Here is a 112,924-nt window from a genome sequence, read left to right on the forward strand (position 1 = left end):
CCAGAAGCCACTCTATTGTGCATTGTGCTGTCATCACTCTACCTTTCCCCATAGCACAAGGTATACAAGAGTGAGGTGTCTGTACTGTGCTCCCCACAGTGTTACCCATAGAATTGAGGTCATTCCTTATGGGCAATACAAATTTTGTGTGTGTATGTATGTATTTTCACTGAGGCGAGGTTCCTTGTTAAAGACTGCTAATCTAATGGCATTATTGGTGTTACGCAAGTGAAGGTTCACTTGCCTATTTTAGTTGCTCTTCTGCAAAAAAGGCACACTGAGTAGATCGGATCGTTCAACAGCAAGGAGGGACTTTATTCTCAGAGACATTTGATTTGTTACTCCTGACATACGGTACTTACTCTTGATTTGTGCAGTGTAATATTTTAGTGACAAGTGTATTTCCAGGGAAATGGTAATACTTTTTATGAAAACGTGGAGAAAGTCCTATTATGGACTTGATACTATGTGCTTGACTTTTGCGCACAGCAATCAGTTAAATTCCACTTTTTTATTTTCGAATACTAAACTGAGATATATCTATGGAACTGATGCTCTTTCAGACATTTTATAAAGGAGGGGGAATAATTGATTCACCATAAAGATAACATTTCTTTAAAAATGAATACTAGTGCTACAGCATCACTAGTGTGGCTTTATTTTAATGTTACAGTAAATAACAATATTTACTCCATGTAGTTCAAACGCGAATCAGGTAAAATGTGCGCCCACACATGCAAGAGATGGAATTTTGAGCACCTATAAATTGTGGCTATAACTAGAGGGCAGAAAGCTATTTATAGCTGCAATTTCCAGGCACCCAGAACTCCATCTATTGCTGCTAATCACGGATTTGTGGCAGGGGGGGAGATTTAAATTTAGGTGCCATGGGGGAGGTTAATGGGTTTAGATACCACCGGGGGGAGGGGGTTAGGCACCACTAAGGGGGGGTGGTGTATTAGCAAAGCAGGTGGTTTCCGTGCTGTCCGCATAACACTTGAGTTGGGTGCCGGTATAGCAGTAATGCTATGGTCTGCGGCCCACGCACAGATGATTTGGGGTTCCAGCGATTGCCAGACCATGAATTACTTCTCCTTCCAAGTTGCTACTGCCCGGAGCGGAATAGTAGCTGGGAAATTGAGCAGCATTATTCAGCTCACCCTGCGCCCAACTCGCTCACCCAATACAACTCGCATACATATATGTATGCGGTATTTGGGCCTGGACCTTCACCGCAGCCTGAAGTAGTAGTGTGATTTACTGTCCAGATGTAAAAGGGGGGTGGGGTGGAGGGAAATATCTGAGTGTTTTTTTTATTTTTTTATTTAATGTGGTAATCAAGTGCAAAAGAAGAGGCTAAATGATATGCTAGGAATTGGTTTCTGGGTTACTCAGGCCTCTTTTACAGAAAAGGATGAAGGCAGTAAATTGAAGGCTTATCAGCTGCTGCCGTGCACCGCCTGGGTGATAGCACCTGGCACATGTGGTAGGGGGTAGCCACTGTATTGAGCCACATCTGCGTGTAACTGGCACTCAGATGTGGCACGACCTGTCACTTTTTTTAGCTGCCAGCATAGCAAATGCTGACTGGGGTTGTATCCATACAGATGGATGTAATGCAGGATTTTCAGGATTGCAGACCCATCTTCCTGCTAAATAGGGAGATGAGAGGAGGAGAAGCAAGTAGGAAAGAAAATAATTCTTAAAGGGACTCCGAGCAGTGCAGAAACTATGGAAAGATGCATATCATTTTAAAGCTCTCTTTCTCCTCTTTCCAATGATATATAAATTGCCGCACTACGCCGTTTAGTTTTCGCTATTTTCGCGATTGAAATTGCCGCGGCCACGATTTCGATCGCGAAAATAGAGAAAACTAAAAGGCGTAGGGCGACGATTTATGTGTCGCCAGAAAGAGGAGAAAGAGAGCTTTAAAATGATATCCATCTTTCCATAGTTACTTGTATTACACAGGGCGACTTTTTCCTAAAGTCAGCAGCTCCATTCTGCTGAATGGAGCTGCTGACACTGGGGAAACTGTCGTCCTGTGTAATACAAGTAACTATGGAAAGATGGATATCATTTTAAAGCTCTCTTTCTCCTCTTTATGGCGACACATAAATCGTCGCCCTACGCCTTTTAGTTTTCTCTATTTTCGCGATCGAAATCGTGGCCGCGGCAATTTCAATCGCGAAAATAGCGAAAACTAAACGGCGTAGTGCGGCGATTTATATATCATTGGAAAGAGGAGAAAGAGAGCTTTAAAATGATATGCATATTTCCATAGTTTCTGCACTGCTCGGAGTCCCTTTAAAGTTAAGATTTAAATCCGATATTTAGACAAATTTCTACTACTACAAAGCTTATAACTGAAACATTATGGCTTCCAATATAGCTGGAATTAAGCGTTAAAGTGTATGTGCAAACCCTAAAATAAACATGATCTGCAGTAAGAAAATCATCAACTGTGAAACACAGCTGTGTGTGTTGAGAAGAGGCCTGCAAAATGGAGAAAAGGAGGAAGACTCTCCCTCTCACCTGTTTGTCTTTTTGCTAGCAACGTTCAGAATTCTTTGAGATAAAAGTTCATATTTTTGCCACAAATCTTACATGGCCTGTGATTATAAAGCCCCATTAAAATACTGTTTTTATTTTATGGACGTTGGCTTTGTGTCCTTTATGTAAAATGGTTAAAAAAAAAAACAACTTTGTTATGTGACATAAAGAAATTCAGATGAAAGTCGAGAAAGCTGCAAAAGCTGAATGTGAGGCGTGACCCTCTCCTATTGGCTGTATCACCTGCTGTGTGGCGCAGTAAGTCTTTGCCTACATTGCTACTCAGTAAATTGTTTTTCTGCTTTATCTAGATCATGCTATAGCGAAAGAAAAACAAGCTGGCTTCAACTTTTATACCCTTTTATGCTCTAGAATAAGGGTGTCTTCACTACAGTTAAGGTGCCCATACAGCTAGCGATTGAATCTGATCAGAGAGAGATCTATTGCCTGCCTATACACAGCAGACAGAATTAGCCCAGCACTGCTGCCCCCCAGTTATAAAATGCCACGAGGTACAGGCACTGGGGGTGTCGGCGGAGGATGCCATGAGTTGTGCTAGCAGGACAGGTGATAATTTAAAGAGCATGGCACCAACATTTTACACTGGGAGGGGGGGGGGGGGGGGGAGACAGTGGTCTGGGGGTCATTCTGTCTGTCTTTGCAATAACCATGTTGACCAAGCTACGTTCGGTAAGCTATTTCATAGTTCCATGGAAAATACATGAAGGTCCCACTTAGACTTATTATTAGCAATATTATCTCAGTGACATAATTCAAAATATCTGGATTCTAGCCTGGCACCATATTCTAAATTCTGAAAAAAGCATTAAAGTGGACCCAAATTAAAAATACAATATTTCAGAAATAAAATCTATTTTCTAAATTATAATAATAAATGGCAGCCTTTTTTCAGCTGCATGATGACAAATATAAAATATTTTACATTTATTGGAGAAACCCGCCCCTTCCTTTTATATTGCCGGGAACGAATCCGGCAAAATGCTGGAGTAGGTGGTTTCCAGCATAGGAGGAATTGCTAATGGCTGCCACCTGTATAACCCTAGTTATGCAAAGAGAAGGGTGAAAAGCATGCACTGAAATGCTCATGGGCTTGAAGGAGTGTTTATTTATCTTTGTATGTGTCAGAGTGGTGCAACTAAATATTTTGAATTAAAAAAATGTTTGGTTTGGGTCCGCTTTAAGTTTACCAATTGGAGTCACGGAGCAACTAATTTGTGTTTTTGGATGGTATTGTACATGTCAAAACAAGGCCATAGAAGTCAACAGGAAATGTATCCATACAGACTAGTACTTCCTTTTTGACTTTCAGCACTCACTGGAACACAAGCTGAGTTTTATTAGAACTTTATACCACCAGCCAGAGATGATACTTTGCTAGAATAATTCCACTATTTTCCAACAAAGAAAGCAGCGTGGATGTGCCTTCTACTCAAGGGGTTACAGATTATCTCCCAGTAAAGCAGGGAAACTTCTTGTGCACATATGTTTTGGGTACCACAGATCTGGCTTGTTATATAGAAAAAGTATACATGACTTGCTGTTTGGCCTAAGCACCCATTTGTTGTGACCTTCATATGTTAATTGGTTTTTTAAACTATACTTCAATAAAGAATGTATGGTATTTTAAATAAGAGTTTACACTGTCGCATGGCTTCTATATAATAATCTTATATAACAAGTGGGCCCCCATTTTCAGCCCTTAATTCTGCATAAGGTTTATTCACTTTATGCCAACCCATTCCCTCCACTATGGAAAGATAGGGAATACAGGGTGGAGAACCCTCAACCTAGTGATTTAACTATTGGTCTATGTTTTGTGTTTAGTTTCATGATAACGACTAGTACAGAAGTAATGAACAAATACAAATCCTAAGAAGTTTTAAATGTTTATCCAGACTCTGGCCCATTGTAGAAATAGCAAGTTATAAAAAAAAAAAAAATAAATAAAAAAAAAACGCTGACAGACACGATGCAATATAGTGATCCTTGATGGCCTGTGCAGTAGCATAAAGTAGCCTGTGCACAGAGGAAAAAGCAGTGAAAGAGTGGCTCTGGGCTAATGCGTGGGTGTGGCCCATTTTGAGCCTGCACTCATACAGTCCTGGCCAAAAGTTTTGAGACAGTCAAAAATATTGGAAATTAGAAAAGTTGGTGCTTAAGTTTTTATAATAGCAATTTGCATATACTCTAAAATGTTATGAAGAGTGTTCAGATGAATTGCATAGTCCTTCTTTGCCATGAAAATTAACTGAATCCCCCAAAAAAACCTTTCCACTGCATTTCATTGCTGTCATTAAAGGACCTGCTGAGATCATTTCAGTAATAATCTTGATGAGACTCAGATGAGAATGTTGATGAACACAAGGCTGGAAATCGTTGTCGGGTTGATTGAGTTAGAATGGCAGACTTGACATGTTGAAAGGAGGGTGATGCTTGAAATCATTGATCTTCCATTGTTAACCATGGTGATCAGCAAAGAAACAAACACGCACAGGCAAGGATATTGTGGCTACTAAGATTGCCCCTAAATCAACAATTTATAGGATCATCAAGTACTTCAAGGAAAGAGGTTCAATTCTTGTTAAGAAGGCTTCAGGGCGTCCAAGAAAGTCCAGCAAGCGCCAGGATAGTCTCCTAAAGAGGATTCAGCTGCGAGATCGGAGTGCAACCAGTGCAAAGGTTGCTCAGGAATGGCAGCAGGCAGGTGTGAGAACATCTGCACACACAGTGAGGCGAAGACTTTTGGAAGATGGCCTGGTGTCAAGAAGGGCAGCAAAGAAGCCACTTTTCTCCCCCCAAAAAAACATCAGGGACAGATTGATCTTCTGCAGAAGTGAAAGGACTGCTGAGGACTGGGGCAAAGTCCTATTCTTCGATGAAGCTCCTTTCCGATTGTTTGGGGCATCTGGAAAAAGGCTTGTCAGGAGAAGAAAAGGTGAGCGCTACCATTAGTCCTGTGTCATGCCAACAGTAAAGCATCCCGAGACCATTCATGTGTGGGGTTGCTTCTCATCCAAGGGAGTGGGCTCACTCACAATATTGCCAAAAAACTCAGCCATGAATAAAGATGGTACCAAAACACCCTCCAACAGCAACTTCTTCCAACAATCCAACAACAGTTTAGTGAAGTTGGGATTTAGCATTGGTAACCTAACATGGAGTTGCTCTTTTTCATGTTTTGCTGCTCTCATCCTGCCTGTCATTCTTTGATTTTATTTATTTTATGATCTTTTTCTATATATTTTAAATCTGACAGAGTGTAGATATACCGTACAGGATGCATTTTCTTTTGAAATGTAAATATTTATTCCTGGATGTGGTGATTAAGGCGAGTGTCTGTTCTTTTGGGACCTCCCCCTCCACAGGAGGATGGTATATATGGTGTCTAGTGCCATTGATTTTTTTTAGCTATGAGTAAGAACCTATAGGTTCGAAACATGTCAGCTATATGATGTGTGAGCTTGTGTGGATACGTCCATAATAAAGGAACTTGATCTACAGGACATTGTGTGGACACTTTTTTTCGTTTCAGTTTGGTGAAGAACAATGCATTTTCCAGCATGGTGGAGCACCGTGTCATAAGGCAAAAGTGATAACGAAGTGGCTCGGGGACCAAAACGTTGAAATTTTGGGTCCATGGCCTGGAAACTCCCCAGATCTTAATCCCATTAAGAACTTGTGGTCATTCCTCAAGAGGCGGGTGAACAAACAAAACCAACTAATTCTGAGAAATTCAAAGAAGTGATTATGAAAGAATGTCTGCTCCACAGGACGACGTTGAAACCAGTGTTGGGTGGATACATACCAGTGTATGGATAAAAACATACAAGTCTTTTCCGACTTGGTAAGTCGGGACTTGGAGAAAATTCATTGGGGACCGAGGTTTGATAACCTGTCCCCCCAAGAGAGACAGGCAATCTTGGAGTTAGAGGTTGAAGAGGTGACTGTAAGGGGTAGTGATAAGGGTGGAAACGTGGTACTGTGAAGCAGAGAGGCTTATTTTTGTGAGCTGAAGAGGCAGCTTCATAGTCAGGATACATATGTGAGGCTTAGGCACAATCCCTTTCCAGACTTGTTGAAAAAGAGGGATGAGATTATTGAGAAGGCCTATGGTGAAGGTGCTATATCAGCTGCTGAACTAAACAATTCCTATCTTGTGTGAAATCCCCGGTTTCCTCCCGGATCAAAGCACACTGGAACTATCAAGGGTCTGAGCGCTAACACCAAGTATTCTCAACAGCAGACAAGTTGCGAGTGATTCAGCAAGGCTTATGAAGCAGAGGAGACCCTTCTGGCACGCACCCTCCTATCAGCCAATGAGGAGCGGCGAGCGTCTCCTCTGACGTCAGCTGACCAGCCGGTCAGCTGACGCGCCTCCTCCCCGCAAAGGTCCTGTCTGTGCGCGCACGCGACAAAACAACCCTATGTGCAACTGACAGACCCGTCCTCGGCGTGCTAGACGGCTGAGGCACGGATACATTGCTAGACAGGGAGCTGGAGGCAGCTGCGGTGGTGGCGCTGTTCACTAATCATTAAGCCCAGGAAAAGCAATAGCAATAGTTCCCCCCCCCCTGAACCATGAAAGGTTATTATATCAAATCGACAATAAATGGATTTACAATTTGGGTACATTAGTGCCAAATGGTCTCAACACGGAGTTGAATTTAGTCCATCATTTGAAGGAATATTAGTGGAGGTGATGATGGAAGGAATGATGAGTTGACAGAAAACCCCTTTGATTGATTGGCAGTGCCACCCCTTAAAGATCGGGCATTTGTGTGCATGGGTATGGAAGTGAGGTGTTGCCATTGAGGATGTACACTGTGCGAAATCAGATATCGTAAATAATTTGGGGGGATGCCATGATGGGAGCCCGTATATGGCACCTAGAAGGATATGAAGTAATTCCTAATGTTTGCAATTTTGAACTTTGTGATGATATTATTAATCACTCCCTGCAGTGAAATGTGTCCCCCCCTCCTATGTGATGTACTGAAATATAATTATAAGCACTTCAACGACTGAAACAAAGTTCTAATAGCAGTTTAGCAGAAAACTTTGTGAAAACTAATATTTTTTACAGTCTCAAAACATTTGGCCAGGACTGTATGGCTACCTTTACAATGCTGTAAAAGTAGGGCACAGGCTCGTATTTAGGAGCAGAAAACAGCTGCATGAAGCTGGCCCCTCTACTATCAGAACAAATAGAATTTCCATCGTTTTTGGTTAGCACCAAAATGTGCTGCATAAAATTGAGATTTGTGCTGCCTTTGTTTGGAAGACAATAGCTAACTCCCCCCCAATTTTAGTTAACCCTACCCAATGTTGATATTTTGACCTTAATAGAAATCTTTCTCTGCTTTTAGACAATGCGAATTGAAATATATGCGGTTTGGGAGCGCAGATTTCACTCACTGCTATCACACGCTCTTCCCCTGCTGCAGCCCACTTCCTCTGCCATTGCTATGACGGCAAAGCTCTGTGAGCCGGTCAGGAGTCTATTTCATTGGCTCCTGGACCCGTGATCACTGTGAGTCAGCGCAATCTGTGATGGCGGCATGATGTCGGTGAGCCCCGGTTTTTGCTACCAGCGGTCTCTGGTCCTGCAGGGGCCAGAGACCGCTGGTACTGAAGTGGTTAAAGGATACCAAATGTGAAAATCGTAAGAGAAACTGGGAGCAGGCATATACTATCACCTGTCCTGATGCCTGTCTCTTCCACCATTCTCCTTTCTGCCCCTGTATTACACCCAAAAGGCCCCCAGGACCCTCTTCCAGGTTGCCGGAGTCTGGCTTTACTGCGCAGGTCCTACAGTGCCCCTTTGCTGGGAGCGCTCTGTGCATGAAGTATGCCTGCTCCCCCCGTTTCTCTTACTATTTTTTACATCTGGTATCCTTTAAAGTGTAACTGTTGCGCATAAAACCAAAAATCAATTCTTTATTTTTACCTGGTAAACAATAAGGATGCTAACCAGGCAATCCAAAAATTAAAATCACTATTACTTTTCTTGTTGATAAATGATCATTCCCCAGTTTACCTGACTCTCATTTGGTACACACAAAGGAAGTTGCAAGGCATGCTGGGTTATCCTTTTTTTGCTTCTCTACTTCTCCTCAGACTTAACTAATGCAGCTTGATTGTCTGAAGCCTCTTTCCCTCCCACATCTCTGTTCCTCTCCGATTGACCAATATTTCTCATGCTGAGACAATGCACTTTCTATAGTGGAGGGCGGGGGCAAATCAGGCAGAGGAGAGTAAGGGAGGAAATAAATCAGGATTGGCTTCAAAATAGACACAGCTAAAATGGGAAATGCCAAGAAGGATTTTCTTTTTTTTTACTGTACAAAAATCACTAAAATCAAAACGTGGACAGTGCAATAGATATGTTATGGAAGTAGAGCAAGTATTTATCTACTTATGTACCGGTATGTGTTTTTTCTGAGATAGTATGCCTGAAAGCTCCTCTTTAATGCTGGATTCACAGTTGTCCATTGCATAACTCACACATTAACCACTTGAGGACCGTGGGCTTTACCCCCCTTAAGGACCAGGCACTTTTTTTCCATTCAGACCACTGCAGCTTTCACGGTTTATTGCTCGCTCATACAACCTACCACCTAAATGAATTTTGGCTCCTTTTCTTGTCACTAATAAAGCTTTCTTTTGGTGCTATTTGATTGCTGCTGCGATTTTTACTTTTTATTATATTCATCAAAAAAGACATGAATTTTGTCAAAAAAATGATTTTTTTAACTTTCTGTGCTGACATTTTTCAAATAATGTAAAATTTCTGTATACATGCAGCGCAAAAAATGTGGACAAACATGTTTTTGATTAAAAAAAAAAACCCATTCAGCCTATATTTATTGGTTTGGGTAAAAGTTATAGCGTTTACAAACTATGGTGCAAAAAGTGAATTTTCCCATTTTCCAGCATCTCTGCCTTTTCTGACCACCTGACATGTTTCATGAGGGGCTAGAATTCCAGGATAGTATAAATACCCCCCAAATGACCCCATTTTGGAAAGAAGACATCCCAAAGTATTCACTGAGAGGCATAGTGAGTTCATAGAAGATATTTTTTGTCACAAGTAAGCGGAAAATGACACTTTGTGACAAAAAAAAAAAGTTTCCATTTCTTCTAACTTGCGACAAAAAAAAATGAAATCTGCCACGGACTCACTATGCTCCTCTCTGAATACCTTGAAGTGTCTACTTTCCAAAATGGGGTCATTTGTGGGGTGTGTTTACTGTCCTGACATTTTGGGGGGTGCTAAATTGTAAGCACCCCTGTAAAGCCTAAAGGTGCTCATTGGACTTTGGGCCCCTTAGTGCACTTGGGGTGTAAAAAAGTGCCACACATGTGGTACCGCTGTACTCAAGAGAAGTAGTATAATGTGTTTTGGGGTGTATTTTTACACATACCCATGCTGGGTGGGAGAAATACAGTATCTCTATAAATGACAATTGTTTGATTTTTTTTTACACACAATTGTCCATTTACAGAGCGATTTCTCCCACCCAGCATGGGTATGTGTAAAAATACACCCCAAAACACATTATACTACTTCTCCTGAGTACGGTGATACCAAATGTGTGGCACTTTTTTGCACCCTAACTGCGCTAAGGGGCACAAAGTCCAATGAGTACCTTTAGGATTTCACAGGTCATTTTTGTTTCAAGACTACTCCTCACGGTTTAGGGCCCCTAAAATGCCAGGGCAGTATAGGAACCCCACTAATGACCCCATTTTAGAAAGAAGACACCCCAAGGTATTCCGTTAGGAGTATGGTGAGTTCATAGAAGATTTTATTTTTTTGTCACAAGTTAGCGTAAAAATTGATTTTAATTGTTTTTTTTCACAAACTTGTGACAAAAAAATAAAATCTTCTATGAACTCACCATACTCCTAACGGAATACCTTGGGGTGTCTTCTTTCTAAAATGGGGTCATTAGTGGGGTTCCTATACTGCCCTGGCATTTTAGGGGCCCTAAACCGTGAGGAGTAGTCTTGAAACAAAAATGACCTGTGAAATCCTAAAGGTACTCATTGGACTTTGGGCCCATTAGCGTACTTGGGGTGTAAAAAAGTGCCACACATGTGGTACTGCAGTACTCAGGAGAAGTAGTATAATGTGTTTTGGGGTGTATTTTTACACTTACCCATGCTGGGTGGGAGAAATATCTCTGTAAATGACAATTGTTTGATTTTTTTTTTTACACACAATTATCCATTTATAGAGAGATTTCTCCCGCCCAGCATGGGTATGTGTAGAAATACACCCCAAAACACATTATACTACTTTTCCTGAGTACGGCGGTACCACATGTATGACACTTTTTTGCAGCCTAGGTGCGCTAAGGGGCCCAACGTCCTATTCACAGGTCATTTTGAGGCATTTGTTTTCTAGACTACTCACGGTTTAGGGCCCCTAAAATGCCAGGGCAGTATAGGAACCCCAGAAGTGACCCCGTTTTAGAAAGAAGACACCCCAAGGTATTCCGTTAGGTGTATGGAGAGTTCATAGAAGATTTTATTTTTTGTCATAAGTTAGTGAAATATGACACTTTGTGAAAAAAAACAATAAAAATCAATTTCCGCTAACTTTTGACAAAAAATAAAATCTTCTATGAACTCGTCATACACCTAACAGAATACATTGGGGTGTCTTTTTTCTAAAATGGGGTCACTTTGTGGGGTACCTATACCGCCCTGGCATTTTACGGGCTCAAAACCGTGAGTAGTCTGGAAACCAAATGTCTCAAAATGACTGTTCAGGGGTATAAGCATCTGCACATTTTGATGACAGGTGGTCTATGAGGGGGCGAATTTTGTGGAACTGGTCATAAGCAGGGTGGCCTTTTAGATGACAGGTTGTATTGGGCCTGATCTGATGGATAGGAGTGCTAGGGGGGGGGGGGGGGGGTGACAGGAGGTGATTGATGGGTGTCTCAGGGGGTGGTTAGAGGGGAAAATAGATGCAATCAATGCACTGGGGAGGTGATCGGAAGGGGGTCTGAGGGGGATCTGGGGGTTTGGCCGACTGATCAGGAGCCCACACGGGGCAAATTAGGGCCTGATCTGATGGGTAGGTGTGCTAGGGGGTGACAGGAGGTGATTGATGGGTGTCTCAAGGTGTGATTAGAGGGGGGAATAGATGCAAGCAATGCACTGGCGAGGTGATCAGGGCTGGGGTCTGAGGGCATTCTGAGGGTGTGGGCGGGTGATTGAGTGCCCTAGGGGCAGATAGGGGTCTAATCTGATAGGTAGCAGTGACAGGGGGTGATTGATGGGTAATTAGTGAGTGTTTAGGGTAGAGAACAGATGTAAACACTGCACTTGGGAGGTGATCTGACGTCGGATCTGCGGGCGATCTATTGGTGTGGGTGGGTGATCAGATTGCCCGCAAGGGGCAGGTTAGGGGCTGATTGATGGGTGGCAGTGACAGGGGGTGATTGATGGGTGATTGACGGGTGATTGACAGGTGATCAGGGGGATAGATGCATACAGTACACAGGGGGGGGGGGGGGGGTCTGGGGAGAATCTGAGGGGTGGGGTGGGGGTTTCAGCAGGGGGCAGGGGGGGGGGAATAAAAAAAATAGCGTTATAGTGAGGCCAAGAGACATGTAGACCTGGACTTAACGTGAGTAATAGTATATATAGAGGTGGTGGTTCACCGAATGAGAAGAGACTGGGTGGGAAGGGTAGAGATGAGGGTATATCTGAGAGGGGAGGGGAGAAAAGGGGTTTACATCAGTTAAAAAGATACAGTGCCGGTTTGTATATCTTGCTATTTAGCATTAACACAAGCAAAGTTTTGATTTGTCACATACAATGTACCAACAAGTTATTTGTGAAGCGAAAAAATGTTTAAAGCTATAACCTTGCTGTACCAGTTATGTTTTAATATCTGTATAAACCCAATAAAAACTTGGTGAAATAAAAAAAAAAAAATAGCCTTAACAGACAGTGACAGGGAGTGATTGACGGGTGATTAGGGGGGTGATTGGGTGCAAACGGGTCTGGGGGGTGGGCGGGGGGGCTGAGGGGTGCTGTGGGCGATCTGGGGCAGGGGTGGGGGGGGAAATCAGTGTGCTTGGGTGCGACATAGGGTGGCTGCAGCCTGCCCTGGTGGTCCCTCGGATATTGGGACCACCAGGGCAGGAGGCAGCCTGTATAATACACTTTGTAAACATTACAAAGTGTATTATACACTTTGTATGCGGCGATCCGGGTGCTAGTAACTCGCCGGCGCTTCCGAACGGCCTACGGGTTACAGCGCGAGGTGGGCAGAGCCAGTCCCCGGCGGCCGATCGCGTCACGAATGACGCGATCGCGCTGCCCATGCCCCTACAAGGACCGCCGCCATTTGTCAATACGGCGGTCCTTGCGGGGTCCACTTCCCGGCCGCCAATTGTCTATACGGCGGTCGGGAAGTGGTTAATGAGTGTGAACTGCAATGGAGACTGGGCATAGACTTTAAAGGGGAACTGAAGAGAGAGGTATATGGAGGCTGTCATGTTTATTTCCTTTTAAAAAATACCAGTTGCCTGGCAGCCCTGCTGATCCTCTGCCTCTAATACGATTAGCCATAGCCCCTGAACAAGCATGCAGCAGATCAGGTGTTTCAGTAGTTCAGACTTATAAGTCTGATCTGACAAGACTAGCTGCATGCTTGTTTCTGGTTTTAATCAGATACTACTGCAGAGAAATAGACCAGCAGGGCTGCCAGGCACCTGGTATTTTTTAAAAGGAAATAAACATGACAGCCTCCATATACCTCTCTCTTCAGTTCCCCTTTAACCTGCTGAGCGGTCTGGACGAGCTCAGCTCGTCCAACACCGCCAGAGGCTGCCGCTCAGGCCCTGCTGGGCCGATTTTTGTGAAATAAAAAGCAGCACACGCAGCCGGCACTTTGCCAGCCGCGTGTGCTGCCTGATCGCCGCCGCTCTGCGGCGATTCGCTGCGAGTAGCGGCGAAAGAGGGTCCCCCCAGCCGCCTGAGCCCAGCGTAGCCGGAACAAAAAGTTCCGGCCAGCGCTAAGGGCTGGATCGGAGGCGGCTGACGTCAGGACGTCGGCTGACGTCGATGACGTCACTCCGCTCGTCGCTATGGCGACGATCTAAGCAAAACAAGGAAGGCCGCTCATTGCGGCCTTCCTTGTTTATTCTGGGCGCCGGAGGCGATCGGAAGAACGCCTCCGGAGCGCCCTCTAGTGGGCTTTCATGCAGCCAACTTTCAGTTGGCTGCATGAAATAGTTTTTTTTTTATTTAAAAAAAACCCTCCCGCAGCCACCCTGGCGATTTAATCAGAACGCCAGGGTGGTTAATGCAAAGCCTGCATGCAAGGAAAATAGCGCGATCTGTTGCAACGCAGAGATGTACACAGCTCCATAGCATTGAATAGGCAGTGAGTTGACATGCAGAATTATTTTGCAAGGCAACTGAGCACTGTGAACTAGCCCTAAAGGAGGAAAAAAAAAAAGATGCTGACCTAAGTAGAGGAACAATCCAGAGACTTCCCTCTGGATTGCTGTGCAAGATCCCTCTAAACCACAGGTGTTGCACTCAAATACAAAGTGGGCCGAAGGACCCGGCTACTTACCGGTAGTAGGGTTTCGACGAGTCCTTCAGGATGGCTTCCTCCCGAGAGGAGACTGACCCACCCCTGAAAGGAAACCGGCAAATTAAATAATTAACCCATTCAGGTTCTGTGGTTTTCACGTGAGAAATGTTCACCTCCCATTCATTAGCCTATAACTTTATCACTACTTATCACAATGAACTGATCTATATCTTGTTTTTTCCGCCACCAATTAGGCTTTCTTTGGGGGGTACATTTTGCTAAGAGCCACTTTACTGTAAACTCATTTTAACAGGAAGAATAAGAAAAAAAAATGGAAAAATTCATTATTTCTCAGTTTTCAGCCATTATAGTTTTAAAATAATACATGCCTCCATAATTAAAACTCACGTATTGTATTTGCCCATATGTCCCGGTTATTACACCATTAAAATTATGTCCCTATCACAATGTATGGCGACAATATTTTATTTGGAAATAAAGGTGCATTTTTTCCATTTTGCATCTATCACTATTAACAAGTTTAAAATAAAAAAATATAGAAATATTTCATCTTTACATTGATATTTAAAAAGTTTAGACCCTTAGGTAAATATTTACATGTTTTTTTTTTTTATTGTAATGTTTTTTTTTTCTTTATAGTAAACATTTTATTTGGGTAGTTTTGGGAGGGTAGGGGGTAAACAATAGATTTATAATGTAAATGTGTGCATTTTAATTTATTTTTATTTTCAGTTGTAGTATTACTTTTTGTCCACAAGATGGCGGCCATGAGTTTGTTTACATGACGTCACTCTAAGCGTAACACACGCTTAGAGTGGCGCATCGGGGAGGGAACGGACAGAAAAGGCGCAGCTTCCGAGAGAAGCTGACGCTTTTTCAGCGGGGGAGAGGAATCAGTGATCGGGCACCATAGCCCGATACATTGATTCCCTGGCTACCGAATCCGCGGCCGGGAGTGCGCGTGCACGCGCGCGGATCTCCGCGGGAGCATGGTTCCTGGACGTAGTTTCTACGTCCAGGAACCAAAATAGGTTAAATCAATTAGGCCCCGTCCACATAAGCTCCCCCTCCTCCTAACCAACTCAGTTTCATACAAGAGAAAACTACACCCATATACATAACATACATTAACATTTATTAATCTTAGTAAAGGGTGGGTTGTGGAAGCCATCCTGAAGGACTCGTTGAAACCCTACTACCGGTAAGTAGCCGGGTCCTTCTCTCATCGTCCTTCAGTATGGCTTCCTCCCGAGAGATCAGCGAGAAATCTTACCTCAGGGAGGGATCACAGCTTGAAGCACCTTGCGACCAAATGTTTGATCCTGGCTGGACAGGAGCTCCACTCGGTAGTGCTTGACAAAGGTCGCAGGACCAGACCAAGTCGTGGCTCTAAATATCTGTTCGAGTGAGGCGACCTACTTCTCTGCCCACGATGTAGATAAAGATCTTGTAAAGTGTGCGTTAATATCAATCGGGGTATTCAAACCTGATTCCCTATAAACTAGAGTTATGAGATCCTTGATCCATGTTGATATCGAATTCTTAGATACTTGTAGTCCCTTACGCTTGCCTGCGTATGCTACAAACAACTGACTACTTTTTCACCACAACTTAGTTCTCTCTAAGTATATCAGAACTGCTCTACGTACATGTTGTTGAAAAGGATGGTAGAACAATTTCCTGAGACCTGTGGAATGCCGATGCAACCTTAGGTAGATAGGAAGGATCAGGTTTGAAAACGATCTTATCATCGTGGATGATCATATATGGTTCTTTGATGGATAGGGCCTGAATGTCACTCTCCTGGCTGATGTAATGGCTACCAGGAATGCAACTTTAAGTGTTAAATTTCTTAAAGACACAACAAGAGGTTCAAAGGTATTGACATTAAGAAGTTGAGAACTTTGGACAAATCCCAAGGAGGCACGAGTTTTGAGGGCGACGGTTTTAACCTAGCCACTGGCTTCAAAAAATTTCTAACATGAATTTCTGCCGAAAGTTGCTTGTTAAGAAAACCCGAAAGAGCGGCCACCTGTACTCGTAGTGTACTGGCCGATAAACCTAAATCTACTCCATCCAGGAGAAACTCCAAAATATAACGTAAACCATTAGAGCGCACTTTCTTCCTTTGTTTCCAGGAACAAAAAACATTCCAAACTTTACAATAGATTTGCCTAGTATTAGGCTTTCTACACTTGATCATAGTTGCGATCACTCTGTCTGAAAACCCCTGCTTCCTTAGGATTTTACACTCAGGATCCATGCCGTCAGCTTGAACTGGTCTGGATTCGGGTGGATTTGATTCCCCTGAAATAGAAGGTCTGGTCTGGACTCCAGATGCCATGGACCCTTCAGAGTTAGTCTCTGTACAAAGGGGAACTATGCTCTTCGCGGCCACCAAGGGGCTATGAATATCACCTGAGACTTCGAAGTCCTTATGCGTCTGAGCACTTTCTGAATTAGATTGAATGGGGGAAAGGCATACAGAAGTCCGTGTGGCCATGTCTGTTTGTTGGATGGAGAGGCAGGATGAAGGGTGCAGTAATCTGTCAACTTGTGTTGGCTGGAGTTGCGAACAAGGTCTAGTATGGGTAGTCCCCATTTCTGAACTAGTGAGTTGAACACCTCCTGGTTTAGTTCCCATTCGGACTTGGTGCTCTGCTGAGCAAGTCTGCCCATTTGTTCAGCTTGCCCTGAATGTGAGCTGCTGTGAGGGAAATCAAATTGTTCTCTGCCCAAGAGATCACCTCTAATGCTAACATTCTGAGGTTCTGTACCCTGGTACCTCCCTGTTTTCTGAGATAAGATACTGTTACTATATTGTCGGAAAATACAATGACCTCCTTGTTCAGAATGTGAGGGGCTAGAGAGAGCAGACCTATCTGTACAGCTAACAACTCCCTGTAGTTTGACCTGACCTGCACTTCCATTGGCCATTTCCCCTGAACCTGATGCTCCTGGCAGTGGGCACCCCAACCCCAACTGCTGGCGTCCGTGAAGACCTTTAGTGGTGATCTCTGAACCCACTGTCGACCTAACTGCAGTCTGAAAGGATTCTCCCACCATGTCAAGGATTCCAATACAAAGTCTGGAACTGTAACCTGTCTGTCCAGTGAAGCCTGTGTGTTATCCCAAGTGTTCAGTAGCCAAGTCTGTAGTGTCCGAGTGTGAGCCTGGGCCCACCCTACCACTGGAATGGCGGACGTCATTAGTCCTAGGAGCGACATAACCTCCCTGATCGGTACTGTCTGCTCTGACCGGAACTGTCCTAATCTTACCAGTAATTTTGCTGCCTTGTCCTGTGGAAGAAACACTTTCTCCTGTTTTGTGTCCCACAGTAGTCCTAGAAAAATTAAACTTTGGGTTGGAAGCAAGTTGGACTTCTCCTTGCTTATCAGCCACCCCAGGTCCGAAAGGACCTGAACAGAAAAATATAGATCCCTGTGCAAGTCCGCTACAGAGTCTGCTAGAAATAAAAAGTCGTCTAGGTAAGGGAGAACCCTTACATTGTGGAGATGGAGGAAAGCCGCTGCCTCTGCTACAATCTTCGTGAATATCCTTGGGGCTGAGGACATTCCGAAACGAAGAGCTCAGTACTGATAGTGGCAAACGCTGTTGCCGAACCGGACTGCAAATCTTAGATACCTTTGGTACCGAAGATGAATCGGTACATGTAGATACGCGTCTTCGAGATCGATAGTCGCCATAAAGGCGCCAGGGTGGAGTAGGAACCACTATAGCAACCATAGCTGCTGCTATAGGGCCCTTAGCCACCAGGGGCCCACTGCTCCTGGCTGCTTGTGTTTTTTTTTTTTTAACAATTCACTGGTCCCCTGGTTGCCACCCCAACTCCCTCTTATACCCCTCTCAACCCCTCCACACAGGGGCTCACTGAAGCTGGAGGCAGGCAGATTAAAGAAACTATTTTTTTTTACCTGCGCCTCACAGCGCATGGACATGAAGAGCTCTGTTCCCGACAATAACTGTATAGTTCCGGCTAGGTCAGGAACAGAACAGTACTGCGAAAGGTTCCGCCCCCTCTGTTCCATTTGCACGCAGAGCCAGGGCACTAAAAGGGACAGAGACAGAAGGACAGAGAGGGGACAACCAGGTAGGAAGTAATGTCATTATGCTGGTGCCACCTCTGTCACAACAACCTTTGCTGTCTCCCTCGCGTGCCAGGCAACACACTTTTTACATTTTCAAGAAAGAACACTCCACCGCAACTGTACAAGCCCCGCCCACTACAGTGATCAAGCCCCGCCTGCTGCCACCACTAAGCCCTGCCCGCTGCTATCTGTAAGTTCTGTGTCCAGGGCAATTTGAAGTGAAGGAGAGGCAGCTCACTCCCCCCAGTATCCTCACTGACTTTTCCTTCCCTGCACCCTCACTGACCTTTTCCTCCGCCTGTGCCCCCACAATGACCTCTCTATCCCCCAGTACCCTCACTGTCTCCCTCCCCCAGCTCACTAACCTCTCCCTCTCCTTGCTAGTACTCTTACTGACCTCTCCCTTTCCCAACGCCCCCACTGACCGCTCTCCCTTCCCCAGCACCCTCAAGGACTTCTCCCTTCCCCAGCAACCTCACTGACCTCTCTTTCCACCAGCACCCACACTGACCTCTCCCTTCCCCACACCCTCAAGGAATTCTCCCTCCTCAATGACCTCTCCCTACCCTAGCACCCACACGGACTTCTCCCTTCACCAGCACCCACACTGAACTCTCTCCCCCTGAACCCACATTGACCTATCCCTTTCCCAGCACCCTCACTGACTGCTCCTTTCCCCAGCACTCTCAAGGACCTCTCCCTCCCCCAGCACCCTCACCCTCACTGACCTCGCCCTCTCTTAGCGACCTCACTGACACTGAATTATTTTTCTCCCAGCACTCTCACCAAATTCTCCCTCCCCAAGCAACCTCACTGACACTGACCTATTCCTCTCTAAGCACCCTCCCTGACCTCTCTCTCTCCCAGCACCCTCACTGACTTCTACTAGCACCCTTAGGCTACTTTCACACTGGGACGTTGCATTTTGATGCGATGTTAAAGTCGCAACGCAAACTAACAACGCAATGTCCCAAAAATGTCAAAATGCAATGCTATGCCCTGTTATCGTTGCATACAGTAGGCATACAAGCAATGAAAAGTATGCCTCCAGTCATTACTGAGCAGGTTAATGAAGTGTATAACACACAGCATGCAGCACTTTCTAATAATGCTACACGTTACACACAAACGCAACATGTGCACTGTGAATGTTGCACAGACTTAGTATTGCTGTGTGTTAGTCCATGTTAAAACTTTTTCTAACGTGCAACTTTAACGTCGCACTGTGAAAGAGGCCTAAATGACCTCTCCCTTTCCCTGCACCCGCACTTGTCATAAGTATTTACTTAGAATGTCTCTACCAACACTTGGGGTGCAACCTAGCTTTGGGTGGTATTTCTAATTGGAGGCTAAGTGGGTATATACATATATACATACATACACACACACACACACACACACACACACATAAAAATTGGGGGGAGGGGGGCCCAATCACAATTTTGCTATAGGGCCCCATGACTTCTAGCTACGCCCTGCGCTGGGCCATATCAGATTTCGGACAGAGGCGATGCTCTCCATGCAGAAGTGTTTCTCCACAATGTAAGGGTTCAGAGGTTTCAGATTAAAATCGAAACTTCCCTGAAGGCTTTCTGATCATGAAAACCCTTGAGTAAAATCTCCGGAAGTAGTCCTCTACTGGTACCCTCTGGATTACATTTTGGGATAGTAGAGTCGTTACTGAATCTAACCAGGCCTGTGCCTTGTCTGGGTCCTTGGGGGTCCTTGTCACAAGTGTGCTGGTGGGAGGTCGGAACCGAAATTCCAGCCTGTACCCGTTCTTTATTAGGTCTAGTATAAACTGGCTGGTTGTAATCCTTTCCCAAGCTGGTAAAAAGGAAAGCAGTCTCCCCCCGACCTGAGGCTTTCTGTCACTTGTCAGGTCTGGGAGTGCTGGGATTCCTTGACTTGTTGAACAAGAAGGAAGATCTTCCCTTACTGGTCCACTTTCTGGACTGACTCTGGTTTCTCCCCCCAGTTCTTTTGTTCTGGGAAGGACCCCTGTTCTGAAAGGGCTTACGAACTGGTTTCTTTTTTTTATCTGGGAACTTTTTCACCTTATCTGAGGATCTCTCAAGTACTGCTTCCAGATCCTTCCCAAAGAGTAATTCGCCCTGGAACTTCGTTGCACATAATTTATGCTTGGAACCCAGATCACCTTCCCATGTATTGAGCAAAATAGCCCTGCGGGCTGAATTGATCAAGGCCAGCACATAGCTGCAGATCTGAGACTTTCTGAGGCTGCATCTGCCAAGAAAGCCACAGCTTTAAAGGGAAGGTTCACGCACCCCAAAAAAAATCCACTTACCTGGGGCTTCCTCCAGCCCGTGGCAGGCAGGACGTGCCCTCGCCGCCGCTGTGGAGGCTCCCAGTCTTCTCCGGTGGCACAACCGACCTGGCCAGGCCGGCTGCTGGGTCGGGCTCTTCTGCGCTCCAAAATGCACCTCACGGGGGCGCGCTGACGTCATCGGACGTCCTCCGGGCTGTACTGCGCCTGCACAGTACAGCCCGGAGGACGTCCAATGACGTCAGCGCGCACCAGTGAGACGCACTTTGGAGCGCAGAAGAGCCCGACCTGGCAGCCGGCCTGGCCAGGTTGGGTGCGCCACCGGAGAAGACTGGGAGCCTCCGCAGCGGCGCCGAGGGCACAGAAGGGCTGCCACGGGCTGGAGGAAGCCCCGGGTAAGTGGATTAGCGGTTTTATTTTTTTAGGCTGTACCACGGATATTCCTTTAACTATTACAGACAAGGAGGACAAAATTTTCTCGTGAGGAGTACCCTCCACCAGATGCTTCTTAAGACCTGATATCCACTTATCCAGGTTCCTGGCCAAACAGATAGAGGATATGGCTGGCTTAAATGAAAAGGAAACTGAATCCCGGGCCCTTTTTCAACAAAGTTTCAGCCTTTTTATCCATCGGATTTTTTAGTTTGCCAATATCCTCAAATGAAAGGTCAGTCCCTCTGGAATATTGAGCCAGAGGAGCATCAAGCTTTGGACATTTGGCCCATGGAGCCTGATCCTCCTCCTTAAAGGGGAATCGCCTCTTGAAAGACCTGGGAATGAACAATTTCCTTTCAGGATCTTTGCACTGTGATGATATAATGTGCTTAAAGAGTAACTGTTAGCCCCCAAAGTGAAATTTAAATCTCTATAGCAATGTTTTATTTAGTATTTAACCACTTGAGGACCCACCCTTTACCCCCCCTTAAGGACCAGCGCTGTTTGTTGTGATCTGTGCTGGGTGGGCTCTGCAGCCCCCAGCACAGATCAGGGTGCACGCAGAGCGATCAGATCGCCCCCCTTTTTTCCCCCCTATGGGGATGATGTGTAGGGGGGGCCTGATCGCTCCTGCGTGCAGGCATGTTGCGGGGGGGGGGGCACCTCAAAGCCCCCCTCCGCGGCGACATTCTCCCCCTCCCTCTCCTACCTTTCCCCCCCGGTGATCCGGGCTGCACAGGACGCTATCCGTCCTGTGCAGCCAGTGACAGGACGTCCCCTGTCACATGGCGGCGATCCCCGGCCGCTGATTGGCCGGGGATCGCCGATCTGCCTTACGGCGCTCCTGCGCAGCAGCGCCGTACAATGTAAACAAAGCGGATTATTTATTTCCGCAGGCTATTCACGGAGCCCCCCGCCGTGAATTGACAGGAAGCAGCCGCTCGCGTGAGCGGCTGCTTCCTGATTAATCAGCCTGCAGCTGGCGACGCAGTACTGCGTCGCTGGTCCTGCAGCTGCCACTTTGCCGACGCACGGTATAAGCGTGCGGTCGGCAAGTGGTTAAGTGAGCCAAAAAGCCAATGCAGAACTTAAAAATCAATCTAATTTTTTTACTATGTAGCCTTTTGCCCAAGCTCCGGATGCAAAGCCGCATATCAGATACTGCTTCAGCATGCAGAGCATGCCCATGTCTGGCCGACCCCCCTCTCCCCCCCAGGACCAGGTGCCGATATATTCTCACATCAAACAGCTGACCGCTCTGACACGGAGAGAGAGCGGGAGCACTTCCAGCGCCGCCACCGCAGAGCAGCCGCTCTGAGAGAATCACATGTGAGAGAGATGCACGGCGGCGGCTGCTCTGCGGTGGCGGCGCTGGAAGTGCTCCCGCTCTCTCTCCGTGTCAGAGCGGTCAGCTGTTTGATGTGAGAATATATCGGCACCTGGTCCTGGGGGGGGAGAGGGCAGACATAAGCATGCTCTGCATGCTGAAACAGTATCTGATATGCGGCTTTGCGTCCGGAGCTTGGGCAAAAGGCTACATAGTAAAAAAAATTAGATTGATTTTTAAGTTCTGCATTGGCTTTTTGGCTCACTTAAATACTAAATAAAACATTGCTATAGAGATTTAAATTTCACTTTGGGGGCTAACAGTTACTCTTTAATAGCAGAATGTACAGGGAAGCATTTAGTTGATAGCAAGGAAATGAGCAGCGCTACTTAAAAACAGACTAGTGTCTACCTGCAAAAGAGTGCAAGCCCCACTTGTGGGGTCGAATACACACCGAGCATACACATGACCTGTCTACCACTAGAGGAGGATGTTGGTTTCCATTAACAGCTTGCATGCAACCTATTAAGTACTCGTCCCTCCCACTGCGAAGAAGTCAATCCTCCATGGGAGGGGCCTAACACTAACTAAATCCTAACCTATGTATATGCATAGCCTGGGTGCGGCTAATCAAATAAAATCGACAATTGCGCAAAAGGTGGATCAGCGCAACACCAGGCCGCCTCCGAATGGCCTCCATCAGAGATGCGCTGAGCCCCCCCAGGAACTACAAACGCACCTTGAACCCAAACAGAAGCTCTGCATATACACCAAAAGCATGGCTGTTAAGTGGGAGCAGCTGAACAAAAACGAATTACATTAGTCCATAGCAATTTTTTGCGCAATTTTCGATTTTATTTGATTAGCCGCACCCAGGCTATGCATATACATAGGTTAGGATTTAGTTAGTGTTAGGCTCCTCCCATGGAGGATTGACTTCTTCGCAGTGGGAGGGACGAGTACTTAATAGGTTGCATGCAAGCTGTTAATGGAAACCAACATCCTCCTCTAGTGGTAGACAGGTCATGTGTATGCTCGGTGTGTATTCGACCTCACAAGTGGGGCTTGCACTCTTTTGCAGGTAGGCACTAGTCTGTTTTTAAGTAGCGCTGCTCATTTCCTTGCTATGGACTAATGTAATTCGTTTTTGGTCAGCTGCTCCCACTTAACAGCCATGCTTTTGGTGTATATGCAGAGCTTCTGTTTGGGTTCAAGGTGCGTTTGTAGTTCCTGGGGGGGCTCAGCGCATCTCTGATGGAGGCCATTCGGAGGCGGCCTAGTGTTGCGCTGATCCACCTTTTGCGGAAGCATTTAGTTGGCTGACCCTCCAACCCTCTATAAATCTCGTCTTGCGCAGAGGTCGTTTGTGCGGTCTCTGAAATTTGTTCAGAGTCATAAATGGCCTTTACCAATTTCAAAGTATCCTCAGCACTATACAAAGTATTGCGAGGTTCTAGAAGGACCAGACTCAGGAGATCCTCCTCCTCAGATATAGTCTCTATACCCCCCTATCTGAGAGTCCCCCCTAGGTATTTGAGCAGGAGGTAAACTCTGCGATAGAGACTGTGATGGAAAAACAGGTAACACACTATCAAACGATTGTAAATGAGTTTGTCTGTTCTGAAAAGAGGGTATCCCTGACACCAGGACCCTGACTGTCTTCAATGGGGAATAGCTGCTGAGCCTCCTGCGCATCAGACATAGGCTGCGCTGGAACTGGAAAGGCAGACCTTAAAGGACTTACGAGGCCAAATGTTTCCCCCCCCCCCCCCCCCCCCAAAAAAAAGTTAGATAACTGCATAACTTTGGAGGACATGGAGGACACCGTCCGCGCCCTCCGTGCCGTTCCGCCGGGTCCCCGCTGCTCATAGCCCCCCCCCCCCGAACGGCTCACGACCCCACGGCCAGGCTCTCCTGCCTGCATAAAGATGGCCACGGCCGCGCACTTCGCATAGCTGCTAGTGCGGCTGCGCACTCCGCAAAGCCGCTAGTGCGGCTGCGCAGCTCTAGGGCCAACCCCTCGATCTACGCAACAGGCTAGCGCCAGCGGCAATCTTTATGCAGGCAGGAGAGCCTGACCCTGGCCGTGGGGTCGTGAGCCGTTTTGGGGGGGGGGGGGGGCTATGAGCGGCGGGGACCCAGCGGAACGGCACGGACGGCGTCCTCTGTGTCCTCCAAAGTTATGCAGGTATCTAACTTTTTTGGGGGGGGCGGGAGGGGGGAACATTTGGCCTCGTAAGTCCTTTAATGCAGCAAATGTGGTAGCCAGTTCAGCCTTCATAGTATTCATAAGGTCTAACATGGCTCTATTGGTAGCATTTGTATCAACAGGGGTAGACGTGGTAGAGGACTGTTTAGCCAAGCAATCTACACACTGAGATCTCTTATACCCTGATGGTAAATTAACATCACATTTCCTACACTTTTTTATCAGTGTGCTTTACCACCTGCAAAAAACACAAACAAGCCCCATAAGATAATTTCAACCTATATTAGCTCTGAGGGAAGAGGAGAGGAGTCACAGTACCTGTGGAGCATTCACTGCCTGCTCAGGTGCATCCACGAACTGCATGCTAGCTTCAGATGCAGCCTCTGTCTGCTCCATGCCGTTCACCCAGCTCTGCCAGTGAAATCAAGCGTGGCTTAAAAACCGGAACCTCCGACCAGCACCGCCTCCTTTTCTGTCATCCGCCAGTCACATCTTCTATGCTGCCCAATCGGAAGCGTATCACCGCCTGCTCTGCTGTGCCCTCCTCCTCATATGGATCCGCTGCCTAATGCAGAAGACGCCTATACCATGAGGATGACACTCTCTCATATGTGATCCACCTATCAGCAATCGCCGCGTTACACTGGTAGGAGGAGCAGAGCGGTCGGACGTCCCCGGCGAGTGTCTGCCCCGCTCCTGGAGCCGCAGCCTTATAGAGGTAAACTGGCGTCATCAAACAGACAGCGTCCACAGATGCTCAAACATATAACCAGCAGCAAGCTGCAGGACCTTACTTAGCCCCACAAGGTTTCTGGAAGGAAAACAGCCAACAGTGAAACCTTCACCATACTCAGCCACCTAGAATGTCCACACAAGAACATTCCCCTGCAGCTGCCCTTTTCCTTAATCATGTATCTATACCAGGAACACCTATTCTAGAAAGAGACAGGTGCCACACAGGCTCCCCCATCCTCAGTGTCCCTACTACCTGTAATCCTCGGGAAACAGTCAAAAAACCTGAGTTGGTTAGGAGGAGGGGGAGCTTATGTGGACAGGCCTAATTGATTTAAATATTTAATTTGCCTGTTTCCTTTCAGGGGTGGGTCAGTCTCCTCTCGGGAGGAAGCAATCCTGAAGGACGATGAGAGAAATTGAGCTCTGGAACCAAGTCGTGGGCCAACCTCAATGTCTAGTGGCCACCTCCCTCCTTTATGAAGTTCCCTGGTGTCTAATAGCCCCGCTCCATCCCCTAAACAGTTCCCTGATGTTTAGTGGTCCTTTCTCCCCTATACAGTTTTCTGGTGTCTAGTGGCCCTCTTCCCTCACTTATACAGCTCCCTGGTATCTAGTGCTGTCCCCCTCTCCATACGGCTTCCCTGGTGACCTAGGGTTTACCCTCCAATATAGCTTCTCTGGTGGTCTAGATCTTGTCAGATCTGACTTTAAAGTCTGAAACACCCGACCTGCTGCATGCTTATTCAGGGGCTATGGCTAATAGTATTAGAGGCAGAGGATCAGGAGGGCTGCCGGGCAACTGGTATTACTTAAAAGGAAATAAACATGGCAGCCTCCATATACCTCTCTCTTCAGTTCCCGTTTAAAGCAGAACTCAAGTGAGAAAGTTGCTCAGCTTACTGCAAGGTTGCAATAGTAGCAATGCTTAAAGATAACCAGAGACAATGTAAAGAAAAGATTGTATACATACCTGGGGCTTCCTCCAGCCCCATCCGCCTGGATCACTCCCACGCCACCATGCACCGCTGCCCGCAGCTACAAGAACTGGCTCCCCGCTCTTCCGTCAGTCGGAGCCAGTTTAGCGTAGGAGAAGTGCGCTCTTTGCATATCTCTCCAGCAGCTGCTGGAGAGATACGGAGAGGGCACACTTCTCTTGCGTAGGCTGGCTCTGACAGACGGAAGAGTGGGGAGCCGGTTCTTGTAGCTGCGGGCAGCGGTGGATGGCGGCGTGGGAGCGATCCGTGCGTATGGGGCTGGAGGAAGCCCCAGGTATGTATAAAATCTTTTCTTTACATTGTCTCTCGCTCCCTTTCAAGGATACCTGAAGTGAGAGGAATATGGAGGCTGATATACAGTGGGTTGCAAAAGTATTCGGCCCCCTTGAAGTTTTCCACATTTTGTCACATTACTGCCACAAACATGCATCAATTTTATTGGAATTCCACGTGAAAGACCAATACAAAGTGGTGTACACGTGAGAAGTGGAACGAAAATCATACATTATTCCAAACATTTTTTACAAATAAATAACTGCAAAGTGGGGTGTTCGTAATTATTCGGCCCCCTAAGTCAATACTTTGTAGAACCACCTTTTGCTGCAATTACAGCTGCCAGTCTTTTAGGGTATGTCTCTACCAGCTTTGCACATCTAGAGACTGAAATCCTTGCCCATTCTTCTTTGCAAAACAGCTCCAGCTCAGTCAGATTAGATGGGCAGCGTTTGTGAACAGCAGTTGCAGATCTTGCCACAGATTCTCGATTGGATTTAGATCTGGACTTTGACTGGTCCATTCTAACACATGGATATGTTTTGTTTTAAACCATTCCATTGTTGTCCTGCTGGAAGGTGAACCTCTGCCCCAGTCTCAAGTCTTTTGCAGTCTCCAAGAGGTTTTCTTCCAAGTTTGCCCTGTATTTGGCTCCATCCATCTTCCCATCAACTCTGACCAGCTTCCCTGTCCCTACTGAAGAGATGCACCCCCCGAGCATGATGCTGCCACCACCATATTTGACAGTGGGGACGGTGTGTTCAGAGTGATGTGCTGTGTTAGTTTTCCGCCACACCTAGTGTTTTGCATTTTGGCCAAAAAGTTCCATTTTGGTCTCATCTAACCAGAGCACCTCCTTCCACATGGTTGCTGTGTTCCCCACATGGCTTGTGGCAAACTGCAAACGGGACTTCTTATGCTTTCTGTTAACAATGCCTTCCTTCTTTCCACTCTTCCATAACGGCCACCTTTGTACAGTGCATGACTAATAGTTGCTCTATGGACAGAGTCTCCCACCTGAGCTGTAGATCTCTGCAGCTCATCCAGAGTCACCATGGGCCTCTTGACTGCATTTCTGATCAGCGCTCTCCTTGTTCGGCCTGTGAGTTTAGGTGGATGGCCTTGTCTTGGTAGGTTTACAGTTGTGCCATAGTCCTTCCATTTCTGAATGATCGCTTGAACAGTGCTCTGTGGGATGTTCAAGGCTTTGGAAATCTTTTTGTAGCCTAAGCCTGCTTTAAATTTCCTCAATAACTTGATCTCTGACCTGTCTGGTGTGTTCTTTGGACTTCACGGTGTTGTTGCTCCCAATATTCTCTTAGACAACCTCTGAGGCCCTCACAGAGCAGCTGTAGTTGTACTGACATTAGATTACACACAGGTGCACTCTATTTAGTCATTAGCACTCATCAGGCAATGTCTATAGGCAACTGACTGCACTCAGATCAAAGGGGGCCGAATAATTATGCACACACCACTTTGCAGTTATTTATTTGTAAAAAATGTTTGGAATCATGTATGATTTTCATTCCACCTCTAATGTGTACACCACTTTGTATTGTCTTTCATGTGGAATTCCAATAAAATGGATCCATGTTTGTGGCAGTAATATGACAAAATGTGGAAAACTTCAAGGGGGCCGAATACTTTTGCAACCAACTGTAGTTATTTCCTTTTAAACAATACAGATTACCTGGCTATTCTGCTGATCCTCTGCCTCTAATACGTTTAGCCATAGACCCTGATGAAGTATGCAGAACAGATGTTACTGACTGATGTTATACAGCATGCTTGTTTCAAGAATGTAATCCAGATACTACCGTAGCCAACGAGATCAGCAGGACTGCCAAGCAATTAGTATTGTTTAAAAGGAAATATTGCAGCCTCCATTTTTTTTTTCATGTCAGGTGTGTTAGAGTAAGGGCCCATTCACACTTGAAACGCCGGCGGTTTTTGCGTGAGTGATTTTTCAGTGGAAAAATCACTGAACACTGCAGCGATTTTTCCGCGACCGCGTTTAGTGCTTCTATAGCACTGAAACGCGATCGCCGGGAAATCGCCTGAAAATGGTGCAGGCGACGCGTTTGCGTTTCACGATTTGCGGCGACTACAGCAAATCACCCAAATAAGAACGGGCCCATAGGGTTTAATTACACTAGTGCTTTCAAAAGCGCTAGCGTTTGAGCGTTTTGCCGAAATCGCCGGGCAAAACGCTCAAGTGTGAATGGGCCCTAAATGGTTACTTCACTTTAACGCAATAATCTGTATTGCATGCAACATCACTAAACATATGTAAACAAACTATGATCTTGCAACTTCATTCTGCAGATATTAGGTTTTGTTTTGGACATGTTGGAAATCATGGCACCATTAGAAGAAAATTCTGGTAATTTAACACCAACCTTTGTCACATTAATACTAAATCCTGCACCCCTACAGCTTCACTAAGTTTACTTCAGTGACATGGTTCAGTGCAAAATCTGCTATGGAATTTGTCAACATTTGTAAAGTGCTTTTCTCCCATAGGACTCAAAGCGCATAGCTATGTCTCAGATCAATACAAGGTTGCAGGCAGGACTGTGTTACAGAGGAAATAGTTAAGGGTTCATAAATGCCAGACGAAACCGGTAGCTTTTACATTTGGATTTAAATGGAATGGAGATATCCTGATTGGGTGTGGCAAGGAGTTCCAAAGTATACAGAGCAACACAAGACTCTGGCTCTGAAGGTTTGAAGTGGACTCTGGGGGTGAACAAGTTATTACTGAGATTGTGAGAGGTGTGATGCAGTTGCAACAAATCCTTCAGGTAACCAGGGCCCAAATTGTATAAAGATTTGAATGTTAATAGGTCAATCTTGAAGAGCATTCTACATTTGATGCCAGTGGAGTGAGCGAAGGATCGGTATTATGTGGCAATGGTGCGGTTACGGTGGCATTCTGTACTTACTGCAGGCAGTGCAAGTCTTTATTTGGAAGGCATGTATAAAAGACATTACAATAGTCCAGCCATGATGTGATGAAGGCATGAATCGGGGGTTGGAAGATAGGCTGGATGTATGAGGTGCTTAATTTTTTATACACCCAAGCTGCGTACAAAAAGTTTGAGCTTTTCAGGTCTGAACTCCCTATCCAGTAGTGGTGCTGATTGAAATTGGAGCTGCTTTGCTGTCGAACTCTGACCTTCAATTTCAAGAATCTCAATTTAGTCAGAATTCGGATTTAGCCAAATGTCATTCAGCCAATCCTAAAGCTCAGCTAAGCAAGCATTTATATTTGGCATAGGGTCTGTCACGTCAGATTGAGGCTCGGTTCACATAGCGTGAAAGGCTGCATTTTATGTCATGTTTTATGTTAATGTTGTGTGCGTTTTTACAGCGTTCTTGATGCATTTGCGATGTGTTTTGCATGCGGTTTAACGCGTTTGCATATTCAAAATGCATATTCGTTTTGTATGCTGTTTCCATGCAAATTATGTGGAAGACAACAGAAAGTGCAAATTCAGTGGGTGGGGTTGCGGTGGTTGGGGGGGGGGGGGGGGGGGGAATATGACCGCATATAAAACCGCATGGAAAACGCTATGCATCTGCATCACCATAGTCTCATCATGTGCGTTTTAGCAGCATTCCTGCATAATATGCAACAAAACCAGCGTTTTTAACAACGTATATACGTTTTTCCCTGTAGCCTATAGACTTCCACTAGCGGCAAAAACACAGAGTTTTCCGCAATGCTGGTGTTTCTGCTATGTGTGCCCCCAGCCTTAACCCTTAGACTGGGAACACACTAGGCAGTCCAGAAAACCATGCATCTTCTGCACTGAGGGTTTTAAATATTTTGGGTGCATTTTTGTATGAGTTTTTCACACGTTTTTGGTGCATTTGCGCTTTTTATTATTTCCCTTAATTAATGGAGTAAAATACAGTATCAGATTTGTATTTAAAAAAAAACGCATACAAAAACGCAATCCTCTGCATCTCCATTGAGATACATTATGTGCATTTTACATGCGTCTTACATGTTTTTGAAAACTATGTAGCAAGTTGTGTGTTGTTGACAAGAACACACAATCTAAACCGCAGATCAATGCATTCTTACATGTGGCCCATAGACTTTCATTTGCGGCAAAAAAACACTAGCAGTTCCCCCAAAACATGTCCGACGAGCTTGTAGGCTATGTTATTGTAGTCGCACTCCACACTTGCACAAGCGCGGCCGTACTGCCCCTGTGCGATGACTGCCGCATATGCGCAGTAAGCTGGAGACACTCATTCTGAGGAGTCTCAAAGGAACAGAATTTCAACAAGGGACAGTGGTGGACCGAGAGCACGGAGAGAGGACAGAGCTTTCCATCTACATAGGCGGGTATCTAACGTTGTCATCACTTCAGATTTGCTTTAACATTGAAGGATAAACTAATTATGAAAATTAGGAATGTTACTACTAATCAGTGCCCAGTCCAAAGACACTTCATGCAGTTCTGTTTTAGGCTAATGAAAAACTTAATTTTATCCAACTGTGATATCAGAATCTGCATAATTATATGTGGGACTTCTTAATAAAAGGTAGCAGACATTTCAGTTTTTGCCTATGTATAATTTAAGCTCTGGGTCTACTAACAGGAACTTCAGACTAAACAAACATACGGTCATTAACCACTTGATGACCCAGCCTTTACCCCCCCCCCCCCCCCCCCCTTAAGGACCAGCGCTATTTTTTGTGATCTGTGCTGGGTGGGCTCTGTAGCCCCCAGCACAGATCAGCTGGCACGCAGAGCGATCAGATCGCCCCCCTTTTTTCCCCCCCTATGGGGATGATGTGCAGGGGGGGGCTGATCGCTCCTCCTGGCTGGCATGTTGCGGGGGGAGGCACCTCAAAGCCCCCCTCCGCGGCGAAATTCCCCCCCCTCCCTCTCACCCCTGATGATCCGGGCTGCACAGGACGCTATCCGTCCTGTGCAGCTAGTGACAGGCTGTCCCCTGTCACATGGCGGCGATCCCCGGCCGCTGATTGGCCGGGGATCGCCAATCTGCCTTACGGCGCTGCTGCGCAGCAGCGCCGTACAATGTAAACAAGGGAGACAAATGTCTCCTACGTTTACATTTAGTCTGCGAGCCGCAATCAGCGGCTCGCAGGCTATTCACGGAGACCCGCTCCGTGATCTAACAGGAGGCACCTGGCGACGCAGATCTGCGTCGCTGGTCCTCCAGCTACCACTTTGCCGCCGCACGGTATGAGTGTGCGGTCGGCAAGTGGTTAAATTACATTAGTTATGTTAATAAAATAGATAGATAATATAATCTCTTACCCACCCTGTTCTAAAGGAACAGGCAAATGTCTGCGATTTCATGAGGGCAGCCATCTTTTTGGTTGAAAGGTGGTGACAGGGAGCATGAGACAGTTCCAACTGTTCTGATCATCCCTCCCAGCTGCGCGTGCTAGGCAACGAGAACAACATCAGAAATCCCATCATGCTTTGCACAGCATGAGGGGAAAAATGCTTGGGCAGATTTTTTTGATGGGGTGTTGCTTAGCTTCTGTGTAGCTAAAAATGAGGCTTGGGTAAGATAAACAAAGTTCTGATGCTGTCAGGGCCGGCGCTACCATAGAGGCAAAGGGGGAAATTGCCCCAGAGCCTGCAGGGGCCCTCCCCCCAACTTAACTGCTGCTCTCCAGGGCCTCTGCAGAGTCTTTGGCAGAGTAGCGTCTCACCTGTGCTGGCGAGGGCACTCCTCTTTCAGTCTGTGGCTATGTGTGCTCCTGTCTTCATCCACCTCTGGCTGCATCTTTTCTGTGACTTGCGGCATATTACGTATTAACATGCGTCAGGTCATTGAGGAGAGGTGCCCCTTCGAGGATGAAATCAGGGAGTGCATGGAACTACAGACTGATAGCAGCAAGCTAAGGGGCCCTGTAAGGAAATTTGGCTGCAACAAAGGGCCCATAATTGCTTTTTGGTCGGGTGGGGTGTCTGTTGGGGGACCTCCTTGTTAATGTTGCCCAGGGGCCCCATTGTTACTAGAACCAGCCCTGGATGCTGTGAAACTGTTAAAGAAACACCAAGCCTTTTCAGTGCTGCTGAGTAGACTTTTTAGTCTGGAGGTTCACTTTAAAGACGTAAATCAACTGAAGTTTTTTTTTTTTTTTTTTTTTATTACTTTAAGAATCATAGTAAATACAAAAGATCATAAAAATAGAATCCAGTGCCAGCACTCTACAAATAATACATGAAATCAGTTAAGACATAAGGCAGATTTTTTATTTTTTTAAGAAGAATGTTTTAAGTGAACCTAAACCAGAATTGAATGTCTGCATGTATAGATTCCTCTAGTACACTAATAATAGGTGGTTTCATAAGTAAAAAGTTACCAAGACCGTCTCCCAGGAGCATTCTGGGAGAATAACGTCATCTGTGACATGTAAATAGAGTCATTAGCATGTCATTGACCATCCCTAAGTTGATGCAAAATTTGTTAATTTTACACGAATTTATACAGCTTGAAAATTAAACCATGCATGGTCCATTTTCAAACTACATATATTTGCATACAATTCCCATAAAGTTTGCATCAGAATTATTTGCATGTCACTGGCCATGAATATGTAGTTCCATGTATGGGGTACATTACGAGATGGAAACTGCTAACCAAAGCCCTAGCAGCAAAAACAGCATGGCTGCCTATCATGGAAACATCACAATAGTAAGCAGGCAATTTTTGTGTTTGCAGACAAAACATATTTTGTGGACTAATAGGTTGCTTTTCACTTAAATTAAGTGTATGTCCAGTTCAACAAGATCCAAATTCCTCTATCCACTTTTCATACTTTTCAATGTCTGTAGCAGATACAGATTTGGACACTTTCTTCAAGGCCATCTCAAAGTCTTCCATTGTGGTTGGCATGTGCATGTCGTCTTTTGAGAGATTTCTAATTTCTTCGGGAGTTAGCCCTTCAATACGTCTCCTCATTGCCATCAAAGAGGCGTCTCTGTGGAAACAGAAGTACAGGATGTCACATTAGAAAACAATACGTAAAATTGGTTTATATAAAAAAAACAAAACAAAAAAAAACAACAAACGTATCTTTAGCACTATAAATAACAGACATGGAAGTTAAATTGTTGCTCTAAACTGAATGGGCACACACCTACAAGTCATCTAATAATATGCAAATAAACCTAAGTGGATGATTATGCAAATTACACATTTATTCAGTTTGAAAATGGACCTAGGTGAGATTTAATAAGTTAATTTCAAGCTGCATAAATTTGTAATGTTAAATCATGCAACAACTTGAAATTTGCGTATCATTGACCATCCCAACTTTGTCTATGCATTTGTGTGGATACTAAGGAATAAAATGCCTACACCAGCCTCTATTAAAGAGACACTGAAGCGAGACTAAATCTCGCTTCAGGTCTTATATATAGCAGGGGCACGTGTGCCCCTGCTAAAACGCCGCTATCCCGCGGCTAAACGGGGGTCCCTTCACCCCCAATTCACCCCCCGCAAAAGATGGTCGGCAAGTTGGTCGTGGGGATTGTCTTCCTGGAGGCAGGGCTAACGGCTGCAGCCCTGCCTCCAGTCGCGTCTATCAGACGCGCATCACCGCCTCTCCCCCGCCCCTCTCAGTGAAGGAAGACTGAGAGGGGCGGGGGAGAGGCGGAGATACGCGTCTGACAGACGCGCATGGGGCAGGGCTGCGGCGGTTAGCCCTGCCCCAACCAGGAAGCGCTCCCCCGCTGCACGGAGGGGGTTTGGGGGGACAGGGACCCCCGTTAAGCCGCGCTATAGCGGCGTTTTAGCAGGGGCACGCATGCCCCTGCTAGCTATGAGGTCTGAAGCGAGATCTATTCTCGCTTCAGACTCTCTTTAAGTCGACTAGTCTTTAAAATGTCTCCCCAAAATGCACAGTTGGGAAAATACAGCAGCATATGAACATGGAAACAGACTTATCTTGGGCTCTCTTCCTCTCTATCTGCTGTATCATGGATTGGTGGACTGACACTCTTGCTGAACCCATTGATCAATATGTCAAATACAGGGTTCATGTATATGTCATGCAACAGTAAAACGGCAAAGCTTTATGAATTATGAACATACAGTAGTGTCTTGGGTAAGATTAAGACACTCTCCTGGCCCTCGACCCCCAACACTTCCATCTTCTACACAGCTTCCCTTTAGCGATTGTTCTATCCATTAACCCCTTAAAATGCAAGCTTGGATGGCTCACTTTCCCATTGTGTTTTTTTATGATTATTTAAGTTTGATGAAACCAGAAGAAAAAAATAAAAAATAAAATACAGAAGCACCAAGAAATCTCAATATAAAATATAGAAAATGCAACAAGCAAATTAATGGTGTAATTTATTCCACAACACAACATGAAGCTAATCACCGTGTTGGGACAATACATAAATACAGGCACATCTTACTTGGATTACAAACCTTGTTTTACAATATGGAACTTGCAAATATTAGAGTAAAATAGAGTAGACAGATGGAAATAGAAGAAAGCCAGAGTATATAATAAAATCTCCTGTGTGGTTTTTTTTAAGTGTTCTGTAATGCGGGTACATGTTTTCCAACTCTGTACAATCCTTTAGCTGACTTGTTCACTTGTGAGTTACTTTGTGTATTACTTTTATCCCACCATTGATTTGTAACTGCTTATACTCTATTCTCTGTAAAGTGCCACAGAAGATGCTGGTGCTATATAAATCAAATACAGTAATCATAATTATGTAGCCTTGGTGTAGAAGTTTTCATAAGAATCATGGATAGTAAAATGCAGTACAGGAGATAATCCTGTTATGAGGAGAGAGTAGGCTTTGCAATAGTGCCATTGATGTCTGCCGGCTACACATGCACTATGTATTCATACCAGGTGCCATGCCAGCACACTCCTTCCTCTTGCAGAGTATTGCTTATGGGGGTACATGTTATGACTGTGCCGGGCAGTTCTGTACAGGGCAAGCTTAATGACGGCCCTCCCTGCTGCTGCTAAACTCCCTAGAGGTGTTAAATATTATTCCCCCATCCGAGTTGTAGCAACTCCGTGGGAGTTGTAATTCGGAGTCTGGCAACTGCCAGAGCTCTGAATTACCGTTTTGCGGGGTAAGCAGCATAGCATTGCTGCGATGATGGCGACCAGCTTAAAGGGAACCTGAAGGTAGGCAAAATATTTAAAATAAACACAAGACGTAGCTGCAAATGAATATTACATACTAACCTCACTGTCAGTTTTTCTCAGAAGCTCACCATTTTCTTCTTACAGTGATCCCTTCCAGTTCTAACAATATTTTGTCAGAACTGAAATATACCAGTAGCTGTCAATTATACATCAGCAGCTGTCAGTTACAAATGAATGTGCAAGGTAATCTCCATGTTTCTCTATGGCTCAAGTGGGTGATATTACAGTGTACTGACCAGGAAGCTGTTATGGGGTAATGGCCATTTTTAAAATGGAGGACAGAGAATTTCATTGATCACAGTGGACAAATGGGACGCAGGAGAGGAGAAAGATTGAGGAGTAGACTACACAGGAGGTAAGTATGGTTATTTTGGCTTTTTATTTTCAGTTTAGGTTCTCTTTAAGCCCCACCCACAGAAATTTACTTCTTTGTGCTTATAGAGTTGCTGTTGGCCTGGTTACTTGCTTCTGCAATGTATTCTTACTTTGAATCAGCTGCCACCATTCTCTTTTTCCAACATCATAGGAACATTCATCATGTAACATCACATGGCATGCATGATGTCACACAGTCATATTTCTGAAGAGACGACTCATGATAGACATGCTCGTAAGGATGGAGGAAGAGGACGGAGACAAACAACACATTCCAGATGTAGGCATTTATGAAACAGCATACTCCATAAGCACTAATCTGCATGGAAGGCACAATACAAGAGAGGAACAGAGAAGTAAGGCTCATAGCGTGGGAAAGGCCAGAAGTGAGGTACAGATATAAGGGTGAAGTACATCAAATGTGGGACCCCAGGACACATCTATCAAGTTATAAATGTAGACCTCTGTCAGCAAAGTAAATAAGTAGGGGGCTCAGTATGGCTGTTACCACTGGCGTAACAATAGCCATTGGGGAAAAGGGATGGGGGCCACAGCAGCTAAGCATCAATACATATGCATCACCGGCTTACAGCGGAGCTACGTACTCCTCTCCCTGTGGCTTCCTGTTGCACATCACATAACATAAAAGGATGGGATCTGCAAGGAGACAGTGCACAGCACGACTGAAGAGAGGTAAAAGGAGGATGTGTCTTGTTGCAGGAAGCTGGTAATGTATAGGTTTTGCTGCTGCACTCTGCTATATCATCGGGGGCAGGAGGAATCTGCCTTTGCATGGGGGGGGGGGGGGGGAGGTTTTTTTTGGAGGTGGCTTGGCAGGGTCTGTAGAGGCCTGGCTGGCTTAGTTTTTTAGTTTTGCGGGGGGGAGGGGGAGGGGGGGGGGGAATTCACGAGGCCGCAAAGTTCCAGCAGTTACTATGCCATTTGGGAGATACTCTGCCTTAACCACTTGCCGACCGCGCACTCATAACGCGCGTTGGCAAAGGGGTAGCTGCAGGACCAGCGGCTAATTACTCTGGAAACAGCCACTCGCGCGAGCGGCTGCTTCCTGTCAATTTACGGCGGGGGGCTCCGTGAATAGCCTGCGGGCCGCCGATCGCGGCTCGCAGGCTAAATGTAAACACAAGCGGAAATAATCCGCTTTGTTTACATTTGTACAACGCTGCTAACAGTAGCAGCGTTGTACCAGATCAGCGATCCCCGGCCAATCAGCGGCCGGGGATCGCTGTCACATGACAGGCAGGAGCCTGTTAGAGGCTGCACAGGACAGATCCGTTCCTGTGCAGCCTCCGATCTCCGGGGAAGGGAGGGAGGAGAGGGGGAATCCTGCGGTGGAGGGGGCTTTGAGGTGCCCCCCGCCAGCCACACGCAGGCAGGAGCGATCAGACCTCCCCAGCACATCATCCTAGTGGGGAAAAGGGGGGGGGGGGCGATCTGGTCACTCTGCCTAATGTTTGATCTGTGCTGGGGGCTGTAGAGCCCACCCAGCACAGATCTCATTAATCAGCGCTGGTCCTTAAGGGGGGGGGGGGGGGGGGGGTAAAGGCTGAGTCCTCAAGTGGTTAAATCTTATGCTATATAGCCTTTTGTAATAAACACAAATTATGAAAATTTATAGGTTACTTATAACTGTGTACCTGCACACATTAGTAATATCTGCTCCAGAGTAACCTTCCATGTTCTGTGCAATGTGATTCATGTCTACATCATCTGCCAGCTCCAGCTCTTTAAGGTTTATTCCCAGAAGCTCCTCTCTTCCTTTAGCTGGAAAATCAAAATATAGATTACAAATATAGACAATATGTTAATGGGACACTTCAAAGATTTAAAATAATGCTTTGCAATTTCAGCATGTGAGATGTAATCACCTGGCAGTAAAAATAGTAGCAGCACATCTAAATGCATTATGCTGCCCAGATTCTGACACAATCGGAAGTCTTTAAAGACGAGCCATAGTAGTCTTAATTAGACATCAACACCATTAAGAAAAAAAATGATGAAAACACATTTATTGTCCAGGCATGCTTAACCAGTTAATGACATTCTGACTTATTAAAATGTCATGTTTGAGCCTGTTAACAGCAACAAGACGTTTTAATAAGTCGCTCACTCCAATCGCCGCTCTGCACGTGTGTGCGCCCCCCCCCCCCCCAAAAAAAAAATCAAAATATAAGGCTAGTTGCCTTAGGGACTATTTTAATCTATATTTTATGAGGGTAAATTGGTAATTAAAGGCTGGACTAAAAAAAAAAAAATAAAAAAAAAAATAACACCTATATTTCCAAAGAATATATTGTTGCCATACATTGTCATAGGGACATAATTTCATAATTTACACGGTTTAATAATCAGGACAAATGGGCAAATAAAACGTGTGGGTTTATCCACAGGAGAATGTTTTACTTTAAAACTATAATGGCCCGAAAACTGAGAAATAATTATTTTTTTCAATTTTTTTTCTTATTTTTCCAGTTAAAATACATTTATAATAAAAAAATACATAGCAAATGTACTACCCACAGAAAGCCTAATTGGTGGCGAAAAAAACGATGTATAATTTTGTTGTAATAAGTAGTAGTAATAAAGTTATTAGCGAATAAAAGGGAGGAGCACTGACAGGTGAAAATTGCTCTGGTCCGATAAAAACCCTTGGGGGTGAACTGGTTAAAGGGAACCTGAAGAGAGTAAAATTATTTAAAATAAATACATGATGTAGCTGCAAATGAATATTACATACGAACCTCACCGTCATTTACTTTCAGAAGAACACCATTTTCTTCTTACAGTGGTTCTTTGCAGTTCTGACAATATTTTGTCAGAACAGAAATATACCAGTTGCTGTCAGTTATATATCAGTAGCTGTCAGTTACAACTGATGTGCAAGGTAAGGTTCATGTTTCCCTATGGCTCAAGCGGGTGATATTACAGTTTAACAGTGTGCTGACCAGGAAGCTGTTAGGGAATAATGTCCATTTTTATATTGGAGGACGGAGAATTTCATTGATCACAGTGGACAAACAGGGTACAGGAGAGGAGAAAGATAGAGGAGTAGACTGCACAGGAGATTAGTATGACCTGTGTATGGTTATTTTGATTTTTTATTTTCAGTTCAGGTTCTCTTTAACCACTTCACCACCGCCGGATCGTGTATTTACGGCCCCCTGCATACTGCTTTACAACCAGGGGTGTAAATACACGTACCCACGTTGTTTACCTCGCCGATCAGAATCGCCGCACTGCCGCCGCTAACAGCTTGTTCCCATCACGATGGATGTCCCCGCGATGAATGAAAAGCCGGCATCACGCTGATGCCAGCATTTCATTCACGTAAACAGATACACTAACTACTTCCGAGTACTGTTTATGTACTCTGAAGATAAATGCAGTGCCATCTTGTGGCCAAAAAGTAAAATGCACTCAAACATACACACACACACACATTATATATATATATATATATATATATATATATATATATATATATATATATATATATATATATATATATATATATATATATATATATATATATATATATATATATATATATATATATATACATACATTTTATTACATTTTAACTCCTTACATTCCTACCCTATAGTTACCCAATAAAACACTTATAAAAATAATAAAATTAAAAAGACAATTTAAAAATTAAAAAAAAAAATTGTTAACTTATAGACTTAATATGTTAATGTCAGGAAGGAATATTACTGTTAATTTTGCAAATAAAGGATTTTGATTAGATATATATAATTAGAAATCACTAAACTGAAAAAATGCACCTTTATTTCCAGATAAAATATTGGCGTCATACGTTGACCTAGGGAAATATTTTAAATGTTGCAATAACCGGGACAAATGGGCAAATAAAATGTGTGGGTTTTAATTACGGCAGCACGTTTTATTTTAAAACTATAATGGCCGAAAACTGAGAAATTATTTTTTTTTCATTTTTCTTCTTATTATTCCCTCTAAAATGTATGTAACAAAATAGTTCTTAGCAAAAAGTACCACCCAAAGAAAGCCTTATTGGTGGCAAAAAAAAAAAAACAATACAGGGAGTGCAGAATTATTAGGCAAATGAGTATTTTGACCACATCATCCTCTTTATGCATGTTGTCTTACTCCAAGCTGTATAGGCTCGAAAGCCTACTACCAATTAAGCATATTAGGTGATGTGAATCTCTGTAATGAGAAGGGGTGTGGTCTAATGACATCAACACCCTATATCAGGTGTGCATAATTATTAGGCAACGCCCTTTACTTTGGCAAAATGGGTCAAAAGAAGGACTTGACAGGCTCAGAAAAGTCAAAAATAGTGCGATATCTTGCAGAGGGATGCAGCACTCTTAAAATTGCAAAGCTTCTGAAGCGTGATCATCGAACAATCAAGCGTTTAATTCAAAATAGTCAACAGGGTGGCAAGAAGCGTGTGGAAAAACCAAGGCGCAAAATAACTGCCCATAAACTGAGAAAAGTCAAGCGTGCAGCTGCCAAGATGCCACCAGTTTGGCCATATTTCAGAGCTGCAACATCACTGGAGTGCCCAAAAGCACAAGGTGTGCAATACTCAGAGACATGGCCAAGGTAAGAAAGGCTGAAAGACGACCACCACTGAACAAGACACACAAGCTGAAACGTCAAGACTGGGCCAAGAAATATCTCAAGACTGATTTTTCTAAGGTTTTATGGACTGATGAAATAAGAGTGAGTCTTGATGGGCCAGATGAATGGGCCCGTGGCTGGATTGGTAAAGGGCAGAGAGCTCCAGTCCGACTCAGACGCCAGCAAGGAGTACTGGTTTGTGCTGGTATCATCAAAGATGAGCTTGTGGGGCCTTTTCGGGTTGAGGATGGAGTCAAGCTCAACTCCCAGTCCTACTGCCAGTTTCTGGAAGACACCTTCTTCAAGCAGTGGTACAGGAAGAAGTCTGCATCCTTCAAGAAAAACATGATTTTCATGCAGGAAAATGCTCCATCACACGCGTCCAAGTACTCCACAGCGTGGCTGGCAAGAAAGGGTATAAAAAAAGAAAAACTAATGACATGGCCTCTTTGTTCACCTGATCTGAACCCCATTGAGAACCTGTGGTCCATCATAAAATGTGAGATTTACAAGGAGGGAAAACAGTACACCTCTCTGAACAGTGTCTGGGAGGCTGTGGTTGCTGCTGCACGCAATGTTGATGGTGAACAGATGAAAACACTGACAGAATCCATGGATGGCAGGCTTTTGAGTGTCCTTGCAAAGAAAGGTGGCTATATTGGTCACTGATTTGTTTTGGTTTTGTTTTTGAATGTCAGAAATGTATATTTGTGAATGTTGAGATGATATATTGGTTTCACTGGTAAAAATAAATAATTGAAATGGGTATATATTTGTTTTTTGTCAAGTTGCCTAATAATTATGCACAGTAATAGTCACCTGCACACACAGATATCCCCCTAAAATAGCTAAAACTAAAAACAAACTAAACACTACTTTCAAAAATATTCAGCTTTGATATTAATGAGTTTTTTGGGTTAATTGAGAACATGGTTGTTCAATAATAAAATTATTCCTCAAAAATACAACTTGCCTAATAATTCTGCACTCCCTGTATATAGATCATTTCTTTGTGATAAATAACGATAATGTTATTAGCGAATTGATGGAAGGAGCATGATATGAAAATTGCTCTGGTTTTTAAGGGGGAAAAAAAAAAAAACTGTGGTTGGGAAGTGGTTAAAAAGATGGCATGCTCAAAGTCACATGGAGCATGCCATTACAATAAAGTGCATTTGTCTGTTTTTTTTTTTAACTGGTGTGCTGGCGATCACTGTATTGCGGTAAATATCTATATGCACTGTTGCATGCTTACCTCACAGAGTACATCTAAACAAGTGATTTTTTTTTGTATTGTTGCCCATTATTGCCTGGATCATGCTTACATTCCCCTAAACTCTGTTCTACTAAAACAACTATTTGAGCACAGCAGAACCGGATTACCCACAAGATAGCTTCCTCATGAAGTGTGGGACCAACCAGAGTTTAGGCGTTTCATTGTGACCCTCAAAAGACCCCCAGCAGTCTCCCTTGAACTGCAGAGTGGTGAACAGAGAGAACCTTTCTCTTCCCGCAGCATCTCCATATCCATGGCTCCCAAGAAGTGATAGTGGGCACATAATCCGCCAATGTGTAACACCATATGGAGGAGTAATTGCAATGGCAAGACCGATAAGTTACCAATCTTACTGCTAATCGACTGACATGTCTGGCTGGGTGCTTAACCACTTCCCGACCGCCCACTACACAGGGGCGGCGGGGAAGTGGAGCCCTGCAGGACGGCCTCACCCACAGAGGCGGCGGTCCATTTAAGGGCATGGGCGGAGCGATCGCGTCATCCGTGACGCGATCCTCCGCCGGCGCCTGTCACCGCTCGCTCGCCGCAACATCCCGCCGGCTATACGGAAGCGCCGGCGGGATGTTAACCCCGCGATCGCCGCATACAAAGTGTATAATACACTTTGTAATGTTTACAAAGTGTATTATACAGGCTGCCTCCTGCCCTGGTGGTCCCAGTGTCCGAGGGACCACCAGGGCAGGCTGCAGCCACCCTAGTCTGCACCAAGCACACTGATTTTCTCCCCCCCCCCGCCCCAGATCGCCCACAGCACCCATCAGACCCCCCCCCCTGCCCACCCCCCAGACCCCTGTTTGCACCCAATCACCCCCCTAATCACCCATCAATCACTCCCTGTCACTATCTGTCAACGCTATTTTTTTTTTTATCCCCCCCCTGCTCCCTGCCCCCTCCTGATCACCCCCCACCCCTCAGATTCTCCCCAGACCCCCCCCCCCCCAGACCACCCCCCCCTGTTTACTGTATGCATCTATCCCCCTGATCACCTGTCAATCACCTGTCAATCACCCGTCAATCACCCGTCAATCACCCGTCAATCACCCCCTGTCACTGCCACCCATCAATCAGCCCCTAACCTGCCCCTTGCGGGCAATCTGATCACCCCCCCACACCAATAGATCGCCCACAGATCCGACATCAGATCACCTCCCAAATCCATTGTTTACATCTATTCTCTCCTCTAAACACCCACTAATTACCCATCAATCACCCATCAATCACCCCCTATCACCACTTGTCACTTTTACCTATCAGATCAGACCCTAATCTGCCCCTTGCGGGCACCCAATCACCCGCCCACACGCTCAGATTGCCCTCTGACCCCCCCTTATCAATTCACCAGTGCATTAATTACATCTGTTCTTCCCTGTAATAACCCACTGATCACCTGTCAATCACCTGCCAATCACCTATCACCCATCAATCACCCCCTGTCACTGCCACCCATCAATCAGCCCCTAACCTGCCCCTTGCGGGCAATCTGATCACCCACCCACACCATTAGATCGCCCGCAAACCCGCCGTCAGATTACCTCCCAAATGTATCGTTTACATCTGTTATCTTCTCTAAACACCCACTAATTACCCATCAATCACCCCCTATCACCACCTGTCACTGTTACCTATCAGATCAGACCCTAATCTGCCCCTTGCGGGCACCCAATCACCTGCCCACACGCTCAGATTGCCCTCAGACCCCCCCCCCCCCCCCCTTATCAATTCGCCAGTGCATTAATTACATCTGTCCTTCCCTGTAATAACCCACTGATCACCTGTCAATCACCTGCCAATCACCTATCACCCATCAATCACCCCCTGTCACTGCCACCCAACAATCAGCCCCTAACCTGCCCCTTGCGGGCAATCTGATCACCCACCCACACCAATAGATCGCCCGCAGATCCGACATCAGATCACCACCCAAGCGCAGTGTTTCCATCTATTCTCTCCTCTAAACACCCACTAATTACCCATCAATCACCCATCAATCACTCCCTATCACCACCTGTCACTGTTACCTATCAGATCAGACCCTAATCTGCCCCTTGCGGGCACCCAATCGACCGCCTACACGCTCAGATTGCCCTCAGACCCCCCCTTATCAATTCGCCAGTGCAATATTTACATCTGTTCTCCCCTGTAATAACCCACTGATTACCTGTCAATCACCTATCAATCACCCATCAATCACCCCCTGTCACTGCCACCCATCAATCACCCCCTGTCACTGCCACCCATCAATCACCCGCTGTCACTGCCACCCATCAATCAGCCCCTAACCTGCCCCTTGCGGGCAAACTGATCACCCACCCACACCAATAGATCGCCCGCAGATCCGACATCAGATCACCACCCAAGCGCAGTGTTTCCATCTATTCTCTACCCTAAACACCCACTAATTACCCATCAATCACCCCCTGTCACTGCTACCTATCAGATTAGACCCCTATCTGCCCCTAGGGCACTCAATCACCCGCCCACACCCTCAGAATGCCCTCAGACCCCAGCCCTGATCACCTCGCCAGTGCATTGCTTGCATCCATTCCCCCCTCTAATCACACCTTGAGACACCCATCAATCACCTCCTGTCACCCCCTAGCACACCTACCCATCAGATCAGGCCCCAATTTGCCCCGTGTGGGCTCCTGATCACTCGGCCAAACCCTCAGACCCCCTTCCGATCACCTCCCCAGTGCATGGATTGCATCTATTTTCCCCTCTAACCACCCCCTGAGACACCCATCAATCACCTCCTGTCACCCCCCTAGCACTCCTATCCATCAGATCAGGCCCAATACAACCTGTCATCTAAAAGCCCACCCTGCTTATGACCGGTTCCACAAAATTCGCCCCCTCATAGACCACCTGTCATCAAAATTTGCAGATGCTTATACCCCTGAACAGTCATTTTGAGACATTTGGTTTCCAGACTACTCACGGTTTTGGGCCTGTAAAATGCCAGGGCGGTATAGGAACCCCACAAGTGACCCCATTTTAGAAAAAAAAGACACCCCAAGGTATTATGTTAGGTGTATGACGAGTTCATAGAAGATTTAATTTTTTGTCAAAAGTTAGCGGAAATTAATTTTTATTAGTTTTTTTTCACAAAGTGTCATTTTTCACTAACTTGTGACAAAAAATAAAATCTTCTATGAACTTGCCATACACCTAACGGAATACCTTGGGGTGTCTTCTTTCTAAAATGGGGTCACTTGTGGGGTTCCTATACTGCCCTGGCATTTTAGGGGCCCTAAACCGCGAGGAGTAGTCTAGAAAACAAATGCCTCAAAATGACCTGTGAATAGGACGTTGGGCACCTTAGCGCACCTAGGCTGCAAAAAAGTGTCACACATGTGGTACCGCCGTACTCAGGAAAAGTAGTATAATGTGTTTTGGGGTGTATTTTTACACATACCCATGCTGGGTGGGAGAAATTTCTATGTAAATGGACAATTGTGTGTAAAAAAATCAAACAATTGTCATTTACAGAGATATTTCTCCCACTTAGCATGGGTATGTGTAAAAATACACCCCAAAACGCATTATACTACTTCTCCTGAGTACAGCGGTACCACATGTGTGGCACTTTTTTACACCCTAAGTACGCTAAGGGGCCCAAAGTCCAATGAGTACCTTTAGGATTTCACAGGTCATTTTGCGACATTTGGTTTCAAGACTACTCCTCACGGTTTAGGGCCCCTAAAATGCCAGGGCAGTATAGGAACCCCACAAATGACCCCATTCTAGAAAGAAGACACCCAAAGGTATTCCGTACGGAGTATGGTGAGTTCATAGAAGATTTTATTTTTTGTCACAAGTTAGCGGAAAATGACACTTTGTGAAAAAAAACTATTAAAATCAATTTCCGCTAACTTGTGACAAAAAAATAAAAACTTCTATGAACTCACCATACTCCTAACGGAATACCTTGGGGTGTCTTCTTTCTAAAATGGGGTCATTAGTGGGGTTCCTATACTGCCCTGGCATTTTAGGGGCCCTAAACCGTGAGGAGTAGTCTTGAAACAAAAATGACCTGTGAAATCCTAAAGGTACTCATTGGACTTTGGGCCCCTTAGCGTACTTAGGGTGTAAAAAAGTGCCACACATGTGGTACCGCCGTACTCAGGAGAAGTAGTATAATGCGTTTTGGGGTGTATTTTTACACATACCCATGCTAAGTGGGAGAAATATCTCTGTAAATGACAATTGTTTGATTTTTTTACACACAATTGTCCATTTACATAGAAATTTCTCCCACCCAGCATGGGTATGTGTAAAAATACACCCCAAAACACATTGTACTACTTCTCCCGAGTATGGCGATACCACATGTGTGGCACTTTTTTGCACCCTAAGTGCGCTAAAGGGCCCAAAGTCCAATGAGTACCTTTAGGATTTCACAGGTCATTTTGAGAAATTTCGTTTCAAGACTACTCCTCACGGTTTAGGGCCCCTAAAATGCCAGGGCAGTATAGGAACCCCACAAATGACCCCATTTTAGAAAGAAGACACCCCAAGGTATTCCGTTAGGAGTATGGTGAGTTCATAGAAGATTTTATTTTTTGTCAAAAGTTAGCGGAAATTGATTTTAATTGTGTTTTTTCACAAAGTGTCATTTTCCGCTAACTTGTGACAAAAAATAAAATCTTCTATGAACTCGCCATACTACTAACGGAATACCTTGGGGTGTCTTCTTTCTAAAATGGGGTCATTTGTGGGGTTCCTATACTGCCCTGGCATTTTAGGGGCCCTAAACCGTGAGGAGTAGTCTTGAAACGAAATTTCTCAAAATGACCTGTGAAATCCTAAAGGTACTCATTGGACTTTGGGCCCTTTAGCGCAGTTAGGGTGCAAAAAAGTGCCACACATGTGGTATCGCCGTACTCAGGAGAAGTAGTATAATGTGTTTTGTGGTGTATTTTTACACATACCCATGCTGAGTGGGAGAAATATCTCTGTAAATGGACAATTGTGTGTAAAAAAAATTAACAAATTGTCATTTACAGAGATATTTCTCCCACCCAGCATGGGTATGTGTAAAAATACACCTCAAAACACATTATACTACTTCTCCTGAGTACGGCAATACCACATGTGTGGCACTTTTTTGCAGCCTAACTGCGCTAAGGGGTCCAAAGTCCAATGAGCACCTTTAGGCTTTACAGGGGTGCTTACAATTTAGCACCCCCCAAAATGTCAGGACAGTAAACACACCCCACAAATGATCCCATTTTGGAAAGTAGACCCTTCAAGGTATTCAGAGAGGGGCATGGTGAGTCCGTGGCAGATTTCATTTTTTTTTGTCGCAAGTTAGAAGAAATGGAAACTTTTTTTTTTTTTTTTTTTTCCTCACAAAGTGTCATTTTCCGCTTACTTGTGACAAAAAATATCTTCTATGAACTCACTATGCCTCTCAGTGAATACTTTGGGATGTCTTCTTTCCAAAATGGGGTCATTTGGGGGGTATTTATACTATCCTGGAATTCTAGCCCCTCATGAAACATGACAGGGGGTCAGAAAAGTCAGAGATGCTTGAAAATGGGAAAATTCACTTTTGGCACCATAGTTTGTAAACGCTATAACTTTTACCCAAACCAATAAATATACACTGAATGGGTTTTTTTTTATCAAAAACATGTTTGTCCACATTTTTCGCGCTGCATGTATACAGAAATTTTACTTTATTTGAAAAATGTCAGCACAGAAAGTTAAAAAAATCATTTTTTTGCCAAAATTCATGTCTTTTTTGATGAATATAATAAAAAGTAAAAATCGCAGGAGCAATCAAATAGCATCAAAAGAAAGCTTTATTAGTGACAAGAAAAGGAGCCAAAATTCATTTAGGTGGTAGGTTGTATGAGCGAGCAATAAACCGTGAAAGCTGCAGTGGTCTGAATGGAAAAAAAGTGGCCGGTCCTTAAGGGGTAGAAAGCCCTAGGTCCTCAAGTGGTTAAATCACTACCCAATACTGCTAAGTGGGAAAACAGCTCTCTACCCAAACCTTTCTAGACACTTAAAGGACTACCTACTACTGCTAATCTGGGGCACATCTGGGGACTTAATGCTTTATGAGTGGCTCATAGAATTAGCTAATTCCATCTATCTATTTGAAGAGGGTGAGGTCTCACAGTATTAAGTCTACTGCCAATCGAGAAGCACAGCTGGCTAGCTAATAATGCTATTGGATAGGCATACATGGCTTGCTAATGCTACTGGCTACCAAATACTGATACCTGGGGGCACATTGCTATTTAGCTGCAGCATCTGGGGGCACATGGCTACTTAATTCTTTATTTTCAGGCTCTTGTTTAACTTAACTTTTGTATCTGGAGAACAGAAAAACTCATAAATGTCTATTTTTCTTAGTGAGAAATTAAATAGCACTTAAAAGAGTACCTGTAGTCAGCATAGAAAAACAAGTGCGATACCTCAGTTGAGCGAAGCCTCTGTACAGTCCATATGCTTCTCCGATTTTTCCTATGGCCCCCTCCCGCGGTGCGACCCTCTAAACAATCTTCGCCATTAATGGTGAAGACTGCTTGTGCCTGCGCTTCCCTCCATGTAAGAGCGCAGACACTGTGCTGGCGCAAAGTACGGCCTGCGCCTGCACAGCAGTACAGAGCCACTAGTGTACTGCATTTTGCTCAGTGCACCATCAGCTCCCTGCTACTGTGCAAACCCACTGGGGTCTGTGCAGCGGGGCCATGCCTGTACATGGAGGGCAGAGACTGGAGGGGTCTAAGAGGATCGGGATCCTTCAAAGGCTTCCCTCTACTGAGGTAGGTACCGGTAACTTTTTTTTTTTGCACCGAGTACAGGTGTGCTTTAACCACGTAAGTACCAGCAGTCTCTGCCCCCTTAAGGACCAGAGACCGCTGGTACACGAACGCAGAATCCCGACGAAATACTGATGAATTGCCGCACATACCCGCCGCCATCGCCACACGCCGGTACCCCAGGACATAGACTCTGCCGTCTCTGTGACGGCAGAGCCATGTGAGCCAGTCAGGAGATGCTTTCATTGGCTCCTGACCGTGTCCATCAATGTAAGCCAATGGGAGCGGTTTACATTGATAGACAGGGCCAGGAGCCAATTAAATCGGCTCCTGACCGGGTCACATGGCTCTGCCGTCAGAGACAGGCAGAGCCTGTGAGATGCGGCGAGACGAAAATGGCAGATGCGCGCAGCGGTGGCTAATTGAAATCTACGCCCACCAAAACAGGCTGTAGATTTCAATTAGCCCGGTCCTTAAATGGTTAAAAGGAAACCTGAAGTGAGAGGGATATGGATGCTGACATTTAATTTTAAACAATACCAGCCAGTTGCCCGGCTGGCCTGTTGATCTTCTGCCACTAATACTTTTAGCCATAGACTCTGAACAAGCATGCAGATCAAATATTTCTGACAAAAACCTGACAAGATTAGCTGCATGCTTGTTTCAAGTGTGTAATTCAGAAACTAGTGACCAGAAAGATCAGCAGGCCTGCCAGACAACTGGTATTGCTTAAAAAGAAATAAATATGGCAGCCTTCATATACCTCTCCCTTCAGGTTACCTTTAAGGAATAGAGGATATAGGACAGACCTAACCCAGTGCACTACACGAAACTGGTTCAACTCGCAGGAGAATTCAAATAAAAATAAACAAATAAGCAATTAAAGGAAACATGAGATAACTGTAATGGGCATAGTTATACTTACCTGGGGCTTCCTCCAGCTCCATGGAGGTATGTGTGCTCCCTCGCCGTCCTCTTCGGCCACTCCATTGTCCTGTAATCTCTGCCGGTAATCTGGCAAGCCCCGCTGTTCTGCGCATGTGTGGCAGGCGCAAAAGCACACGACTGGCCAGATTACCGGGGAAGATTCCAGGACAACAGAGCGGCTGGAGAGAAAACCCACGCACCTCATGGGGCTGGAGGAAGCCCCGGGTAAATATAGCTATAGCTAGTTACAGTTATCGCAGGTACACTTTAACTAGTAAAGTATGTTATGAAGCCAGGGCAAGGAAAGGTAATTTGTTATGCATCTTTAAAGGATACCACAACTGAAATGTGACATAATGAGATAGACATGTGTATGTACAGTGCCTAGCACACAGATAACTATGCTGTGTTCCTTTTTTTCTTTCTCTGCCTGAAAGAGTTAAATATCAGGTATGTAAGTGGCTGACTCAGTCCTGACTCAGACAGGAAGTGACTACAGTGTGACCCTCACTGATAAGAAATTCCAACTATAAAACACTTTCCTAGCAGAAATTGGCTTCTGAGAGCAGTAAAGAGATAAAAAAACGGGAATTTCTTATCAGTGAGGGTCACACTGTAGTCACTTCCTGTCTGAGTCAGGACTGAGTCAGCCACTTACATACCTGATATTTAACTCTTTCAGGCAGAGAAAGAAAAAAAGGAACACAGCATAGTTATCTGTGTGCTAGGCACTGTACATACACATGTCTATCTCATTATGTCACATTTCAGTTGTGGTATCCTTTAATGCTCAATCCTCTAAATGGAAATTCCAGCTTTCTTCAGAAAAACTAAATGTTTTTAGTTTGGCACTCAGTTTAGTTCTATACAGTATACCTAATCCCGATGGCCGTATCCGCAAAAAAACGCAGAAGTGAACCAGGCCTAAAGTGGCTGCAAGTTCCAGTCTAAACAGCATATCACCTGTAAACACATCTATGGTAACTATCTAAGCCTATTCTTTTAAATAAGGCTACCTCACCCCATGTTTTACATCACAGAAAAGAGTTATGGGACCAGAGGAAAACCTAATGGTATCTGTCGGATATGCGATGGCTAGATATGTTAGTTCAATAATTTAAAAGTGTAATGTTGCTTTAGAACCACAGGTTTCTCAACCCTCAAGGGATAGAGGGTGGGGCCGACCTTACCACACAATAAGAACTACTAATTATTCAAACAGGTCATAAAGGCCACCATAGATATACCAATTAGTCAATTTATTAATGATACACAGATCCAAAAACACAATCCCCCAGATACAAAACCATCAATATGAAAAAGTTACTCCCACTAGTTAAAAACAGAACAATGGCAGAGTTCATAGCCATAACGCAGCAGGTGATGTCAAGATGCAAGATGACAATTTGTCTCTGGCCAGAGAATAATACCATCACTCAAAGCATTTGTCCGCGCATGCATCAACCATTCATACTGCCACACTGTCTCTGAAACAGCCCCCCCCCCCCTCCACCTTAATTCCATATATAAAAACAACAAGTTCTAGTTCCAAAAGGTTAGAGATGAAGATAACATATATAACAGATACCTTATATATAACATGTTCGCCAGAAATATTGCACATATCACATAATATGGATGGGTCTCAACCATAGAGTTGTCTCCCTTTATGCTTCAAAGGCTCTACTGACACTCCAAGTAGCGTTGATAATGATGACTGTCCATGTGTGTAGCAGGCCCGACTATCGATAAGACTGTCGGCTTGAATATCTCCGCGTGCACACCAAACACGATAGCCATCAGTTCAGGGCTCGTGTGGATCAGGGATGCTGTGTTATAGCATGTACACCAGCTGTGTCTGCTACAGCTCCACCCACCGACACGTTTCACGTCCACATTGGGCGTGGCATCAGGGTTGTCATCGCCTGCTGCGTTATAGCTATGAACTCTGCCATTGTTCTTTGTTTTTAACTGGTGGGAGTAACTTTTTCATATTGATGGTTTTGTATCTGGGGGATTGTGTTTTTGGATGTGTATCATTAATAAATTGACTAATTGGTATATCTATGTTATGTTAGTTGCCTCCAGTATAAAATAAGTAGCTCCAGCAACTCTATCCTTTCTTTAATCAGTCGCCAAATCACGTTCATATTGAGATGCATAGTGACATGGGCTTTATGTTTTCACCAACTCTGTTATGCTACAGAGTGGTTTGAAAACTATAGCATGCTGCATTTTTCTCAGTTTGTTTGAACATCCTAGTCAGTGCATTGAAAGGGCTCAAACAAAATACAGATCATCATGTGAATGGTGCATTGTGCTGAATTGTATTTAATGCAAAGGCACCCTGCAATTTTAAAATGTGAATGAGCCCGAAGTATAAATGACATGCCATTGTACACTTAAGTATTAATAAACGTTTAAACATGACTATAGTGGAACAAGGACGTTTCTACACCACATGGAACACTGCTTGAATGCAGCAGATGTGCTTGGATGCTCACCCAACCTGAAGAGAGGACTTGCACGCATAAATCCAAGAGTCCATAAAAAAGTCATTTGAGTTTGTGCCATGAAGAAGTGAACCCACCTACCCACAGAACATGCCAACATTTAGCTGCAGGTGGAGCCACATTTGTCTGTCTCTACTGGTATCTTGGATTTGCAAACTGCTGAGAATTTTCCTTATGTGCACAGTTCGGTAAATTAGCTTTTTGTGCAGAAAGGCACACCCACCTGAGGGCAGAGGGATATAAATTCTTTTCTCCAAACGTCTCCTTAATGCTTCATCAATATCCCATGGAAAGTTAGTAGCTGCTAGAACCATCACCATTTTAGATGGGTCTTCGTTTTCCGATGCACCTCCCACACCTAAAGTGAGAGAGAGAAGGCAGGATGAAATAACCTCTCACACCTACAACAATCACAATATAAAAAAAAAAAAATCAATGCAAAATTGTTTCTTACTGCATCTGGGCTGAATAAAAGGCACACTTATTTTTCATAAACATGGAAGAGTGTGACACGGATTTAATTACTCATTACAAGAACTGAAGGCCTTAAGGTGGCTACACACCATACAATAAAATGATCCAATTTTATGGCAATTTGATAAAACTGATCAGTTGTCCTGAAAAACTGAAAGCTTTTTTTTTTTTTTTTTCCGTTTGGGAAACTGATTGAATTTCACGTTTTTATTCAAAAAAAAAAAAAGAAAATCGGGAGTGTTGGATTTTTCTGATCAATTTTTATGATTTTTCAGAGATTTGTTAATTTTTTTTCAGAGTTTTCAATCTTTTTCATAATTGGGGAAAAAATGTGTGTGGTACATTGGTCAGATTTTTGAAATGTTACAATCAGAAAAATTGATTGCAATTCTTGAATTGAAAAGATATTTAAAAAAAATTGTATGGTGTGTGCCCACCATTAGGCCTTTTCCACTATATCAGTTGTCAGTTATAACCTGAATTATAGCAAATTCTTTCTGTTTTAGGAAAGCAAACTTTTATTTCAGTTATAACTGAAAGGACAACTGATGAGCAAGATAATGTCCATGTTTTCCCAAGGCTCAAGTGGGCGATATTGCAGTTTAACAGTGCGCTGACCAGAAAGCTGTTATGGGGCAATGACCTTTTTTGTGAGTGGAGTACGGAGAATTTCACTGATCACAGTGGACTAACAAGACACAGGAGAAGAGAAATATTGATGAGTAGACTACACGGGAGGCAAGTATGGTGTGTATGTTTATTTTATTTTAAATTTTCAGTTCAGGTTTGTTTTAAGAAGATGGGAGGATGAGCCAGTGCTTTAAAGAAAAAAACCCCTCCAAAACTTGATTGTACTCTTATTATTAAATTATGTTTACACATAACTTAGCTTTAGATGTGGCATATCACAAGTCAAAATTCTATTCTATACATGATCTGCAATACCTGGATGCGTTGCTATGTACAAGTTTTATAGTCATGAAGTGTCTGACTTTACTGGGTCAGACATTTATTGAAGAATGTTCGGCACAAGAGTAGACAACCAACAAAACAGGGTAAATACATTTCTGATTGACATTTTGAAAATTAGTGCATCTAGAAAACAGAGAACATGTTACCATCCATCTGGACCAGCAGTTCTGCTTTAACCCTCCTGCTAGCTTCATGTTCTTCTGACGTGCCTCTTCGACTACAAATTGAGTCAATCTCATCAATAAATATGGTAGTTGGGGCATAAAATCGTGCCTAAAAGACAAAAAGGACACTTTTAGTATAGCTTCCAAAAGCCATGTAAATCTACAGCCTCGTAAACCGCACATTACACAAGGCAGATTTAAGCCATTGGAGTGTACTAAGCAAGCAAACCTACTGTCAAGCCAACCCCAAAACAAAAACAACCATCACTTAAAATTCAGTACAATTACATATTAAACTAAGTCACCCACTATAGTCTTAACTTTACTTTTCCTTAACTTTTATTCCTAATGCCACTGTCATGAACCAACTAACCTCAACCTAACTATCTGTTGAGAATTCAAGAGCCTGATCATATGGAGGTTCTACAGCAATTGAGTAAACTAGCTGCTAATCTACAGCAATTGAGTAAACTAGCTGCTAATCTACAGCAATTGAGTAAACTAGCTGCTAATTTGGGAACGTGCTGCTCAGAGGCAGTTTTCAAATCCTCAACTCACACCATAGAATTCTGTGCAGCTGTATGGCAAGGTATATTACTACACTAATCTGCTCTGAAATTTGGGAAAGTGTCCCCCAAAGGCTTCATCCATGTACAAATGTGGAAATTCCTAAGAGTATGAAAACGTTGTTTATGACCCCAACTGGATTCCTTATTGAGGATAATAGGATTGTTACCCCGTCAAACACAAATGATGGTCTACAGCTACTGCTCATCAGTGATTTAAAAAGCAAAGTTTTAACACTATAAAACATTAGTCTCTCGCTGTTTAGCACTTTTTGCTGGGTGATGAAAGGTATAATTTCAAAACACAAAATAAGAAAACACAGGTTGTAATGATGCCCTAAGTTAGCTATAACCTACATACCATTTCAAACAGCAGACGGACGAGTTTCTCAGATTCCCCTCTGTATTTGGACGTAAGTGTGGAGGATGAAATGTTGAAGAAGGTGGTTTTGCACTCTGTCGCTACAGCTTTCGCTAGAAGTGTTTTCCCAGTTCCAGGTGGTCCAACCATTAATACACCCTTAAAAATAATAATAATAATAATGTACAATTAGAGTAACATACCGTAGTTGAAATTTCAGGAATATACAGCAATGATGTATAGGACTCAGTACAGGTGTAACGCAAATTTTAACTTTTTCAGCCTCAAACTTATACAAACTTATTTTGAGCATGAATTTACGGTACCTTCCATGGTCTTCTGATTCCCTTAAAGAACTCCGGCATCCACATTGGCAGTACCACAGCTTCCTTCAACAATTTCTTGGCCTCTTCCAAATCTGCAATGTCATCCCTGTGTACAAAACACAAACCTCATTCAGAGTGAAAACTAAATTTATAAAAATATTTACAATTTCAACAAAACAAACATCTTGAGATAATAGAATAAAAATGGCATGGACCCTTTAGACCAAAAAAAACAAAACATAAGTAAATAGAAGGTTTATCTGAAGGTTTGATGGAGCATGTAAAATTACCCTAGAATTGGGCTTTGAGGGCCTGAGCCTACTAACGCAGTTGTATCCGCTTCTGTCCGCTTTTCAGCATCTGTAACAATGTGTAACTGAACAGCAGACACAAGAGGGCTCAGGCCCTAAAGCAGAACTAAGCTACCACTTTGCTTTTTTTCCGGCATACTCAGCCCCTTACCTAACGGCTCCCACCTGTGTAATCTAGGCATTCAACGCTTCTGAATTACAACTGTCATCTTAGAACGTGGAAACATTTTGCATTTCTTCGTTCTGGATAGACAAGGTAAGGGTAAGAACCGTTGTCATATTTTTACAGCTATGCAGGGGCGTAGCAATAGGGGGTGCAGAGGTAGCGACCGCATCGGGGCCCTTGGGCCAGAGGGGCCCCGAAGGGCCCTCCCTCAACTACAGTATTAGCTCTCTATTGGTCCTGTGCTGATAATAATCACTTCTATAGATACTTTGAATAGTGGTAATCATTAACAAACTGTTTCCCATCCCCTTCCTGCACCTCTGACACTGTAGTTGCCATTGGCAGGTTTTGGTGTGCCACATCAATTGTTATATATAGAGTGCTTGGGGGGGCCCCATTGTAAAACTTGCATCGGGGCCCACAGCTCCTTAGCTACGCCACTGCAGCTATGTGGATTGCAGCTGGAGAGATTTCTCTTCCGTTCTCTGGAACCCATCACTGGAACAGGGAATGTCTCTGCTGAGGACAGCAACAGCAGCTTAACCACTCAACTTTAGAAGAGCCGAACAGGATTAAAATATCTGCTGACGCTGCTGGGGAGGATTAAGAAGGAATTTGTGATTAAGAGAGACACAGATCTCTTACCAAGTGGACTGCGACTTTGTATGTGAAAAAGTAATGAATTGTTGACAGTTGATCGTTTTGTTACTTACCATCGAACATTGGGGTTCTGTGAAATGATGTCCCTTTCCAGAGCTTCTACTAGATCTTTGTCATACCCAGTGCCATCAAACCTTTTTGGTTCGCTCTCAGAAACATCAGACTTGTTCTAAAAGTATTAAACCAAAATTAGAACATTTTATTACTTAAAGTAAACCTCCTCCCAATTCCTGTGCTGTAAGGCAAGCATCTTATGATTGCTCAATGTGATTTCTCTTTACTTAGAATTTGCTTTGTTTATGGGTATGGAGTGTGACTTCAGTTGGAAATTTTACCTGCCCATCCTGCCCCACTAAGCTCCTCCCATTGGCCAACTTTCACCACTGCTAGTCATGCGAGACTTCTGACTAGCGTTGGTGTTCAAATTCGGAACCTTATGATTCAGAAGCCCAAACACACGCATTCAGCACTATTTCAGCACCGACAGCAGGATGGGGTGCATTTCATTTACCTCTGATACTTCATCCTTCCAAGAGGCTTTCCATGGATGTTAATGTGTGCAGAGACATCAGTGATCATATGTATTGTTAGTTATTTTATTTTTTATTATGGTGCATCAGCTCTTGCTCATTTATTTATTTATTTATTTATTTTTTTGCGGTTCTGCACAAAGTTGTAAAAAGTTATTTTGAAAACAGTCAGGTTAGCAAGTAAAAGCGTTAAATATATTTGCTCATTACCTTCTCTTCTTTAAGTCTGTTCAAAGGATCTTTTTTCTCTCTGGCACGTGCAGACTTCACTTTCTGGTTATTGTTTCTTGATGGAGGGTTTGGGCCCTTGACAGCTGAACTTAAGCGATTATTTTGCCCCCGATGGTCACTGAACTGGGTAGATTGCCGTTTCTTGAGTAAGGGTGAAGGTCTTTAGAAAAGGAAAAACAAACAATCTTTACAGTTTACAGAGACAAAAAGATGTAGTCATTCCATTCCAAAACTCTTCAAATGTGAAAAGCAAAAACAGAATGAAAAATTTACTGCAATTTAGTGTAACAGAAGGCCATATAAATCAATGATGAGGATGATGAACAAAAGACCTACAAACAAATTTTAGAAAATTCAAGGTAAAAACTGTTTTAACGCGCAAATTGACATGATGTGGCACACAGAATACAGGGCGTCAGAATACGGAGTGGAGGGTGGGGAGGGGGATGTTGGGTTTGGTGGATGTAGAGGTGTAGACAAAGTGCCTTATGCAGCATGGGAAGAATCAGGTTTACAACTGGCCTGCAGAGCTAGTGGTTTTCTTTATTCCTTTAGTTGAAGACACATCCCTTTTTTCTTATATAGATATCAAAGTTTATCTAGATCGTTTAGGGCTCAGATTCCCAATCACTGCAAAACCACCACTATTTTGCCGCAATGCTGTTTGCAAAGCTCGTTCAGGTAGCATTTCTCATTCTCTGAATGAGAATTGCAAACACAGTATGAAACAACTGTTTTTCACTTATTTTCTACCATTTCTGCTCTGCTATCTCTATCTGCTATGGCAGTGCTGTGTCTGATCACATTTTGTACATTAATATATTAAGCTATTGATATTTAAGGCCCAATATCTCAGCACTCCTACTTCCTACACACTCCAAATTTTGAGTCAAATTGCAGCCCCCTAGTCCCACTGGCTCCTGAGAGAGAATATATTGAAGCCATCTTGCAAACCAGTGGAGCTGAGGGGCTGCAATTTGGCACAGAGGTAGTTTAGGGGGTCCCCTCCCTACCCTCAAAATTTAGAGAGGTGTGACTGCTGAGATATCTGGCCTTAAAATGTACCTGAGACGACAATAAAGAAAGCTTTAATACTTACCGAGTGCTTCTTCCAGCCCCATAAGCACTGCTGAGTCATAAGCCTTGCCTTCCTACAGAGTGCTTGCATTCTCCAGCGTGTCGGTCCCGGTAATCTTACTCTGTCATTTCAGTCTGGGTCTTCTGCGCATGTGCGGCTGCTCCGTGAATGCACAGAAGAGCCCAAATGGCACGACTGAGCCAGTTACCGAGACCAATAGCTGGAGAACGGAAGCGGGGGGTGGGGTGGCTGGTGGGGAGGACTCAGTGGTGCTTATGGGGCTGGAGGAGGCCCCGGGCAAGTATAAAATCTTGTTTTATTGTAGTCTCAGGTTTACTTTAAATATTGAAACAGCAAATCAGGAAGTAGCTGCATGTGATGTAATTTCCCACAATGCTATGTATCCAAGGCTGAATTGTAATTAGGCCTAGGACTAACATCACTGCGTGGGAGGGATTTCACCTTTAAAACTGGATTTCCACTGGCTGCTGGGCTTTTTCCTCTCAGAGATCCGGGTTTTTCTCTGACAAACCAGCCATCAGTTTCACACTGGTAGTGAGCTCATTCCCACCTTACAGTTCTTCTTTAAGAAGGCAAAATTACATCTAGCATTACTTTTTTAATAGAGGACTTTTTAATCTCTTTAAGTCCTTTATACCTTCAAAGGTGGTTCTGCTTTATGATGAGCTATCTGGGTATTCCTTACTACTGCTCCAAGCCCTATCCCATTGAGCCATATCAACCCATACCATGCACCGATGACGACAAATAAGTCTGAAATAGGCTGTATGTATGTTGGATTGGTATGGTTCTGTAACATTAGCTACAGGCTCACTAAACACCAGCAGTTCTGGATGTGCAGCCTTGCTTTAAAGAGCAGAAAGAGATGACTTGCATATTTGGGAGTGATGCATCATGGGAAACCACAAGTGATTGCTTACAGCTCAATTATCGCAAATACCTTCCGTATTAAGTAGGCAAATTTACATTTAGCAGGACTTTGAGAACTTCAGATCATACCTTCCCTTTCAAGGACAGAAAAGCCCCAATCAGCAGCAGCTTGTGGCCGTGTGGAAGTGGCAATATGGGAGAAGTTAGTCTTTTAGTGTGGCCTTGGTCAGTGTCATGCCGGCTGCAGTCTCTCACTCCCAGACAAGGTCAGCGTGCAGCCTCCAGTCACTATCTAAGTTACCACTCAAGATATTCCACTAAGCACCATCATGTGACTGTTCCTTTATGCCCAAAATACAGACACACAATTTAAATTTGGCAGATTGCATTTCTATGACCAACAATTCCTGTCCATGCCCCTACATTTTAAAAAGTTTCAGGCGACAGCGCGACGGTAGAAAAATCTTCTGAATGATGTTTCAGTACTTCATCATGTAAAGAATCCACAGCACAAGACTTTCCCACCACAGATGAACAAAAAAAAAAAAAAAAAAAGTCTCAGCAAATCTGACAAGATCCTCAAAAAAAAAAAAAAAAAAAAAAAAAAAAAAAAAAAAAAAAAAAAACTTACTGAGAAGCAAATTATCCTATTAAAATAACTTACATTTAATCAAATCAAGTAAGCTGCGACCACTCTACCAGACCGGTTTCGCATTAAGCTTTGTCAGGGCATATAAGCAGTGTGCACTTAAGGACAACTGAAGCAAGATGAATATGGAGGCTGCCATATTTATTTCCTTTTAAATGATACCAGTTGCCTGGCAGCCCTGCTGATCTATTTGTCCGCAATAGTGTCTGAATAACATCAGACACAAGCAGCTGATCTTGTCAGATCTGACAATGTCAGAAACATCTGATCTGCATATGCTTGTGTAACGATTGTGGAACTTTCTCCGTGATCAGCGCACAACGCGTGCGCTGACACGGCGGAAATCCTCCACAAGCGTATATTTGCAGGCACCCAGCAAAAGGTGCTACGCACCTGTAGAGGGAAATTCCTGTCGGCAGATGGTGCTGGGGAGTGCAGAGGAACCAATCCTCTGTACCTCCACAAGTGCCAGACAGGAATTGTACGAAGCGCAGAACGCAATCGCAAGAGAGGCGATTGCGAATGAGATTGAGCAAAGGGATAGGTTTTATGTGTGTGCGCCAATCCAGTTGCCACCCCGCGACCGCGCACACACACAACAGCAGATACGAAATAGGAACGCGATCGCGAGAGGTGCGATCGCCAGACGTGACACAAGGCAGATCAGAACAGAATACGAGGGTAGCAAAGGCACAGCAAATACAATAAGGAGATACGGAAAATAACAAATGCTAGCTAACCGCGAACACCGCACTCATTCGCAACAGTGCACGCGGTTATGCGCGATCTCCACGTGATAAGCACAATAGAGACAAGCACGCCTAACTAACCATTAACAGACAAACATGAAACAGAGGACGTGAGCGCTTGCTTAACGGTTACCTCACCGAGCCTGCAGCAAGCGTAGCGGACAAGACAGACACACGAAAACAGGGACAAACGAGAGATAGGATCCACAGCACTAGCGAAAAGTGGCTAGCGTGATCCAGGTACAGAGTAGCAGAACAGAAGGATCCCCAGCGCTAGCGAAAAGTAGCTAGCGCGATCCCAGAAGACAGAACAGAAGGATCCCCAGCGCTAGCGAAAAGTAGCTAGCGCGATCCCAGGAGACAGAACAGAAGAGATAGCTGGTAGCAACCGCTGCACCAGCTATACTCCAAGAACAGAGATCAGAACCATTTCCTGTCGACCACCATTGGGGCAGGACAATGGCAACAGGCAAGACAAGACAGAACAGGCAATACAGATAATACAACCTGACTGGGCTAGAAGGGGAGCCTAAAGCAAACCCCCAGGAATTAACTATACTAGATAGCAATGGCTGACACTCCAGCAGTGTCCATCAGGAACAGAGCATGGAAAGGAAATGACCAGCCAAGCCTTCTGGGAAACATAAAGCTCTTATAGTGCCAGTCATCAAAGAAGGCAGGTAAGGGATTTGCATAACGAATATATGCAAATTCCCCAGCAAGAGAACAGACCAGAAACTTGCAATGGAAAGACAGGTCTCTGTTCCAGAGACCGGCAGCCCACAGACTAGAGGAATGGACAAACAGCTGTCTGCCTGTGCAGCCAGCTGAGCGGATCATCACAGCTTGTTCAGGGTGTATAGATAAAGGTATTAGAGGCAGAGGATCAGCAGGACAGCCAGGCAACTGGTATTGCTTAAAATAAAATAAATATGTCAGCCTCCAGATCCCTCTCATTTCAGCAGGGCCGGTTTAAGAGGCTCCGGGGCCCTGTGGGGCAAACTGAAGCGGGCTCCCGGGCCGAACACTCCTCTCCCATTACCTACATGCTCCCCTGGGGCCCTTGCATGTGATGCATCAGTAATTACTCACCTGTCCCGACAGGCGGTGGCTGCACAGTCCGGGCACTCTAGCCACGCTGCCCTCCTCTTTCTCTATGACCCAGTGTGCGTTTACTCATAAGACGCGCCTGATCATAGAGAAGGAGGAGAACAACGTGGCTGGAGTGCCCAGGCTTTGCAGCAGCCGCCTATTGGGAGAGGTAATTACTGCAGCCGATAAACATGCAGGGCCCCAGGGAGCAGCATTTGGCAGGGTCAGCAGTGTGGGGCCACTGCAGAAGTCAAGGGCCCTGAAGCAACTGCCCACTCTGCCTCTATGGCAGCACCAGCCCAGCGTTTTAGTTCACCTTTATATCCTTTTCCTCTCAATATTCTTACACGGATTCAGAGACTGGATAAGATCAAGGTTGGATATGTACCTGAACCACTGGGAGATTGTGGGAAATTCCACTTAAATAACTCATGCAATTTTAAACAGCTAAGGAATTCAACAAACTGACTAAATGTGAGTATTGTTACATTTAAATGTTTGTAAATTAAACATACAAATAACAAAATCCAGTGTGTTTAATACCCTGTGTTAGTACGCATCTAATGTACTTGACACCACACACACACACACACACACACACACACACACACACACACACACACACACACACACACACACACACACACACACACACACACACACACACACACACACACACACACACACACACACACACACACACACACACACACACACACACACACACACACACACACACACACACACACACACACACACACACACACACACACACACACACAAGCTTCAAGAGGATTGTAGTAGCATATATTTAAATAATCTGTGTTAAAGTAAATGGAATGTTTTGCTCACTTTTGATCTCGCACTTGGAAGGCGGAGATATCATCATCCTGTGATGGGAATTCATGTCTTGCGGCTTTCAGTGGAGAGTTATCAAGCTTAACATTTTCCAGTGTTGACATTATGTCCCTCACTTGTTTAGCTTCCCCACTTATCTCTTGCCAAACCTGTCCAAAAACAATTCACATGTTAAGCATGACCAAATATCACCTGTCATTATAGGAGGAAGTCTGTGTTACAATTAATATAATAATTTGGAAAAAAAAATGTAATAGAAGGACAAAAGCATTGCACACAACAGAGTAAAGGTTCGTACACACATCAGTCTGTCATCAGGCTGATAAGGCCGAACGGATCAGTCAAAGCCAGTCATATCAGCCCGACGGCAGACTGTACACACGGGCAAGCTGTCTTCAGAACGACCGCCCCGCGGGCAGGTCTGACGACTGGTAGCTTGTTACAGTCCGACATGTGTACGAACCTTACCTTAAAGCGTAACTGTCAGGCATAAAATCGAAAATCAATTCTTTATTCTCTGGTAAACAAGTAATAAGGATGCAAACCAGGCAATCCAAACGTTAAAAAGCACTCTTACTTTTGTTGTTGATAAAAGATCATTCCCCAGTTTAGCTGGCTCTTTTTTTTGTACATTGCCACACAAAGGAAGTTGCAGGGCATACTGGGTTGTCTTTTTTGCCTCTTTACTGTCCCCTCAGACTTAACTAATGCAGCCTGATTGGCTAAAGCCGCTTTCCCTCCTGTTTTCCCCTCCCCACACCTCTGTTCCTATCTGATTGGCCAATATTTCTCATGCTTCTCAAGCTACAGAGTCAAACAATGACAATGCACTTTCTATTGCAGAGCTGGGTGGGAGTGTCTGAAGACTGTGTTAGCAATGGCCGCCCTCCTACCAGAGTAAGGAAGGAAATGACATCAGGATTGGCTTCATACACAGGGCTTCCAAATGGCAAATGCTTGAACCAGTTCTCTTTATTTACTATATAAAACACTCACTGAAATCAAAACGTGGACAGTGAAGTACATATGTTCCGTACGTAGAGCAAGTATTTATCTACTTTATCTACTTATATATGTGTTTGTTTTTTGAGATCGTATAGCTGACCACTCCTCTGTAAGAAAGCAGGAGTTGAAGAACTGTCTCGGACTGTACTTGGCTGAAAAGATCCGGCAATCCGGATCCCTTTAGAATCACACTGTATGTACGCCAGATCCTTGGCAGAGACGGCCCAGATCAGCCGAGAACCATCTAGGGATGAAACTCCATATTAACGTAACTTAGCTTACATATCCTGTTTTAGTAATCACTGTCAGATTTAAGAGAAAAGATGATATGAAGAAAAGAATATTTCTGCTGGTTTCCACCTTTACTTTTTTCTCTCTGTCCCTCCCCCCCCCCCCCCCCCCCCCCCACACACACACTTTTTAACCCAGCTTAGTGTTAATTTACTGCTTTATTCTACAGATCTATGGGCAGCCAATAGATACCTCTCTGATCAGATTCGATCAGAGAGGATCTGTTAGTCGATCTGGTGGCAATCGACCAGTGTATGGCAGCCTTAAAGTGAGCCTCCAGACTAAAAATCTATTCAGCAGCGCTGAAAAGGCTTGGTGTTTCTTTAACAGTTTCTTAGCATCAGAACTGTTTTTCTTACCCATCTGGAGGGCTGAGGAGTCGGTACAAACATAATCCGTTTGCAACTCCTCAGTACAGTGTTTCTCAAACCTGTCCTCGTGACTCCCCAACGGTGCACGTTTTGCAGGCAACCTCACTTATGCACAGGTGGGGTTACCTGCAAAACATGTACCATTGGGGAGTCACGAGGACAGGTTTGAGAAACACTGCCTCAGTATACAAAAACCACCGACTCCGACCCCAAAATACTGTTTTGGCTCAGATACCTCAACCCCAACCGTGCCCAGTCTCTCTCAAAGAGTAGTAATCAGATCACTGTCTATTAGGTTATTGGGATGTGGTAGGAAAGTGGAGTACCTGGAGGAAACCCCTTCAAACATAGGGAGGACATACCAACTCCGTGCATAGTGTCCAGGCCTAGATTTTACTGGGAACCCTAGCGCTGCAAGGTGAGAGAGATATCCACTAAACCACCTGCTGCATCGGATTAATATGCTTACAAAAAACTCATGGACATATTTTCTACACTGTACCTTTTTAAAAACTTTAAAAGATTAATAGTGGTACTGATAGTATCATACACAAACAATAGATAATTAAAGTTTGTAGAATGTTTAATTCATTTCATCCAGCACTTGCAAGAACATGTGAATATATAATACGTTCACATTTCTACAAAGTGAGTGAACATATGCCTGTTTCCCTAAGCATCATAAGCAAATACCAGCTAAGAGAACGGAATGTTAATATAGACAACAACTAATTAACTATCTAGCAATGCACATTTAGATATTACATAGCACGACTGTAACATACCAAAACATATTACATCATAACTACTTCATACAGGACATCCAACAATAAAGATGTAAAAGGTATGGAGTAGACACATGTATAAACAAGCATAAACATTTGTAAGAGGTGACACACAAATCACTCACACAGCACTGAACATCACAAACCACAATCTAGTTAGAAAAGATCTGCAACTCCTTTGCAAAGTTTGCATGTTGCCTCTGCAGTACTAATCAGGGCTCTTCCACACTAGGCAACACGTGCAAGAACCATATTTCCTGCAGGCCTTATGACCTATGGCTGGACGTCGGGAAGTTGCGGGTTCGACGCTGATCAGCAACGCTAATTCGAATTTACCCGATGGGAAAATGCTTGCGGCAGATGAGTAAAAGCTCCCAGAACAGCTCTGGAATGCTTTGTCTAATGTGAAAGGTCACATGAAAGTCAATAGACTTTCATGTTACCCTGCTTACCGCATCCTAGGAGCGATCCGTCAAAGCGCACTGATCAGCTCTTAGTGTGAAAGAGCCCTGAGGGAGCAGGTCATTTCTTATGGTTATTAGCCTCTATCACTCAATGCATGTTATCTTGATGTGATACAGAGTAACTAATTAAAAAGGCATGGAAAGCAGTCAAAAAAAAAAAAAAAAAAGTGTCAGCTGGGTATGAAGGTGGCTAGATATCCAGAGGTGTATTCTCCAATACAAAGCTACAGACTTGTGAACTTTTACCAAAGCTCAACCCTGACTCCTCAAGGTCAAGGCAACCAAATCACAGTGGTGTCATTAGCATTACAAATTGCTCTAAGGCCTCGTTCACATCATTTAGCGCAAATGGCTGTGCGATCGCGTCCAATCGCACGCCATCTGCGCTCCTATGCGCTGCGCTGCAGATCCCATTCATTACAATGAATGGGATCTGCGCTGCGATTCACAAAAATGCGTGCAGTACGCGATAGCGCAATGGCGCTGCCACGCAGCGCATATGATGGGAACGGTAGAAGGGCTGTCTATGCCCTTCTACCGTTCTTGCGTGTCGCACACTATACGCGCTGCCAAAATGCGCACGGCAGCGCGTATAGTCTGAACGAGGCCTAAGGGGTTTGCAGTGTTCACTGCACATGTTAGATTGCTGAGGTGGAGGAAATCTGTACCCTATCGATGCTGTGTTACACTTGTCCGTTTTTGTTTTGTACTGCATTATATCTAAATGCATTGAACCTCTGTTGGCTGACGAGGAGGTGTCCATCAGCAGATGATCATTTGAGGATAAAAAACAAGCACCAGAGAATCAAATGCGTTTGCCATTTTGTGATCGTTTCAGACACGAGTCGGGAAGCATGTTAAACACATGCTTAAACGTTGTCACAGAGAGCGACTACTCCGCAGCACTAAACACAGAGGGAGTGTGGTGTTGGGAAGTTGGAACTTGAAGTGGACCTGAACTCTTGCACAGGATAGAAGGAAAACAGAGAAATGCACCCTGTAGGTATGTAGAGAGTTTAGCCTGTCTAACTCCCGCTCATCTGTGACTAATCACCAGTGTAATTTGAACTCGCAGCTGTGCCAGCTAGCTGCATCAGCAGAGCAGCCATTTTGTAAACACAGGATGTAAACCCTATGCCGGCTTCCATGAAAGCAGAAAGTAGACACTGCAGATTTCTTGTAGGATGTGTATCAGCTGTATCAAAGGAATGTTTTCTGTAAAGGTTATTATGCTGTTTATCTTTTAGAGCAGATAGGAAGTTCTGAGTTCAGGTCTGCTTTAATATCAAAAGTTGTTACACTATTTTTGTCCTCCTCATCGTCCTCCAGCTTATATTTTAGAGAGGTGGAAAGGGAGGAAGAAATAGCCTGGAATATGGTTATTTTCAAGAAACAAGGAGACATGCATTCGTTAAAACCTCTTCCAAGTACTGACTGTTGAGCGCCTCCATTTACCTGTTTTGCTAACTTTTAGGCCCCGTTTCCACTATTGCGGTGCGGATTCCACCGCTGACGAAATCGCATGCGGATGCGATTCCGCATGCATTTTTTGCCGCGAATTCGCATGCGAATTCGCATAGGTGAGTGTATATGCGATTTTAACCATGTCACTGCCTGTGTAAATTTACATTGGTACCTATGCGAATTCGCATGCGAATTCGCGGCAAAAAACGCATGGGAAAAACGCATGCGAATTCCCTATTAAATACATTGTGTGCGATTCGCCTGCATTCCACACGCAGGCGAATTCAGAGGGCTCTGCCGTGCAGAAAAATCCTGCACAGAAAAACGCACAGCAAAACTGACAAGTGGAAACAAGCCCATCCACTTGTATTGGCTGTGCGAATCTGCATGCAGGAAACGCATGCAGATTCGCGATAGTGGAAACGGGCCCTTAAAGATATCAGCTAATGAAGTAGCTTATACACAATGAACAAGTTCTGCCACTGAATGCCTACTCAGGAATAGGTACCTGTATTTTACGCTGTATAAGATACACTTTCTCCCCCCAAAACGGGGAGAAAAAGCCCCCGCGTCTTACAATGGCTTGCAAAAGTATTTGGCCCCCTTGAAGTTTTCCACATTTTGTCACATTACTGCCACAAACATGAATCAATTTTTGGGGAATTCCATGTGAAAGACCAATACAAAGTGGTGTACACGTGAGAAGTGGAACGAAAATCATACAGGATTGCAAACATTTTTTTTCAATAAATGACTGCAAAGTGGGGTGTGCGTAATTATTCAGCCCCCTTTGGTCTGAGTGCAGTCAGTTGCCCATAGACATTGCCTGATGAGTGCTAATGACTAACTAGAGAGCACCTGTGTGTAATCTAATCTCAGTACAAATACATCTGCTCTGTGACGGCCTCAAGAGGTTGTCTAAGAGAATCTTGGGAGCAACAACACCATGAAGTCCAAAGAACATACAAGACAGGTCAGGGATAAAGTTATTGAGAAATTTAAAGCAAGCATAGGCTACAAAAAGATTTCCAAAGCCTTGAACATCCCACGGAGCACTGTTCAAGCGATCATTCATAAATGGAAGGCGTATGGTACAACTGTACACCTACCAAGACAAGGACGTCCACCTAAACTCACAGGCCGAACAAGGAGAGCGCTGATCAGAAATGCAGTCAGGAGGCCCATGGTGACTCTGGCCGAGCTGCAGAGATCTACAGCTCAGGTGGGGGAATCTGTCCATAGGACAACTATTAGTTGTGCACTGCACAAAGTTGGCCTTTATGGAAGAGTGGCAAGAAGAAAGCCATTGTCAACAGAAAAGCATAAGAAGTCCAGTTTGCAGTTTGCCACAAGCCATGTGGGGGACACAGCAAGCATGTGGAAGAAGGTGCTCTGGTCAGATGAGACCAAAATGGAACTTTTTGGCCAAAACGCTATGTGTGATGGAAAATTAACACTGCACATCATTCTGAACACACCATCCTCACTGCCAAATATAGTGGTGACAGCATCATGCTCTGAGGGTGCTTCTCTTCAGCAGGGACAGGGAAGCTAGAGTTGATGGAAAGATGGATGGAGTCAAATAGAGAGCAATCTTGGAAGAAAACCTCTTGGAGTCTGCAAAAGACTTGAGACTGGGGTGGAGGTTCACCTTCCAGCAGGACAATGACCCTAAACATAGAGCCAGGGAAACAATGGAATGGTTTAAAACAAAACATATCCATGTGTTAGAATAGCCCAGCCATAGTTAAGATCTAAATCCAATCGAGAATCTGTGGCAAGATCTGAAAACTGCTGTTCACAAACGCTGTCCATCTAATCTGACTGAGCTGGAGCTGTTTTGCAAAGAAGAATGGGCAAGGATTTCAGTCTCCAGATGTGCAAAGCTAGTAGAGAAATACCCTAAAAGACTGGCAGCTGTAGTTGCAGCAAAAGGTGGTTCTACAAAGTATTGACTCAGGGGGCTGAATAATTACGCACACCCCACTTTGCAGTTTTTTATTTGCAAAAAATGTTTGGAAACATGTATGAATTTCGATCCACTTATCACATGTACACCACTTTGTATTGGTCTTTCACGTGGAATTCCAATAAAATTGATTCAGGTTTGTGGCAGGATGATGACAAAATGTGGAAAACTATAGGAGGGCCAAATACTTTTGCAAGCCACTGTATACGGCAAAGGCAGGGAATCCTCGACTTAAACGCCTGCCAATACGAACCTCTGATGCACTGCCATAGGGATTCCCTGCCTGAGTCCCTGCGTGGCTCTCCTCCCTTCTCCTTGAGTCTCTAGCCCCAAAACCCACTCCGCCCCCCCCCCCCCCTGCGCAAGCGGCGGCAGCTGCTTACCTCATCCATCATGCCCGCGGCGATTGCAGACACCAGTCTTCTTTGTGTGACTTCTTCTAGTGCTGAGCTTCTAATGACACATTATCAATAACGCCTCATTAGAAGCCCAGAACCAGCCATGGGCTTTTGAGTCCAGATGGACTCGAATTCGGAATTCTAATGACTTCAGGTGTGACCGCGGAATATGGGGGGGGGGTTAACTTACCCAGAAGTCTTCAGGACGATGGCATTTCCTTACGTGTCTTAATGACTAGGTTTGTTTAGGATAAAGTTCCTATTTAAGTCATTAGAATTCCAAATTCAAGTCCGTCTGGACATGAAAGACCATCCCTACCCGACACTAGAGGAAGTCGCATGGAGAAGACCGATGTCTGCGGTAAGCTGCTCACACATGGAGGGGGCGGGGGAACATGAGAACATGGGGGAGACAGGAGGACACCATTTGGGGGAGACAGGAGGACGACACATCGCTAGACAAACCATTTAGACTCACCAAGAGGTACAGAACAACGGCACCGGCTCTGTACCCCTAGTTTATTCTACGCATAGAAATAAGCTTTCCCGTTGTGGGGAGCATAGTGATAACCACAGGAATTATTCCAAACAGAAATTAAAGCAACTGAAAAGTCCAGTCAGTGTCATGTTTGTCTAGTGCCTATGCAAATACTGATGCGCTGAAGAATTGCTGTTTGCATGTGTTCCAGGGGATGCAGGGCTGGAAGGGAAGTACGGAAAATCATAAAAATTATATGAAATGCTCTTACAGTGGTTGCTGTGCTGTAGTATTGATACATTTGCATTTTATTTCATCTATGTTCAAATCTATTAAATACTCATGGTCATTTTTTTATGTTTGTTGCACATGAAATTGATCATTCTGTAAACCGCCATTACAGTATAGCAGAAATGAAGTATGCCAACATAACCACTTCACAGAAACTAGCTAAGCTAGTAAAACTGTGCCAGTTCATTTCCAAACCAGTACCCCAATACCATTTCTGCCCACAATAGGTCTGACTGCTTTACTTTTGTATACCTTCTCTAAGCTGCTTTACTTTTGGGGCACAGAACAGAACAGTCCCCGTGCAAATCTATATAGTATGAAGGACACTCTAAATAATAATTTCAAGTGATATGCAGTCTGTTGACCCGCCTTGATAATGTTATTAGTACAGTAATATTGCATAGAGGCAGAATATTTATATTATCAAGTGTGGGGGCCAACTAATGTTCATACACAGGCAGATTTTACAGGACAACTGAAGTGAGATGAATATGGAGGCTGCCATATTTATTTCCTTTTAAACCACCGGTTGCCTGGCAGCCCTGCTGATCTATTTGGCTGCAGTAGTGTCTAAATAACAAGTTCAGAAACACATGGCCTGCATATACTTGTTCAGGGACTATGGCTACAAGCATTAGAAGTAGAAGGCTCAGCAGGATAGCCAGGTATTGCTTAAAAGGGAATAAGGCAGCCTCCATATCCCTCTTGCTTCAGTTGTCTTGTAGCCACCCTGGCGTTCTATTTCCCCAGGATTTCCGTGCAAAAAGTGGTTCAATTAATTTCCAATAATTTTCAACCTTTTTTTTTTTATATTGAATTCAATACAGGTTATTGTATTGAATTCAATTAAAAAAAAAAAGTGTTTGCTGTGAGATTTTGATGATGCTGTGTGACACTGCCGCCATTAACGCTGATCGACGGGGGACATGTGATCGCCAAGGGAGAAGCAAAATCCGCCAAGGGACATGAAAGAAGGCACTGGGGAAGCTATCAGAGGTACGCGACGAGGGATCAGCATGCCAATGGTGAGTATAAGACCCAGATGTATTAGCCAGATGTGCAGCCAGGTATAGTTAGCCAGATGTGCAGCCAGGTGTAGTTAGCCAGATGTGCAGCCAGGTGTAGTTAGCCAGATGTGCAGCCAGGTATAGTTAGCGCCCTTTCACACGGGCAGTTGTACTATGTGCTCTCCAAGCAGTTACTAAGCAGCAGTGAGCAGTTACCAGGCAGCAGTGAGCAGTTACCAGGCAGCAACAAGCAGTTGTGAGAGTTCGACAGGCTGTTCACTGCCTATCAACTGCTCGTGTGAAAGAGCCCTTAGTCAGATGTATTAGCCAGGAATAGTTAGCCAGATGTTTTGCCAGGTATATAGGGAGCAAGATGTTTGCCAGGTGTATAGGAGACAGATGTGCAGCCAAGTCTAGAGAGTCATATGTATAGGGAGCCAGATTTGCGGGCGCCTCTGCCCCCCCCCCCCCCCATTGCCCCCGATGCTGTGGCCGGGTGTCCCTTCTGTGGGGGGGCTCCCCTTCTGTGCTGGCTGGTAGTGGCCGGCGGGGATCCCCTCTGTGGGAGGGGGAATCCCCAAACGGTGCGTGCGGGTGGCCCTTCTGTGTGTGCGGGGGGGGGGGGGGGGCGGGTATGCCCTTCTATGGGGGCTAGCCGTGGTCGGTCGGGGACACCCCCTTCTGTGGTTTGGGGGGGGGGGGGGGGAGGGGGGGGGGAGGAAGGGTGTCCCCATCTATGCGGGCTGTGGGTGGCCTCTCCCTCTTCCCCCCATCCCTCCCTCCCGATCCCCCGTGCCCCCCCGTCAGAAGCCCTGATCTACTCACCTGAGGGCTTTCTCCTGCGGCGGAAGCGGCGCGCCTCCTCCTCCATCGCGAAGTCTCGTGTTCTCTGTAATTACAGTACGCGGCTTGGTGACGTCACCAAGCCGCGTACTGTAATTACACAGACCGGGACTTTGGCGATGGAGGAGGAGGGTGTCCATCGCGGCCGGCGCAGGAGAAAGCCCTCAGGTGAGTAAAGCAGGGCTTCTGACAGGGGGGGAGACACGGGATGGGGGGGGGGGGGGGGGGGGGGGGACACGGGAGACAGAGAGGGAGGGATGGGGGAAGAGGAGGGAGAGGCCACCCACAGCTCGCATAGAAGGGGACACCCTCTCCCCTCCCCCGCACAAAAGGGGGTGTCCCCGACCGGCCAAGACCAGCCCCATAGAAGGGGAGACCCGCCCCCCCTCACACACAAAAGGGTCACCCGCACGCACAGTCACCCGCACGCACAGATCCCCGGCCCCCCGCACAGAGAGGATCCCCGAACCAGCCACCTGCCGGCACAGAAGGGGAATCCCTGCACAGCCCCACACATTCTCTGCCCCGCCGGCTGCACAGGGATTCCCAGGGTGGCTGGATGCTAGTTCTGTATGCTGTGGGTAGCACAGATCGCTACCCACAGCGTGCTGACAGGCATCCAGCCATCCTGGGGAATCCCTCTGATGAGGGAAAAGTGCAGCCGGCGGGGCAGAGAAACAAGAAATCTCCCTGGCGGTATTGACGAGCTCAGCTCGTCAATACCGCTTTCAGCAAGTTTTTCCCTGGACGAGCTGAGCTCGTCAATACCGCCAGGGTGGTTAAAGCAATCATTTTAGAGGACTTCATAGCCCAAAAATTTTAAAAAATTAATTAATTCCAGATTCAATATTTTCTGGCTTTCCTGATTTAGTTGAATGTGATTCCATTATCAAACCGATCACAAAAAATGGATCATTTCTCTGAAACACTTTGAATTTGTATACATGCATTGTTTTTGTGAAAGCAAGTTTGCTATTGAATTAATGCATTTTAACAGATCTGGCCAGCCTAGATTTCAGAAAAGTATTCTAAGTACCATAGTTAATAAATACTTTATGTCAGCAGCCATTACAGGTGCTGGTCTTTTGTTCTGTAAAGAAGCATGGAGCACTAAATAGAGGAAGTAGCAGTGTAATAAACCTGGTAATAGCGTGTGTACAATACATCTGTCACACTAGTCATGGCTAAGATCAGTACAGCTGTAATAACTGTGGCTTCTGTTACACACATCCCCTGCTTCTGTACTCCTATGGAAATAGTCACTACATATGCTGTATATTGAAGACAAAAGCACAGAGTGCTTGAAGGCATTTGAGGCAAGCTTTGTGCGGAGCATTACTAATTCTGTATATATTGCACGATGCAAACATTCAGGAATGTCTGATCAAACTGCCTCAACTACAAGATAATTATGTCATATTTGCATGGCGTTTGTGTGTTCTTCGCCTGTTAGGGCCCATTTCCACTATCGCGAATTCGCATAGCAATACAAGTGAATGGGACTGTTTCCACTTGTCAGGATTCCTTTGCGTTTTTTCTGTGCAGAAAAATTTTGCACGGCAGAGCCGTCAGAATTCGCATACGCGAATAGCATACAATGTATTTAATAGGAAATTCGCATGCGGTTTGGGTATGCGAATTTTCATGCAAATTCGCATAGAAACGATGGAAAAAAAAAAAATCACACCAGCACTGCCATGGTTAAATTCGCATACATCGTCATCCATGCAAATTTTTCCCGCAACAATTCCCACTGCACAAGTGGAAATGCAGCCTTAGTGTGAGTTTCCTCCAAACTCCTCTGAGGCTTTTACTGACATGACTATGCAGTCCTGTGTGCAGGGAAATGTTTACAACCTTTGCAATGTAAATAATATTCTCAGATCAACAGAACAGTAAGACTTTACAGCACTATGAATGTACTGAAGAGAGGAAGTCATTTCCTTTGACTTGATAAACCTGTTGTGAGTTTATTAGTATACGAATACAGGTGTGATGATTAGTAACACAGTAACTGAGCCTGTGAAGAAGAAATAGCTCGGAAATAAGAGCTGATATGTTGTGTGACTCATAGAATGGCCAGTGTATAGTTATGTAATCTCAATGAACATACCAGCTATACAAATTACTGTACAAGATAAAAGCACACTGACCCTGCTAGGAGTTAACATAACTGCCCAAGTGTACAGATTGGCTACATTGAAACAAGGCTCTGGTCCTTAAGGGCCCAGAGCGGCGTGGTCCGAAATAGGTTAGACTTTAAAGGGACTCTGAGCACCTCTCATGGGCATGCCTTTAAGACTCCGACCAGTACTGCAAAGTACTTAAAGATGCATACCTTTCTGTAGCTCGTGGTCTTCTCTTTCATTTGATGCCGTTCTACACCAAATAGTTTTCATTCGATTTCAATTTAAAAATCGCAGCTGCCATCTTGGCTATGTTATAACTTTCGGGTCACCCCTGTCTTCTCTGTTAGAGAGGTGCATCACTGAATGAAGCAGGAAGTGACATGTACGGCAATTGCAAGAGGCTCCTCCAGAGGGGTCATAGCACGACTTTTTTGGAAGTAGTCGGCTTAAAGGCATGCCCATGAGCGGTGCTCAGAGTCCCTTTCAAAGGGAACCTGTAATAAGCAGGATACTGTATGTGGGCTGCCATGTTTATTCCCTTTAAAAAAATGTTAAATATGTATCGCCCTTGTGCTGATCTTCTACTACTAGCACTTTCTCAATCACAGTTCTACCGCAGTTCTACAGAGGCGCTTGGCCCAGAGATTGACCAATTGCTGTGTTTCTTCAAATTTGATTGCCTGATGAAGCGGGATATTGACCCGTGAAATGCGTGGAAAAACCTGAAGAGTTTCCAATAAATATTACTGTTATTTTATAACTGTTTATTGGCTGGTAATTTTCTACTTGAAGGAGGTGAGTCCACCTGCTTCCCTCCTTTTAAGCGGATTTTAATTATTTTATCCTTGTTGGCGCCTCTGTTACTTCTGTTTTACTACAGTTCTACCACCATCTGTGCTCCTGTTTGATAGATTTCTGCTTACATCTTATTTTAGGTTACACTGCAGGGAGAAGTGAATAACCTACTCAGCCGGGACACAGCCAGCAATTAAAGCTTTCAGATGTTTTGTAGACCTAATTTATTTCCCTAAGATTTTTCATAGTTTGTAATGGTCATCAGGGGACTATGCTATTTCACCTAAATGTTTCCCAGAAGTCAGTCCAGCAAGCATGGGAATGGAAACTGAATTGGTGTTCCCAGCTGGTGAACAACTATTTTTAAAGCTGGGAGATTAACTCTTTGTGGAAAGCACTGCAGTTCCACATTTCATAAGACTAAGCAGTAGCTACAGTGCTCTGCACAGAAACTATTGTCCACTCAATCCAAGACTTTTAGGCTAATTTCACACCAGGACGTTGCGTTAGAGGGGGCGTTAAGGTCGCATAACGTCCCCCTAACGGAACGCCTGGTGGTGCTGGATCTGGACGTCAGAGTGAGCAGCGTTGTGCAGCTCACTCTGGCGTCAGTGATGCCGTGATGCGCACTCTTGTGCGCATGCGGCATCACGTGCTCCCGCCGGCCAATCGCCGCACAGAGCGGCCGCTCCAGGAAGTAAACACTGCACGTCACAACGTGCAGTGCATATTAATTAGCCATGTGCCCGGCCGCTCTCCGCTCCTCCACAAGATTACTGAGCATGTGCAAGCAGTCTAACGCGGCTCAGCCGCGTCTAAAGTACTGCATGCAGGACGTTGTCTTGTAACGCAACGTGGGCACTGTGAACAGCCCCATTGATTTTTGATTACTGTGCGGTGGGCTGCGTTACAGGCTGCTCTAACGTGCGCCTGTAACGTCCCACTGTGAAACCAGCCTAAAATCTTTAAGGAACTCTAGTCAAATTATTTTTAACTACTTTATTGCACAGTAGACTAATGTTCTATGTTCATCAACCTTTCGCATGCAGATGTCCGCGTCCCATGATTTTATGTTTAACCCTAAATAAAAATACAAAAAAGGAGTGTATGACCAGCAAACAAATGTCAAACGAAAGAAAATCATGGCTCATGCTTAAATGCAGAAGTAGTATTTATGAAATGTGGTTGAGCATGCAAATACACAGCAAAAGAGAATGATACGCTTACCTATATCCTCAATACACTCCAATGAAGCGGCTTTGAAGGACAGAAAAATATTCTTAGGGTGCTAGTAGTATTCCTTCATGTCCAGCAATTGTAATGTACATCCAGCAATTTAAAGGCATTCCTTTATTTTTGTGCATCACATAACATGGCTTTGCAGCAGTTACTGGTTTAACTAGTTCACGTCTCTTACCTTATTGACCAAAGGAGTTTTGACACTTTAGCTAAAACCTAACTACTACTACAGACACCTAAGTGTTGCTGCAAGTTGTATGTTAAAATCATGCAAATGTACATAGATTGGAATTAGATCATTAGCCTTGGATCCAAACGCATTGCTGATAGAACATACGGTGATATTTTTAATTTTGAATATAACATTTTCTGTTTTATTTTTCCCGACTTGTAATATACATAATAATAATAATAATAATAATAATAATAATAATAAAAAAAAATAAAGTAAAAATGTGGAAGAGGAGAATAAAGGGGCTTAGTTGGTTATTTTATCTATTATGGAACATGGTCCTTAAAGAGTGTGAGGTTATAAGAGGTAGCTAAAGGTGGTCACTAATGGTCTAATTTCTAGCAAAAAAATCGTTCGAGCGATCAGAAATTATGATCGAAAGAAAAATCATTCACTACACCATCAACGAACCAATCTTTGCTTCCTATCACAACCAATCAAGAAAATCCAAATTTACAGTAGTGTCCCCTTATAGCAGCCCTCTTTCTCACATTTCTCCAGTAGTGCCTCCTCTATTCACCTACAATGGGAGCAATACTGTGAATAATTATATATATCTCCTATGGCGCCTCGTTCTGTTCAGTATGCAGCTTCCTTCCACAGTCCTCTTTGCTATTCCTGGTACACACCATGCAATTTCCCATCAGATTGACAAGTTGACGACCAGAAGAAGCCGTTAGATGGCAAATTGCAAAGGCACACTTGGGGCTGGGAGCTCACACTCCTTTCAATTTACCTCCCAGTAAGCTATTGCCAAGCTGCACGGTACTCCTCCGACTCTTGCATTTACGCTTTGTCTTTTATCAGTTCTACCTAGAATGGCACTTCCTGTTTCCTGCACTTACACTCGGACCCTACCGCTGCACATTACTACACAACCGGTTTTCTATTTTTTTTTTTTTGGTTTGGTCTTCTCTGGCACTCAGTTTTTCACTCTTGGGGACTGTGTGTTCTCTGTTCCCCCTCATCAGTTATCACTGTTGAGCCTGCACATTGCACTTTATACTCAGAGACTGGAGTTGGCTGTGTTCATGGACTCATTCTTCAGGGCCGAGCCTGTTCATTTTTAAACTATTGCTAACTATATGTTATTCTGATTTCCCCAGTTATTTTGATGTTTAAATTGCTTTTACCTCTCCCCTTTCCCTGTTTTGTTTCAATAAAAATGTTATCATCTCATCTGTGATTTGGTGCGGTCACTATAGGATCATCTGTTTCTTTTTTTTTGTTCTGATGTGGGTATTTGGATCCTTTCTGCACAACCCATTTATTTCATTCTTAAAAAGGGAAAGGCCGAGCAGAATAAAAAGAGAAAATCTACTTACCTGGTGCTTCCTGAGAGCTCGCCGCAGCTGCGCTTCCAGACGGTGGCCTGGGCCCCCTCCATTACAAATGTCAACCTTGCCAGGTCAGCATCTTCTGAGCCTGCACGAGGGCCGCTCGTGATTGCGATCACGTGGTCTAGAGTGTTCTGCGCAGACGCAGTAGCTCTGCACCTGCGCAGAGCGCTCAGGCTACGTGCACGCGGCTGTGCGCTTGTGCATGCACACTACCTACCGGTCTGCATCTGCAACAGAGTGGACCCTGGGCACCCACTGGGAGCGGAGCTGCAGCAAGGGCTCAGGACGGCTGCCAGGGGCTGGAGAAGCACAAGGTAAGTACATTTTTTTTTTTAAACAGCCTGGATCTTCTCGTAAAGGGCTTATTTACATCCACCAGTATAGAGTGATGGTGCTTGCCCAATTTCTGTTTAGTTGATGGACGAGTCGTATCAATCATTTTCAAATCACTTTTGTACAGAAGTGATGGGAAAAGCATTCATAAGAACGATCAGAAAGCAGATCGGACCAGTTGGAAATTATCTATTTAACCCTTCGTTATGACAAGAAATTGCATGGTGTGCAACAGCATTAGTCTCCTGCTGTCCTTTCTACCAAATTCCAGCCTAACTAATGTATCATGAACGGAACGGACACGGCAGAGTCTAGTGAGGAAGGCTGAAGCACTACAGTGCATATTTAAATACATTGTAACAGCTTGAAGATATTATACTTAGCTATGCATGAAAGCATTATAGACATACACAATACACTCCAATGGTGGATGGATGAATGGAGAAATTAAAAAAAAACAACAACACACCAGCAGATACTTTTATTGGCCCTCACAAGGCTCATTTGTTTCATCAATGTATAAAGAAAAACATAAAAAAAACAACAACTTCTAAAACAAACATGTGTATATATAGTGAATGCTTACTTTATGATTCAGTAGAAAGGTCTTACCTGTTGCCACTTCTGCTGCAGGAACGTATCTTTGATATACAAATATTTGCTCATCTGGTCCAGCACGCCTTGATAGTAAACCATGGCAGAATCATAGTTGCTCAGTAGCGCAAATTCACGGGCCAGTTTCACATTCTCACTAATCATAAGGAGACTCATTCTGATTGCTGAAAAGACATAAAAACATGAATAACTACATTTTATGTAAATCTATATTCAACTTAACTCCAAAACGTAGGTTATTGGAATAGCTTCACAAGGTCAGTATGAAAAACTCAGACAACTGGAAGATTTGCACCCTAAAGGATACATGAAATAAAATAAAGAATTCAAGCTTTACTTACCTGGGGCTTCTTCCAGTCTCTAGAAGTTTATCTGCTCCAGTTCTGAAGTTCCGCTGTCCTCCAGGCTGCCAATGTCCCCTCCATATGATCGCAGATCTGGTTGTTAAAGGTAACAGTATTGTATAAACTGTTTGAGGCTACAAGTTACCCCACTAAGTGTTTACTTGTGTCAGAAGTGTCCAATCTGGATAAAGTTCTAATCAGAATTAGTGGACAATAGAAGCGTTATTTCAGAGAATTCTGCTTCAATATTACCGTGCCATCCCATGTAGAACTACAAGCACTTGTGCAGAATTACCTGCAAAATGCTCCGTGTGCAATGCCAGAGTTATTATTCCTCTTATACATAAATTCCAGTCATCACAAAGTACCTCCTTGTTTTGTTAAACATATTTTCGGGCACTTTTTAGGGCCGGCTCACATGGGCGTTGAGCCAGCATTTAATAATGGCCGAGTCGCTTGTCACTCAAGCGCTGTCCATTCAAATGAATGGTCAGTGCTTTTCAAATGTTGGTACCATCGTTTACAGTCATTAGTGCAAAAGCCGCGCTCAATCATGTTTTGTTTAGATCTGGAAGCTATCCCTCCGACCTTTCACGCTTTGTCCCTCATGCACTTTGGTACTGTCACAAAAGCTGAGCTGGCAACTGTAGGGCCTGAATAATACCATCCCACATTGTTGATGATATGGGAGGCTACAGAACAGGTGGTCAGAAGCCCTTCCCCTTTTTACACAGCCGCCATCATCAGTCACCACCTCGCACTCTGGGAAGTGGGGGTAGCCACCCTGATTACAATGGACCAAAAGTCAGTTCAAATTTGTTGTAATCCTTTGAAATTTTGTCAGAAGCACTGCCTCAACCACAAACTGCACTCTGCCACAATACCAAAAATGAAACCCTGAAATAAGCAGCTTGAAATCTGTCTCAAACAGCAGCCATTGATCAGAACCAATGAGAATTCTTCCTGAGGAGTTTTTTTCACTGGTCAGACCAGTGGACCAATAGGAAGCCCCAATGGAAAGTCCAAAGATTCTTTATGTCCGGGCTTCCTGCAACAAGATACATACTGATGCCATGATTTTCAGCAAGTTTACCATTTACAGACAGGGCTTGTACTGTGATGAGACGTGCTAAACAAATGTTCATACTAAAGTGCACTTACACATTACGGTATATCTACAATCAAAACTGCAAGCCAATGTCAAATGCATTTTCCCCTCAGAAAATGTTTGAGACTACCTTTTTTCATCACAAGCCTTGCACAAACGAGTTCCAAATTTAATCAGAAAAAAAACAAAATACACAAATCAAGATGCTGGCAAATCTCTTTCTTTGAAAGGAGTGACTGTGTTAGCAAATTGTTTTCTTGATAGAGCTTGCAGAGAGTCATAATTTGTCACCAAGCATTTGTTGTATATTGGATGAACCTGCTTTTCCACTCCTTTTAAACTGACTACAAGTTATTTGTGACAGATACCTGCTAAAGCCATCCTATACTATTATTTTCCATCATGCAGATTCACTGTCATTTTACCATAAAACTCTCCGCAAAACTAGTGCTACAAAAGTGTGCTTACACAGCAGAAATTACTTTCAATGATCACTATTTTATAGCCAAGAAAAGCATGCAACAAAAATTATTTAGGCTTAAAATTAAAATACCCGCAGTTATCCAGAAGACAGGAAATAATGTCTAGATGTGAAAGTATAAGCATCTCATGCAAAATAAAGTGACTGTGTGGATCATGCCACTATTATCAGTAACTTACGCATCCCGCCCATAAAGCATGTACTAACAGGATAAGGGAGGCATCTATACAGGATATGATGAGAAAGAAGCTGACCCACCTCTATAGCAGCTTACTTTTCCTTCACAAACACAGAAGCTAATGCTAATGTCAACAATAACAATTACAGCATGCTTCACAGAGTATGCCTTTGTTCATAAAAACCGGTTTGGGGTTATTGGGACTAAACAACTGCCTGCAGGAATTAGTCACACAAACATCAAGGGAAAAATAACATGCATTACAAAAATGTGTAAAGGTAAACAAAGAAGCCATATTTGCAGATTTGGTTTTTGGGAACCTACATTTTTATCCGCTCTCAGAGAAACAATGCAGTGTTTAGAGAACTGGTTCCTGTGGCCAAGATCCCTTCAACTAAATTCTCACTCTTCTCAAATGAAAGTGTACAGACAGCCCCCTACTAACAAATGACTTGAGTTACATCTCATACATACAAAGAGTTGTCTTCATGTACAAAATGTACTGTTTGTTGTTATTACATATTTTTGTTGTTACATGTTACAGTATTATATAATCTGTTGTAAGTAGTTGAAAACAAATTAAAAGTACATCGAAAACAAGCGACAATCCATATTAGTGTTATTTATATGGAGGTGTAATCTGTTTTATCTTTTGAGGTTTTCAGTAAAAAAAAAAAAAAAAAAAAAACATTTAAAAAGGGAGCCTAAGATGGTACCCTGTTGGCTTATTTATACTTACCTGAAGTTTCCTCCAGCCCCATCAGGTCCGTGGTCTCCCACTTTGTCCTCTTCAGCCCCTCCTTTCTGCCGCTATGACTCCTGGTAATCCGGGCATTTGCGAGCTTCTGCGCATGCACGGCTCGTCCCCGGGAGTGTACAACGTTATGCGCATGTGGGTTGCATACGGTTAGTGAAAGTATGCTTCGCTGTCACCTTTAATGCATGCGTTATGCAGTACTGCACTGCATGCTCAGCTTGGGATACTGGAGTTCATCGCATCCCATCACACCTAATGCATTCTGACCATAGCATACACTTACAAATGCAATACTGCGTGCCTCCGTTACATCGCAATGCCCCACTGTGAACACAGGCTCAGCCGTGTTTCACTAGGACTCCACTTTTGGGAACTGAATTTGTTTGTAAGCAGGGACTGCCTGTACAGATGGCATCTACAATTTTTCAACCACTGCTTCCATCCACCAGCAAATTTACATGGTTAGGGCCCGTTCACACTTGCGGGAGTGGTTTTCCCGCGATTAACATGGGATAAAAAAAAAAATAAAAAAAAAAAAAAAAAAAAAAAAATCACTGGACACTGCAGCGCTTTTGGAGAGATCGCGATTAGCGTGCTAATCACGGAACGCTCGTCACCGGCAAACCGCTGCATGCAGCGCGGTTGCGGTTATCGCTAGTGAGAACACTGCCACTTGCTACATTGTGTAGCGGTTTGCCATGAGCGGGAATCGCGTGATTCCCGCTCAGGTGAGAACGGGCCCTTAAAGTGACTCTGTAACAAAAATTACAACGTTTTTTCTACCATCCAAGTTCCTAAACCTATTCTAATCTGTTCTGGCTCACTGCAGCACTTTGTACTATCACGGTCTCTGTAATAAATCAATGTATCTTTCCCCTGTCAGACTTGTCGGCCTGTGTCTGGAAGGCTGCCAACTCTTCCGTGCTGGTCTGTTCCTCTATGCACACTCCAGTGTGTGTTTTATTTACATAAGCCAGCAGCTTCTCTGCTATCTTATCAGTGATAGAAGAGAGCTGGATAAAAATCCTCCTCTGTTAGGCTGTGAAAGTAGCTGGCTGACACATACTGAGGAATTACAAAAACAGGCACAGGCAGAGCTGTCTGCAGGAAGCCTGTTACTTCAGTGCATGAGAGAAGAAGGGGACAGAAGGTAAACACACAAATGATCTTTTGAGATTCAAAAGGAAAGCTGTATACAGCCTGCTTGCGTATGGATGTATTTTCTATGTGTGGGCATACTGTACATCAATCTACTTCCTGTTTTGGTGGCCATTTTGTTCATAAACAAACTTTTTAAAACTGTTTTTGACTACTTTTAATGCGGCAGGGAGCGGCGAAATTGTGACAGAGGGGAATAGGAGATGTCCCCTAACACACTGGTATGTTTACTTTTGTGCAATTTTAACAATACAGATTATCTTTAAGGTGGACACTAACCATCCAATTTTCCGAATGATCGCTGGCAGACAGGCGACTGATGCAACAGCACTGGACACTTGATTGGGCAGGGTTTAAATACCCTGACCTGTGCTCCAGTGTTGAAGCCATGCCCCCTGCCAGCGCAGTAAAGGATCATGAGCTCCCACCTAGAGAGCTGCGGCCGCGCCACTCATGAGTGAGCACGCTGGTTCTGGAAGCCTGGTGTGACAGCGTGAGACACAAATGAAGGAAACCGAACACGGATGGGCACTGTGGTGGGCGACAGCAGACAGGTAAAGTATAAATGCACAAACCGGGGTACATTTACACTAAAGGGGCAGTGACAGAGGTGGCGCATGAGGCAGATTCCTGAGATATTCCATGCTGAATCCATCGGACTCAGCATGTGGTGTATGGGCAGCCAACAGATCTCTCTCTGATCAGATTAGATCAGAGAAAATATTCATCTGTAGGTTTTGTGTTGTCTTGTACACACTAATAGATTAGACCACAACGGAACCAGGGAGTGCAGCAGCTTAGACTATATGTCATCAAGTAAGGCAGGAAGCTGGAACATCAAATATACATCTTTAATTTGTTTTGTATAAAAAATAGCCAACATTTTGGAACGATGTAGGGCCCCTTTGTCAAGGCAGAGTATGCTCATAGGCAACAGCCTGTCTGCTGCAATGTAAAGGATCCTATAAAAAAGGAGAAGACTCCTCTGGACACTGACGTGATGTGCATCAGGCTGGCGTCAAAATGCGGCCCTACGCGGTTCCAAAACATTGGCTATTTTGTTATACAAAACGAAGAAATATATCTGCCAGCTTCCTGCTTTACTGGATCACAGAGAAATATGTCTCTTGGTGGAATCTGCCTATTATCACTAGATGTATGGGCAACTTAAAAAAAAGAAAAAAAAAAAAAGAAAAAAAAAAAAAAAAAAGGGTTAACACATACCAGCTGTAAGATTAGCACTGTACATAAGTATGTAGAAGCTTTCCAGAGGCGCCAATAGAATAAAAGTCACTTAAACGAGCTTAAAACCGATGGGGCAGTGGTGGGCCTATCCCATCCATGCAGACAAAGCAAACAAAGGAAGGACTGTGGCATCAACAGTCAAACAACAATTTATTTATACTCCACAGTAAAAATAGGCAACGCGTTTCACGGGCTCAATCCCACTTCATCAGGCCAATCAAAAAGGAGCATACAGCTTAACATCATTATGGGCCTTCTGCAGTAAATTTCCATCAAGTTGCCAAGTGCAGGGAGCGCATAGAAATGTTACCATTACTAGCACAGGGGAACCACTGGCCATTAACACATAAGCACGTCACACGTTACCAAGTTGATGCACACATTACTATGGTAACGTGCATTACCATAGCAACACGCGCGTTACCACTGTAACACACATGGCGGTAAAATTGCTGCGCGCTCCCTGCACATGGCAACTTTACCAGCATTTACTGCATCAGGCCCATTGTCACAAGTCATTTCAGGTACTTCAATTAATTAAAGGGAATCTTGTCATGCAAGAAAATGCAGTTTTACTTACCTAAGGCTTCTACCAGCCTGCGCCCACGTTGGTACTCTACGATGGTCCGGTTCCCTGCCAAGGCTCAGGTTCGCTTTTGGTGACCACAGGCTGCTCAACCTGCCTGGTTCTAGCTGTGCGTGTCCTCATTCACACTTCTGGCACTGGGAGCGTCCTGCCGAAACTCAAGAGATTTTCTGGTACCGCACCTGCACAGGAAGCTCCTGGCAACGGGTGCAAGAACAGGAACGTGCTCAGCCAGGGCCATGCAGGCGCAGTGGCCGGTGACAGGCTCAGTCGCCAAAAGCGAAACTGAGCCGCAGCGAGGGACCGGAGGATCCTAGAGTACCGGTGTGGACACAGGCAGACTACAGTGGGGCGGTAAAAGCCCCAGGTAAGTAAAACTGCATTTTCTTGCGTGACTTAAGTATCCCTTTAAGCACGCTTCGAATTCCAAACAGACATACATCGTATAACATTGTGTAATGTTATCAGTAGCCCTGAATTGGACAGCATAATGTAACAATCCAAGGCTGAGAAAGCTTTCCCTGTAGATTCGAAGTGTCCTAATTTTGTGACACAAACTGACAACAATGGACCTTGTTCATCAGAATAGCGGCACAAAAAAAAAATGTTTTTCCTATCCGCTGCTGGAAAAATGCTTCGCTTTGGTTAATTCTAGTCAAATTTCCAACTCCATTTGTAGAAATGCAGCCCCAGAATTGCAAAGAACCTCAATCATCTTTAAAGAGACTAACAAAATGTTCAGCCTTATTTCTTCTATCCTATAAGTTCCTATACCTGTTATAATGTTGTCTGTCTTACTGCAGCCTTTCCTAGTTGCACAGTGGCTGTATTATCTGTTATCTAATCAAATCTTCTTTCCTTTGCCGGCTCAGGCAGGAATGTGCTGCTCTGCTGTGATAGGATAGAAGTTATGCACACCCTCTCCACGCCCCTTGCAGGCTCTGTACGAGTCACAGACTGAGCTTCTCTGAGCCTATCACATGCTGGTTAGCAGCTAGGTTTTTTGTTTGTAAACACAGCCTAAAACTGGCAATTACAAGCCAGGATCTCAGCAGGGAGTGGCAGAAACAGCAAAGAGGGGCCCAGGAGAACATAATGAATAGAATGGTATGCTTTTTATTGTAAGAATTTTAGAGTACAGATGATTTTTAAAGTGGACCTGACCTCTTTCACAGGACAGAGGGAAAGCTAAGTAAAATGCACCCTGTGTGTTTTTAGAGAGAAGAGCCTGTCTAATTCCATAATCTTTAAAGAGGAGCTGTTAGGTAAAGGGTCTCAGAGAAAAAAAACACATATCAGTAGCTAAAGATTGGCTGTACTTACATTACATATGCATTTCACTGTCCACGTTTGGATTTTTATATAGTATTTGCAGAGAATGATGCTCCTGACAGCTCATGGCAGGTTCCATGTTTGTTTTTGTTTTTTATTGTAATGTTTTGTTTTTTTTTATATTAAACATTTGGGTAATTTTGGGAGGGTGTGATGTAAACAATAGGTTTAAAATGTAAATGTGTGTTGATTTAAATTTTTTTTTACTTTTGGTTGTAGTATTACTTTTTGGCCACAATATGGCGGCCATGAGTTTGTTTACATGACGTCACTAAGCGTAACACACGCTTAGAGCGACGCATGGGGGAGGTAACAGCCAGAAAAGGCGCAGCTTCCGAGAGAAGCTGTCGCTTTTCAGCGGGGGAGAGGAATCAGTGATCGGGCACCATAGCCTGATTCACTGATTGCTTGGCTAACGAACCGCGGGCCGGGAGCACGTGTGCACGCGCGCAATCGGCCGCGGTAGCGCGCATGGTTCCTGGACGTAGTTTCTACGTCCAGGAACCAAAATAGGTTAATTAGCCATGTGGCTAGGAACAATAGCGGACTCATGCAGTATACTCTGCCGGGAGATTTTTTAGTGCTGTGAGCTGGACTGAGTTACACGCTGTTGTAACATGAGCCTGTAACTTCTCACTAGCAGCAGAGGTGAGGACCCAAGGTGGGAAGAAGCAGCCCCAGAATGCTTTGCAGTATGGTATGCGGCCTCTTGGCCTCTTAAGAGCTTTGCTGTTCAGCACACATCAAAAGTAAGAGAGATTTTTAACTTCAGTATTGCCTTTTTGGCTTCCTTCTAAACTGTTTAACACAGGAGAATAGAGGTTTAAATTAGCTTTTGCAGCCTGACAGTTAAGGCTCATACACACATCAGACTATAGTCTTTGGAAAATGAAAGATCACAGACCAATCTTACCACCCTTCATGTAGTATGAGAGCCATACTCCACACAGTCTATTCTATGGAGCTGAACTCCACATCAGAAAAAAATCTTTAAAAGATGCTGCACACACAGATGCTGTACAGACACAAAAGATCAGTATCTGCAAAAGATCTGTTCCTGCCAAAAATCCATTCCTGCAAATTGCAATGATAGTCTATGAGATCTGCAGATCATCATACACGCATGATTTAACTGACATTCATCTGCAGATCAGATCCACCAGGATGGATTTTCAGATCTGCAGATGATTGCTTGATCTTCAGACTGATGTGTGTATGCACCCTTACTCTTTAAGTAATTTGATCTCAGCTGCGTCAGCACACACATTCAGCAGTCCTCGGCAGACACAGCAAATATGTAAACACAGGATGTTGACCTTTACCTGCTTCTATGAAAGCAGGAAGTAGACACTGCAGATTTATTGCAGGACATCTGTATGCTGTAACAAAAATGTTTTTCTTTACAGGTTATTATGCTGTTTATCTTTTAGAGAGAGAGGAAGTTCTGAGTTCAGGTCCACTTAAAGTGTTGGCTGCAGGCATTCAGGCCCTCCCTCACCCCCACTGTACACCCTGATGTGTCTTTGCACCGTGGATTAAAAGGTACCTATTTTTGCAACAACAGTGCCTCCTTCTCTTCTCTATTGATAACTGCATTGACTGTCTCTGAGCTGCACGTTGAAGCATGGAGTACGCAATCCAGTAAACCCAGCATCCTTTCACCCACATCTAGTGCCAGTCTCTCTCTTTTCAATATTGGCTGCAGACATTCATAGTACCACTCTCCAGTCTTCCAGTCCAAAGCAACTGTCTTACTTTTCTGCAGGGCTGTGGAGTCGGTCCAAAAATCCACCGACTCCGACTCCTCAGTTTAGGATTCCACCGACTCAGACTCCTCGACTCAGACTCCTCTAATTTGCATATTACAATTTTGTTGATTAATAGTATGTAACATGAAATTCGTCTCTTAACTGCCAACGCTTAGGAATTTTACAAGACAACTGAAGTGAGAAGGATATGTAGACTACTATATTTATTCCCTTTAGACTAAAACTAGTCCTTGGTAAGAGTACTTGTAAAAGGTACAAACCGGAACAAAGAACATATATCAGGCCCTAGGCAATGTAAGTGTGGGTACATGTAAGAATGATGTGCAGGTACTCTGCAGGGGAATGAGGAGATTGTAAACAGACAACACCTCTGTGTTCAATGTGCACAGCATTCTCAGTGGATTCCCTGCAGCTCTGTGGGGAGTGCATATGTAGAGTATAGTACTACTGTGTAACAAAGTAAACCTGATACAGATGAAATTAAAGTTTTATACATACATGGGGCTTCCTCCAGCCGCCTTCAGGATAATCAGTCCCTCATTGTCCTCCTCCACCACGTGGATCTTCTGCTATGAGTCCAGGTACTTGAGCCAGTCGGGCGTAGTGTGCATGCACACACTCCGCCGCCAGGAGCATACTACACCTGTGCAGCACTATTGCGCAGGTGCAGAATGTTCCTGGCTGTGGGAGCGGCATGCGGCCGGACAGCGCTGACTGGCTGAATTACCAGGACTCATAGCAGAAGATCCGGGTGGTGGAGGACAGCGAGGGACTGATTAGCCTGAAGGGGGCTGGAGGAAGCCCCAGGTATGTATAAAACTTTACTTTTCATCCGTCTCAGTTACCCTTTAATTTGTAGTCACCAAACCAAATTTTAACAACATATCAAATTATTTGATTTCATCAGCAAAGGGAGTGCATACATTTGCATAAATAAGCATCAATGCAGAATTATTTCCATCTCGTTGACCATCTCTATTAGTGACACAGCTACACATCAGGCTTTATTCTTACAGCATAGATGTTATTTAGTATATATGTTACGGCCAGAACCCGAAGTCTGGCCACTTCGGGTTCTGGCCGGTCAGAATGCGAAGTGGCCGCTCTCTGCGGCCAATACACAAAACGCTGCTGAATTTTGGACTTTGGCCGGCCAGATCGCGTACTAACTAAGTGTGGCCGGCCAAGTCCCGAAGCTCACCTCTCCGCTTTACGTCCCCTCTCCCTGCGCTGTCTCTGGCTGTCTGCTCTGTTCTGTCCCCTCTCCCCGCGCTGTTTCCGGCTGTCAGTTTTACTTACAAGGACCCCTGGGCTGCCCTGACGATGCCGGCTGCTTCATATCCCCTGCTCTCCGATGAGCTGCTGTGCGCAGCTCAGTCAGTTGTCTGTGTGCTGCTGGTGTTCCGCTGTCCCCCGTTCGTCTGCACTCTCCTGATCATATACCAATACCCCTGCTTCTCAAGCCCCGGGTCCTCACAGACTAACGGAGAATGGGGCACGGAGAACTTAGCAGAGGAAAGATGAGCTTTCCTCTGCTAAGTTCTCTATGCCCCATTCTCCGTTAGTCTGTGAGGACCCGGGGCTTGAGAAGCAGGGGTATTGATGCTGCGAAGCGGGCCGGAGGGGGCAGGGGGGGGGAGGATTGGTGTCCCTGAAATCTGCTGTCCCTGCAATCTGCTGTCCCTGCTCAGCTCTTCACAACGGCTGCTTTCTCCTCGAACGACCCAAGGCTCCAGGTGACACGGGTTGGACAGAGAATGGAAGGGGGTGGGGGAGGAATTTGAGAGGAGGATAGCAGTTTATGGATAACTAGTGACCTTATGCTGGATACACACGTTGGGTTTTGCTGCGCGATTTGCGAGATCGATTCCATCAATTCAATTATTTCCAACATGTTCGTTCGTGTTTCGATGGATCCAGCCGTCGATTTTGCATATTACGTATGCAAAATCGACAGCTGTATCCATCGAATCACGATCGAACATGTTGGAAATAGTCGAATCGATGGAATCGATCCCACGAATTGCGCTGCAAAACGCAACGTGTGTATCCAGCATTAGCCCGTTTAAAAACGGGCTAGGTCTGTCCCCACGTGCACTTGCACACACGGCCTACAGCTATGTCGACACTAATAAAAATGCTAATATAATATGTTACGGCCAAAACGGGAATAGAACTGGCCGGTTTGACGTCGGCCAAAGTCTAAAATGCTGCGAATTTCTGACTTTGGCCGACTGACTTTGGCCGTTTCTAGAACTGGCCGGCCAATGTCAGAAATTTCCAGCATTTTGGACTTTGGCCGACGTCAAATCGGCCAGTTCTAGAAACGGCCGGCCAATTCTAGAATTGGCCAATTTCTGGTTTTGGCCATAACATATATAAGAGATTCCTGTGTACACATATATACAGTCACAATCAGATATTTATATCTGACCTTAAAAATACAGGGACTGCTTTTTTGAAGCAGCACAAGTAACTAATTTTGATTGGTTTATTTCATTTTTGTGGACTAAGCACAGCTATTACTGTATATATTATATATATATATATATATATATATATATATATATATATATATATATATATATATATATATATATATATATATATATATACACACACATTATTTTTAATGACTATTATTTGAGAAGAAATGGAACATTTTATCATATTTTCTATTTTAATTACAGTTACAAATTCATTAGGAGTCGGTGCATTTTTTCCCGACTCCAGGCACCCAAAATTGCCCGACTCCACAGCCCTGCTTTTCTGCACCCCAGTTCTTTTGCCTTTCATCTGCCACACTGTTTTCTTGGCCAATCACTCTACGATCTTCAACACTGCTTGTTTCTTTGTGCTTCTTCAAAACAGCTTAAATAGTACAACTTAAAACCACCACTCTTTGCTGGGAGAAATCTTGCTGCTGTACAAAGACTGGAATCATCAGCTACAATAAAAAAAACCTGCTTTACTCACCTGGGGCTTCCTCCAGCCCCTTGCAGCCGACAGTCCCACGCTGACCATTCCGCTCTCCGCCACCAGCATCCTCGCTCGCTGCAGAGGCCGAGGTCGTCCTTACTGCACCTGCGTGAAGCACCGCTGTCAAACAAGCCCACATTGTCCGTGGCTTACTGCACAGGTGCAGAACATGGGTGGACGTTACTAGCACATGACCAGTAAGGGACACACTTGTCCATGCTTGCGCACACTGAAAAAACCTATGTGACTCGCTCAAGTCGAATAGATAGGAAAAGACTCGGCACTGGAACAGCGGAGGTGTAAGAAGAACCAGGAAGTCTAGAGGCTTCCCACTTGATTTATACAGCACCATCATCTACTGTGGCATTGTGCAGTAGAAAAACAAATACATACATAAAAATACAGATATTGGTATACATAAAACTACACACGCAGCATTTTGAAACTGCATTTAAAGGCAACGTTTGGAGTTAGACGGATGTGTTTAACCCTTTGGGGACCGGCCGCCTAACTCCACTTAAAGAGACTCTGAAGCGAGATAGCATTTGATTAGTGTAAAGCACCTTACATAGTGCTAAACCGCCGATATCCCACGGGAAAACGAGGGGTTTTTACCCCCCAAATCCTCCCTGCAAAATCCACTACTTTCTTGGTCGTGGATTTTGCTGCTCATGGAGGCAGAGCTATATGCTGCAGCTCTGCCTCCGTGAGCGTCAATCTGCCGGCAGATCTCCACCTCTCCCCTGCCCCTCTCTGTGAAGGCAGATTGAGAGGGGTGGGGAGAGGTGACGATCAGTCCGGATTGATGCGCTGAGAGGGAGAGCTACAGCCATTAGCCACCAGTCAAATGCTATCTAACTCGAATTAGTCTCTCTTTAAGGACCAGGCATTTTTGCTATGGTGGGGGGGGGGGGGGGGGCGGTCAGGCAGCCAGATCCCCAGTGGGGCTTGCTGGGCATGGTGTCCCCCCCCCCTGTAGCCAGGTGCCCCCCCTGTAGCTGGCAGCCATTATTCACCTTCCAGGCTCCAGCGATGAGCCGCAGTGGACCCCTCCGCTCTGGCCGGCATCTCCGCTCTTACTGCCAGTTGACCCGGCACTGACGTCAGAGAGAGCGGGGAGGGGGATGCTGGCCTGAGCGGTGGGGTGCGCCAATCATCGTGGGAACATCAGGAAGGTGAGTGGATCCTCTTCTTCCCCCCTACCACCGCAGCAGTCAATAGTGATCACTTCAATCCGCCAGGCGATCGTAGTGATCATGTGATCAGCAGCCATACGTGATGGCTGCTGATCACTGAGGGGAGATGTCAGCTGTCATATGACAGCTTAATTTCCTCTCTCAGGTGCAGACGATTGCGTCAGGAGCGGAAACAGCAGGCGTGGCGTATATCCTACGCTGCATCAGGCTAGAACAGCCACAATTGCGGCGTAGGATCTAATACAGACGGTCCCCAAAAGGTTAAGAAAGGATAAAAGAAAACAACAACAAAAAAGCCCTATCTTTTCTCATTTATTACACTTCACAATTGCTTTAAATGCCCAGAAAACCTGTCTGATCACTGTAAAACTTTCCACAAGAGACAAGCAGCTCTGCCAGCATCTGCTGCTGGCTCATCATTCCTTCCTCACCTGCACATGAACACATTTAGGCTTCTTAAACATTGTAAATCACAATTCGGGTTTTCACTCCGAATTTTCACAAATTGCTTTAAAGAAAATGTAAGATGCAAAAGAGGAAAAAATATTCAGTAACACACAGTACTGTATGTTACTGGTATGAGTGAAGAGCCTACAAGGTTTCCTGCTGGGTCCTCTAGACTTAGCGCCTATTGCATCCAGCAACTCTGTGCCCGCTCATCCCTAGTGCACAACCCAATCGTTCAACTAAGACCACAATGGGTATCATTCATAAAAGTGCTGTCGGTAAGGAGAATCAATGCGGGAAAAGACCGCTGCCGGTATTTTAGACTTCTGGGTGGGCATTCATAAAAAAAATGTTCAGGTGCGATAGCACTGCGGAGATTCCCCAAACTAGGCTGGCGGTAGGCTTGCGAAGACACAGGAAGCTGCCGAGTTGATACATTTCTCCGTGTTCCGCCCTACTGCAGCTGCCTGAGAGGTCTGTGTCTCCATTCACTTTACATTGGTATCGCCACATCAGAGGGAGCGGTATTTCCCGTCCTCATACCGCTTGCGGTATTCCTTATGAATTTACATTTGTTACGATAATCACCGCACAAGGCGGTGATTTATCACTCTGCTCGGTAGTGTCAGTTTTTCATGCAGAAAGAGGCTTTATGAATGCCGAACTTGCTGAGTGTTCGGTAAAGTCAGCTGTTTTAAGCATTTCCGCATTCGGAAATGCTTTTATGAATGATAGCCAATGATTGTGGCTATGGTGGCACTGACTTAAAGGAATACTATCAATACCCAAGTGTTCTAAAATGACAGTGTGCAAATAATGTCTAAGTAGCTGTGTAAACATTTTCCTACTTTTCATGTTAAATATCAGAGGCAAAAGCTGTAATTTATTGAGGGTAGGATTTAGCTATATTGGGACAAATCAATTGCAGAAGGGGTGTCGGCTTCAATGTACAGCCAGAGTTGCATATCAGACTACAAATAGCAAATATCAAACATATCAAACTCTGAAAGCAAAAACAATATGAAAAAGTTGTGACAATTAGTTACATTTCCTCTGCTCTCTTCAGACACTTCAGTCAGAAACAGAGCTCCCAACAGCTGCAGCTCCTGTGTCCTGTCTCTCTCTGTCACACACAGAGCTACACATAGAGTTAACTGATCAAGTGTGAGGGGAATTTCCCCTCTCCTCATGGCTCAGTCAGCAGTCAGTTTTGGCGTCAGTAAATTTTGAATGTATTTTGCTAACAGTAAACAAAGAAGTTGCTACTAAAATGTATACACCAGTACTTAGCAGCACTTCCCAAACAATTCCTGTGTCAATTGAAAAAAATATGTGAATCGAAAGTATTCCTTGAAGTGTAAGTTGGGCATCAGTGTTCAGCTATTATATAGCCATACTTCAGCTGCTGGTGAAGTTACTTCGGCACAGAAGTTTGGCAATCACATAGTGGAAAACACTTCATTAATGGATGCCAAAGTTCAGCTATCATATAGTCAAACACCGGGTTGACTGTGGCTCAGTCAGCCGACCACTATGATAAGCTATGATTATAATGTTATTGGTTGCAACGATTGGGCTAGTGTTGGAGCCCCAACGTACTAGCCTATGCGTCAAACCAGCCTAGGAAGTTGTTAGGTTAGTGTTAGGCATTAGGTGGGTAAGTTTAGTATTAGGAACTAGAAGGGAGAAGATTGGTGTTAGGCAACACGGTGGCGTAGTGGTTAGCGCTCTTGCCTTGCATCGCTGGGTCTCCGGTTCAAATCCCAGCCAGGTCAACATCTGCAAGGAGTTTGTATGTTCTCCCCGTGTCTGCGTGGGTTTCCTCTGGGCACTCTGGTTTCCTCACACATCCCAAAAACATACAGATAAGTTAATTGGCTTCCCCCTAAATTGGCCCTTGCATGATACATGCACTACAGGACACATACATAGACATAGGACTATGGTAGGGATTAGATTGCGAGCTCCTCTGAGGGACAGTTAGTGACAAGACTATATTCTCTGTGCAGCGCTGCATAAGATGTTGGCGCTATATAAATACTAAATAATAATTAAAAAAGGCATTAGGAGGGGGATTAGTGTTATTCATCAAGAGTGGGGTTAGTGGTAAGTAGGGGAGTTGTTAGGCATAGGCATGGGGGAGGTTATGGTTAGGCTAGATAGTGGAGGATAGTGTGAGATATAAGTCATAAAAGCCGACTACTGGTTCAATACATTATAATAAGGTCTTTGGTATAGTGGCATTCCCTGCACAGACAGTCAGACATCAGATGGTAAAACAATCATATCAGCAACAGCAAGTGTCCAAGTTAACAGTTGCTGTTAAATGCAAGCTTCAGCCCATGCCCTCCTTTACCTGTTGCGGCAGAAGAAGCTCCAGCTCTGCCACTATCCCTTGTTCTCTTCAGCTGCGCCCTGCGTGAGATAATAATATGACCGCCAGGAGCTCCAATTACACTGAGCATTGCCCCGTAGTGTTGTCCGGATCATGAACGATTCGGATCTTTGATCCGAATCTTTTTTATGAGTCGATCATCCGAATCATCAAAATGAACGATTCGGATCGCAAAAGGGGCGGGGCCAGGAGCGACACGCCCCCTCTCAGCGGGCAGCGGGGTCCTGGAAGCAGGGATCGCTCTGTTGGATGGAAGCCAGCCTTGCAGGGAGACAGGTAGATGAGAGAGAGGGGACATGGGTGCCACTGCCAGATATGTGTAGAGCACACATACTGGCTATAACGTGCTGCCCATTATAGGCTGGCTGTTCCGTAGTGCTGCACAGTGAACACATTGGAAGCTTTTGGCTCAGCACAGCTCAGTAACTTTGCAGGCAATGTGATTGAAAGGCAATATAATCCTCCTGCACTCGGCACTAAACAGCTGCACTTATCTTCTGGGAATGCTTTCTTTCACTGTGCGACCTTTTCTTTCAAAGTGTACAGATGCACATGTAGGTGAAATATATGTAAAGCATATGACTTCAGCATGTGGGTATTACGTGCAAACATTTCTGCTCTCTGCTCGTCCCTCCTCCCTTCTCTGTCCACTCCCTGCCCTCTGTCCATCTTCTCCCCTTCTCTGTGTGTCCACCCCCCTCCCCTTCTCCTGTCCACAGACCTGTCCTGCTGTTCATTTCACCCCCGAATGCTTCCGGTAGTAAAATGATCCGAGATTCGGATCAAAGATCCGGATCTCTTCAATGATCCGATTCGAATCATCCGGATCATTGAAAAGATCCGAACTTCCCATCTCTATTGCCCCGTACTCATCACCATACCATCTCAGGCTAAAGGACCCTAGTGACGTCACATAGTCACGTTACCGCCGCCCACGTCAACAGCAGGCATGCGCGCTGGAGTTCAGACGAAAAAGTTCGGAGATCGGCTCAACAATGCATCCTCTACCGGGAATCAGTCGCTTGGGCAACTTTGTATTCATATGTCCACCTGGATAGTGGACATGCACAATGCACACCAGGACCCTTGGCCACGGGCTGGAAAGTCGGCTCGCGAAGTTGCGAATCAGGGCAGTTTCTAGGCTAAATTTCACCCTGGGCGAGGGTGTAAAAATCCCCCCCCCCCTCCCAATGGAGCTAGGCATAGGTGCCCGCAGTACAGGTTAGCTACCTAAGTGCCTCCTGTATAGGGTAGACTGTATAGTTGCCCCCAGTATAGATTAGACAGGTAGTTGCCCCCAGTGTAGGTTAGATAGGTAGGTGCCTGCTTTATAGGTTATCTACGTGGGTGCCTCCAGTATAGGGTAGCCCGTATAGTTGCCACCAGTGTGGTTTAGATAGGTAGGTGACCCTCAGTATAGGTTTAGATAGGTAGGTTCCCGCAGTATAGGTTAGTTAGGTAGGTTCCCGCAGTTTAGGTTAAATAGGTAGGTTCCCGCAGTATAGATTAAATAGGTAGGTGCCCCGCAATAAAGTGTTAGGTAGGTTCCCACAGTATAGGTTAGTTAGGTAGGTTCCCGCAGTATAGGTTAGTTAGGCAGGTTCCCGCAGGTATGGGCGGCATGAGTTGGGCGCAGGAGGGGGGAGCGGACATAATAGTTATAACTCACCTGCTTCCACCGAACCCGCACTGCTTCAATGTCCTTCCTTTCCCGGCATCTATCTCATTAGTAACAGTGCTTCCTGTGATGACATGCGGTACGTCATCACAGGGGGCGCTGTTACCAGGTGACGGACGCCGGGAGAGGAAAGACATTGAAACTGCGAGGGAACAGATGAAGAAGGTGTTATAACTTATGTCCGTTCCCCCGCTCCGGCGCCCCCCTCCTGCCGCACAATAAAGTGCCCCGGGCAATTGCACGTATCGCACGCCCACCTTTTGGATGGAAAAATACCGGCTTGGGGTGTGGCCTAAAAGTGGGCGTGGCTTGTTACGCCCTTTTTTCAAAAACAGCAAGAAGTGGGCATAATGACAATAGAATATTGGTTGATAATTGGCATAACATTAAAATATATGTACCTATCCATCAAATTGGTGCCGCCAAATGCATGCCAGATTAATGATATGACCAATTTTGGGACGAAAATGGTCGCATGTATCGTTTGGACATTCTGCAAGATGTAGGGCCGACTTTTTGCATCGGGTGCATGGAGATAACAGCGAGCAATTTCGGGACCAGTGACGAAACCCTCGGTGCTGTTTTCTCAGTGTATAAATGTGCCTGTCCTGTGTAGCGGTGCACATCTGTCTTCAGAATCCACTGCTCTACCATTAGACCCATACACGACACCGGTGTATAGCACGCAGCACATGTGATATCACACATGCCATGTAGAATGTATAGGGCTATGGAAGAGTGTTGGATTTGGAAGACGGACGGGCACCGTGACACAGGACAGGTAACGTATAAACGCACACATGTACATTTATACACTATGGAGCAGCAGCGACTCCCAAGAGACTTCATGTTGAAATCAGTCGGGAATCGGCCTGCGGTCTATGGGCAGCTGACATCCCTCTCCGATCACATTCGATCAGAGAGAGATTTGTCTTTTGTCACATCTGTCCATCATCCCCTGATGTATGGGCACCTGTATTTTTGGGACCGTAATCAAGAGGAGAAGTAGGCTCTCTTCCGCAGCCCTTAGCCGTGTAACTTCACAGCTTTTGCACCTCTTAGGGCTGGGTTAACTTGCTCTGCAGTCCCTCCCATACAGCCCCAATCTGCCTCCACAGCTCAGGGAAACAGAGCTATTCCTATAGTGCACAAATTACATACTGTATTTCACCAGTGGCATAGCAATAGGGGGTGCAGAGGTAGTGACCGCATCGGGCCCTTGTGCCAGAGGGGCCCCAAAGGGTCCACCCTCTATCACAGTATTAGCACTCTTTTGGTCCTGTGTTGGTAATAATCACTTCTATAGATGATTTGAATAGTAGTCATGCTTAACACGCTGTTCCCCATCCCCTTCTTGCAACTCTGACACTGTAGTTGTCCTTGGCAGGTATTGGTATGCCATATAAATTGTCATGTATAGAGTGCTTAGGTGGGCCCCATGTAAAACTTACACCGTGGCCCATAGCTCCTTAGCTACGCCACTGTATTTCACTGTTTATACAGAACACAAAATTATGTTATTGGTGCACAATAGGAATAGCTCTCTGTTTCCTTGAACACTGGCATTCCACTGGTAATCTCTGCTCCAGTGTGAGGCTCCTCTGCTCACCTCCCAGCTCTCTCCTACATTTCCCAGATGTTCTTCACACAGACAGAAGCACATTAACAAACAACAAACCAACACAGAACATTTATATCGCGCTTTTCTCCTGGCGGACTCAAAGCGCCAGAGCTGCAGCCACTAGGACACGCTCTATAGGCAGTAGCAGTGTTAGGGAGTCTTGCCCAAGGTCTCCTACTGAATAGGTGCAGGCTTACTGAACAGGCCGAGCCGAGATTCGAACCCAGGTCTCCTGTGTCAGAGGCAGAGCCCTTAACCATTACACCATCCAGCCACATTAGTACATGCTGGCTCTGCTGATGACATGGCTCTGCCTCCTCCCTTCCTAGCTATCCAGCCTGCAGAGGGAGTGCACAGAACACACGCTGCTCACAGGAAAATTGGCAACACACGCATCCCTCTCCTACCAGTCCCCAGCAGCCTGTGCACTTAAATAAACAGCCAGGAGGTGGGGCACCACTCTCTCCTGAATGCCTAAAATTTGCCCGTCGCAAGCAAATCTAACAAGCAGAGGTGTATCTGGGTAAGAGTAGAGCGCACGCTACCCGCACGGACTTGTACACTTCAATGTGTAAGTGACCAATGACGCCACTTCCGCATTGAAGTATATGCGTCCTACAGATCTCGTGCACCCTGCTCTTCCTCTCGCCGCCTCTCTGGTCGCCCTGATCTGAGGTCTGATAAGGAGAGGCAGCGGGGACCAGGAGGTAGTGCTGGCAGGCGGCGCTGCGCAATGGTGACTCGATTTACCGGCATATGAGGTGCCGGTAGAATTATAGTACCGGCGCCGGATTTGTGGACGAATTTACCGGCTGTGCTGGTCAAATACCGGCTGGGTGGCAACCCTAGGTAGAGGAGACCATTGAACTGCGGCTCCAGTCTACGTAATGGGAATCCCCATAGACAAATGGCTGCTTCCCTTTGTAAGAAACGGGATACAGCATGAGTATGCATGCTACCAACCCAATGGTGTAAGTGAAGTTGTGGGAGTGGAGGCGATAGCTGAAGAGCACCGTGCCCGAAGCTCAGTGGCTCAAAGACCTAGTGTTCAATTATAGTTTAGTGTTTCCCCCAGGTCTCCTTATTTCTTACAAATTAGTGGTCCCCGACCAAATGTTGAGAGTCTGCCTCGGGCAGGAAGTGGCTATTTGTCTGTGGGTACTCATATTGTGTCCCCTAAAGTAGACTAGCGCCTAAACTGCTGATGAAGAAAGTTATACAGGGGGAAGGTGGAAGACCACCAGACCAAGTTATATAATTGTGTAGACCAGTGTTCCCCAACCCTGTCCTCAAGGCCCACCAACAGTGCATGTTTTTTGGAAATCCACACAGAGGCCTAGTGCACACCGGAGCGTTTCCGCTGTGGTTTGCGATCTGCTTGCTGGTGCGGATCCGATAGGGTAATGTATTTCAATTGGCTGGTGCACACCAGAGCGGGAGGCGTTCTGTAGAAACGCATACTCCCGGGCTGCTGCAGATTTTGGATTGCGGATGCGTTTCTGCCTCAATGTTAAGTATAGGAAAACCGCAAACCGCTCTGAAAAACGGCACTTCAGAGCGGTTTGCCAGGCGTTTTTTGTTACAGTAGCTGTTCAGTAACAGCTTTACTGTAACAATATATGAAATCTACTACACCAAAACCGCTACACAAAACCGCAAAACGCTAGCTGAAACACTGCAGAAAAATAAGAAAAAGCGTTTCAAAATCTGCTAGCATTTTGCGGATCTGCTAGCGGTTTTTGGTGTGCACCAGGCCTAATAGTTGATTAGCTCTGATGCAACACTAATTACCTCACCTGTGATTGTGTGGTTTTCTGCAAAACATGTACTGTTGGTGGGCCTTGAGGACAGGGTTGGGGAACTCTGGTGTAGACCACAGGAAAAGTCATAAAAGTGTGGGGAGAGACCACCAGGGAAAGCTATGTAAGATAAGCAGTAGTAGACACCAGACCACTGGGGTTGGGGGGATTATGTTAGGGGGGACCACTAGATCACCAGGCAGGGCAGGGCTAGATTTTTCATAAGGCATTGTAGGCATGTGCCTACAGGCACCTGATGATGGAAAGGCAGCTCACTACCCTCCCCTAGCGCCTCCCTCGAGAGCATAAATGAGAGGCTACTTATACAGCTTTCAGCATTCCACTAACAAGATCTTCCTTCATCTGGAGGCACCTCTAGCTACTTAATACTGAGGGTATTTCTGGCTATCTAAAACTAAGGGGCAAATGGGGCTGCCTATGCCAGGCAAGGGATGATTGGGACAGGTGGGACAGGTGACAGCTGGACCAACAAGCAAACTTGCAGTGTCGTCCAGCAGTGGTTTGTGGAGAACAAAGTCTAGGTTGCCAGAACATCTGTGCCTTTAGGTTTCTGTGATGTGAATCTGGGCCTGTCACCAGACAACACTATATAAGTGGAGCAACACTAGATCACCTAGGAAATCTACACTGGCCAAAAATTTAGACACCATGGACCATATGCAATTCACTTTTTCACCTGACTTTTCTCCCAGGAGCTAATTTTTCAACTTCGATTTAAAATAACTTTTCAGCACTTTTCAACTAAAAAAGTACCAAAAGTAGTTGAAAAATAACTATCAAAATTATTTTGATTATTTTCTTGCTTCCTGGAGGCTTAAAAGGCATTTTATTGACAACTTTAAAAATATCACCTAGGAGAAAAGTCAGATGAAAAAGTGAATTGCATATGGCTCCATGAGTTAGTCCACCTTTAGTTCTGATCACAGCAGATATTCTTCTTGGCATGGAATCCACAAGATGCTGATACCATTGCTGAAGAATAGTGACCTATGCTGACATAATGGCAGCGCTAAGTTAGGTCAGATTGGATGGCGGCTTTTCCAAGCTTGTAAGTGATCTTTCAGCTTCATCCCACAAATGCTCAATATGGTTGAGGCCAGGGGTTCAGAGGCCAATTTGAAATCGATCAAGCACGGTGGCAAGGGCCCACAACAGGTGTCTTTTCCTATTTTTCTGTGATACCAATGGCACGCTTGATGGTCTCCTACTGCTAAAGCTGCCGGAGAGATACACAAACAGCGCACATCTCCTGCATAGACTGGAGCCGATTGACGTAAGTGACGGGACCCGGTTCCCGAAGCTGTGTGCAGTGAAAGACGGTGCCTTGGGAGCAATGCAAGCGGAAATGGCTGGAGGAAGCCCCAGGTATGTATAAATCTTTTGTCAGCTCTGAGTCCCTTTAAGGCTCATACACATGCCACATGAATCTTGACCAATAATGACTGCCTCTGACGAGAATCCAGTGTATGTACAATCCTCTCAGCGGCAAGGAAAATGGGCAACCTTCTCTATGATAGTGTTGTCCGGATCATGAACGATTCGGATCTTTGATCCGAATCTATTTTGTGAGTCGAATCATCTGAATCATCAAAATGAGTGATTCGGATCGCAAAGGGGGCAGGGCCAGGAGCGGCACTCCCCCTCTCAGCGGGCAGCGGGGTCCTGGAAGCAGAGCAGAGATGGATCGCTCTGTTGGAGGGGTGGCTCCCCTCCCCTCCTTGCAGCCAGGGACAGGTAGATCAGAGAGAGGGGACATCGGTGCCACTGCCAGATATGTGTAGAGCACACATACTGGCTATAATGTGCTGCCGATTATAGGCTGTCTGTTACGTAGTTGTGCACAGTGAACAAATTGGAAACTTTTGGCACAGCTCAGTAACGTTACAGACAGCGTGCTGGGCTAGGAAAGGGCAGGCACCAGGGCCGAGCCTGGGCGGGTGCAAGGCACCCAGGCGCCTGCCTCTGAGAGGCGCCGCCCGGCCGCCGCTCTCCCCCTGTGGCCGCCGCTCGCTCGCTCCCTCCCTCCCTCTAGCCGCCGGCGCCGCGTCAGACCTCGATCAGGCGGGCGGGCGCTAGGACCTAGCACGCCGCACTGATATGCGGAAGTGACATCACTTCCGCATATAGAGCGGGTGCGCCTGGCGCCTTCTTACTGGTCGGGTCGCCCGCTGATTGAGGTCTGAAGCTGCTGCAAGGTGAGGAGGGAGCGGCGGCGGCAGAGGCAGCAGCGGCGGGAGGGGAGGATTGGGTGCGCTCCTGTCACTACCTAAACGGGGACCCTATACCCCCTGGCTACCTATCCTGGGCACATATTACCCCCTGGCTACCTATCCTGGGCACATATTACCCCCTGGCTACCTATCCTGGGCACATATTACCCCCTGGCTACCTATCCTGGGCACATATTACCCCCTGGCTACCTATCCTGGGCACATATTACCCTCTGGCTACCTATCCTGGGCACATATTACCCCCTGGCTACCTATCCTGGGCACATATTACCCCCTGGCTACCTATCCTGGGTACATATTACCCCCTGGCTACCTATCCTGGGCACATATTACCCCCTGGCTACCTATCCTGGGCACATATTACCCCCTGGCTACCTATCCTGGGCACATATTACCCCCTGGCTACCTATCCTGGGCACATATTACCCTCTGGCTACCTATCCTGGGCACATATTACCCCCTGGCTACCTATCCTGGGCACATATTACCCCCTGGCTACCTATCCTGGGCACATAATACCCCCTGGCTACCTATCCTGGGCACATAATACCCCCTGGCTACCTATCCTGGGCACATATACCCCCTGGCTACCTATCCTGGGCACATATACCCCCTGGCTACCTATCCTGGGCACATATACCCCCTGGCTACCTATCCTGGGCACATATACCCCCTGGCTACCTATCCTGGGCACATATTACCCCCTGGCTACCTATCCTGGGCACATATTACCCTCTGGCTACCTATCCTGGGCACATATTACCCCCTGGCTACCTATCCTGGGCACATATTACCCCCTGGCTACCTATCCTGGGCACATATTACCCCCTGGCTACCTATCCTGGGCACATATTACCCCCTGGCTACCTATCCTGGGCACATATTACCCCCTGGCTACCTATCCTGGGCACATATTACCCCCTGGCTACCTATCCTGGGCACATATTACCCCCTGGCTACCTATCCTGGGCACATATTACCCCCTGGCTACCTATCCTGGGCACATAATACCCCCTGGCTACCTATCCTGGGCACATAATACCCCCTGGCTACCTATCCTGGGCACATATACCCCCTGGCTACCTATCCTGGGCACATATACCCCCTGGCTACCTATCCTGGGCACATATACCCCCTGGCTACCTATCCTGGGCACATATACCCCCTGGCTACCTATCCTGGGCACATATTACCCCCTGGCTACCTATCCTGGGCACATATTACCCTCTGGCTACCTATCCTGGGCACATATTACCCCCTGGCTACCTATCCTGGGCACATATTACCCCCTGGCTACCTATCCTGGGCACATATTACCCCCTGGCTACCTATCCTGGGCACATATTACCCCCTGGCTACCTATCCTGGGCACATATTACCCCCTGGCTACCTATCCTGGGCACATATTACCCCCTGGCTACCTATCCTGGGCACATATTACCCTCTGGCTACCTATCCTGGGCACATAATACCCCCTGGCTACCTATCCTGGGCACACATACCCCCTGGCTACCTATCCTGGGCACACATACCCCCTGGCTACCTATCCTGGGCACACATACCCCCTGGCTACCTATCCTGGGCACACATACCCCCTGGCTACCTATCCTGGGCACATATACCCCCTGGCTACCTATCCTGGGCACATATTACCCCCTGGCTACCTATCCTGGGCACATATTACCCCCTGGCTACCTATCCTGGGCACATATTACCCCCTGGCTACCTATCCTGGGCACATAATACCCCCTGGCTACCTATCCTGGGCACATAATACCCCCTGGCTACCTATCCTGGGCACATATACCCCCTGGCTACCTATCCTGGGCACATATACCCCCTGGCTACCTATCCCGGGCACATATACCCCCTGGCTACCTATCCCGGGCACATATACCCCCTGGCTACCTATCCCGGGCACATATACCCCCTGGCTACATATCCTGGGGACACTGGCTGTTTGTCATTATGTGCATTTGCTGGTGAAAAGCAGTCTCTTGTTATGTGAATTTGCTGGTGAAAAGCAGTCTCTTGTTATGTGCATTTGCTGGTGAAAAGCAGTCTCTTGTTATGTGCATTTGCTGGTGAAAAGCAGTCTCTTGTAATGTGCATTTGCTGGTGAAAAGCAGTCTCTTGTTATGTGCATTTGCTGGTGAAAAGCAGTCTCTTGTTATGTGCATTTGCTGGTGAAAAGCAGTCTCTTGTTATGTGCATTTGCTGGTGAAAAGCAGTCTCTTGTTATGTGCATTTGCTGGTGAAAAGCAGTCTCTTGTTATGTGCATTTACATGGGGAAAAGCAGTCTCTCGTTATGTGCATTTACATGGGGAAAAGCAGTCTCTCGTTATGTGCATTTACATGGGGAAAAGCTGTCTCTTATGTGCATTTAGTGGGGAATTTTTGTCAGTAAAAATAATCTTTTGTCAGTAAATTTTTAGGTATTTGTCAGTAAAAAATAACGTGAAAGGTTGGCAACACTGGCAGGCTGTGTGGCGCAACGGGAAAGATACAGGCAGCCCACCTTGGGCTTGGCAGGGGGGAGGAGCCGATGTCAGCGAGCGAGAGTAGGGTGGCCGCAGGCAGCCATAAATACGCAGTGTGTGACTGCGTCGCACTCGCAGAGCCTCTCAGCCTGAGTCAGTCCAGAGACTAGCAGACTGTCACTCGCAGGAAGCCAAAGCCAGCCAGGAGCAAGCCCATGGAAGAGGGGTAGGAATGGGGTATCACATGCATGCGTAAAGAGGTGGAAGGTGTGGGTGTGATTAGGAAGGACATGGGTGTGGTTATGTGGTTGGGCGTGGTTAATTTAACCACTCCCATAGGCGCCAGAGAAAATCTTGCACCCAGGTGCCAGGCACCCCAGGCTCACCCCTGGCAGGCACTGTGATTCCTGTGCAATATGATCCTCCTGCACTGCTCTAAACAGCTGCACTTCACCTCTGGGAATGCTTTGGGGAATGCTTTCTTTCACTGTCCGACGTTTCATTTAAAGTATACAGATTAACATATAGGTGAAATACATGTAAAGCATATGATTGCAGTATGTGGGTATTGTGTGCATTCAAACATTGCTGCTCTCTGCTCGTCCTGCCTCCCTTCTCTGTCCACTCCCTGCCCTCTGTCCATCTTCTCCCCTTCTCTGTGTGTCCACCCCCCTCCCCTTCTCCTGCTAATCATTTCACCCCCGAATGCTTCCCTTGTAAAATGATCCGAGATTCGGATTAAAGATCTGGATCGAATCATTGAAAAGATCCGAACTTCACATCTCTATTCTATGAAGGCTTATGCTATTTGCTGACTTCACCGTTGAAACCTAGAAATTATGCAGATCCTTTGCCCAGGTGAAAGCTAAACTAAGCGGAAAAAAATAATTTATGTGATGTTTCCAGCTAGACTGGGGGTTCAAGACAGTAAATCGGTCAAGTTTTTTGTAAAGCCCGAAGAGGCAATGGTATGGGCTGACACTCTGCCGTAAACCCCAGTTTGACTTTTCTGCTTTCTGTTCAGAGATGTCAAACAATTTTCTAGTTAAGGAACCCATGGCCACCAGTTCCTCTAGCACACTACTTGTCCAGTACCTGTAGTAAGAGCAGTGTGCACTGGGGCACCGTCCCTCATCAGCATATTATCCTAAACATAAATTATGAAAATCTGTATTTATACACCAGTTTACAGCAATGTGGTATAAATGCACTTAAAGAGACTCCGTAACAAAAATTTAATCCGGTTTTCTTCCATCCTACAAGTTCCAAAATCTATTCTAATGTGCTCTGGCTTACTGCAGCACGTTCTACTATCACCATCTCTGTAATAAATCAACTTATCTCTTTCCTGTCAGACTTGTCGGCCTGTGTCTGGAAGGCTGCCAAGTTCTTCAGTGTTGTGGTTCTGTGATGCATCTCCCCCCTCCAGGCCCCTCTCTGCACACTGCCTGTGTGTTATTTAGATTATGGCAGCTTCTCTCTGCTCTATTATCTTTTACAAGCTGGATAAATCGTCCTCTGAGCTGGCTGGGCTTTCACATACTGAGGAATTACATACAGGCAGAGCTGCCTGCACTCTGCAGGAAGAAAAAGCCTGACACTTCAGTGGAAGATAGCTGCAGGGGGAAAGAAACACACAAATGATCTCTTGAGATTAAAAAGGAAGGCTGTATACAGCCTGCTTGTGTATGGATGTATTTTCTATGTGTGGACATACTGTACATCAACCTACTTCCTGTTTTGGTGGCCATTTTGTTTGTTTATAAACAAACTTTTTAAATCTGTTTTTAACCACTTTTAATGCGGCGGGGAGCAGCGAAATTGTGACAGAGGGTAATAGATGTCCCCTAACGCACTGGTATGTTTACTTTTGTGGGATTTTAACAATACAGATTCTCTTTATAGAGAAACCGTGACCAAGAATTGAACTTCAACCCAATTAGTAGCGGATACCTCCTTTCCCATGAGAAATATTTTCCTTTTCGCAAACAGATCATCAGAGGGGGGCCCTGTATGGCCGATATTGTGGTGAAACTCCTCCCACAGGAAACTGAGGACCATGGTCCTGGCAGTTTCCTGTCTGTGAACCTTGTTGCATTGTGGGAAATAGCTGTTTACAGCTGTTCCAACTGCCAAAAAAGCAAGCAGCAACTACTTCCACTGACATCATCTGCCAGCAGTAAAAAATGTCACCATGTGATAAATGGCAATATAAATCGGAGAGAAAAGATTTTACAATGGGCAAGTACTGACTAAATCATTTATACATAATTATTGTAAAAATGAAGCACTTTTTTATTACATTATTTTCACTGGAGTTCCTCTTTAAACACACCCGCACACTGCATCTATACATTCTGCAGGCTGGAATGTAGAATTGCTGAATCTATACTTGCTTATCAATCTGGCACTCTACTATCGGTACAGCCCAAGCTGGAAACCGTTTGTCACAGAGCAATATCCAGTGCTTAGCTCCTTTTACTATATGGAACAGAAATTCAAGTTTCGATCGGCTTAACGTTTATGCATCAGAAACCAGCTATGTACTGTACAGCCAGGGCATTCACTATGGCTATTGTTAGATTTCACCCATTGATGTTCATGGGAAAATGGAGAAGGCTGCTATTCATACAGTAATAACAGTTAAGAGTCCCCAAACTTAGCAGAGTTGGGCACTTGGTGACAGAGGTTAAAAATTCAGTGACAGTGGGTAGAGCATAAAACAGCCAAATTTCAGCTATTCATTTTAAATGGGAAAATGTAAACTGCAGCCATTCTTAGGGTTGGTTCACACTGTGAGCGATTGTGTTCAGTTTGCCGATCGGCATGTCACCCTATGAAGGTGTTCTCACTGCAGGGTTTCAAGTGTTAGAAAATCAAAAATGTGCTGCCTGAACCAATTTTAAAGGATTTTTTTTCTTAGGAATAAAATCGCTTTGCAAAATCTAGTGTGAACTAAGCCTTAGGCTCAACACACACCATACAGTCTTGGTTGTACAGATTTACCAAATCTATGTAGTATAAGGGACAAAAGATTTAAAATACCTTGAATGATTGATTGGATAAGCTCTTATACATGAAAGTGGTAAGATTGAACAACCAAGATTGTATGGTGTGTGTTGAGCCTAAAACTGTTAATTGCATGGTTCTCACACTTGGCATATCTATATCTTAGCCAGGCTCTTAATTCTCAATTCTAAAATCCTACTCCAATGTAGAGATGGTTTATCAGTTGCTAATACTTTTGACTTCATGCAGATTTATGTAGTCTGGAAACAGACCAATCAAATACAGCACAATCATCATATTACTGATCTCAGTTCTCCCTGTACCATTAAAACGGGGAGTCCCAAAATTTCAATTCATTCCATTCCCACGCTGAGATTTCATTATAGGTTGTAATGTTTGAAGTTTTAGAGTAGCCACAGCTATCATCTCTATTGGCCCAATAGACTGATTACCCAAGTGAAAATGTACACATTCCACTGAGAGGTGGTAGATATCTGAGCCCACTCATTTTTTTAAAAGGAGCTTTCATATTCCACTTACTCCCTCAGAGGATCTTTCATAAACTTTTCCCCTGACATAAATGTCAGGGACAAGGTTTATATGGCTAGATTTACACTGTTCATGTTGCATAACGCACACATTATAATGCTTGTGAACTGTAAGGGCCTGAGCCCACTAACGCAGTTGTGTCCGCTTTTCAGAAACACATCAATGTTACAAATGCTGAAAAGTGGACACAACTGCGTTAGTGGGCTCAGGCCCTAATGGACAGTGGACATAGATGTTAATGCAAAGCCTGTATGCAGAATAATACCATCTGTTACAATGCAGCTATGCAAACTGCCCCATAGAATTGTATGGGCGGTAAATTGACATGCTTTATTATTCTGTAATACAACTGATGCAGTGTGAATGCACCCTAAAACAACATGTTTAAAGAGGAACTTCAACCCAGGAATTAACTTAATTTCAAATCAGTAGCCGATACTCCCTTTACCACGAGAAATCTTTACGTGTGTGCGTGTGTGTGTGATAATAGCAGTTGGTACTTTTTTTTTTTGATGTTTGCCAGGAGTAAAGATGGTTACTTACAGGCTCATTGTGGATTAAACACCATTTTTTGATCTAGCTTCTATTTCTTAAAGGAGAACTGTAGTGAGAGGTATATGGAGGCTGCCATATTTATTTCCTTTTAAGCAATACCAGTTGCCTGGCTATTCAGCTAATCCTCTGCCTCTAATACTTTCAGCCATAGGCCCTGAACAAGCATGCAGCAGATCAGGTGTTTCTGACAAATTTAGACAGATATGACAAGATTAGCTGCATGCTTGTTTCTGGTGTGATTCAGACACTTCTTTAGGCAAATAGACCATCAGGGCTGCCAGGCAACTGGTATTGCTTAAAAGGAAATAAATATGGCAGCCTCCATATCTCTCACTACAGTTCTCCTTTAACTTTCAAACGATTTTATTAAATTTTCGAAGGAAAGGTTAGAACAAACAAGTAGAATGCTGGAGATATACAATATAGAGAGTGCGTACATATATCTTATTCGGAGATGTGTTGTATACAGCTGAGTAAATCTCCTGAGGTTAACATCGGTAAAGGTAAGTTCGGCAATGAGAGTAGCCACCGTAGCGACTAGAGTACACATAAATGTCAAGTGGGAGCTGGCAGCAACAAGGCATCAAGTACCAGCTCCCTTCAGAGTCCAAGTATATTGCCAAGTACACATTTTGCGAAGATCCGTCTGCAGAGGTGACGAATCGTTAGCTAAAGGACTACAGGTGCCTGTAATAAAGATAAAGTTAGGTTGGGGTAAGGAGTAAAGAAGAGACTCATGAAGGGAAAAGAAAGTCTGAGTGAGAAAGAGAGATACAGTTCTCCTTTAACTACTCATTGCAATGTATTTATTGCTCACCAACTACTCTCTTTCAAGAAATGCCCTCTTTAATGTGTAAAACCACTACTAACACCACACCACCCCTCCTCCAATCTATGTGTCACAAAGTATTAAAGGCGTACTATCAATACCCAAGTGTTTTAAAATGACAATGTATAAATAATGTCTAAAGTAGCTGCGTAAACATTTTCCTACTTTTCATGTTAAATATCAGAGGCAAAAGCTTTAATTCATTGTGAGTAGGATTTAGCTCTGTTGAAACACATCTTTAGCAAAAGGGGTGTCTATCAGTGTTTTTTTTTACATATCAGACTAGAGTATTTTTCCCTGAAAGCAAAAAAAAAAAAAAAAAAAAGTGTGTCAGATTTCACACACAATTACAAATGTTTATATAAAGTTACATTTCCTCCACTCTCCTGCAGACAGCTCAGAAACACAGGCAGCAGCCAGTGAGAGCTCTCGCACACAGGATTAACAGATGTAGAGTGAGGGAACTCCCTCCTCCCCTCATGGTTCACTCAGCTGTAAGATTTGACCAGACTTGTCAATTAAAGCCCCATACACACACTCAACAGCAGTCTTCTATGCAGCAGAATTAACAAACAACTTTTGTTGTGTAATAAGTTAAAACAACCAAAAAAAGTTGCTTGCTATTGTTCAAACAAATAAGACAAGACTGGTAAGCCATCAATCCAACAATTGGATTGACATCTTATCAGTATTATCAGTTTGAACAATAGCAAGCAACTTTTTTTGGGTTCTTCAACTTGTTTCACAACAAAAGTGGTTTGATAATTGTGCTGCATAAAAGACTGCTGTTGAGTGTGTGTATGGGGCTTTAGAGTGAAAGGAATTTGATACAGTAAACAAGAGATAAGCAAGTGAAATGTATACATCATTTACCAGTACTTCAGGACCTCTCTCAATCCCAGGTTAAAAAAAACATGTTACATCAATGGTGTTCCTTTAACCTCCCTGGTGTTTAATTTTTTTTTTGCCACTTAGGCAAAAATCCTTTTTTTTAAAAAAAAAATTTTGTTTCATGTAAAGCTACCAGAGTGGTAGCTACATGAAAACACCATTAGAGGGCACATGTGTCCCTCTAGTGCGATCGTCGCCGGCATCAAAAGCAAACAGGGGAACGCGTATATAGCGCGCTCCCGTTTGGCTTCTCCTGTCGCTATGGCGACGATCAGCATGACGTCATGGACGTCAGACGCCTCCGATCCAGCCCATAGCGCTGCCCGTAACTCATTGGTCCGGGCAGCGCAGGGCTCTGGCGGGGGGGGGGGCCCCTCTTGCGCCGCTGCATGCAGGCGATCGACGCAGAGCGGCGGCGATCGAGCTGTACACGCGGCTAGCAAAGTGCTAGCTGCGCGTACAGCATTTTAAAGTGAGCAAATCGCCCCACCAGGGGCTGAGATATCTTCCTGCGCGGCATAGCCAGAGCTCAGCTCGGGCTTACCGCCAGGAAGGTTAAGCCTGCCAGTGTATTGCGGGCTTAATACTTTAGTCAAAGTCATTGAAGCTGCCTTGAGAAGTAGTATCAGCAAGTCTTTCCAATGGGGACACAGAGGTTGAAAAACCTTCCTCCCTGCGCTATCACAAAGCAAGGACCATTGACTATAATCCCAGTATTGTATATGTTACGGCCAAAACCAGAAATCGGCCACTTCTAGAATTGGCCGGCCGTTTCTAGAACTGGCCGATTTGATGTCGGCCAAAGTCCAAAATGCTGGCAATTTCTGACATTGGCCGGCCAGTTCTAGAAACAGCCAAAGTCAGTCGCCAAAGTCAGAAATTCCCAGCATTTTAGACTTTGGCCTACATCAAATCGGCCAGTTCTATTCCCGTTTTGGCCATATTATATTAGCATTTTATTAGCGTTGACATAGCTGTAGCTATTAAAAGTAAATATGCCACCAAATAATCATGTGGGCCCTTTTCCACTAGAAATCGCTAGTGTTCGTGCTAAACGCTAGCGATTGAGCAAAGCCCAAAGTTTCCCGGCAATTTCCCGACGTTTGCAATCGCTATTTTGCTATGCACTGCACTGCACTGCATAGCAAAATCGCTGCAAAAACGCTCTGCGGCACGATTTAGTTAAAAACAAATTGCGGTAGTGGAAATTACCTACCGCGATTCCTATGTTATTTAGCAAACGTAGCGATTTTAAAATCGCTAGCGATTTGCGATTCAGCAATCGCAAACGCTCTAGTGGAAAAGGGCCCAAAACCTTATGTCAAAATGCAAAATCATCTCCCTTCTCCTATCAAATTCCTCCCCGCCCCCACTTCTGTGTCCACCCGGTGTCACCTGGAGCCTTGGGTCGTTGGAGGAGAAGGCAGCTCGCAGACACTTGGGGACTGCTGAACGCGGACAGCGGGACACCGAGGACATTCCTCCCCCTCCGTTCTCTGTCACCTTGGTCCTTGCACGCTCAGGTCCTTCAATGCAGACAGCGCAGACACTTGGGGGACAACAGGATACCTTGGGGACATTCCTCCCCCCTCCGTTCTCTGTCATCTGGGAGAAGAAAGCAGCCGGCAGCATTTAGGCAGCCCAGGAGTCCTTGCACGCAGAGAGCGCGGACCTGACACTGACCGTGCACACAGCGTGGATAGAGGGGACGGCAGGAATGCGACTGTTACAGAGGTGAGCTTCGGGACTTGGATGGCCACATTTAGCCACAACGCGTTCTGGCCGGCAAAAGTCCGAAATGGAGTATAGTTTTCTATATTGGCCGCATCAGGCGGCCACTTTGCGTTTTGACCGACCAGAACCCGAAGCGGCCAGACTTCGGGTTCTGGCCGTAACATATACATTTCTCTGGTTGATCACTACCTAATCAGATCAGGGACAAAGGAAAAGTGGGTTCTACTTTTTTGGCTGCTCCTTACCTGTAGGCGAAAGGAAGCTAGTCCAATTTTCTGGAGGCTATTGAACAATTGAAGTGTGGAGGAAGGGGGATGTGAAAGTTGAGGCAATTAAATAAATTGAAGCATTCTGATAATTGTTACATACCTCTTTTGAACCATATAGATCATATTTTACATTCATGTATAACAATTCATTTCTAAGACAGGTATTCTTTTATTGAATTAGTTTTCTTTTAGCTGAATTAGAAGGCCTGAACATAATTTAAAAAGAACTATAAAGTGTTATATAATGACGATCAGGTGTAGTAACGTATGAGAAAGGTAAAGTCTCACCTGTACTGACAGTTTTCTCTCATAAAATAAAATTTATTAATTTCTCCTCTTAGTGCCACTGTACAAAAGCGATCATTTTAGTGTGACCAACATATTGTTGATGTATGTGTCAAGAACCCAACCCCAAAACTGATACTGTATATAGGGAACACATACTTTCATAACTTCAGGTTTAAAGCCAGTTTACAATGCAATTAACCCAACTGGTGGTTTGATTCTTTCCAGATTTTTAGGTCTAAAAGTGATGCAATTTTTTTGCAGGCTTTAAGACCCTAAAACCAGGGGAAAACAAAACCAAAACACTGTAGAGATCTGCAGCAGCCCCGGCACTTGCTCACCTCCATTTGATCCAGCGCTGCAGTTCTCCCTCTGTCCTACTGGTGGTGCTGTAACCCTGTAGCTAGATTGCTATCTGTCATCATGACGACAAACGGCAATCTCACCCCAGGTATTCAGAGACTCTGAGGACAGGAAGGAGAATGGCTGCCAGTGTCTGGATCCCCCGGAGGTGAGTGAAAAAGCCAGCTGCGCGCGATGCTCTGCACAGACCTCCCGGCGGCTAATACGAGTCTTGCCCTGGATTACCGCTCCTGGCTTGTTTTTTTCCACCCAGAGTCTGGCTCGTGATA

At 44.9% G+C, this 112,924-nt stretch overlaps 1 protein-coding gene across 4 annotated transcripts; it reads right to left on the reverse strand.

Annotated features, from left to right (window-relative positions):
- Window positions 1–32,707: 32,707 nt before the first annotated feature.
- Window positions 32,708–95,237, reverse strand: KATNA1 (katanin catalytic subunit A1). Of its 4 annotated transcripts, none has more exons than XM_068279513.1 (12): window positions 95,198–95,237; window positions 94,302–94,408; window positions 78,363–78,529; window positions 62,311–62,465; window positions 56,979–57,159; window positions 56,292–56,407; window positions 55,102–55,207; window positions 54,776–54,934; window positions 53,831–53,957; window positions 52,462–52,596; window positions 37,752–37,878; window positions 32,708–33,516 (listed from the first exon to the last, which is right to left on the reverse strand). In XM_068279513.1, coding segments are annotated over exons 1-12 (1,581 nt in total). In that variant the 5' UTR covers window positions 95,200–95,237; the 3' UTR covers window positions 32,708–33,317. The 4 variants fall into 4 exon arrangements, with proteins under 4 accessions (XP_068135614.1, XP_068135615.1, XP_068135616.1 ...); XM_068279514.1 differs by lacking the exon at window positions 95,198–95,237 and adding an exon at window positions 78,707–78,802 and having other exon boundaries at window positions 94,302–94,388; XM_068279515.1 differs by lacking the exons at window positions 94,302–94,408; window positions 95,198–95,237 and adding exons at window positions 78,707–78,802; window positions 80,371–80,418.
- Window positions 95,238–112,924: the final 17,687 nt, after the last annotated feature.

The sequence above is a fragment of the Hyperolius riggenbachi genome, chromosome 4 (assembly GCF_040937935.1).
Source record: "Hyperolius riggenbachi isolate aHypRig1 chromosome 4, aHypRig1.pri, whole genome shotgun sequence".
Taxonomy (NCBI): domain Eukaryota; kingdom Metazoa; phylum Chordata; class Amphibia; order Anura; family Hyperoliidae; genus Hyperolius; species Hyperolius riggenbachi.

Bases quoted from the DNA above. Each gene is read 5' to 3' on its own strand.
- KATNA1 (XM_068279513.1), bottom strand. The intron at 78,530-94,301 runs GTAAAGGAGGGC...ATGTCTTTTCAG, and splicing joins AGCTTCTTCTGCCGCAACAG to CAATCAGAATGAGTCTCCTT. The intron at 53,958-54,775 runs GTATGTAGGTTA...TTTGTCTTTTAG, and splicing joins TCCGTCTGCTGTTTGAAATG to GCACGATTTTATGCCCCAAC.